This window comes from Camarhynchus parvulus, chromosome 6 (genome assembly GCF_901933205.1).
Source record: "Camarhynchus parvulus chromosome 6, STF_HiC, whole genome shotgun sequence".
Taxonomy (NCBI): Eukaryota; Metazoa; Chordata; class Aves; order Passeriformes; family Thraupidae; genus Camarhynchus; species Camarhynchus parvulus.
Genome location: NC_044576.1, coordinates 31,564,557 through 31,684,756, shown reverse-complemented (window position 1 = coordinate 31,684,756; position 120,200 = coordinate 31,564,557). Strand labels below are relative to the sequence as shown.

Genomic DNA, 120,200 nt, shown 5'->3' with positions numbered 1-120,200 from the left:
TTCCTGGCCATGAAGAGCTTTAATGGATATTCCTGCTAAATTCTGCAGGATTACACTTCTCCATGGTGAAGGAATACACATTTTAAAAGCCATATGAAATTTTGCTATTAAAATCATAAATGAGCAGGATTCTCAGTACCTTGCAGAAAGGATGTGTTACCTGAGGAATTAGGTTATGTGTTTCCCCCTTCAGCAAAAATGTCCATATTCAGTTAAAGAAGTTGACATATGCAGACTTGAGGGAAAAAACCCAACATTTTGAAAGTTACGGAGAAACTTGGGACTACCTGAAAGTTTTCATTTGACAAAAAAGATCAGATTTTTCTATGGATGTGCAGCAATTCAATCTTTAATTTCAAACACAGCTGGTGAGGTCACTGTCAGCTACAATCTGCAGCCTTCTGCGGGTGGAAGTCCCACCTAAGTAAGGGATTTTTTAAGAGACAAATATAAATGCTACCTGTTGATCATTTCCTCTCATGGGCTAACCTATTTCCTCCTGAATGGGGGTCAAAGGAAGCTCCTGTCCAGCTGGCAGCTTTAAAACCCCCAGACAATCCTTTCTGGTTGGCTTCACCTGTCCTTTCAACCACAATGCAGTTTTATTGACGGTTTCACAAGTACATTTACAAATATTACAGGTAACTTCTCCCCATCCCCCTCCATGGGGACATATTATTCATTTCATGTGTTTCTAAACTGAGAATTAATGCTGAAAACTTGATGGATCCTGCACATTTCACACGGGGATATGATTGCTGACATGTGAGATGTTTTGCAACAGAAGACTGTTCCTAGGTTCTTTGCCAACTGGTAATGTGCTGTTTAAAAAAGGATTCAATCTGGGGTTTGAAAAGCCTAAAATAAGTAATTTAATGAAGTATTCTAGACAACCAGAACAGATTAGTTCTAGTTCAAAAATGCTCAGAGACCAAAAATGGTTGGAGAGCTGAGAATGGCCTCCTTTAGTAAGTACTAATAAAAAGTATAATGAGACTGTGCAACAGAAAATCAGAAGAATTTGCCGCCATTTGTAGATGTAAAAAATTTAATCAACAACTTATTTACACCAAAAAGTTCACTCAGCTGTGCTTTGGTTTGGAACCAACACTGTGTGGTCAGGATAACTCCATACAGATGTTTCCTAACCTGGCCTGCCACAGTCAAATATTTCCATTGAGTTGTCAACTACAGCCATGATCTAATGATATTATTTTACCAGCCCTAGAAGCTAATTAATACATCTGTCCTTTTCATTAACTTGAGCTCACACACTGATTTGGTCCTTCTGAAAGTCTTCACTGATGCTGCTTTTGTGTCTCCATCTCCTCCATGAGTTCCAAAATAGGATCTCCTGGTTTTAACATGTTGTAGTGTGTTGGGTTGTGGCATGACTAAGAATCAAACAGCAGCAAATATTGGTCAAGAAGTCATTTTGGAGGCAAGGGTATCACTCTCTAGCTCAGGCTGTAAAAATAAAATTGATCTGGAGACTCAGAATGCAACAAACCAGCGTTTCCTCAAGTGATGTGGCAGTGCTGGGTGTCAGAGCCCCTCTTCTTCAGCCACAGCCAGCCCGTGGCTTCACAGCAAATCTCTACACAGGACAAGGCTCCCCCAAGTTCTCCCAGTTCCCTTTGCCTTTCTGCTGACAATTCCAGCTGTGAAAAAAAAAATCAATTTTATTGTTATTAGTCACTGTAGCACTGAGGTGACCCACAACCCCAAAAGAGCATTTTGCCAACAAGTTGGAATTAACATCAAGACAACATGTTTTCACTTTTGGAGTCTTGTGCCAGAGCACAGCAGTGGCTCCTTGCAAAGACCTCAGAAACTCCGTGTCTCACGCTGTGCTTTTGCTCTTATCTCTGCTGAACAAAACTAATCAGACAAAGATGCAGCTTTCCTGAGTGCAGAGGCACTGAGGAAAGGGTTGTTTCCAAATGTTCCCACTGCTACTGCAGAGGAATGTGGAATGTGTTTTCTGTGAGACCTTGAGCGTTTGGGCCAAGCACCTTGGCTGTCTGGAAGAGGGACAATAAAAACAAAGGAAAACAGGCACTGCTTGACGTGGAAAAGGATGTGTTGTTATCTGTTGAGTCCAAGCCACGGACCTTGAGCTTCAGCTTGGAAAACTGAGGTTAAATGGTGAAGTTGTTGCAGTTCTGAATGTATCTCTATGTCAAGAAATTAATCTGTTTTCCAACTCGGCCAAATGTTCTTTTGTTAAAGACAAGGCACGAAAGTGTCACAAAAGTCATTTCTGCTTTATCCCCCTCACACAGGTGAGGGGACATTCAATAGGACCAGGGGACACGGCCTAAATCTGCATCAGGGGAGGTTTAGGTTGGATTTCAGGAGAAATTTCTTCACAGAAAGGGCTGTCAAGCATGGAACAGGCTGTGCAGGGCAGGGAAGTCACCACCTCTGGGGGGATTTAAAGGACCTGTGGATGTGGGGACATGGGTTAGTGGTGGCCTTGGCAGTGCTGGGGGATGGTATGAGATCTCAGAGGTCTTTTCCAATCTTAATTCCACGAGCAGTGTGTTTCCAACAGGAATTCTTGTCTTGCAGTACCATCTCGTGGCCAACCCCAGCACTGCTTTGTGCCATGAACACGGGTTTTTCCTGCTCTGGAAAAAGAACAGGCAAGTGCAAAATGAAAAAATAATTTCTGCTTATTTTCAGATGCTCACAGGAACACAATTTCCAGTGCAGCTCAGGAGCTGGTGAGGGTGTGAAGTGCTGGCTTGGCACAGCCTCAGCACTGTGGAATCACAGAATCATTTAGGATGGGAAATACCTCTGAGATCATTGAGACAGATACCCCAGCACTGCCAAGGCCACCACTTCCCCATGTCCCCAAGTGCCACATCCACACAGATTATAAATCCCTCCAGGAATGGGGACTCCACCAGGGCTGGACAGCCCTTTCCATGTAGAGTTTTCCCCTAAAATCCAATTTAACTTCCCCTGCTGCAAGCTGAGGCCTTTCCTTGTCCTGTCCCCTGTTACCTGGGAGAAGAGACTGACCCCAACCTCATCCAGGGGAAGATGTGACCAGGAGCTGCTCCCCTGTGCTGGATTCGTCCCTGTCCTGCTGGGGACAGATGCTCCGGAGCCACAGCTCCTGTGAAAAAACTCTGCACTGCCTCAATCAGTAGAGAGACCCTCAAAAGGATTGCCAGCATGGCAGGGGCCTAATGGGCCACCAGGCTGGAAGCTGCCATTAAAATTAGAGGCCTGCTGTGTCTGTATTAAGGCACAATTAGCAGAAAATAAGGTCTGAAAGACACATAAATGGTAATCACTGCATCACAGCTCAGAGGAAAGTCCCTTTCCCTTGCCCTCATCATCTCTGAACTTGCCTTTGCTGGGTGAAAAGCTTCTGGCAGGAGTTGATGTGATGGTGCCTCAGCTGGGCTTGCAGAGTGGAAGATCTACTGAAAAAATGCTAAAAATACAACTCAAGTGGTTGAAAATTGCAGTTTAGTCTCCAAAGGAGCAGTTGCTGTGTGACACTGAACAGCAGGGCAGCTGCACAGGACACCTTCCTTGAGAAAATGGGGCAGAACTTTCCCAGTTCTTTCCTCAGTCTGGGAATGTCTCACACACTTAGAAAATTAGTTCTTCCTCTATTAATGAACAGGAATGAGGAAAGGGAAAGGCTCTGCTGCTACTCAGAACACTGCAGTGGATGGACAGCCTCAGAGCAGCTCCCAAAACTTCATTTAATTTAAGCTACAGAGGCCTAAGCCATAGATGACTTGCAAATAACTTGGAGTTTAGCTTTTAAAGAAGCTAAAACCATCACATTCTGATTATTGAACACGTTGGGTGTCTCAGAGACCAAAGACTTGGGGCTGCTGCTGCACTGCCTGGGTGGTTAATTGGGTCAACACACATTATTTCCTCCTCTAGATTGTTGAAATCAGAAATAGAAAGCAAAGAAAACTTCTGTCCATCAATACAAGCTGGGCACTCCTACAGGGCAAGGAGGCAAAGGCTGTGGTAAAACAGCTACAGAAAAGAATGGAGAAATGGGACAAAATAAGAAAGAAATCCTGCAGCTGTGTCTAGTGAGATCCAGGAATGCTGAGAACAAATTGATGACACAAAATTGCATGGAAAAAAGTAAAGCCAAGCAAGGCAGCCAAAAAAATACCCAGAAGAAATAAGACGGAGAAATAAGCAGAAAGGGATGTGTGGCTGTAAGATGAAAAGCTGGATTTATTTTTTTTACCATCTGAAAAGGTTTAGGAAAAGAAAATAATGATATCACCTGGGGAAGTGTGTTGGCTTGACTGGAAAGGCATCAGCTGAGCCCACTGCAGACTTTGCTGTTGTTGTTTGTTGCACGGAGAGGTTTAAATTCAGCATCAGGGATGGGATCCATAGAAATGTGGGTTCCTCACTTCCTCTGCCTGGCTTCTACAAAATTCAAATGCTCCATTTAAGCTTGGGAAGGAGCAAACACTGAAAGGGAGCAGAACAATTATTGAGGGGAACGTCTGAAAAAAGAGCAAGAGGTGCTTGGCTGGATTAAGAGTCTGAAGGAGAGGCTGAAAGCTGCATTTCTGGCTAAAAAAGAGGAAAGGATTGGAATTAGAGATGTCTCAGGTATCATCTGTCCCTGAGTGCAGGCTTTAGATGAGAGGAGCTATAAAAGAGCAGGATGTATAACAGGTGGCAGAAATACAACGTGCCTTTTATTTTGGGCTTTGTCTGGGGGAAAACTCACTGATTTCAGGTGCTGGGGTGTGCTGCTGCTGACAGAGGCAGGTGGGGTGCAGCACTTTGCCACCCCAGCCCTCGCCTGCAGCTCTGAGGGGCCACCAGGCAATTTTTAATTTTCCACTGGTGTAAAAGCAGCAAGAAATAAGCATGATTGGGCCAGCAGCACGCCACAAGAGGGCAGGGCATAGCTGGAAATTCAGCTGCAGCTGGAAATCCAGTGCCACAGCTAGAGGCAGCTCCTTGTCCTGCATCACAGGACACCTGGAAGGTGGGAAAAAGGGGGAAAAGGAGGGACATGGCTGATAGTGAGTGGTGGGCAAAAACCTCAGAGATTCCACCAGAACTGCAGCAAGTGGGGGAGAGAAATTCGTCTTCATGCTATGGAACATGAGCACACACATAACACAATATAACTCATAATTTAAGCAAAACATAGCTGGGAGAGTTAGAAGGGCTGAAACACACTCAGCAGTGTAATTTACCCACAGTATAGAATCATGGAATTGTTTGTGTTGGAAAAAACCTTTAATGTCATCAAATCCCCCCTCATGGCATTGATACTCTGTGGTGCTGTTCACAGGAGTCCCAGGATGAGAATGTTGACTCCGTGTTTCAGAAGGCTGATTTATTATTTTATGATACATATTATATTAAAACGATACTAAAATATAGAAGAAAGGATTTCATCTGAAGGCTAGCAAGGAATAGAAAAGGAATGGAAATGATAACAAAGGCTTGTGACTGACTGAGACAGTCTGGACAGCTGGACTGTGATTGGCCATTAATTAGAAACAACCACATGAGCCCAATCACAGATGCACCGGTTGCATTCCACAGCAGCAGATAATCAATGTTTACATTTCATTTCTGAGGCCTCTCAGCTTCTCAGGAGAAAAAATCTTAAGGAAAGGATTTTTCATAAAACATGTCTGTGACAATGCTCCTCACACAGAGCCAGTGGCATCATAATCCCACTTCTCTCTCCTGCATGAGCCAACCAGAACTGGGGGAACTTAAACTCACTCTGATCCACACTGCCTAAACCTAACCCCTCCTCAAACCTCAATGCCATTTTGGTGCCAAATAAAAATCCCAATTCCTTGCTGTGAGTGGCAAACATTAGCCCATCTCCTCTGAGTTTATAATTTCAGTGGGATATTCAGTTATCCTGTACCAGGATATGTCAGGAAAAGGACCCGTGAACAATTGGTCCCCACTGAAAATTCCTCCTGGGACAGTGGCACACTCAGCAGCCAGCTCAGTGTTCATGGAATCATTAACAGCATTTCCTAAGGTGCCTCACAGTGATATTACCAAACCAAGCATTGCTGGAGCATTTCTTGCGTCAGTAGTACTATTAATCCATGAAAAAAAGTCTCTTGGACAGAAAAAAAAAATTTAAATAACACCTACCAAACTGGCAAATGTGAGTCAGTCCTTGGCAGTGCTGTGTCATACAGCCCCGGGTGAATCCTGGAACATTTGCTCCCAGTCCAAAGCCAGATGAGCAGGAAGCCTGGCCTATCCCAATGGTTCATATGTGCCTTCCTAAAACAGGATTTAAAAAGATTTCACTTCAGCAGGTGGTGCTGCAGAGCAGTCCTGTCATTCTGACCGTGCCTGAGCTTTTGTGCGGCTGCATTTGAGAAGAGCTGAATTTATACATTTTCATTGGGCTGCCCGCCATCGTTTCCCTTTCTTCTGCACAGAAGTGAATATTACCTAATGAACACCCCAGTAGGTACCTCTTGCTCTGGAATTACAGGCTGGGGGGCAAAGGCAGCACGGCAGGAGCTTTGAAACAGAACAATTCAGCAAGAAATCAAAGCCCTGAGCGTCTGAAGCCAGGAGGTTCAAAGCACTTGGAGGAGCAGCAGTGAATGGTTGTGAGCACCATAAAACCTCAGGAGGCAGGAGCTGTAGGTGGCCAGCACTGCAGGAGGCTGGGTTTGCACAAGTTAACAGCTGCCACAACCAGAAAATTGGGAATTTTAACACTTATAGTGAGGAGCTGATGTGCTGGAGAGCTGAAGAACTCAGGGCAGAGATGGGAGAAAGGCTCCAGGTGCAGCCCTGGTGAGGCTGAGCTGATTCATTTTAGGGAAACTGAGGCACGTGCCAGATTTGATCCTTCAGCTGCAGAGAGAACCAGCTAACAAGAGATGTCTGCTCACTGTTCACTGCTGGCTTGGCAGGTATCTCAGGCATTTTAAACAGCAAATCTTTAAAATCTGAAGGGCCTTGTGGGTGTTCAAAAATCTGTTACTGCTCCAAGGACTACTTTTTTTAAGTTCCACATTTTCTTCATTTTTCATGTCTCCTGTATTTTCTTTACTTCCAGGATTGCTCCATCAAGGATTTTCCCACAGACAACAGACCCAGCTCATGGTTGTAATCACCAAACCTGAAGGAAATTATGATCTTGCAGTTATCCCCTGCTTCCTTGGGATTCAGAAAGCCTTAAGGACCTTATCCTCATATCCTCCTCAAACCTCAAGGAAACCTCTAACAACAGCCCTGGGCTCACCTTGCCTTCCTCTCAAGGCTGGCAAACCTCAGGAGGCAAACCAGCCATGCTGGCTTGGCTTTACACCTAAACTGGGACTAAAATAGCACCAAAAGTTCTTTGTCTCGTGAGATAAACTGGAAAAAAAATAAAGAAGGTAACCAAGGTAATCCAAGGTACTCACACACGGCTCCAGGTGAGACTGAAGGACAGGGGAGAGAGTTTGGTCAGGTTTGCATCCAGTCATGGGGAGAAATTCCTCTGCTGCAAGGAACCAGCCCAGTGTTTGCTTTCTGGTTACTTTAAAAGGACAAGGCAAGAGGGGATATGTGGAATGTAACTGATTAGAATGAGCAGCTTGAACAATATCCTGAGATTGTTTTGGTACATGGAGCTGTTCACAAAGCTTTGTGAGGATAGCCAAAAACTGGTTGTCATTAAGTCCAAGAACCAAGAAAATACTGATTTTTTTTTCTTATAAAAATATTTTATATACTTTGAAACATGCACATTGTTAAAAATGCACATTGTTATTTAGCCCCATCCAGGCCTGGCTTTCCAAACATATTTATCCTGATTTTCCCTGGAGCAACCCATCTCCACACACATGCTGCAGATTTTCTGCTTTGCCATTGAACCCATTTCCCAGAATAAGCTGGGCTGGTTCCTGGTTGTCCTTGAAGCATTTCCACACCAGCCCAGGTTTAATGAGCAGATGCAACACGAAGGGCTCAGGTTTGCAGGTCAGGGAGATGCAAACACTTGCAGAATGCCAAAGTTCTATCACTGAATCACAAAAAGTGGAAGGGACCTCAAAAACCACCAAGTTCCAATCCCCCACCATGAGCAGGGGCACTGCCCATGTAACACATGCATTTTAAAACCCATCAGGAAGAATATTGAAGTATAAATATTTTTTTCCCTGAACTACAATCCCTCAAAGTTACTCCACATTAAGGATAAGGAAAATGCACACATTGACATGCAAAGCCCTGAGAATATTATTCAAGTAAAGCATCTCTAGGTGAGTCACAATAGGAAATACAGATGCCCAAAACGCGCATGCAGTGCTGTTCATTGCAGTTTAGAAATCATTTTACATGTTTAAAGTCAATTTGAATATGACTGTAAGGGGCAGCAGCAGCAGTTCCCAGCATCTACAATTTTGTTTTTGTATTTTATGGAATATATTTGGGAAAAGAATTGCCTTCCCTTGCTCCAGCATGGAAATGAAACGGAATGAAATGAAATGAAATGAGACTCACCCTTGCACAGCAGAGCAGAAGCCTGCGTGTCACAAGCCTCATGTTGGACAGGAGCTGGTGCCCCACATTCTCATCAGCAGGGACATCCATCCCTCCTGCAGACACAGCCAGGTGTGCACTGCAGGGAATGTGGGACAGCTGGGGATGGTGGGACAGTGCCAAAGTCACCCGTGGAGAGCACAACACAAGTTCTCCAAAGCCCTGGGCCTCCTCTGGGTGCTTCTTTTGGTGAAAAGACACCTCCTTTCTCCTCCACCAATCCTGCTTTGCAGGAGCAGCCAGCCCCAGCTGTTTTCTCCAGTGTTTGTTCCACCCAGGGCAGGTCACAGCTCAGCAGGTCCTGGGCAAACAGGAGTGCATCCAACACACCTGCTGGGACCCAGCTGGAGGCTGGGACGGAGCTTGGCCACTGCTGGAGGAGCATTCCTCACTCCAGGAGTTTGTTCTGACCAGCACATCCAAGCTCCAGGCGTGGGCTGCTGTCTTGGCTGTGTGAGTCAGGAGGCTGGAGTGGCCTGGTTCTAGTAAAAGAGGCACTTTGGGGTGAAATGTTCAGTCTTCTCATCCCTGGAAGAAAATGTCTCATCAAAATTTTATACAGCCTTGGGATCTTGGTGTTTCATCAACAAGGCCTTTCCAGATGCATAAATAAGTAAAGACTGGAATATCATAAATTGCTGGTCCAGAGGAAAACTGAAAAGTAGATTAAAAAAGAAATATCAAACATTTACTCAAAATTTCTGAACATTTATATACACATTTGGGAGTTTTATCCAACAGCAATACTGCTGCTCTTGCAGGAAATAAAAGTAACTGGGAATTTCCTACATCACTCCTCCTTTCTCCCTGGGGTATCTCACACTGTGACCTTTGAGTTGAGCTCCTGAATGTGTTTCTGGGATAAGTGATGCAGAATGTGAGGGATAGGTCACCTCAGATGGGGTTTTAGGGACCCTCCTAAACTGAGCATCCATTTATATGGCAACCTTGCCTTTCATGGGATGGGAGTTGATGACCCAAATAGTCTTTTCTAACTTCTTATTTAATAAAACCAGTGAAAGAAATGTTTGCTGTTCTGGGGCTCTTTTTAATTGCCAGGATGAAGCTCTCATATAATAAAGAGAAGATTTTAATTGGCCATAATAATGTAAAAGAAGGCTTGATCTCTTTGTACTCATCAACCACCTCCCTAGTGAAAATAACATTTTTTTTTCTTTACAAGAGCAATAGACAAAAATTACTGTTTGCAGTGAGGTTTTTTCAGTCTATCCATACAGAAAGTCCAGTTATACAATTTCCCATCCCTGGAATTGTCCCAGGCCAGGTTGGATGGGGTCCTGAGCACCTGATCTAGTGGGTGGTTTGCCTGCCCGTGGCAGGGGGTTGGAATAACATGAGCCTTGCTGTCCCTCACAACCCAAACCATTCTGTGATTGCATTAAAAAATGTAATTTTCCAAAATTACAAACTTTTAAGAAAATAGATATTTGGGCTGCTAAAGAACTTTAGAGTGCCTCAAACACTGCATTTGTTCCTATGCATTATTTTCCATCCTTCCCAAATATCCTTGAAATTATCCAGGATCCTCCATTTCTCATGGCCCTGCAGTGCTGCTTGCTGGGCTAACACAGACTGGTAGAGAGGAATTATCAACTGCAGGGTGGTTACCCCACCCCAGAAGACAAGAATAACCCAGGCTGCTGTTAATGGAGCCCTTGGGGTGGATTAGAGTGAAATGACACTGAACAATCAGTATTTGTAATATACACATGGAGAGTTTTCAATAGAAAAATTGGGTTGCACAAGAAAACAGGCATGGAGCTGTTTGGGTTGTTGTTATCCATAAGAACATGGCAATATAAAAGCATAAAAACATCACTTGAGGAAGTGTAGAAGAAGAGAGGGATGGGAACAGAAGGATCTCACCACCTGTAAGCCTCGTGATGAGACTTGTGGCAATTTTGATGAGAGTTGGTCAAAGCCACATTTGCAGTCTGCATCCATGGGGTGGTGGGAGAAATCCCAAAAAAGCAGGAGGCAGAAAGCCCCAGGAGCATCTATTGGGTTTATATCACTCAGTTTTAATGGGAATGCTCAGGTATCTGCCCTGGGGCAGGGAGATTCAACTGGATGATGGAAAGCCATGGATCAGACACTTTAGGAGCCTTTGACACCTTCCAAGGGGATACAGCTGGGTCAGCTGTGGCCCTTCAGAGAGGGGAACACCTTCAGGCCATGTGTGAATTTACCACAGCTGAGGACAAAGAATCAGTTCCTGCCTGCCAGGGTTCTCCTCTTTCCTTTTCTCATTCATCACCAGTTCTAGTCTGACATGGGCTGAACTCTGCATCATTCTACAGAGGATGGGATTCAGCCAGAGCATCCACAGGACATTAATTCTGTAAATTACTGAAAAATGTCAGTTTTACTGAGCACTCCTGCACAAGGTTCTTGGTTCTTGGTGTGTCCACAAGGCAAAAGATCTCTAAAAACCATTTGGTCACATAAGAAGTTCTATATTTTCAGATCATTACAGATTAATTAAATGAAAAAAATATCGTATAAAACACGTGAACTGCTGCTAATGCCATGTATTGAAAAATGAAAGTCCAAACCCACGAAATATGAGATTAATTAAAATAAAACATTAGTGCTTTTTCTGAAACTTGCATTTCCCTGCTTCCTACTTCATTTTCATGCTTGCCTTCCCAGCCACATAGGCTAGAAATGAACCTCTTTTTAAAAGAAAGTTGAAACTCTTACACATTGAATAAGCTCAGCTGAAGGAGCCCTAAAGAAAATATTCACTCTGAGGTGAGCTGTAATCAAACCTGCCATGGCTGGCACAGGCTGTTCTCCGGGCTGGCTCCTGGGGGTGCTGGCTGATCTCCAGCCCTCTGCCAGGTCAAGGCAAACACTGGAAGTCAAGGCAGTGAACAAACCCCATGGTTTTGTTTATTCATTATTTTTTTATTTGTTTATTCATTACTGTCTCGTTATTTATTTGTTTATTCATTACTGCCTCATTATTTACCCCATTATTGCTGCAGGTGATTCGGTTCCTCAGGTAGAGTTCCTCAAAGCCAAGCATTTGCATTCATCTGTTTTCACAAGATTCTGCTCAGGCTTTGACCCTAAACCAACACATCTCTGTGCTTTTACCATGACAAACACCATTTAAATAAAAAATGCCCTTTCTGTTCTAGCACCTGAGACTCTCAGGAAATACCAAATCTGTGCTGAGCTAAAGGAGGAGGAGGAAGTGCCAGCGCAGGAAAATAGAGCAGGTCTTGAATCAATTAACACCACATGGTTTTATTTAATGCATTTATTATGGTTTCTACTCAAAAGCCAGCCCTTGCCCAGTTACATAAAGCTATCATTTTCTGCATGGCAGGACCGCAACTGTCTCTATAAAATCTGATATTATTTTGGTTCATTATTCCAAGAAATGTTACTCTTTACTTTTGCTAAGCTCAAGGAAGCAGAAAGAGGTTGACACAGTTTGGAAGAAAACAGGCATGAATTTTGTAAAGCAGTGATTATATGGGTGAAGGGAAATGTACAGAGAGACACTCACAATTCCAGGTGCCATCGTGTTGGGTTGGACACCATTCATGGAGAATAATGGGACAAATACACAAATCAAGTTAATTTATTAATCCATTAATTACACAATCCATTAAACCCCAAACTTTAATTTTTATCACTGCTCCTTCCCAGTCCCTCAAGGCAACCTCCTGGAGGGTGGTGGAGCTAGTGAGGGATGTGCTGAGAGTCTGGGAGGGAAATCCTGAGTTATCAACCTATCTACCAATTACAGTCTTAAACTCAGAGGAAAATTTTGTTACATAGTAATTTTCTACAGATTTTTTTTAAAAAGTGATATATAAAGCCAGTGAACATCAGCCTTTGACAAATTTATCCAAATTTTGTAATTTTTTAAATATGCTTTTGATCCTCTCTGAAAGTGGAATCATGTAAATCCTGAGTTATCTACCTTGGCATTGAGGAGCTGATTCCAATGTGCAGCCACAGATTTGTGTCAGCTGGAGATCCAGCCTTGGGGATGTTCCCATATCCTAGGAATATTCTAGAGCTCACTGTGTTCCTGCCCTTCTCTTCTTATTTCCTCCAACTCTTCCTTTTTCCCAAATATTTTTCCCAAATATTGGGAAAAATTTCTTGCCACTTCTCCTCCCCCTTTAATATGAATTCCCAGTTATATAATACTTAATTTGGGATTTGGACTGTAGATATAATCTCAGAATATACATTTCCATATATTTTCTATACAAAATGCCATATACTTCTCTAAACTTTGGCTTACATGAAGAGTAAAAGGAATAAAGTCAGATCATTAGAAATTTTGAAGTTAGGTTTAAAAATTAAAGGAAGAGTACACATATTTAAAAAAAAAGGAAGAAATCAACATTTGAACACATCCTCCTGAAATCTCCTGTCTGCTTGCTCTGCTTCATGGCTGAACTGTCAAAACCCTCTACAAAATGATCTGTGGATCTACTCTTTTTGCAGAGCTGACATTTTACAGCTGGAAACAAGCACAGAAACAGGGGTTTGTGTTGCTTTTGTTGAATATAGGACCAGTTTCACTGATTTCTAAGGTGTTACCTGAGCAATATGTGACTTTTTGATATAATTTTTTGAGAAAAAAAAGAAAATTCAAATTAAAATCTGAACTGAAATCTCTCTTCTAATGAAAAACACTTTCAAGGCCTGACCCCACTCTGCCTCATGCCTGACAGTGCTACAGACTGAGACCTCATAACTGAGAAATTGTTTATTTAAATCACCACAAAATCACAAATAACTGCAAATAAAGTACTTGAAGTTTTCAATTGTCCAGGACAACAACCACAACCACAACCACAGCCTGAGTTTTGAGTCCATGGTTTCACTCCAAGTTAGTTAAACAGAACATGAGTTAGTTAAACAGAACAGTGGGGTTTTGAGGATATTTTCTTCTGGAATTCCTGCAGTAGTTACTGTGGAATAGCACGTAACATAATCACAGCCTTCCAAGAGCTAATTGCTCTAAAAAGCAGGATAAAGATTATACTCCTGACATGCAGCCAACTTGGAAATTATCCTTTTATTAAAGCTCTAACCTGAGAAGAAAAAACCTGTGACTCAGGACTCATGAGAACATTAAAAAATACAGTAGGAGCTTTTCTACTTTTTGTTCCCTCTTTCCTTCAGGGATAACAATAACAGCAATAACAACAACACAGGTTCTACCATTTTAAAAACTGAATCTGTTTCCTTGGTTGCACCATAATGACTTTGCTTGGATTGCCTGGGCTCAACATGGCACCTTATAATGAGCTTTTTTATTAGTGTTTAAGGTTTATTATCTTAATTTTTTTCCAATCAGAAAATTGGACTAATTTTACGTTTTTTGGGTGAAAATGCAGATGAAATCAATGGCACCTATGTCACTGACTGCAGCACTGTGACAGCACAGGATGCTGTGTCACACCATGGGTTGTTCTCCACAGAGAGCAGCATCTCCTGCTGGGCGCCTCAGAGACTGCAGGGGTCAAACTGGGGAAAGCTTTGGTTCCTTTTTTTAGGGGAACCAACCAGGACCAGGATTCAAACCTGTACAGATTGAGGAATGCCACTGAAACCTCTCTGCTGGGCTGAACTTCTTCGTTTTTCTTTACTTCACTTAAAGAACATATCTGGATGTGCTTTTTGTTCCTGGGATAACCTCTGGAAAGCCTAGACTGACTGCAAGCAACAAACCATATTTTATTAATGTACCGTGGGTTATTACCAAGAAATGGTAGCAAATTCAGAAAAATCTGTTCTTATTTAAATAAAATAAACGAGCCGGGTTTGAGATTTGCAAAAGCTTTTTAATAATATTTCTGTCTCAGAATGTGCATTTTTTCATGCTGATAGATATGAGGAATAACCTTATGGAAGTTGCTGGAGAAAAATGAACGTAGGGGGAGAACTAAGGAAAGTAATCTGAAGCAGAAACCACAGCCTCATGGTAAGGGAAAAAAGGAAGTGTCTGTTGTTTCTTGTAAGTGAAATTTATCTGTTATACTGACATTTTGAGGCTGTAGTTGGAGGTCCTTTGAGAGTAAATATTATTACACAAAGAAAAAGAAATGGTAGGGTCCTGACAACACAAGTTGTCAGCAATTTGATTCATTGCCTCAAGTAATTCTTGCATGTAAACAGAAGCCCCCCAAACCCACTCCCACACACTGCTGAAAATGTTCTGTGTTTTGTTTTGTCAGCTGGATGAAAAGCCATGCCACAGTTTGTTTAAAGAAAAAGCTTTTTATTTCACAAAACATACTCCTCAGGAAGCCACCAGAGACCAGCCTGTCAAGCAGAAAGTACAACAAACAGATCCAGGGTAATCCTTACCCTGAGAATACCAGGGTAAGCAAAATACATTTTCCAGCATAAAAAATCTCTGCCTTCCTTGGACATATTGTGTGATGAAGCCACCATGGATTTACCATCTAAAATATGAACAGGGATCTTCAAGAAAAGAAAGTTTAATTACTGTTTATCCCCTTGAGTGAGTTCTGGGGGTGTTGTTGATTCTGTGTTTTTGTATCCACACCAAGAGTGGTTGAATTCAGGGATATTCCCACACAAGGAGAAGCATCATGGTGCTCCTTGAAGACCTATGAGAAGGGACTTGTTCATCACAGTCAGCAGCTGACTGAAGGCAAAACATGGGAGTTATGGAATAGTTTGGGTTGGAAGGGACCTTAAATTCCACCCAGTGCCACCCTGCCATGGGCAGGGACACCTCCCACTGTCCCAGGCTGCTCCAACCCCAATGTCCAACCTGGCCTTGGGCACTGCCAGGGATCCAGGGGCAGCCACAGCTCCTCTGAGCCCCCTATTCCATTGAAAAACCTCTGCCATTAATGTACTGGTGACATTTTCCTGGTCAATTGTGATATCTTTGCCTTTAAATGCTCCCCACTCCACATATTTGTGTTCCCATCCTGGTTGGGATCTGCCAGACTCATTTCAGACTCATCCTTTGCTGCTCAGTGGGGAGGGTGAGGAAAAGTCAAAGCAGCCAGAAAGTTCCAGCTCCTCCAAGAGAACAGTAAATAGGACACCCCAACTTGAATTACCCTGTTGGATCCTGGGGACATTTTGAATACTTCTGGCTTGGTGTGGTCCCAAAAAGTCAAAATTGTTCAGACGCATTAATTAAAAAAAAATAGAGAACAATCCATTTCATTTCTAACTGAAGCAGATCAAAAAAACACTCTCACATCTATTTTTCTTGTCCAAATCCCAGACAACATCCCTCAGCTTTGTGTTCTTGGTTTTGTGAGGCTGAAATCAGACAAAGAGTGAAAAGCAGCCAAATATGGAATAAACATTTTTCAGGGAAGGCGACTTTGAGAGTCAGTCCAGGGTAACTTCCTGAATTAGTCTTCTTAAACTCAGAGGAAAATTTTGTTCCAGAGTAATTTTCTACAGATTTTTTTTAAAAGTGATATATAAAGTCAGTGAACATCAGCCTTTGACAATTTTATCCAAATTCTGTAATTTTTAAATATGCTTTTGATCCACTCTGAATGTGGAATTTAACTGAATAATCTCTTATTCAATTAATTTATTTTTTTTTTAATTAAAAATGGGTGTTGCCATTAAATTTTTTAGTTTTTTCTCTCTTTATTGCAATTGGCTCAAAGCCTGTAAAGGTAACTCTGCTTGTGGGCTGCATGGGCTTTGTCCCAAGACAGAATTCTGTCAGCTTATCATTCCAGTAAAGAATTTATATTAGAATATAAGGTACAGACAGGCAAAAAGAACTTGATTTTGATGTTTCTGAAGGAAAAAAATAATTCAGATGACAAGTCATTCAGGCTAAAGAACAATGACCAGACTGAAAGGAAAAGTTTCTCCCCTGGGTAAAAGCCTAAGTTGGTGAGGATTTGCATTCAGCAGTTTCAAAGCACTTTCATTTTGGTTGGGGTTTTTTTGCATAAAAGTCTGAATGTTCTGCAGAGAGATTGAAGTCAGCATCTCACTGAGCCTTTTTCAGCAGAGATCTTTGCCACCATCTACTGAGGGGGATTTTCACTGCCAGGGAAAGCAGGAGATTGCAGCTCAAACACAGCTCTCTGCAAAGGCAGCTGCCATTCCTCCCCTCATTTCTGAACCTGAGATTGATCCATTTTCCCCTCATTTGTGGGAAAATCTCCTGACTTCTGTAATTAAAGCATTTTAACAAGAGGATGGGAGAGAGAAGAAAACAGAGGCAGACAGGGTAAAATAATTTGCCTAAGCTTTATTCCTAAATTCAGATGGAGATCCTGAGGAGACCTCAGAGCCCCTTCCAGCACCAAAAGGGGCTGCAAAAGAGCTGGAGAGGGATTTTGGGCAGGGTCAGGAGTGACAGGACACAGGGAATGGATTCCCACTGCCAGAGGGCAGGGCTGGATGGGATATTGGGAAGGAATTGTTCCCTGTGAGGGTGGGCAGGCCCTGGCACAGGGTGCCCAGAGCAGCTTTGGCAGCCCCTGGATCCCTGAAGTGTCCAAGGCCAGGGTGCATGGGGCTTGGAGCACCTGGGACAGTGGAAAGTGTCCCTGTCCATGGCAGAAGTTGAAACTAAATGAGCTTTAAGGTCCCTTCCAACCCAAACCCTTCTGTGATTATGTAATTCTATATAATAATATAGATTATATAATTCTGTATAATTCCCACCTTCCCACCACAAGTTTCAGCAAGATCCCAGCATTTCTCCCAAACCACATCAAAGCATCTTCCAACCCAACAATGTCAGCACAGAACAGAGCCCTCTCCTCCATCAGCGCCACCTCCACAAAGCTCCTGTGCTGGGACAAGTTGTGGGACACCCTGCTTGCTTTTATTCTGCACTTTTGTGACGCTCAGGGGGATAAAAATGAGCGAGCCAAAAGTCTGGGAATTCCTCTGAGTGCACGTGGGGAAATCATCAGATCAGCACCTCAATCCCTTGGCATGAGAGAGGCATTCCACGGCATTCCACGGCATTCCATGGCATTCCATGGCATTCCATGGCATTTCCTGGCATTCCATGGCACAGCTGGCTGATAGTGATGACCAGAGCAGCACAAGGTTGACAAAGGATATAAAGAACTGTTCCCTGCACATTTCAAAACCCATGCCACTTAGACAAAAATTGTTATTTTCTTTCACACTGACTGATTCCAGAGAGACCCTGGAGCCTGCTGGGTCCCCAAGCTGGTGAGCTCATGATACTTTTAATAATCAGCATTTATTTCCATGTGGCTTGGCTGACAGACAGACTGACAGGATTTACCTTCAGGGCAGAAAGCGCTCTGAAACTGTAACAGCAGGATGAGGGATTGGTGTGCAGGGGTGCTGGTTCTGTCTGCAGGGGCAGCCTTGCTCTGTGCTAGGGTAGAATGAGAGGTGGGCTGAGAAACTGAGCTAGAAACAAACCCAGTGTTTCTACTCTTTTTGTTTTTTAGTTTATTCCCCAGGAAGCAAGGTCTCTCAGCTGAGGGGTTTTGCTGGAAGGTGTTCAGAACAATGAATGGGATAATTTTATTTATTTCTTTTGGCTTTTGTATTTTGGATGCTTTAAATCAACTGGACCAGATTTCTGCCCATCACAGCCATGGCAGTGCAGCTGCTATGAGGTGGCTCAGCAGTGACAGCCACTTTGGGGGTCATGCCAGCATCCTTTGAGGGTCTTCAAGCCACCACAGACATCTGGGGGGTCAGGGGAACCCTTAGCCTGGCCACTGGGCCCCCATTTCAGACCTCACAAGAAGGGGGCTCATGAACACCCATTGCAAAGTCTGAGGGACTGTTGGAACCCTGCGTGCTGAGAATTTCAGACTTTCTGTGCTGCCAGGCACTGACCCCCAAGAGAACACTGCATTGACCTGAGGCCATGGGGAAGCTTCCAAAATGGAATGACAGAACTGGGATTGTGGGTGTGGAGTTTGAATAGAAGTGTGTGATATCACAGGGTGGGAAACTCAGAGTTTAAGAGTTTGGAATATAGTAATATTTATAAGGCAAGATGGAGGTTTTAGGGTGGAGGCTGGTCCTTCTTCTTCAACTTATTCCTCACCTTCTTCTTCAACTTCTTCTTCACCTTCTTCTTCACCTTTTCTTCACCTTCTTCCTCACCTTCTTCTTCATCTTCTTCTTCTTCTTCACCTTCTTCCTCACCTTCTTCTCCATGGGCTTGGGTGGTTTTGTGTGGATAAAAAATTCCACATTGTGGGAATGGGTGATTGGTTATTGGGTTAAAAGTAAAAATAATTCAGGTGTCATTTCTTAATTAGACAGTTTATCCTTAAAAGGCCGTGCAGAGAGAGAGAGATGGGGCTCCATTTTTAGTTTGTTGAACTGCTGCAGAACTCAGGGTTTGTGAGACTGTAACATGGATAAGAACTAATAAACATCTGAGTCCCAACAAGAAATACCATCTCATGCATTTAATCCTGACCCTGGCAAAAAAGAAGTTAAGACTCCACAAGGGACACTGCTGTTTTCTCCATCCTCTCTGCCTTTGTGCCCAGCCCTGCCTGCTTGAAGCAGAAAATTTCCTCTCCCCAGTTTGCTCCTTCTAATTGTCACCATTTTCAGCACGAGGGTTTTAGTGTTAATTTGATTTTCGCTTCAGTCTCGCTGTTTTCTTCTTATCCCCTGAACTCCCTAAGCTTTTCATCCTAGCAGGGCTGTTGGATGCTTTGTTTCTGCTGGTAAATCTAAATTATATTCCCTAACCCCATTTGTATGGAAGATTAGTAGCAAAGCATGCTGAGGAGAAGGGGTAAGTCAATCAATGAATTAACCTCCTGGTTGAATGCCACAACATGTGACAGGACAAATGCATCATGGTTTAGAAATGCAAATTTCAACAAGGGGGATTAGTGCAGTTTATAATGACCCAGAATGTTTGCCTTTAAAAAATGATGCCCCAGATGGATTCAGCCTCTGGAGCTCCAGCAATGTGCCTGCCACATGAAAAATGTGCTCCCACTGAGGAGTGCACACTCCGGGCTCAGTATTGATTGAAATTTATCAGCATGTTTCACAGGCTTTATTTAGTGCAGACAACTGGCTGAAAACAATATTTAGTTGCTTCCCAGGGCTGAGCAGAGAGGTGTGTGGGCAAAATTGTTCATGGGGAAAAAACCAAATCCTTCCTTCCAAGTCATAGAGAAGGGAGATCACTCCTGAGCCTGAAGGAGCAGCTCTGGCACAGGAGGTGTGATTTGTGGCATTGGGAATGTGGAGTTGGGAAATCAGCCATGGGACAGCTGGAGTCTGGGAAACTCTGCAGTTCTGCACCTGGGGGAGAGGAGCTGCTGATCCCTGGGGCACCTGGAGGAGCTTCTGGCCCATTACTGAGGGAAGAGCATCCTGTTCCTGTCCTGGCACTCCTGAAGAAGGGACACCTTAAGAGAATGATGAGTGAGGATCCAAGATTTGCTGTAAATGTCCCCATTTCCCTGGATTGGCCAGCTGGGGCCAAGAACTCTTTCGGAGGACACACAGTTCTGTATTTCCATCATAGATTGTCTCCTGGCATCTCCTTTGGCAGGCTCACACTTTTCCTTTAGCTGTGTTTAAACTGTCCCACAAGTCAACGAAACAAGAAATTACGTTGAGGGAAAACCTCCAGCTTGCAGGAAAACTCCTTTGGATTTTACTATTCATTGACTGGCACAGACTTATTTCTATTTTAAAATGGAAATTTTGTCAGTTAAATATTTCTGCAACTCAGAAAACATTGACTAAACTTATTCTTCTTCTTATAAATGGAAATCTTGTCAGTTAAATATTTCTGCCACTCAGAAAACACTGACTAAACTAAATGGAAATAAAGCACTTTATTAGAAAAGCTGCATTCAGGTTCTGCCTTAGAGTGTATGTACCTGTCCTATGTATGAGAAAAACTTCAACCATCTATGGATATATCAGAGGCAAAATGTGGCAGAAAATACAAGATAAAACTTATGGTTTAGATTTAGACTGAGATGCAGCATCTGGTGATTTAATCTAAATTAAGCTTTTGGAAAAACAGAGCAGAAGGGACAATGACTTTTCTATATTTTCAAAATAATTTCATTAATCAATTAATAATACAATAGAGATTATCTCAATAATTTAGCAGCTATTTATTTCCACTACTTACAATATGGAAAATAAAAATTTGGCATCTCTCTACAGTCATATTTTCCTGTAGCAAATGCATCTGTAGTTCATACAGACTAAAGGAGGAGACAAAATTGAGATTAAAAACACAGAATAAAAAGTTAACCTTGTTATTTAACAACTTCATAATAAAGGTTCTTGCTGCTCATATGACACTCACTATTAACTATAAAATGTGTTTTAAACTGGGACCTTTCTCCTCACCTGGGCAGTGCTGCAGCGTGAGGATACTGAACTGAACTCTGCAGACACCCATGTTATGTACTCCACTCTATTTTGCAGATAGACCCTGAAGAAAGAATTTCTCACTTAAAGGGAGACTAATTATACGACCTTTGCATTTTGAGGATCCATCTGGAGAATTTTAATCACTCAGACAGCATGAATGGTTCAAGTCAGCTCTACTTACAATCAATTACAGCACATAAGCAGTTTTATCATTTGCACAAGCCAAAAAAGAGGCACCTTGATGGAAAAAATGCTGTTTACATTCATACTGTAATTCACTTCAGATTCATCTTTTCCCTGATTGCAATCAGATCATCAGGATTCCAGCTGTGATCAATATATAGTAGCAGGGACAATGTTTGGACAAGCTGGGATTGAGAAGCTGTGCAAAACATCTTTTAGATCAAGAAGAAAGACTTCTATTGACTTTTGATTTAAAAAAACCAAAAAACAAACCAACATTTGGTGGGATATGAAGCACTGTGCTCTTTTACACAGCAGTCCAGAGCCATGGAACTCCCAGAGATGCTCAGTAAAATCATCCTGGTGCATCCTCAGAATTACTGTGCCTTTGGACAGAGCAGGTGGGAAAGGCAGGGAAGGAGATGGGATGCATAAAAGAGAGGCACTGAGTGGAGAAAGTGAGTTGGGATGGCCATAGAAAAGCAATGAAAGACATCAGTGCAAGTGTTCTGAAATGCTTGTGCTTCCTCAGCTCTGGGGAGGTTTTATATCTGCATTTCTCACAGTCATTAACTGCCATCAGGCTCTGGAGAAGAGCTCTGCATGTTTTTCCATTAACTTGACAGCTGAAGAGCCCAGTAAGATCACTTCTCCCCTTTCAAAATGCAAATTAGATCAGAGATAACTTGATTATCTCTGCAACTTGCAAAGATGTTTTCAGTGCAACCAAGAGGCTCTCAATCTTCACTTTGTTAGGCAGAACAAATGTGAAGTTTCTCATTAGAAGGCATCTCTTCTAGGCTTTAAATTATGTATTGCTTCTTAAAGGTTCTGCTTCATTTCCTTTTCTTTGCAAAACTTACATTTTGCTATGGAACATCACATTTTACTGCCAATTCCCATTAAAGTTAGGGCATCAAGCTACCACTGAGGATCCTGGCTGAAGAGTTTACAGGTTTCACCAGTGCTTGTCACAGTTCTTGTCAATCATCTTTATCTTCTGACACCTCACATTTGATAATATCCAGCTGCCTCAGCCATGTGGGCTGAGATTCACTGAATTTTAATGTTAAACTTATTAAAAGATATCACTGCTATGGCTGCTGCTCAACAAAGTGTTAGTGTGGGGTTTTTGTGCCACTGCTCTGTCAGTAAAGTTGTTCCTTATTAAAACACTGCAAGTGAGGATGTGTAGAAGGCAAAGAGCCTTTTACAGCACCAGAAATGCAAAGAAGGTGCATTATTTAGTTCTGGAGCAGTTCAGCAATTTTCCCTAAAACACTAACTCAGCCTCCTTGTATTGGTAAAAATGAATACATTTCACTGCTCATTGTCAGAGAAGCAAATACTGACTCAGTACTGACTCACAGATAAGAAAACATTGCAAAAGGATAAATCAAATTGTTGGCATTGTTGGGAGTTTCGGACATAGAAACTCTTGCCTTGCTATTGCACTAATGATAAATATCAGTTTTAGGAAGCACAAGGCAGGTCTGTATTTCCAGACTGAATGATCTGAATATTGCAATTTGAAATTAAGCTCAGCTCAGAAATGAGAGTTATCTCACCTTTGGGGCATGGCAGATCCTTAACCTGGGCTCATGTGGTGTCTTTGCATCCCAGAGGAATCCAAGAGCAAGGAGAATGTATTCCATGATTCCTCTTGGACTTGAATCAAATCAATAGCTCATCCCTGAGCTTTTAGTAGAAGATTTTTTATATATGCATATTACCAGCTGGTTTTTGCCAGAGGTCCTTTGTTATTTTCTTTAATATCATCAGTTCAGCCACAGGAAAAAAATATTAGGAAAACATTTGGGAGATTTGATTTCAAGATTTGGTTTTCACCCCAGTATCTGAAGCTGAACAATACTATTTCCCTTAATTGCAAATCCACTTTAAGACATTTCATCACACTTTGGACAAACTGACCAGAGCCTGACAAAGAATCTCTAACACTCCATGATTTCTCTGTTTTCTGCTTTTCTGCTGAGAACGTGAGGAGGCAGGACACAGATACCTACAGATGATCCCTGAAAATTCATATGGAGGTGATATAAAAGATTATTTCTTCACCTGGGCACTGTCCCCTTTGCTGTAAGAACTTTCCATGACACATTACAAAGCTTTTCCCAGCTCTGCTATGACATTGGTGACCTGTAGTGGCCGTGGAGCCTGAACATCTTGGCCCCTGTGGAGTCTGTGGGGTGGAAGTCTCTGGGAATACCTGGTGCCAGGTATCTGCATAAATATGGAGACACCAGCAGCAAAAATTGTGGATACTGACAGCCTGGTCAGAGAGAGCAAAAGTCAGATAAACTTTCCCAGGAATTGTTCTGGGGAGTTTTGAGAAGGCTGAGAGAAAGAATTAAAACAATCTTGCAGCTGGTGTTTTGAACAGTTGTTTTCTCATAAGATGTTTCACCAAAGGGTGTTTCCTTAATTAGCCAATCGTGTGAGGTGTGTTGATTAAAGGAAGAATCAGGTCCACTTCTGTCAGAACAGTGTATAAAAAGGAATGGGTTCCTAATAAAATTATTATTAGCCTCCTGAAGAGACCTGGAGTGTGTCACTCATTCATCTGTTCCTGACTCAACAGTGACAAAAAATTGTGTGGGATATTCCCTGGTACAGAGCACCAAACCTGTTCAGATTTCAGGAGATGAGCACTTCCCCTTCCTGAACCAGCAACTTTGATTTGACCAGCTTCTGCATCCAAACCCAAAACCAGAAATTCCTGTGATAGGCTTAGGGAAATCTATAGTAGGAATAAAAAATAGCAGCACACTGCTGATGTGAAATGCATTATGGTTTTATTTCCAGAGATAGACTCTGCTATGAGTTGACAACAGCCATGAGTGAAGCCAGGAGGTGGTTAAAAGCAGCATTTATGGGATAAACATCACCCAGGCCTTCTGCCCCTACTGCTGATCATGTGGGAAACACGCTGGTAGGGCTGGGGGCCTTACAGAATTTTTAATTCTATATTCCTGCATGGGGGAAAATTAAATATTTTTCTGTTGTGACAGCTGTAGAAAGTGCTTAGATGTACCCTTTAATTTCCTCCATCGATCAGCTCAGATTGTTTTTAAATGGGGATCTTAGGGGAGCCATATGCTCAGAGACATTCTCAGTACATTGCTCAGTCAAACCCAACTGCACTTGCTCCTTAGCAGGCTAATTTTTCACTGTGATGCTGATTTCTGATGGAGCTTCCCAGCAGTTGTTCATTGTGCAAGGGCCACTTCAGTGAACTCCAAGCTCATACGGCAGAAGAGCTCTTCCCACTTCCTTCTAATTGCTGCAGACCTCCCCAAATGCCAGGGATGCACACAGGCTGTGAGCAGTGACAATGCACACAGGTTCTCTGCTGCTGAGCAGATCAAAGCAGAAGATTGTTGTGACGTGCTGTATTCATTATCTGAAGGAGTCTTTGTCACCAGACTCATAAACGTGGCTGGATCTGCCTTTAGCTCCCAGAGGGACAATGGGTCCTTCTCACCCCTCTGAACACTCAAAGTCTGTGAGCTCTCCCTGATAATGGGAAAAATGCTAAAGATAGATTCTGAAAATGTTAGGCTTTGTGTTTTCTCACATCACTGCACCTGCATAAGCAGTATGATAAATGATATAATTGTTAGATGTGATGATTGTTTAGTAATTAAATATAATTATTATATAATCATAGGAAGAATCATGAGAAACTATGTTGGAAACTTAGGGGGCTATGCTTAGCTGAAATCTATGTATGCAATAGAACAATATAAGTTTAATAATTAATATGAAAGTTATATAACGATAGAATATAAAAACCCGTTCCTCTCGAATGTATGGTGAAATCAGATTTGAGGTGAAAACACCCCTGATTTCCAGAGCTCTTAATAAAAGCACCAACATATGATCATTTCGTGGTTATATGTTTCCAAACGCTAACACCCCCCACCTTCCCCTTTAATCTGTAAGGTTTTCTCAGTGGGATTCAAGCTTTGCAGAATTCAGAATTTGAAGATCCTGCCTCAGATCCCTTTGTGTGTGAAGAGCTGCACCTTTTTTTTTTTTTATTTCCAAAAGGAGCAGTTAGCTCTGAGAAGTTGCTGGCACTGAAATGCCCACAGTTGTTATGAGAGATAAATACTCACAAATGCCCATTTTTCTTTTTTTTTTTTCCCTGCCCAGCCTTTTATTTCTCATGAAGGAGGCCCTGGAAACAAAAGGAGCGTTAATTGAGATAAAATGATTAAAATTAGATAAGGATGAAGATTTTTACAGTGAAGGTGGTGAGGCTCTGGAGCAGCTTCCCTCATCCCTGGAAACATTTGGGTTGGATGGGGCTCTGAACAGCCTGGGCTGGTGGAAGGAGGGTGAAAACAAGAACATCATTCAGGTTCCTTCCAGTGCAAACCACTCTGTGATTCCATAACCTGTTCATTTTCAGGGATGTGCAGTTGGACCCTATTCCCTGGGCTTTTTTTCATGAAAAGGAACAGGTTTCTGCATGAGGCTCAGCCCAGTGCCTGGGGGCTAAAAGGTGGCATCACCTCCAAGGAAGAGGAGAAAGAATCGTTTTCAAGGCTGATGGAAATGCCAGCACTGGGCATTGCATAAATATCACGTGCTGCTTTCTGGGTGTGTAAATCAAGACAGGATCCATTCTGAGTAAGAGATAAAATGTTATAAAGCGCTGTACCTGGAGGGAAAAAAGGCAAGAATTCTGTTTCTTTTGCTGTCTGCAGCCTGTAGTAACAGCCCCCAGCATGGGAGATATTTTATAGAACAACATCTGGTTACAGAGTGCAAACAAACCAACAATTTACACAGGGGCATATGAAAAGGTTTGACATACGGTATTTATTTATGAAATTCAAAGAGCTGCCTGTATTCAGTTTACATTCAAATATTCCCCATGTCCCACAAAGAGACCCCACGTGTGGGCTGAAATAATTTCTCTGTATTCACTCATGATGCTGAGCTAAGTAACCTCTAATTGGCAGACTCAGATTATACAGACATGAATCTCAATTTTCCCCATAGAATAGATGGATACAGCAATGTTTTCTACAATAAATATCAGCAACAAATTCAGAACTGAGAAAAAAATCACTTGATAAAATGCGAAAATTCTGTGGACAGCATTTGCATCAAAACAAATTTCTAAAATACCAACATAAAAATGCAAGAATTCAAATCATATTGACCACCCAATCCTCAACTTTTAACATTTCTTACAGGGGAATAAGAAGCTTTAAATTTGGAATGGATTGCTAAGATAATCCATTTTGATCTACTACATAATACCGGCTAGAAGGAGTGTTTTATTAGGTTATTTCTACAGCAAAATTCACTTTTAAAGACACTCTCACTTCTCTATCACATCTGTCAGCAGTTGAGTTGTTCCAATAAAGTTTAGCCTTGCTGTTTAAATTCACAGCTCATTTCTGTTCTGCTTTTAATTTGTTTTATCAACTGGTCTCAGCTACTAGGGCTGACAATTCCATCATTTGCTGAGCCAAAAGAGCCCTCTGCTGTTGGAGACCTACTTCCACCCAGGGGACTTCTAACCCACAGCCAAGAGTCCAGTTGCATGGTGCAGAAAAACAAGTTTTTAAGCTTTTGGAAGGCAGAATTTCTTATGCTGGCAGCCTTCTTGTAGCTGTGTTCTGAAACATTTCTAAAAGCTGCCAAGAGGTGTGTGGGTTGGCATTGCAAACACTGGCATTTCAGCTGTGGTGGGATTCAAAAATACCTTCTCCCCTATTTCTCTTCTTCAAACTTTTGAAGTCTCAGATTTCACCTGGAACTCGTTGTTCTTCAAACCAGTATTGAGAAAAATGGCTCAAGTTGAGATGTTGTGTTTGGTGAGAACCAGGCAGCCACAAGGTGTGGATTTGACACTCAGAGAGAAGGTCAATTCTGTGGTGTGTTGGTTCTGTGTTGGACTGTGTGTCACAGCATCACCATTCAGAGCAGGAGAAGAACATGAATTTTAAAAATGTAAAATTACAGTGCCTGCAAATGCCACCAAAACTAGAAACAGTCCAAAGGCTGAAGCTTTCTGATTGATTTTCATAGCTCTTATTAAAAGTGTGTGAACAGACCTTTAACCAAAGCTCTGCTACTGCAAAGTGGAAGCAATGTGCTGGTTGAAACTCCTGGTTTCTGTGATGCCTTGTTCAGGCTGCCCTAGAACAGAGGCTGGACAGAGCTACAGAATAAAGCAGGGATTTATTCAAAGGATCTCCTCCATGGATCCACCTTGGGCAGCACAAGAGCCCAGCCAGGGCTGCACCCAAGATGAACCAAAATGGCCCCAAAATGCACGAGCGGGCACGGGGTCTGTCACTGGGATCAGTTCTGCTCCATTTGCATCTTGCAGTTCATTGTCCCATTCCAGCTTTAGCCCCTGCAGTCCCACCCTGCTTGTTTTTCTCTCTCCAGCCCACGGTGTTTGTGCTCTTGGGCTGAGATTTGGGTCATTTGTCCTTGGTGCCCAGCTGGAGCAGGAATTGTTTTGTCTCCCTGCTCTGTGCACAGAGCTCACCATCCCCTGATGTGAAGCTCAGACCTCCACACTAAAGCAGCACAGAATGTGAAACATAGAAAAGGTAAACCTGAGGCATCATCTGTTCTGTGAACATTGGCTGTGAGGGTTTTTTCTATTCTGGCTGCTGCTTCCCTCACCGTGATGGACCTGGATTCCCATGGGCTTTTCCTGGTGCAGCTCAATCCTGCAGAGAAATCCATGGTGAAGCAACAAGGATCCTTCCAGGTGGACACAGGGAGTGTCCCTTGACTAGCACAGACATTTAGGGGCACCTCAAGAAAGAAAAGGAAGGAGTGGACAGGGCAAGCTGGCTGTAGACACATCATTAAAGACAGTCCTTGGAGAGTAAATTCACTTTGTGGAAGCCAGGACTGGGTCATCTCTTCCAGCCAGAATGAAATGCTGGTTTTGTCTGCACCAGATTTACAATTTACAGCTGCACGTGCTCCAGCCTGGCAGGATCAGCTCAAACCAGCAGGCCCAGAGCACTCAGCTGTGGCAGCAGTGATGGGGCTCAGCATGAGCCACCTTGGGGGCTGGAGAAATGAGCAGGGATGGTCCTGGCAGCTGCTTTTTTTATTTATTATAATGAACATTTCTCTGCAACCTCTTGTAAATGGAACCTTGGAAATGGAGACATCTTCAAGACATCTTGAAGAAGCTAAAAGTAAATAGGCTCCCCTGAGACAGAGGCTGACCTTGGCTCTGCCACTGTCACCAGCGGCATTGCAGAAATCTCTTTAGAGATCTCTAAAAATCTCTAAATTTTTAAAGAGATTTCTAAACCTCTAAAAAATTTCTAAAAGTGGACTCTACTTTAGAGGGCCTCCTGCACTGATTGATGCCCAGCTGATCTGAACCTAATCACCAGACCCCTCTCACCTTTTGGTGATGCTCAAAGGAGATTCCAGAATCATAATCTCTTGGCCCATATCAGCACAGCATGTTGATTGCAGCCATGTAATTAGTTTTATTAGTGCTCTGGATGTGGTTACCAAATCCCAGTTTGATTCTTTAATTACCCTGTTTTGTTAATTAATTAGGTTTTTATATCCATACTGTGAGGGTGTTTTCTCTAATAAACTTTTGTTTCAAATGGCCTGGCTCATTGGATTTTGATGGAGAATATGGAGAATTTAAATTACTGTTACAGATTCCCTCTCCCATACTCTGAATTTTATGAAATACAGATTATTGATGCTCTGGGTGAGGGACAGTCCATAGCTTGAACTGATTTGTTAACAGCCAATACAGAATTTATGTGGGCAGACGCATCATAAGCAGCTCAGTCACCATAAAACATTATTAATTTTAAATTTTATTGCAATGGGTTATTATGTAGTGTATATTGTAGTTTTGTTCTGATTTTGAGACAGATTTTGGCTCCATATTTGAACACAGCTACTTAGTGTCTGCGCAATGATGACCATGGATTTTAGGGAAAATCAGGATCAGTGAGGCAAATGCCCCTGGAAATCTCCCAGTCACCCCTGCCCACATGGTGAACCCCCAATAACATACAAAGAGAAGAAAGATGAGTAAAAAAAAGGAAAAAAAATAGATCACAAAATGAAGGAAATGATGGAAACCCAGAGGCCCTCAAAGCAAACAGGGAATCCCCCCTCCTGCAGCTCCTCTCCCAAGGAGATGCTCCCTGGGCTCACTCACTGCCCGTCTGGGGGATACAGGAACATTTGTCTGGGCACCTGAAAATTCCATTTACAGCTTAAACTAACCCATCCTCTCTGGGCTTGTCACAGGATACGTGCTGGGGGGATCTGGAGACTCAAACAGGTCTGGGCAGGAGGCATGGCTTTTAGAATTAATATCAGTACAAGCCAGAAGCAAGAAACTCCCTGAGAGAGCATCTGTCTGTCCAGAGAGGGACACTCACACCCTCCTCCTAATTTAGGGTCATAATTTGTACTGAGCTCATTTGCATGTTATACTTAAAGGTCAGCTTGGCTGCTGCTGCTGTTTATTTGGTAATATGACCTGCATTTATTTAGAGATGAAACAGGAGCAATTTGAGCTAATCTGTTCTGACCACTATCATGCAAATAGAAGTGGTAATCATTAACTACCCAGAGCCACACAGAGAGAAGAGTTAATTAATTGTAGGCACACACATGTATTAACCTTTTATTTAAAAAAAGCTGCATGATGACATCAGCCCTCGAGAATGTCAACAGACATTTTAAAAAGTTTCTGCTGCTTTTGTCCAAGAGCATTCAGCTCCCCAGAGCTTCTGGAAAGGGAGTTAAATATCCAATTATAACAATTTTTACCATCCAGATCATGAGCCTATTCTTCAGAATTAGCCTGAATTAATGGAAAGTGTGGAGAAAGGAGAAGTTACACATCATTACCAGCTGCATGTTTTTTCTGGACAAACCCAAATCCCACACCTCAGTTTTAAACCCTCATTAGCAGCATTTGCAGAGGAGTTGAGGCTGCTCCACAGCCAGCAGCACAGCTCCTGCTGCATCTCTTCCTGGTGCTTTCTGGGCAATCCCTCTGACATCCCAAAGGACACAGGGGGTCATAGCCAGTACCACCAAAAAATCAGCACTGACACAGCCAGCTATGAGAAATCCACAAATCCGCTTGGGGTACCAGCCCTAAATTCAGGAACTGTGGAGCCTTTTTGAAAAGTAACTAATCTTCTACCTTGCTTTAAAAACATAGCCACCTATCACATTTGCTATATGCAGAAATTGGTATTTAGAGTATAACTCAAATTTTTGCACTCCAGATTTCTCCATGAGGGAAATGTCATAATTTCAGTGAAAGGTATAAACATTTTTTTTGGCCTCATTTTCTTTGGACAGTACCTTTTTATTTGAATCAACTATAAATATAACTGGCATTTTAGGTGTTCTTTTAATTTTTTCCCTTTTGTTGCAAAGGAAAACCATGATTATGGTCTATCAGCAGTTTAACCAGGAAATTTGCAGAGATGAGACCTCAAAAGCTGCCTTAGCAGGAGGGAGGCTCTTACATTCCCTTTTGTAAATGTGCTTGTAAAACTTATTGAGAGTTTCCAGGTTGTAGGTTTTTCAAGAAATTACAAAACAGAGTGAGTGCAGGTGACACTATTGGAAAGATGCCAAGAATTTTCCTATCTTCTTCTCTAAGGATGGTGGAGCACCATTTATAACCAACTTATTATTGATTACTCTAAATACAAATTTTAAAAAACCCCAACAAAACCACAGTTATCTGTGTTCAATATACAAATGCACACGAAAGAGCAAGTGAATAATGCTGATAGGTCTCCTCAGCTGCATAAAAATGGAGAATAAATGGAGGAAGTGAGTTTCAGAAAGTTTAAGCAACATGGGCAGAGTTCAGAGCAACAGGCAGAGCTCTGCTATTCCTCAGCTTTCTGTGCTCATGGTTGGACCTTGTGTTGTTGTAGTGCAAAGAAAGGAAAATATGCAAGGAGCTGTCCTGTGCCTGGGGGAAAGGGAGTAACTTATGGAAAATGAAAGTTTTTCTCTCTTTTGAGCCCTAAATCTGATGTTTAAGAGTGCAGTATTGCTGCTTATCTGTTGAAAGATGAACTCCGCATTTTGGTTCTCCAGAATGAACAGTTTCTTATATTTTATAGAAGCGCAACACTGTCCACTCTGAAGAGCCCATGATCACAACTGTGCCATTTTAAACCCTTCTTTGTAGCACAGATATTTATTTTCTGAAAAGGAACTGAAAGAGACTGACAGAGCAAGCAGAAACGTCTGTCTGTAAAGGCAGTGTTGCCTCAATAGGTGGATGTTTGGGCTGATAATGAAACCTCTGGGGTTTGTAGAAAACCTCCTATTTTTGTAGAAAAGCAGCTATTGGAAAAGCTGGCACCAAGAACACCAATGGAACCAGGGGCCACACGAAACCAAGGCACAGGCATGGAGGCCCAAGCTGCAAAACAACTGGGTTGTCTGGAAGGGAATGGAGACAGAAATCAATTCCCTTCCAGAAATCCAATCCAATCCAGAATTCCAAAGGGAATTACAAATTGTGGTGGCCTGAGGAGAGCTTTTTGGGGCTGCTGGAGGCCGGAGCTGGCCGCAGGCCCCAGCACCGCGGGGCAGGGCCGCTGCTGCTGCTGCCACCGTGAGGAGCAGCGCTCTGTAAACAGCGTCTCATTAGAGCTCCCTGAACGGAAAATGCCTGGGAATCAGAGCTGGGAGTGATGTTTTAGAGCTGGAGTGATGTTTTAGAGCTGGGAGAGGTGTTTGCAGCCAGCAGATTTCACGTTCCCCACAGGGTATGGGAGGGATGAGGTTGGGGTTGGGTTTGGCCTGGCTTGTGGTGCTGCCTCTTGATACCTCGAGTTTTCACTTTTTATTTTTTTCAATTCTGTGCTGCTTTGGTGTGTGGGTCTGGGTTTCATATCAGGGGATGGTGAGCTCTGTGCACAGAGCAGGGAGACAAAACAATTCCTGCTCCAGCTGGGCACCAAGGACAAATGATCCAAATCTCAGCCCAGGAGCACAAACACCGTGGGCTGGAGAGAGAAAAACAAGCAGGGTGGGACTGCAGGGGCTAAAGCTGGAATGGGACAATGAACTGCAAGGTGCAAATGGAGCAGAACTTATAAAAATGTGGGATCTCGTGACCAAGCCCTCTTTGGCTTCCATCCTGGAGCCATCTGGGCAGAGCCATGACTGTGGCCTATGAAGGCTCTTCAATAAATATTCCCTTTATTCCCCTTAACTCCATCTAGCCTCTGCTCCAGCTGCTTAAGGCATCACTCTACTGTGGCTGAGGCAGGTGAGTGAATGCTGGGCTGTTCCTGCAGCAGGAAGGGCAGAAATGCTAAAAAGAATTGAAATACAGGAAGTTGGAATCTTAGAAATTGCAAGGATTTCTTTTTTCCCCCAGTTTAATTTTATCTGTGGAATTTGGCTGTCTGTCTGGAATTTACTGTGTCTTGCTTTGCCTTTTGCTATCCTACTGGCTTGTTTTAGGCTTCTGGTGTTTTCCACAGTATTTTAAACATTGCCTTTTAAGTTTTGTTTTTTTTCTTTTTGTGGCCGTCTTAGACAAGTAGGCAGGAGGAATTTGCACATGATTGGGCGAAATAGCAAGAAATAAATATTTTCCATTGCAATTACAAGGTTAGTCTCCTCCTGTGTATTATTTATGGAAAAATACACTTAATGCCATTACCCAGATTTTCCAAGATAAAGGAAGATGAAGCTAAGGTTGCTGCACTGTAATCCATTAGTCTGCTATGTGTGATGGATCACAGTCAGAAGCAAACCATGTAGAAAAAAGCTGTAAGTGATCCTTCAGCTGGACTTTTGGAGCTTATTTTCCACTACCAAGGTGTGGATACTTCTGGTAGAGCAAAAGAAAACTTTCTAGGCACATAGCATCCTTTCCTCCCTGCTGTGTTACCGGGACGGAAGTTTCCTTCTCCCTTTACACTTGGGTGAATATATGTGATTTAAATCAAATGCGCCTCTAAAGCTCCATTCCAAGTGGTGATGTGCTGCCTACATGTCTGGAAAAAAAGGAAGAGATTTTGGCATTCACTCAGGAAGAGCTTTTGGCATTCTGCCCTCCTGCCCAGCCTGTCAGCCTTGGGAGGGCTGTGCAAATCACACACCAGAGATGTTGGTGCAGTACTTAAAGGAGGCTTATAAAAAAGACAAAAAGTGTCTTTTTACAAGGAAAGGACAAGGGGAACAGTTTCAAACTGACAGAGGGAAGATTTAGATGAGGTGTTAGGAAGGAATTGTTCCCTGTGAGGGTGGCAGGCCCTGGCACAGGGTGCCCAGAGCAGCTGTGGCTGCCCCTGGATCCCTGGCAGTGCCCAAGGCCAGGCTGGACACTGGGGCTGGGAGCAGCCTGGGGTAGTAGAAAGTGTCCCTGCCCATAGCAGGGGATGGAATGTAATGATTTTTGAGGTCCCTTCCAACCCAAACCATTCCATAGATTCTATGATTCTTCTCTAGGGACTCAATGCCTAGGGCTGCTCATCACTCTGAGTTCAGTTTTTCTTCACATCTCCAGTTCCCCTGTCCTGATTGAGTACCTTTGGCTCCCTTCCACATCCTCAAATTGTCATTTTTGCAAGAGAATTCCTGTGCTCGGCTTGGTCTGCAGCTGTCTGTATGTTGAGAAATCAGCTAGCTAAAGAAAAGAGAAAATTGTTAAATTCACCAACGCAGTTTTCCATCCCTGGGGTTATTAACTTGGCTGTGTTTTTACTATTCAGCCAATTTTCTTACCATGTGAAGGGAATTTATTTGCCATCTTGATTTTTTCCATTCAGTTCAAATGAAATCCATCAGGAATTGCAGCATCACTAGAGATGAGGGCACTGCAGATGGACAGACTTCTGGGAAAATGAGCAGACAGACAGCTTGGTGACAGGACAGCACAATGGGACAAACATTTCCAAAGAAACTACTAAATCAATTATCTTCCATGGAGCTTGAGGGAGGAAAAAATGAAAAAAATGATGCTTCTGTAACAGTTTGGATTTGCTGGAGGTGATCCAGATATATAGGAAGGGCGTGGCATTTTTGTTAAGACCAGTTTTCAAGGGACTGTTCACAAGTGACTTCTAAAATTTATAACATTTTGACCTCATGTGACTGTAATCTCATCTAAAATACATGAAAAGTACCCTTAAAACCTAAAACTGTCACTGAGCATTAAATAACCAAAATTTGTGAGCCCATGATGGAGTTCTCTGGAGAAAGAGGAGCCACATTTTCATTTTTCCTCATTTGCTGGCAGAGGCCTTTGTTAACACTCCCTGAAAATGCCTCTTGTGAGGCTCCAGATCTTGGGAGTTTCTGCTGGGATTTTGTCTGAAGTGAATAAAACACAGATGATGAATGCATTTGAAAATGCCTGGTTATATTTAGAAAACACATCCTATTTGTTACAGCTCCAAGCCACCCGTGAAACGAGATGGGGAAGATAATTTTGGAATGGTGTTGGCCTGCACAAACACCAGGCCAACCTCAGGCTCAGCTCTGCAGATGTCTGTTTGGGATACTGAAGGACAGGGTCAACTGAAGAGGTGTTTAAAAGGTGTTTATTGCAAAATCAGTCTCATGGAAGGGTGAGACTGTAAGGTTGTCAGATCCAAAGCCATCACATTTGAAGCCTTGCATCACAAGCCATTATAATTCTAGTCACAATGTCTTTTATAAATTTCTTACCCAATCAGCTACTTCCACAAAGCTCGTTGGCATCTTCATAACCAATTGCTCATTGCTATATTTTACACATTTACCACAGTGTGCCTTTTTCTATCCAATCATCTAACTCTACAGAAACTTATTGCTGTATCCTCTACTTTTTATCAACTCTAAGTTCTATTGTTAAACCCTAAAATCTTCCATCTTGCTTAACACACTTGTTCACTTATATGAGGCCTATATCTAATTGCATAAAGCATATTTCTGCTTAAACTACAAATCTTTATTCTTATTTTGTGTCTGTTTCACTATTCTATTCTAAAGATCCAAGCCTTCTCCAAGGCCTTAGGTCAAACATCTCCATCTCTGAGCTTGTAGCTCGAGGCCTTGGGAGCTCTCAGTGTTTGCATTTATGTCCACAGATGTCCCACTCCCCAGGCTGCCAGCCTTGCAGGAGTTCTGCTGATCTCATTCCCAAACCACTGCAGGTCTGAAATCTCCCATCATGTGGAGCTCTGAGCCTGTGGTCACTCAGAAACAGAGAGGAGCCATAAAGCAGGACACAACCCCAAGCATGGGGGAGGTCTCCTTAGCAAGATTTGTGTGGAAATCTGGGAAAGTGGCACTGGGAGCCTCCTTGACTCCATCACCCCTCACCATGTGGAGGAGAACCTTGGCCCTTGCTCAGCCCCTGGGCTCAGCCTCTCCCCTGACACACTATGCTGAATATCATGAAATACCAATAAGAGGAGGCCCTTCCCAGGGCAAATGTGTAGGGACCATGGGAAGGAGAGAAAGAGAAGATCATAAGAAGCAAAAGCACATAACAGCATCCCTAAAATGCCAAGAAAACGCTGAACTTGCTTCCTGCCAGTTTTGTTATCAATCCAGTTATGGCAATAAATAGGGAATAAGGACCTCCCTTGTCTAGGTGCTGATCAAAGCAACCAGCAGATCTTCTTCCTTTTAGTCACAAGTGGTTTCCTTTCAAAAATATTATCATTATTTCTGAGATAAAACCATTTAAGTCCTGATGGATGGTTCTGGAAATTACTCCCCACTCTGCTGACAAGCTTATCTGGCCTCAAGTGAGGCCGAGGTGTTTTGCTTGGACTGAGTTTGCCATAACCAGTAGGAAGCAAACAAAACCATATCTGAACTGCACTGTGGGATGCATTTGGCTAAATTTCAGTACTTCCAAAACCAAATTCAGTAACCTAAATGATAATGACACTCTTTAGGGTAAAACTGTTGGACTCAATGGTATCCCTAGCACTGCTGATCCCATTAATGAATGGGATATATAACCCCTCTGTGAGAAATAAACTCTGTCCTAGAAATCTTATAGTTTAAACATATAAAGAAGGTTTAGAAAGGGACATGCTGATATCACAAAAATCTCTTTCAACCTAAGCTGTTCTATGATTTTTGGAAACAAAATTACTTTGGATAAATGTTAAAATGCAAGGTAATTTTTATATCCTGCTTTTTTTGGCAAAATTAGTGTGAAGCCCTGTGTGGAAAAATATATCAGTACTTTTCAAACAGTGAAACTTTACAATTTATGTTATGCCACCTATTAGCAAGAATCTGCATAGCATCAAAACTTTACTATGCCTTTAAATCCTATCATTTCACCTCTCAAATAGCCTTGTCCAGCATGCTGGCACAAGCCCTTTTTTAATGGCTACAAGTTGAGTTCAAACAAGTTTATTACACAGCTGTGAAATTATATTGGCATATCTGGTAATGTAAGTCTGACATGAATCTCTGTGTGACAAGTGAAAACTCATTTCATTGCTTTCCTTTCACATTAATTCTTGCATTTTCACTGTTTTCATAAGTGAATGAACTGTGGAAGGTACCTACAGTATATTGTCAAAAATATGTGATTATGAAGATAAAATTAGATCTTCAAATATTGGCTTTAAACATCACTAAATTAATCAGTCTGGGGTTGGAATTAAGCTATGCAGGGACATTGTTATCATATGAAAATGTTGCATTACATTAAATATTTCTTCACCCAAAGTAATCCCAGCCATGAATACTGCTTGTACCTGAAAGAATAATTCCTGGCTCTTCTATCTTTAAATACAGAATTTTAAGGATTACTTTCCAGTGATGTGTTTGCCAGCTCCATCACATTGAACATAACAAATATTTCTGCATTTATGTGCCATCTTCAATTCCCTCTGGACTTTCATCCACGACTTCTCAGGATACACTTAGGCTGTGGCTATTGAAGGAATCCCAGGAAAAAATGACCTTTCAGACAAACTGCACACTGCATTTCCCTGCTGCTGCCTGGGATGTGTTAAACATGCTGCTCACACTCCACATGGCACATGTGCAGCAATTTCAGTCCAGGAAATACCAGACTGAAATGTGAGAGTCGTTACTTTTTGGGATTCAGCTGTTGGCAGGTAGATGATGTCCATGGGGACTTGCTGGAAGTGGCTGTTTTCATCCAAGTGAACCAAAAAGGGACGTTCCAGACAGGCTGGGAGCACAGCAGGGGAATTTCATCCCATTTTCTCCAACTGTTCCACATAACCACTGTCATCCACTCATCTCTGTTGTCTCAGTGCTGTCTCGGTTTTACAGTTAAAATAAAATTTACACATCCAACTTGCCCATTTTTGGACAATGTAGACAACTCTAAACCATTGACCAGGGCAGAACTACAGCCTTTCCAATGCTGATGAATCAACAAAATACTAATAGTATTAGAAAAAAATAAAATATTAGTTCTCCTTTTTGTAGTGCTAATATTTTTTATCCCAAGGCTGCCTCTCCAGTCCCTTTCCTAGTGATAATCCTGCTGGCTTTGGTCCAGCAGTGGCTGCCAAATGCCAATGGGCAATGGGTTGTTAACACGAAATCTACAGACATTCTGGGGCATGAAGAAATGTAGTTACCATGATCATAATAATAAAAAAACCCCAAAAAACTATTACGTTATTTGCAAAAAATGCTAGAAATTCCTTTTCTGGCTTTGTTTATGTCACTGGTTAACTTTGCCTTTCTTAAAATTCTGGTTTTTCTCATGTGTTCAGCACAGAAGGAAAAAAGTAAAGAAAACTCTGGGAAAGTGTAGGTAGAGAATTTTCATTTCTCCAGCAGAATGGGGCTGATGCAGATGGATCTGATGTAAATATCCCCAAATAATGATGATGGTGGGTGCAGCCTCTGCTTGGCATTCACAGCATTTGTACCATGAACTGATCCATCACTTTGAGATGCTCAAAACAGGAAAATCCCACAATTCCATTTCTGGCTTGGAAAAGTGTTCATATAGTGAAAATGATATCACAGCACGGGGAAGTATGAGAGAACAAGGAACTTTTGTTTCCATGGCAATCTGAGATCCTTCTCCAGACACCAGCACAAAGGCAATATGCTGAATGATTATCTGAAGGTCATGTTGTTCTTAGGAGAAAAAGTTAGGGAGAATGCACTGGGATAAATTCCCCAGCCAGGATGCACACTGCATTTCTAACCAGTTCAAATAAACAACTGCTGAAGGAAATAATTGCCTTCATTAACGGCATCAGTTTATTTTAAAATCTGTTTGCCCAAAGGGGACAGCAGCCTGCTCAGGAGGATATTTTGTACCATTATTTGACATGTTCAGAGACAAATGTTGAGATTCTGGGTATATTTGGCATCCCTCACCTAGTAAAATAATTATATTCCCTTTAAAGTTAAATGTGTCTTAAAACTGAGCAAAATGTCTCCATGTAAGAGCTTGTTCGTGTTTCCAGTCATTTTTATCTGTGGTAAGAACAACTTTTTTAAGGATCTGCCTTATCAACAAGTGCAAGCAGGGCTTTAAATGCCAGGATACTCAGGGTGAGCAGGTGAGCAGAACCTCAGTAGCTGTCTCTGATACATGTGTAAGAAACAGGCATCAAAAAGCCACATAAATGTTCAATGCAGTTTCCTTTGTATTTCCCAGTGTCTTTTTTAGGTTTCCATTTCCTCTGAGATGGTTTGACCTTGTTGACAGCAGGGGTAAATGCTTTATGCAGCAAAGAAAATGACTTTAGAAAGTGTAATTCTCTTTTCTTGCTCCATTCTGTGCTTCATGATTTACTACAGAGCTGAAGTACAAAGGAACAGAAACTTCACTGGTGTTCAGGGGGAAAGTTATTTTTAGAGTCATTTTGTTGCCAAAGCATATAGAAACCTTATGTGCTACCTCAGAATGTTACCCTGGAATGGCAAGGAAAACAGAGATGCCTGTTTTTTGTCTTTTTTTTTTTTTCCCAACCACGAAGCTTTGCTCCAACTGAAAACTGATTTTCCAAATGAGAAGTTGCAGGAGTCACTGAGCTGTTTGAGTTAAACCTAAATGTGTGGTCAGCGATTGTGGGGTATAAATACAAATCAAGATCCTCAGCAAGGACTGTGCTTACAGGTACAACTTCACTTTCTCCACAGTGAAAAGCATTCCTGAATCTGCACTTTCCAGAGTCATTTAGATTGGAAAAAGATATCTAAGATCATTAAGTCTATCCATTAACCTGCTAACCCCACACAGGTCCCCACATGCCACATCCACAAAGCTTTTAAATCATTCCAGGGATGGGGACTCCACCACTGCTGTGGGCAGCTCCAAAGCTTGATCACCTTTTCCATGATGAAACCTCCCCTAATATCCACTCTAAACCTCCCCTGGCAGGGCCAAGGAAGAGCTGGGAGTGCCTCTTTTTTTCCAGAGGTGTTGTTGAAATTAGCCCAGCTTAGGGAGCAAATCATCATCTTCCAAATCAATCCTTCTTGGGAGCAGGGGGGAAACCCTGCATGTTGTGTCTCCCTGCAGCAGGACAAACATTTGAAGCAAAGTGTGGAATGACTTCTACACTCTCACTGGCATCATTTCAGGGAGGGAGGGTGATGCTAGTTACAGTTGTTTTCTACACAAATCTCAGTTTGCTTTATCTCCTTCCACATCAACGCAGGTTTTTATAAGCTATTGTGATGTTTCCCAAGGAAAAGAAAAGAAAAAAGCCCTTAGGCCCAAAACATCTGAGCCCTCAGTGATCTTAATACTTCTGGGCCACTCTTAGAAGAAAAACCTCCTTTCCTGTAAGTTGTTTCTAGGATGCTGACAGATAAAAAAACATTTTATGGTGAAGTAGATCAAAATTGTGCCTAGAGACAGACTTTTGTGTGGTCTCAGCTGGCTGAATTCATGCACATCCCAAAAAGAGAGGTGGGTGTGGAAGGGGAAGCAGTGAATCCATACCCACACCCACAGAAAGTATTAAAACCCTAAAAAAGAAATACAGGGGAGCTGGTTATTTGCACAGGTTGATACCCAGGATATTTGCACAGCTCAATACCCAATAGGTATTGATGAATTAATCTTTCTGAAGGGTAATTAGAGAGAAAAGTGGAAATTATTCGTGGTAATTGCAGGAGGAGCAGAAGTGGGTTTAGTGCTGCCTAATGTCCTGCAAAGTTCTTCCCAGTGGAATGCAAAATTTCCCCAAATCACATTCCTCAGTCTTTAATTAAAGTACACTCAACTTTGTATTTTATGAAAATGCTTCTTGTTATCCTTGCAAATGTAAATACTTGTCTCTCTGTCCGTCTTTAAACACTGCAGCAAGTTAAATAATGATCTGCAGCTAAAGCTCCTTTAGTTACCAAACAGCCAACTCCTTACTGACGTCATGGAAAAGTTTATTTTTCTACCACTTCTTTAGGTATGTGAATATTCATAATGTTTTCAGAAGACTGGCTGTGCTGCAAATGGCAGCAAAATTAAACACATTTTCTGGAGCTTGTGCTCCGCCCTCAGAAATTTTGACCAAGGAGGGAGAGGGCTCTGGAAAGGGAAAATGAAGTCAGAATATTTGTGAAATCACTAGGAGGGGATTTCCAGGATATGCAGCCTGCTCCCACACTGCTCCCAGAGGCAGAGGGGACAAAGCTATCTATTACAGATAAAAGGGCCTGAAAGTTTGATGGGAAGCAGCTTTTCAGCAAATGAAGTTTATTTATGTATATATATAAAATTCAGCAAAGCAGTGAAAAAGAAAAGTACATTTTATTCCTGTCTTAAAAAACAAAAATTCCTATATTTAAAACAGAAAGGTGCATAGTTTTCAGATCTAAAGGAAAAAAAAAAGTTCAGTATACAAGTTCAGTATAAAAGTACAGCTGCATTTTTATAAAAGGCAGGACAACAGACACAACAAAATCACTACATTCCTTTTGGGATAGCAACTGAGAAAGCAAGGATGATCATTGAATATATGGGACAGGATCACCCACAGCCTGGAAACCAAATATATCAAAAGATACAGGTACCAAGATATGAAATGATGTTTATTATGGTATTGAAATGATGAGAAACACACCAAAAATACGAGCACAAAGCCAGCATGAAGACTGGGGTAACAGATGTAATGCTTTCTCCCAGCTGACTGGACCGTGGCAAGAAATACAATCTACATGATGAAAATATAAGCTGGTATTTTCAACACAGGAGTAAGAATTCATATTCCATGTGAGCCAACTGTTGCACATTTCCTTCAGCACTGAAGGTTATTTTAGAGGTATGAAAAAGATGAAAGATAAGATTTTGCTCTCAGACAAATTGATTTCATTAACGAGACTGGCTTGCGTGTGTGTAGCACAAAACATCCTGGTCTGCTGGGAAGATGTTTCAGGGGGACCAAATATCAGGATTATCCCAAAAAAAGTGAGAAAAAGGGCCACAGATGAACCATGCTCTTCCTGGTTTTCAGCTGGGCAGAATCCAGGGAGCTGCCAAGTACTCCAGGAGAAGCCGCTTATAACTTGGCACGTGATACGTGTTGAGTTGTATTAGTTATAGATATAGTTATTTAATATAGATATTAGTTACAGATATAGTTGTATTAGTTATAGATAACTTGCTGCAAGTTGCTATAAAATAATAAGCTTACTAAGATTAAATAATAAGCTTATTATTTTCTTTGAAAAAGTGGACAGAAAACAGCACAGAACTTTTCCTGTGAGTCTTTCCATATTTCTGCTCATTAATCCTGAATCAGATTTTTTTCCTTTCCAATTAGGAAGTGGAAAAATGCAGTGTATAAGTGTATCTAAAGCTATATGACTTCAAGTATGTTATTTAAACAATAAACCAGAAGTTACTATAAAGAAATATAGCCATATATACATAAACTATGCTAACCATATATATAACATATATAACCATATATATGTTAAATTACATATATATAATTATATATAAAAATTTATATATTTATAAATTTATTTATATAAATAATTATATATATAAATTTAGATAGATAGATAAACTAAAATATAGTTTTAGATCTCTAAACTAAGTTATATAGAAATTTTGTTGTTATATAGATGTAAACTAATCAAAAGAAGGGGGGCTGAGATTGATGCTAACTGGAGATGGATACTACTTTGTAAAAGTTAAAAGTGGGGGGGAAAGCACCACATAAAATGGAATAACTTCTGCGGAATGAGGATTATTTGCCCCAGTCCCGCATGCCCCGTGTCCCCGGCGTGCCCAGGGTGGCAGTGCCAGCAGATGACCCCTGCCAGGCTGGGGCTCTGCGTGCCCACCCCCATCTCCCGGGGGAGGGAAGCGCTTTGGCCGCGGGCTGGGAGGAGAAGGCTGCCTGCCAAGCCGCCTTTCCTTGGAATCAGCGCTCTCTTGGATGAGCGGCGCGCAGGAGGAGCGAGGAGTCCGGGCACGGAGCGGGAACTGCCGCGGAACTGGGGCTGGGACACAGCGGCACCGAGAGCGGCGGGGCTGGGCAGCATCCCACCTGCGGGGCGAGTGTCCGTGTGTCCGTGTGTCCGTGTGCCCGGGTGTCCGAGTGTGTGTCCGTTGGAGTGTGCGTGTGTCCGTGTGTCTGTGTGTCCGACAGTCCGAGTTTGCCCAACTGTCCGTGTGTCCGTGTGCCCGACTCTCGGTGTCTCCGTGTGTCCGAGTGCCCGGCGGTGCCCCCTCCCCGCAGCCCCGTCCCGGCTCCATCCCCCGCCGCTCCCGGAGCGCTGTTCCAGCTGCCCAAACTCTCTCTGCCCGCTCTCCCAATAAAGTTCCAGGACTCCTGCGCAAGGCAGCGATGATCGCCCGTGGCCGCTCCGGACTCTGCCTCGCTCTCTGCGCCTTTGGGCTGGCACTGCTGGGGGATGTGTCCCGGGCTGTCCCCATGGACGATCAGGATTATTACCTGCAGGAAATCACCAACAGGGATCATTATTACTCCTTTCCGTATCCCGGGGAAGAGTTCTTTCCTTTCACGGAGCAACCCGGAGAGGAAGCACCTATCCGTGCTGCTGAGAGAGAGGAGCGCCCCGGGTTCAAACCGAGCAGGAAGGAGTTAAAGCAGAAGAAAAACAACAAAAAAGGAAAACCCATTCTTGAACCGCCACCAGGTAACTTTTCACCTTCTCCTCCAGAGTTTGGAGCCTGCTGAATCTCATGCTGGCTGTGACTTTTAGCACTAACGAATATCCAGTTAATGACAGTTTTGGTAATAATAACAATAAATGTGGTTGTGGTGATGATGATGACAACACATTAAATTTTAATATCCCACAGAACAGAACTTTTACATACTTTGAAACAATCTCTGCTTGAAAGGGAAAGAGTTAAAGAGTAGGAATGTAGTAATTCTGCTGTACTCTGGCTAGTCTGTGGACTTTTCCTTCTTAATTATTCTTAATTACACTTGGCAACTGGCTTGCTGTGAAAGCTGCTGTTCTATAAGCAAAAGAACAGAGACAGATCTCATAGTAAAAGGTGATTATGTATAGTGACATCTCACCTTATCCCTTGTCACTTTAATCTAAGAGAGGCTTCTGAATTAATTTCACTTCTAAACCTGTGAATTTCTCTGAGATTTCACTTTTAAGCCCTCCAGAGGAAGATATGTAAACAGAGATCTTCCTGGAAAAGACTAAGCCCTAATAAACTCCATTTAATTATCGACCAGTTAAGTAAAGAAATTAAACAGCAACAAAAACGCCTCATAATAAAACGGTCACCCTTAATTCCATTTTTGAAAGTTTGCAGAAACTTGATCAGCTTTTACCACCCACTTGTTCCCATTAACACCTGATTGCACCACCCCAAAAGAGTAATCCCTTTCTGTGTTCCCTGACTGTCTGGTAGGTATTTTACTGGTTTGGGATACTTACGAGTGAATTTTAGAGTTGTAAAATTTGGGGCCAACTCTCCCTCCCCTACAGCTGAACTTCCCTTTACTTCAGGAGGAAACTTCATGTTAATGACTGGGGCATATGGCACAAAATCTGTGATTTAGAACCATCAGGACAGCAAAACAGGGGATCAGGGGTTGTAGGGTGGGTTTAACTTTGTCCAGTGACATCCAGCAGGTAACAAACAAAATATTTGAAATTTAATGTTAGCTGTAATAGAAATTAATTAGCATTTGTGCAGCAAAACCATGGGCTCTTATACTAATAAATAGTGATAAGAAAGTGTAATTTCTAACACCTAACATTTCTAAAACCACTTGTGGGATAGGCAGCATGGCTTGTCAGGGTAACTCCAGGTAGAAGTTGAGGGTGGTGGCAGATGCACCTTGTCTGGGGAGCAGAGACACAAAACATCTGTGTCTCTGTCCCCTGAGGGGCCAGCAGCTTCCCAAGGGGATGACACTGCCTGGACCATCTCAAGTTCATTATCTCAGTATGGTCACTGCAACTTACAGGAAATCTTCTGAGAATGTTCTTGTTCCAATGTGTCCTTTGTTTGGTTTTTTAATTAAGGAAAAAGGCTCTGCTTTCCACCTCCACAGACTGAACAGCTGGATTGACAGGACAAGGGGGAACCACTTCCCACTGCCAGAGGGCAGGGCTGGATGGGATATTGGGGATTAGGAATTGTTCCCTGGGAGGGGAGGCCCTGGCACTGGTGCCCAGAGCAGCTGTGGCTGCCCCTGGATCCCTGGCAGTGCCCAAGGCCAGGTTTGACATTGGGGCTGGGAGCACCTGGGACAGTGGAATGGACTGGATGATGTTTTAAGATCCTTTCCAGGACATACCATTCCATAAATACGACCATGGATATTAAACTCTGTAATTAGTTTTTTGATTCCTCATTGTGGTGGAGACAATCGAGATTTCCATCCTGTGGTGGGATGTTCTGTGGTCCATCTCTACTTTCACCTTCCCTGTTGGCTTTTTCCCAATTTTCCCAGCACTTGAGGATTCACACTTGCTCCAAACATGACAGTGATGAGAAGACAATCCAATCCATGAGGGCAAAGTTAATTTTTCTTTACAGACTGGCATCTTCCTCATTCCCCACCTGCTGCACTGAGCACAGGGGGAGAGGCTCGTGCTGCACGAGCAGCTGGGGATGGCTCAATCCCTCCTTCTGCAGCAAGTTTGGGCTCTTTGGACACAGCTGAGCTTCCAAGCTTTCACCAGCCATGTACACTAAGAGGTTTAAAAGCCTCTGAGCTTTTAAAAAAACAGCCAGAGGTACAACAAGCACCTGATCTCCTCCGCCGAACTCCTCCTCCTTGATCCAGGACATGGGTGATTGACATCAAGTCAGCAAACTGGACTTGTTTATTTGAGAAAAATCAGTGGATTTCCCTGGGAGCAGCTGAACAATTTTAACTGCAAGAGGCATCATAATCCCTGAGGTGAACACCAGTGAGGAGAAGGGTCACCACTCGTTACAGATGGGAGTGAGAACAGGAGGGTTCCAGCAGGAGGTGTCAGGCAGTTTCAGCTGCAGTGTTAAAACTCCTGGCTGTAATATTTTAAATTTCTCTTTTCTCCTCACCCAGAGGCAGGCCAGGGCAGTAACTGTGACGCTTAGTGCCATGTCCCCATGTCACGAGGGATCAGTTTGGAATGAAGATCTGACAATCTGGCTCCCACAGAGATGTTGAAATACTAATACATACCTATATTTACTCACATCTGGATGTTAATAGGCCAGCTAGAAATAATTATAACAGCTGTCAAACAGGTATCAATAATAATAACCATAAATCTGGCTGGGTATGAATGTGTCTTCTGCTTATATGTACACAACTGTGTTTATGCATTTCTCCAGAGGTGGAATTAATTTATTGGACATGCAGTAAATACCAAAATTTGGGGTTTGTGAGGCTCACTAGCAGCCAGGACATGTGGGATTAATTAGTTGTAACAAACAATAGCCTGGCTGGGAGCTGGGATGGGGAAGGAGGAGCAATGGGAATGTGTGATGTGCCCTTTGGCTGAGCAGCTGGTCCTGATCAACCCCAGCTTTGAATCAAAATGGAAATCAAATGGAGCAGTCTCAAGGACATGGCACTAAACAGATGACACACACTCCATTTATTTCAGCTAATTACTGAAGGTGGCCAGAATATAGATGTTTTCAGTCTGTGAAATATTGATGTAGAAAGAAATCCAATTGATGCCAGTGGGTTTACAATTTTTGGTTTAAAATATTAGAATCAATATTTGCAAATTCAGGTAAAAGTTGAAAGTATCAATCTGCCTCTTTGCCCTTTAAATGTCTCATAAATTAAATGGTACTAGGTCATCTTTGGAAGGCAACCAGTTGGATTGACAGGTTTTGTGTATATAAACAGATTTCCATTTTCTAATTCCGTCCTTGTTTGTATAGGCCTCTGTCCAAAGCCCAATCAAATCAGTGGAAAGAGTCTTGTTAACATCCACGTTTTTCTTTTATGAGGCTTTTAATAGAGTTTGATGTATGGTACCTCAGCTTCCATCTGTGGGGCAGATCCCTTCAGAGTCTGGGGGTCTGACTACAGGCAAAAATTCTTCATCAAGAGATTTATAGGGCTGAGGTGCCCAATAACATCCTCAGTGTAGCCCAAATCTGCCACAGTGAAGTTTGTAATGATTTTGATTTGATCTGCAAAACTTAAACTTGTAGTTCTTGTAGAGCCTTGCCTCAATTCTGAATGTATTTAGAAACTAAAGGAGTGATGTTTATTTGTATGGCAGTGCTCAGAGTGGGGCTTAGAGCCCATTTGTTCTGTATTTCACAGATCTCCCAGTGTTTGATCTCTGCACAACCCAACATTTGTCTGTGTTTAGCTGAAATCAGGATTTCCTTTGTCTCATCTCATTTGGTGCTTTTCCCAGGCTCGATGAAACTCCTCAGATGCATAAGTGTTTACTTGCCCCATATTTGTTTATTCTTCTGCAATCTTGCCACCTGTTCAATAATGCAATTCTTAAGGGGTTTGGTTTGTTATTTCTTTTTAATTCCTGTAGTGCACAGGATGGGCCAGGTCTTTCCTGGGACATATGTGTGAGGAGGAGTCAGGCAAGGAGAGGATAAAATGGACAGTGCAGGCAAACATGGAAATAATCCAGCAGAGAGAATTTATAAAGATAGACCAATAGTACTTTAATTGAGATGTTTATCAAGATAATGAAAGCTTGGAGAGATATCAGTGAATGAATGAGGAGGGAAAGCTGAATCCCAGGGATGTTATTCAGGAAAAGCTGGAGATATTTCAGTGCGAAATGGGGGCGAAGATCTGAGGAGTGTGTGAAGTTAAAAACATGACAGGTTTGGGTGTTACTGGCATTTGTGTGGTGGTTTTGTTCACTAGAAAGAAGAAGTGACAAAGTGACACAGAAGGCGTTGAACTGACAGCTGAAAGCACTTGAGACCTGGTCACCAAGACACAGCAGCACAGAATTCCTCATGTGCTGGGGAACCACCAGTGCTGCTCTTTTCCAGTCCTTTGGTCCAGTCCCTTCTCTGAGCAGTCCAAAGTGGAGCTCTCCTGTGACCTAGAACACAGATTTTAATTTTAAAGCTTCTGTTTACACTTCTCATAATGGGAACTCCTAAGAATGGACTTCCTGGCCCTAGGTGGATATGCCACGAATTTTAATATGACCTGTATTGCATCCTAATTGCCATATGTGACTAGCAATGTGGCTTTTAATGAGCTTTCTTTCATCTACCAGCCTCTATTTTCTCCTCAGCACTTCTAAAATATGCAGAATAATGTAATGTTCACTATTCCATTTAAGAGCCCATCCTTTAAAGAATGTCACAACAAAAGAGGACAAGGGATGACTAAGAATGAATAATGAGCCCTCAAAATTGGCCAAATCTTTTTGATTAGCATCTTTCCTTACCCATGGCTTCAATGAATAATGTAACATAAGAAAGAAAAAAAATGGGAATAAACACATTTGATTATGCCAGAGAAAACCACTTTCAAAGATAATTCTTCCAGCAGCCTTCTCTGAATTCAACCTCATGGTTAAGGTGAGAAAAATGTCTCTTTAAAAACACATCTTTAAAAGGGGGATGGTTTCGCTGAATAGATTTTAATATCTCAGCCTGAGCCTAGAGCTGTTCCTGAAATGCCAGCAATTATGAGACACTCATTAGCTGAATTCAGTCTTGGGGTTTAATGTTATTATCTGTTCAGTGAGCTGGCTAGACAGGTCAATCCCATGGTTCACAACCAAATTTCACTTTTTTCTTTTGGTTTTGGAATGAAGGTTTCTGTCAGCTATGTGAACTTCCAATCTGTCAGAAAGATGAAGTGGTGGAAGTAGAAGCCATGGTGCAGAAGAAGTAATTTCCTGAATTTTCTGTATCTGGGTTTTTTTAAGTCTTGCCCAGTTCACTGTGTAAAAGCAAACTACCAAAAGACTGGCGGTCAGAGTCGGGATTTAAGTGTTGGGTTTAAGGTTGCTTATGATTTTATTGTTATTTTGCAAAGGATGCTCTAGATTTGGTCTTGTCAGGCCTCTGGTGAGGCGATGTCTTGCGGGATTATTTGGTCTATGGAAATAAAAATCACTGCTTTTAACACTGGGAGCTCCAGGAAACAAGTAAAGCTCTGATGTAGTCAAAATTACTTGCATTTTAAAATGCACTTTTAACTTCAGCAGTGTCTGGGGAATGAAATGAGGATGTTCAGAGGAAACTGGCCAGCCCAAAGATGGGTCTCCACCACTGCTGCTGTCTGATTATTTTCTTGATGAGAATTCCTGAGCCACAAATTCCTGCATCTTTCAGGGTCAAGCCTTGCTCCTCTAGAGCCTTCTTCTGGCTATTTCAGCTTCAAAAGGTGTGTTTGGTGGGGTGTTTGCATATCTAATCAAGCAATGAGAAACACCAACATCAAACCGTTAGTAAAGCACACTGCAGTGTTAATTCATTCCTTCTGATGCAGCCACATTTATAATTTCCTTGTGGCACAGCAAAAGGAGCATTTATGATTCCATTCCCCTGTGATTTTAACATCCCAGTGTGAGCAAGAACAGGCTATTCTGGGTGTCTGCTGCGTGCTGGAAGGGATGGAGCACTATCAGATTGGAGCAAGGCTTTTCATTCCTTGTGCACGTGCCAGGCAGTGTTAAATCAACTTGACAGGTGTAAAGGGAAAACTGTTCCTCTTTTCTACCCACAGCTAAAAATGGCAACGAAGAAAAGGTGAGAAAAACAAGAATAATGAAGAGATGCCAGATGGTGACTCAGGGAGTCAGAGTGCCTGTGAAGGCATCAGAGGGAGTGTGTGTGGGTCACTTAAGGCATCTTCAGAGCACTTGGGCTTAGCTGTTAATCCCTCCAGCCCTGCTCTAATTAAATTACAAAGGATGTTCTGGTGAGTCTGCTGATAGATATCTAAAGTCCTCTTTTGGACAAAAAATGCTTCCCTTCTGGTGGGGAACATCCTGGTGTTATGGAACATCCATCTTATTACGGCTTAAATGGAGACAAGGAAAGACAAGGGCTTCATTCCTTGTTTGCTCAGTGATTTACATCATTTTTGCAAACAAAAAAAGGCCTTAAAGTGATTTTCTGATTCTGTAGGGGTGTTTAAAGTAGCTGTCTTATAAATGGGAATCAGCCCCAATACACTGTGAAGTATAATAGCAATCCATTTCAAAGAATTACATGAAATGTAATGAGATAATACCGCTTTGTCAGGAGTGGAGAAACTCATTTTACCCTTGGTTTAGGAAGAGCCAATCACTTCCTGTTCTGACACACGAATCCCCCAAACCTGCCCTGCCCGGGCTCTGTGGGGCTGCCTTGCTGGGATTTGACATTGCAGAAAAGTGAAAAAAAGCTGAGAAGCTCCAGAGGACCACAGTGACTTCCAGTAGCTGTGACTCACGGCTGGAGCTGAGCTGATTTAGGAGTGAAAGTACCCAGATATGGGATTAATCTTCTGTTTCTTTGTGATTATTTACCTGCAACTGTACAGGTCTGTAAATCAGAGTAAATCATGGAGTTTTGCTCCTGCTTTCACACAAGCATTAGCAGGATGCTGTAATTGCAAAAGCGCTGCTGCGTCCAGCATGCCCAGCAAGGAACACAGTAAAAGTTGTGTACATAAGTTAAACAGATCACAGTGACATGTCTTTTTACTCTCTGCTACACAGTGTATCTGCTCTGTAGCTTCTAGCTGCTGACATAGAAAATACGACTTTCAAAGTGGATAGTGGAAGTGATTAATTGAGGTTTTTTTATAGGGGGGGTTAATTACTTACAGATTTATTTTGTGGTTTACTTTTTTTTATAATGAATTGCCAGACAGACTTCTGGTGTGACTGTACATCAGCCTGGGGCTGCTGGTGAATTATTTAAGGTATGTACCTGGCAAAACTCTTCTCCTACAATCAACGTGATTCCCAAAGACCAAATCCAACTGAGATCTTCCATGAAGTTGATAGCAAAGAATTATGTGTATATCTATAGTTAAAAACTTTAAAAATATGGGAATTTTGGAAGTTCTAAAGTGGGACTCGGCCGGATAAAGCACCAGAGTCCTCTGTTCATGTTGATTCTTTCTTTTGAACCTCAGCAGCTCATCCAGACAGTGGATGACCTGGTAGACCTGGATGACCTGGTAGACCTTCCTAAATCTGATTTTCTTGCTTAGCTTATGGGGCTTGAGTGCTTCCTGTAGATGATTTCTTCCTTACTCTCCCATGTATGACAAATTTAGTGGTTTTTCTTGTTGCTTCCCCTCATTTTGGATCTACGGGATCAATCCTTCTGGCTGGGATCTAGAAGAGATCCTGAGGGTGAAGCCCAAATGTCCCTGCTTGTCTCCCAGGAGGTCTGCAGTCCCCAGATTTGCTTTGTAGCTGTTTTCTCTTTTGAACTTTAGAAAGCAAAGCAGCCTCCCATTTCAAGGGGGTTGTGTTTGAGAGGGGGAGCACAGAGAGAGGCCGAGAGCACAGAGAGAGGCCGAGCATCCCCTTCCTTCTCCACATCCAGGACCCACCAACCATCCTGGCGTGCTGGAACAAGGTGTTGCTTGCAGTGGGAGCCAACTGAAACCCATCTTTGTCCCTCTTTCCCAGAAAACAGAGTATTTTTATGCTCTCCCCTTCAGAGATACAGCGGTTTATGGTGACAGGTTTATGGCTCCTCACGACGTTCAGGGTGCTCCTAAAACATCTGTCAAAGGAAGGGAGCAGTACAGAGTATTTTGGAAGAGCTGATCTCAGACCTGGCTGTCAGCACCCCCTACACCACTGGTACAACCACCCCTTAGGCCAGATTTGGCTCAAACACACTCTTTTTTCCCACCCCAAGATTATTTTCAATAGTGTAATAGGAAATTTCCTCATGTACAAGACAGAGGATGTCTGAAAAGAAGGGACCAGATCTCAACCTTCCCAAAAATGCTTCACTGACTGATAACAGAAACTGCAATTTCAGCCAAACAGCCTTTCCTATGGGATTGCCTAAAAATAATCACCTTGGACAATGTGATTTTTCTCCTTTTTCCCCTTAATTGGTCACGTAATGAAAAACACTGTTAAAGGTTGGACTGGGTGGTCTTGGAGGTCTTTTCCAACCTGAATGATTCTGAGTTACAGAAGGCATTGGTTTCAGAACCAGTTAGAATTGTGTTTGTCATCACAGGCTGGATGGGCAGTACCCTATCTCAGAGAACAGATCCAGCTTTATCCCAGAGTGTGTGCACTGCACTATCCTTAAATTCCAATCAAAAATTCCAATGAGAGCTCTGCCAAAAGTAGATCTGGGCTATATATGGTCTGTATAGATGGCTGCTGGGGAGGCTGGAATTTCCCATGGTAAAAGTGGAGTGGATTTGGATTTGTTACAGGATGGGGCTGACCCAAGAGGATGGGGATGTGTCCCAGCCTTCAGTGCATGTCCTTGGAGCAGGAGGCTTCCCCAGGTGAGGCCAGAGCTCCTATGCTGCTGGGGAACAGAGTGATGAGGAGAGGAGTAGCAGGCCCAGCACCCAAGCTAAAACAAGGAAAAAAAGTGTCTGACAGCTGTCCTGGGGGATATTTTGTTCCTCTGGATAATTCTGGATCCCAGCAGAGGACTGCAGTCCAGAACTCCTGCAGGCTCCCCAGACGAGTGGCTCAGACCTAGACCAGTTCCTTGGCCTTTCATCAGACACATGGAAGTGACAAAAAGGGACCCCAAAAACCTTGGTTCCATCTGGTAGTGGAACAAAGGATTGGGGAATCATACACCGAGTCAGAAATGTGAGTGATCTCTGAGTGTTCTTCCAAAGAGCTTTGGAAATGCTGGCAAAGTGAGTCCAGGTATTGCAGAAGCCAAGAGATGGATGAAAGGCATGAGCCTCGGAGAAGAAAATGGATAAATTCCAAGCTTGCAGGAATGAGGGGTCTGAGGCTGGTAGCATGTGGGATCCAAAATCCTGCTGACACATCTGGTTTGTTCCATACTCCGAATTTGGCTTTTTTGGTGCTTGAATGCAAGTCAGATGGCAATCAGACATGGAGACCCCCGGCTGTCTTACAAGAGGAATAAAATGGGAAACTTTTAAAATTTTTTTTAAAAAGTGCTAGTATGGAGTTAGAGCAGATAAAATGCCACAGAACTCTCTGAAAAAGTGGACAAAAAATAGCACAGAACTTTTCCTCTGCAACTCTTTCCATATTTCTGCTCATTAAACCTGAATCAGATTTTTTTCCTTTCCGATTATGAAGTGGGAAAATGAGGAGCTTTATGCTCAGGGAAGCTTGCCTTGAATCTTTCCTTATTCCATGGCTTTTCAAGTGCAGAATACCTGTACTAACAAAAATACTTTTGGCTCCTGTGGATGGGAAGGAGGCTGGACTCTCCAAGGCAGCACTGCAGTTAATAAGTCCCAAATCATGACCTGAACTTTTCACATTAACACCTTGATGTTTTGCAGTGCAGATGAATCTCTTGGTGACAATGTGGGCATTTTTCTCCAGGGAAAGGATGTCAAACCTCACTGGGCAACTGATAAAAATGAGATTTTATCCGAAGCACTTCTGAGCATTCCTCCTTGTGTCCACAGGCTGGGAAATGCATTGCCCTCAATTTTTAGGATTTGGATTTTTAGGCTTTTTTTATTTTATTTTTTGATTTTTGGGCTTTCAGCCTGGAGCAGGCAGAGGTGAATGCAGTCAGTTTTATACTCACTAATAACTCATATTCCAATTCATTTGGAGCTCCTGACACACTTTGCTTTGAACCAGTGAGGCCTCCAATGTGCTAAATGTGGAGCCTGTGATTCTGAGCCTTTGCTGGACCACAGCTGAATTGTTAAACAAAGCAGAAAAGATGTTTGGACAGAATGAAACTTGGGAGCCGTAGGAAGCTGGAATAGGGAGAAAGGAGCTCTGAACATTTGGGCTGGAGAGGTGCCCACCCTTGGAGATATTTGTCTGAACTTTGCTTGAACTGCTTCATCTCCTTTGCTCCATAGCTTGGAGGTGGAGCTTCACACCAACTTCCAGCTTAAGCTCCAAACCTTCCCTGCGACCCTCCCAGAGATCCCCAAAAGCAATGTCTTACTCAATTTTAGCATTTCTCTTCCTGCAGACAGGAAACTCAGAGCCTTGAGAAAATGCTGAGTGTTCAGAATTTAAAAGGTGATAACTGAGCTTTTAAATCCACAGATTCCTGCTGCTTGCTTGGGCTTGAGGCATTTTAAAACCTATTTATTTATTTCTGTGAGCTGACTTTTTCATTATTAGCTTGAAGGCAGGTAGAGAGGGGGAAGCTGAACAGAGAGACTCTGGTATGTCCAAATGTCATCTTCACAATGGACACATGAAAGCTAAAAAGTCACCTGAGAGCTGAAATCCTTGGGAAGATGAACAAAAACTCAGGGAATGACCTGCTGAAATGTGGGAAAGGGAGAGCCTGGCTGCACGGGGGGCTTTCTGAGCTCCTTAAGAATCATTCCTTGCTCTAAAATTACTTTGGGGAGGAACTGATTCTCTTGGCAAGCTGGGCTCTGTCCTTAGGTTTTCCATGTTCCCCAGTGGGATTCCTGTGCTGCCCTGGGGTTTGTGTCCCCTGAGTGAGCCCAAATGCCAACTACAGATCTCCTCTTCCCAAGGAAAGCCTCTCTCAGGCACCCCTACAATTCCACTCCTCTTTTCTTTTCTGTTTATTTCTGGGGTTTGGTTTGGGGTGTGGTGGTTTTGGTTGTTGGTTTGGGTTTTTGGTTGTTTTTTTTTTAATAAAAGAAGGTACTCACTCTTCAATCCAGGCCTGGATTTGATTTTCTCAGATCTCAGGGATTCAGTTATTTTTTGAAATGTTGCTTCTTGATGCTTTGAACTCTGAAATCCTCTTCTCTCGGGGTGCTTCTCAAGGGTGCAACAGCTTGGACATGGTGGGTTTTAAAGGAAACAAGAAAGCTCTGTTACATGAGTTCCTAAATCTTTTGCTTTTCTGCACTTCTGGACATATCCAAAGAACCTCTGGTTATTTTCTATGTGCGCCTGGCCAAGTTTTTATCCCTCCATTGAAGCCGTTTTCCACTGTTTGGGATTTAAATGTAGAAGTAGCTTCTGACATTTTAGTGCTGTCTTAGAGCTGTGTAGCAAAGAATACTCAAGAATTCAAAGAATTCTGTGTATTCAAAGAACATGCAGTCTATCAAATGAATAACCAGTTAAATAAAAAAGAGTAATTAAGTGAGGAGCAGACAACTCAACCAAACTTATTTTTGCTTTTTACTCTGCCCTAGAACTTACAAATGGATTCCTTTTTAAGGGTTGGGAAGGAGTACAAAGCTTGAACTCAGGTTTATTGTAACCACACAACTTTCCTCTGGAATCACTGCCTGAGCAACAGCTCCAGGTACTATGAAAACTTCTATGCCTTATGAGAAGCGTTTGGGTTTATTAATTTCTCTTATTATTTCCTATGAAATAATAACAACAGATGTGATGCTAGAAGGAAAAAAAATGTATAAATGTCTAAACTTGCTAGAGCAGCCACACCAGGTCTTCATAAAACTCAGACCTTACACTTTATAAAAGGTTTTAAAAGCAAGCTGGATTGGTTTGAGGTATTTCCTGTCACAGGCTCCTTATATAGGTCGAGTCTTTATCCCAGATGTGCAGCCTGGCAGAGGCTGGGCAGGGAGGGAGGGCAGGGTGACAGCTCTGAGGGAGCCTGGGGCTGGGGCAGAGCCTCCCTGTGATGCTCCCAGTGCTGCTGGAGCAGAAGGGGTGGCAGGGCCAAGGGTGAGCCTTGGCTTGGCAATCCCAGCCCATCCTTGGGGGTGTTGCTTGTGCATGGAGCTGTGTGTTCAAACTTTCATGTCAGCACTGAGCAGCAGCACTTTGTTGGGGAGATTTCAAATCCAAAGCATGGAAGGATTCCATCCATCCAAAGGATGAGTTTTTCCCAAGGCAGCATGTCAGCAATGGAGAGAGATGGGGAGACTGACTCAGTGATCAGAATCCCATTTTATTGTGAGATACAAGCACTTATGTACTATTTCAGGGAGACTAGTAATGTGTACTACAGTGATTAGGTTGAAATCACATACACAAATTATGCACCAACAACATCTCTTGCTTGCAGAGTTTAATGGGATTTTCTTTTTCCGCGAAACTCGTTTGATTTAATCTTCTTGCAATCCAGGTCTAATTTTCAAAGTTCTGTTTGCTTTTGCCAAGGCATCCTGTTATCAAATCTCTTATGTTAGCCGGGTCCAAAGTGCATCACCTGTCTTGTGTCCCCCCAACATCCCAGCAGCAGCAGAGGAGGACTGATGATCAGGTCGGAGGGGTGATCCTCACCCAGGTCTCACTGCAGATACAGACTGCTGCTAGTCTGCTCTCTGTTGGCAATTTGAGTATTTTTAACTTTAATAATAAAAATATGGAAGGTGACATCTCAACTCTCAGCTGACTAATGAGTCTCAGCTGCCTAAAGCACAGCTCATGCTGCTTCATCAACGTGGCTCTGGAGGTTCCTGGCTTGTATCAGGAGCTAAGTCAGACAGCCAAAGGGGTAAAAAACACCCTGGGAAACCCAAAACTGAGGAGCCAAGTGATTCTGTCCACATCTATGATTTACTCCTGTTTGAGTTACATCATCCAGGGAACTTCACATGTCTGTTTCAGTGTCATTTTCAGCTCATTTCCTGCCTTGTTGAGAAGTAAAAGAATATAGTTTTGTCTGTGCTGGAGTTGAACTGGATTAAAATTTGAATAACATTAAGTGGAACTGACTGGGAAGCTGCTGATTTCAGTCCTTCTCAAGTGCAAATTTAGCACTTGGGAGTGGAGGTGACTGTAGCAGTGGGGATGAAATTTAATGGCTCCTCACTGCTAATGAGAACTTTACAGTTTCTCAGGTTTTTCCTGCTCCACGTGTGTGGGGAGAGTGAGAAGGTGAAAGCTGGGTGATATCAGAGTAGTGCCATTTATTCCAGTGGAATTAGGCATTTCCAAAGGATTTCTGAAGGTGTTCTTGTGTGTTTCAGCCCCAGGTGAGCAATTCTGATTCTCAGGGTGGAGCATTTACAGCCCCTTTCCTGTGTCCTCCCACTTGAATAATTCCTTTGGGCCACCTCAAATCCATTCTTATTTCCCCCCCAAATGAATGGCTGTGTTGCAAAATCCTCAAAAAACAGCCAGAATGTTCAGTAAATGTATATTTCTAGGACCAGGAGTTATGGATACTTTCCAGTTTATTTATGTTTAAGGAATTTCATGACTGTGCTGTCACTCTGCCCAGTGAATTTTCTATACCAACTATGGATATATTGGATATATTTACTGCTGTATAAAATTCCTACTACAGCTCTCATGGAGGGAGAGGGGAAAAATTGCACCACAGGCCTGTTTTATACTCATACTTCTTATATATTTATCCTGTTTTTGGTAAATGCACTCAGATTGGATTGCTAACATGGTTAAACTTGAGCACTTCTAAGATGTCTCATTTATTGAGCCAGGCTTGTATCTTAAGATCAGAGTTATTTCTGTCTTGGTTTTAGACTTGTTAATAGTATTCCAAGTTTTAAAGTTTATTTTTGATGGCTACAATTAATGCTCTGAGTGTAGAATCTCTGCTCTTGCAGTACACCTCAGTGACCTGATATTTTGAGCTATTTCTGGCATGAAGATGTGTTTTTAATGGTCATTTTTGTCCTGTACCCAGCCATTGTGCAAGTGGTCTGTCTCGGTTTTGTTCTCCATTTTTTGGCTAAGTCTGTTTGTTTGGCTCTGGAAAAAAAAGAATGGTTCTCATTTTTGATGGCTGTACTCAGTTTTGTGGCTTTAGCTGGAATTACAGAAACTCTTCACCCTGTGCTTCAGAAAAAAAAAACCATCAGAGGAGGCATTTTAAAATTAATAGCACAGAATTCAGCCTTTGTCAAAGCTCATAATAAAAGTTAAGAGCTGATATGATATTTTTCAGGCGGGGGGATTCTTTTGGCCACTAAAGAAAATATGTTTTCTTGAGAGTGATTAAATGAAATACTTTGGAGAGAGAGGGGAGATCTTTGCAGTTATGGGTACAAATTGGAGGGCGCCTTGTGCCACATCACAAATCCCATCCTGTGCCAGGCTGGTGGCAGCAGAAGGCAGCTCAGGGAGTGAATGTGATGTCTGGAGTTTAGATGAACCTCTTGAGTCTGAAGGCTTGGCCACAAAACTCCCAGGCACTCTGGAAACTGCTGCCTCCAGCTGTGCCAGCAATAATAGAAGCTCTTCCTGCTGAACGTTTCATTGCATCTGCAGCCAGCCACAACCTGGGCTTGTGAGAGAGCAAAAATGTGAAAAGTTAATGAGAGAAAATGAAAAAGTGCATTTTCACAATCTCATTTGGTTTCATGTCAGACCTGACCTAAAGAACCCAGAGAGTTCTTCATTTATTCTTTATTTCTTTTTAAATCTTCAGGAGCAATCACAAGTGTAGGTTGCACTGCTGTGGTAAATATTTCCTCCTGAGAGGAGTCCCTGATGTTGAGGACCTCAATGCAGCATTTGGTGCTTGTCCTGGAAAAATATACAGCTTTAGTGCAACATCAGCCAATAATTTATGTGGTCTTAGGATAGGAAATGTTGGCATCTCCTTAATTCTTTATTTGATCTTTGGCCTGGGACTGTAATTCAGTGTTTTACCTTCTGTGCAGGGCATGTGCTGTAAGTGCACTTTGCTTGCTTTGCTCTCACAGTGCTCTGGGAATGGGTTTTTCAGAAAAAGTAAATAAAAGCAAAAGGTGTTTGAGGAACTTTAATCTGCTTCAAGATGCTGCTTGAAATGATCTGGGGTGTAGGGTGGCTGCTGGCCTGAATTCAGGTCGGAAAAGAAACTTGTTATTGTTGTTAGCAACACTTCAGATATGAGCAGAGTCAGAAAAGCACTCAGACTGAAACCCATGGACATTTTTCCAGGGAAAAGCAACTGTGCAGTGTGAGTCATGAACATCTGTGGGAATTTCACACTTCCATGATCACATCATCTAAACAGCAACATTTAGAGACCAAACTTGCACCCCTCCATGCCCTCATAAATAAATAGAAATTATTTATGTAATATATATATATATAACAAATTATTTCGAAAATGGCAAACTTTATTCTGTTGAACTCAGCCCCTACAAAGGCTGCCCATCACAGAAGTGTAATCAAAAGATATTTTCAGCAAGGTCAGAAATGTGCTTTTACTGTTATTTCACCTTGCAGGCGCATAGCAGTATTAAAGTACTTTACCTACCTGTGACCTAGGCAGAACTTTAGCCACAGAAATTCCACTGCCAAAGTTCCCATTAAAAGTTTCTGCTGTTGGAAGATGAATTATCAACCACACTTTGCATAGGAAAAATTCTAAATTTAGCTGCTAGGGCAAAATTTATGATATTGGCCTCATTAAGAAATTTTAGTGCAAGACCATCAAGACCTAAGAATAATATGAATGGTATAATGAACATTAAAGTCTTAATTCCCACAAAATACACACTTATTTGTGTGCTTAATTTACCTGTATCTGTAGGTAAATTCACAATTTTGCCTCTTAATTGCCTGTTGAAGTGCTTTGTTTAAACAAGATTTAAATCCTGTATCTCCCCTGGGATAGGAGATTGTCAGACTGCACAGAGCTGATATTTCTCCATTTCCTAATCCCTGTATCTCTGCTTGCTCATGAGGAGTTAGACCAGCACAGACTTGCAGGAATTGAAGAGGGTTACAGGTATGGCTTTTATGATATGGGCTGAAGAGGAAATATGATGCTTCTCTCTGCCCTTCCATTTGAAAATCTGGAATATATATATATATTTGAAAAGCTGGAATATGTTCCATTTTGGAACATATTCCAAAATTGATGGGAAATCCTCTTCAGGTAAAAGAATTGTTTGTCTGCTTTGCCTCTGAAGGAGGAGGACAGAATGATTTCCTAAATGCATCTTTATTAGATACAAGAGCCACAAAGGCAGTCTGGACTTATCTGGCATTCTTTATTTAGACCAGAAGGAAATAAAATAAATGAGTAATTTAGGCATTGGAGATGAGCACGAGTGTTTTCCTTGCCTGCCCCTACCTCTGTGAGATGCAGAACAGCTGAAATTGCAGCACAGCTGCTGTAATTACCCTGCAGGAGTGAAGGAAACCAGGCTGCCTCTGCAAAAGGTGGGGTTTGACCAGAGCTACAATGGAAGATGCTGCAGCAACAGGACAAAGCCATCAGAGCATAAAACTGCTTTCAAAAATCCCCCCACAGTGAGATGGCAAAGTGAGCCCCTGCTGGCTTGAGCAGGCAGCTCAGCTGCACATCTGAGGTGTTGTTCTTGCTGTAGGCAAACCTGGAATAAGAGGTAAATTCAGATTTCAAGAGATGAGGTTGAGACTGAGCTGATTCCTGTGTTTCTCCTGTTGATTTTAAAGGACAGGGATTTTCCCCAGGTACCACAACTGCCTTGGTGCCCTGCTGGGACTCCTGGGGGAAGGAAAATTGACAATAAAGGACGCTGAGATGTGGCCATTTAGTATTGCTGCAGGAAACCTCACAAGAACACACTTCCACAGACAAATGTTATTAACTCTGAATCCAAGCCCTGTCTCTTTTGACTGGAATTAATTCATTTGATCCCGACATCTTATTAATGCTCATTTCTAAAGGGAACACCTATCCATGGCTGCAAATCACACACAAAATCATGCTTGAATATGGGCCAGGAGGGAAGAAATGTCCACAACAGACCCTTCCCTGCATCTTCAACCTGAATGTTTGCTTTTTGTCCCTCTAAGCCAGAAATGCTGTAGGTGCATTTATTTATTAAGTTCCTATGTACACAGCACGTGTATTTCAGTGTCTCAAAGCCACAGTTGAGTTCCCTGTGTTTTCTAATGGTTAAATGTCCAGCTGGTTAAAGAAACAACAAAATAATTGGGTCATTTCCAGCTGAATCCATTATGCAATAGATTCACACAATCTCTGGTCATTCCTGCTGTCCAATTTCTGTGGCTTCCCCAAGGTTTTTTCAAACTGGCACAGAGAGTACAAAATCATTAAGACAGCCTTACTGATTGGGTGGCAATTTTCATTGTTTCGTGAAATATTTCTTCAAGTTAAATAAAATGTATTGAAGCAATACTTTAAAAAGTAAAGTTTTTATGAATGCCATAAATCAGTTTCTTTTCCTGTATATTTTTTCAAAACTAGGCTGTCTTGATTATCTCCAGTAGCTTTAAGAAGCAGGGGACACACACCCCAACAAAATAATTTATCCAAAATTAAATTCTCAGTATGACTCAGAATTGTTTGTTTTTCCAGTAGTGATATGGCACCTTCAGGTGGATTTTGTTGTATTGTAATGGGTAAATTTGAGGTAATCAGAAGAGGCTATATTGAAAAATTTGTCCCCACCATCTCTGTACATTATATATTTTTGTTTTAGTCTACATGCTCCTCTTTTCATGCCTTTATTGATGTCGGAATTTGTATGCATGTGGAAAACATTTCTATTCCTAAAGTGTTAATATTCAAATATTCTGGCTATTAAGAGAAAACATAATTTTATTTTAAATAAAAATCAAAAGTCTTCTCTTGTGGAAAACTGCATGAATCCCAACATTGAAAATAAATAAATATCTAAAGGTCTACGAATACAAATCCTGCTGCTGTGCTCCCAGTTTGGGATGTCCACTGGACAAAGAGGAGCCAACAGTGGAAGAAAGTATTTTCATTTATTTTCATTCAAGTATTGAATGCACCATGCACCATGAGATTGATTTCCAAACCTGTCTTGAGGACCAAACTTGTTCACAAAGGCAGGCAGTTCCCAACAATGTAATTTACTCCCAGTAGAGATCTGTCAGAGCCTGAGACTTCTTCCACTTGGAGTATGATGAAAGAAGCAATACTCTACAAGGAAATGAAATTAAAACAATCAGACAATCAACCCAAAATCCTCCCAGCTATTCCTTCCTCTGCCTTTCATTACACATCCTGTTTCTTCTCTGTTTTGGATAATTGAATTGAAAGCTCTTTGAAAGGAGGAGCTGTCTACATTTCAGCTCTTATGTAACACTAAGATCACTGTTGGTACTTCAGAAAATATATTCATTTTTACTTTATGTCTTTACTACTTCTGAAGGAGACATTTGGCCCTGGATTTGTGTGAGAACTTCCTAAGGATGACCAAAGAAACAGCAGCATGAATTGACAGCCACATTTTGTGTCAATTGATTGTCACATTTTTCCTGAGGGATTTGTTTGTTTTGAACTAAGGAGGAATCTGGGAAATCTCACACATTGCCAGTTTGTGCCTAAAAATGCAAAAAACTGCATCTGAAAGTTAAATACAACCTGAAAGTTGAATACAACCAGGTACATTCCCACTGTCCAGGGCAGAGTCCCCATCCCTACAGGGATTTAGCAGAGGGGTGGATGTGGCATTTGGGGACAATAGTGGTGAACATTTCGGTGCTGAGGGAATGGTTGAACTTGATGATTTTTGAGGGCTTTCCCAACATAAATGAGTCTTTCATACTTTGATAACCTCATGACATTTTGAGTGATTAAAAAGCCAAATATTTGTCTGATGATCACAGAACAGATTTTTCCCAACCTCTTATCTTCCAAAGCCAGAGCTCCAAGCACTGCTTTGCTGAAGTAATGGCATTTGCTTTTCTGTCCTCAAGGATGTGCAGAATTTGGGGCTTAGAGAGATGGTCCTTGGGTCAGAATTGATCTGTTTGTGTTTAATCACCATCTCTGCAGAGCTCAGCTCTCTCTGGGCTCCCAGACCTCTGGAACAGATGCTGTTGTGCAATGGGAGTGAAGTTTCCAGAAGAGATTTTAATTAGAAACATAATTTCATACAGTAGCTTGGAATGAGTACAGGGAGGGGGAAAAAATATCCAAGCAAGAGATGAAAAAGAAAACACCAAAAAAGAAAAATAAAAAGGGCGTTTTACTGGTGAAAAGCACTGGACAGGAAATACTGTGCATATCTGTGAAAAACTGAAGCACAGAGCAAGCAGCAACAACTATCTGAGCCCCTGCAAAGGGTGTAAATCTGCATTGCCTCATTGGTTTTCTGAGAACTGCCATTCCTCATTGCCCTCAGCACTGCTCTGCTCCTCCATCCCAGCGAGGGCCCAGCCAGCTTGGCACTGCCGAAATCCAGGAACTTTGAATACTTGTTTGTTTTGTGTTGTTTTGGTTTTTTTTTTTTCCTGTTCAATTAAAATTTAATCAATCTTTTGTTTTGTAGATTGCCCTCCACTTGGTCTGGAGACATTAAAAATTACTGACTTCCAGCTCCATGCCTCCACAGCCAAGCGCTACGGCCTCGGGGCCCACCGAGGGAGGCTCAACATCCAGGTAACAGCAATTCCTCCTCCTGAGTGCCAGAATGGCTCCAGGTTGTGCTGCTGAATAAAGAGAACCAGTGGATACTTATTGGTTCTGACTGCTTTGTCAGCTCATGTAATTCAAATGAAGGGGAAGCACTGGGGCTGTGGAAGGGAGGGGGTTTGGTGGATAACCTCTGGATTCGTGGGCTGGTTGGGGAAATCTCCAGGCTTGGTGTGCAGATCCTGACTCTGAGCAAGCAAAGGTGGAGGCAGCTCCCTTCCCAGCTGTGGGGACCCAGGACATCCCCCTGGCTGTCCAGGATGGCCAAGACCTCTTCCAAGGGGCTCAGAGACCCTGGCACGGAGCCCAAAACACCTGTGGGTTTGATTATGAGCCATGGAGCAAATTACCAACCTTATATGAAGATCAGCAAGCCACAACAGTTTAAGGAGAATAATAGTGAAGTTACCACAAGGTGAAAAAGTAGATTTTGGGGGTTTTGGTATGGGAGTTCAGGGGGCAAGATGGAGGAATCTGGGCGTGTCCAGCCTTTCTCCTTCTTCTTCTTCTTGGCCTCCATCTTCTGCTGTGATGTTGGCACTTTTAGGTTGGTTTAGAGTAGAAGCTCACTGTCTAACATAGGTGACAGGTATTGGAATGTAATTGTGAATATTGCACACGTAGTTTTTAGTATAAAAAGATAACACTGCCCTGGGAGCAGGCAGAGTGCCTCTGTCTGTCCTGCTGGATGGACCTCGGCAGGGCAGGAAAAATTTTTTATAGATAAGATACAATAAACAACCTTGAGACCAAGAAATGAAGAGCCCTGACTCCTTCTTCAAGCGCCGGGCTGGGAAAAGAGAATTTCTAACTTTTCTTGGGGTGACTCTGAGCAGCCAGAGACCCCAACACCCTGCTCCCTTCACAACCAGCCTGCAAGGAAGCTCTCACAGCAAGTTGCTTTTTCTCCTTGTTGTTTGCCTGTAGTTAATGACAATGGTTAATTGAAAGTGTGGTTTCAAGTGAAACCCTTTCCCTAAGGCAGTTTTCTTCAGAAGCAGTGTTTTTACCATCCAAAAAATGCTTCACTTCAGAACTCTCTAACATAGAACCCTGTTTGGCTTCTTTTGTTTCAGATTAAAAATGTGTTCAGGTGCTTTGCAGGACCAAATGCCATTGTCCCATTTCTCGTGTTTATTATTAGGGCTGTTCTCTGAATTACAGTCTGTCCAGACTAAAAATGTTACTTAGCATGATAGAGCAAAACACTTAAAGTCATAAACAGGATATCAGCACCGAGCCAACAGTGAAAGATCTCTGGAGTTTATTTAATTTATCTTTCATTTTAGACCCCTGCATTTATGTTTCTCCCCAGCTGAAGGGTTTGATGCTTAGGCTGGGACTAGGAAGGATGAGCTCTAATCAGCAGTGCCACATTCCATGTGGTTCACTCTGGAAGAGGGATTGATTTTAACCAATCAATCTTTGATTTTTCAACCAATTTTTAAACCACTGTGCCTCTGCACAAACATCTCTCTGAGGAAAATACCTGCATAGCCCTCCTAATTTTTTTTTCAGTGTTTGTTTTAATGTATTAAAGTTGGTCAGAAAGCTGAGGAAACCACTTTGGAAAAGGCAGCTGGAAAAGGGGGAGTGGCAGGCAGCCAGCCCAGAGTGGGAATGGGCCCAATCCAGATCTATCCAGGCCCTTCCTTTCCAACCCAGGTCCATGGAGTTGTGTGCAAGGTGAGTTCTCACCTGCAGCCTTCATATTTATTGACTTTGGAGAGCCCACTGAGAGATTTTTCTTCTTTACTTGATATTTTCTGCTGGGAAAACAACCCCTCATGATCACAAAAATGGAATTCCGATGACATTCAGGGGGGTTCTAGAGGAGTGCTTAGTTATTTTATTGCAGTCTTGTTTATTTAATGGCACAAAACCAAGGACTGTGATGCAAACTTCTGAGTTCTCTGTTGGTTCTGACTACTTGTTTTTCATGCTGCTGTTGAAGTTCAATTTATTTAAACACAAGACCACACTGGTTTAGACCAGGAGTCCGTCCAGTCTTGTCATCACCAGTAGTGTGTTAAAATAAATAGAGAGGTGATAAATAAATATATAATGTATATATACATAATAAATAGAGTGTTACCAATGGCTGATGTTTCCTCTAAATACAATCTCCAGAGAAGCCAAGGGCACAGTCTTTTACTGAGAAGCAAAGCAGAAGAAAAATGCCACTCAGCTCTTCCTGCAATTTCCCAAAGCTTGGATTAGACCAATTTTTTTTTTTTTACCCCTACTGAAACTATAGATACAGTAATTTCCTAAACCCCCTCACCACATAGAGTTACTGTTAAAAAAATTTGGCGAGCCTTTATTTTTCTTTAAAACCAGTTTTCTTTGGGCTTAGTTAAAAATTAATAGCACTAAAGCTTTCTAAACCTGGAATCTGCAGGTCCCTGTCACTGGGGTTTCAGTGCATGAAGATTTGGGAATTTCACTCATATTTACAGGGAATTTTCTTTAGCCAGGGACAGGTGCTGCAGGTGGCTGATGTGCCAGGTGGCTGATGTGCCAGGTGGCTGATGAGCTCCCTGGTGGTTTCTCTTTGCTGCTCAGCACAGGAGGGTGCAGTGAGCTGGGAAAGGCAAAAAGCTGCTGTGTTTTCCTGCTGTTCAGAGCTGTACTTGGAGGAAAACCCTTGGCCAGCTCAGAGACACTGCTGTGCCGCTGGAATTCTGTGAACATGTTATGCTGTGGGGATGGTGACAAGCAGTTTTATGGGCTGCTGCCCCTGTCCAGTGATCTGCATTTCACCACGGAGCTGTCACAATGTTCTGGGACTGTGGTGCTCCCCCCCAGATTAATACAAAATCCTCTCTCTGCCCAACCTCATCATCTGATGCAAAGTCAGCTGAGAAGCTCAGGGCTCTCCCCAGGTAACTGGCACTGCCTCAGTTCTCTGAGAATTTGCAGAATAAGTGAGTTTTCCAAAGCTTGTCAGGGTTTGTTTTGGTTATTTCATTTTTCCTGTTTAGATTATCTGAAGCACATGAAATGAATCAGTTGGTGTGTGCTTTATTCCAGAGAAGGACAGGCTTAAAACTGGGTAAGACTTTGCAGGATCTGCTTCTCTTGTGCCCTTGAATTTTGTGGGCCCTGATTTTCCTCACAGTCCTACCTGAATGTGGGGATTAAGGTGGGATTTCTCAAGGGCACGAGCTATGTTAGTAGAACCCCATATTCTGAAGATCTAACTGCACTAGAAGTACAACCAGGAGTAATTTAACATTATCAAGAGAAATCATGGCATAAAATAATATTAATTGAGGCTCTCTGCCTTCGGGGATAAAATTCATTAGTATTCGTCACTTATATGATAATTAAGAGTGGATAATTTGTCAAATTATGTTTCTTTCCTTTCCTAATTTTCCTGGTTGGAGAAATCCAAACACTGAAGATAACCCAAGTAAAGCAATTCCATGTCTGCAAGCACAGGCATTCGTGCCTAAAGGAAATCTCCCTGTGCCCAGAGGGGCTCCAGGAGAGCTGGAGAGGGACTGGGGACAAGGCATGGAGGGACAGGACACAGGGAATGGCTTTAAACTGACAGTGGGTAGATTTAGATGGATATTGGGAATGAGGAACTGTTCCCTGTGAAGGTGGGGAGGAGTGGAATGGATTTCCCAGAGAGGATGTGGCTGCCCCTGGATCCCTGGCAGTGCCCAAGGCCAGGTTGGACATTGGAGCTTGGAGCAGCCTGGGACAGTGGGAGGTGTCCCTGCCGTGGCTGGGGTTGAAACTCAATAGGATTTAACCTCCCTCCCAACCCAACCCATTCCATGGTTCCATGATTGTCATTCCAGGTCGTTGCTCCCTTTGAAAAGCTGCATTATCAAATCACAAGGAAAAGACAAAATTATTGAAGATTTACTTGCAGCCTGTGTGTTTCAGTTCTTCCCTGCTGGCAGTGGTTGCTATAAATACCTGTGATGAGTAATGCTCTTTTTTTTTTTCCCTCCCAAACTTCCAATGGTAAAATAATTTTTTGATCATCCTGCTGGGAATGGAAAAGAATTTAAGCAGAGGTGGTTTGATATTTGGTGTATTTTTACTGCTGCTCCAGCTGATTTGTGGCAGAAGACTGGAATTTCTTTCTTTATTTGAGTACATTTTGGTAGTATCATCTTTCTCCTCATTATAGAATAAAGCTTTTAGAACACTGATATTGTGAGCAAGTTTTTATTCTGCCTTGCACACATCTAATTTGGAAGAGAAGCATGAATTAAAATGCAAAGTCATATTATTTGTAAAGGAATTTATAACGTTCATATTATTTTCTGGATACCTAATAAGCAGCTCATTTGGTTTAGTTGATTTACATTGTTCATCCTTCACACTTGGGAATAACTGATTTGTGAGTGACAGAAAAAATTCTCTTTTCCTCTGTCCAAAAGGGTTTTGTGTGTTGTTTTTTTTTTTTTCATAAGACACTGTATATTGAGAAATATTTTTGCATTTGGCTGCAAGTGAAGCACAAACTGGGTTAGACTTGGAGTTGTTCTTGAACATTCTGTGAAAGGAAAAAGACTTAGCCCTGGCCTCCAATTTTCATCAGCTGCTTCAGTTCCCTGCTTATGAAAATAATTTAAGTAGCCATGGCATAACTTGAATCTGCTTTTTCCAGTAATTCAATATGGGTTTTTCAAATTCAACACCTTACTGAGGAAAAATCTTGATCTGTATTATTTGCTAGAATACTTGGTGATAACTGTACCCATCTCTCAAGAATGATCATTTTCCCAAAGAAATTTAATAGAAATTCTAATTACTAAATACTTGATTGAGTCTATAAGTTTTTATTTAATGAAAACAGTTTTTTGAAGTGGCCATAGGGAAATAAAGCACCTTCAAAAAAAAAAAAAATATAGACTTGAAGTTTGAGAGGAGAAATTGTAGCATAAATTTCTTGAGTTTTTTCCCTTCAGAAACATTTCTAAAAATAACTTCTAATTGATTAAACTCCTGTTTTTCACATAGCATTTTGTACTGATTAGACAAAGACACCTGCTTCTTTTTACCCAGTAAAAACCTTTTTTTTTTTTTTTTTAGCTTCAGAGAAGCTGATATCAGAAAATAAGAGAGCAGGAAGAAGTAGTAGCATGGAGTTTCATCTTCTTCCTCTTCTTTTTCCTCTTCTTCTTTTTATTTTGTTTTTTATGGTGTCTTTGCCCCTATTTAAGGCCAGAGTATTTTAAGCTGTGGATAACTAAAACTCCCCATATTTTATAAGCAACTTAAGCTGAAATTTAAACCCAGTTGAAACCATGGATACTCAAGAATGTAATTTAGGTGGGAGGGTTTTTTATTTTAATAAGCACTTTTCCCATATTTTTTCCTCTACTTTCCACTTCTCATTGCAATCTGGAGGAGAGGTCTATTCCCTGATGAGCATCACAGCAAGGGAAATATCCTCAGTTTAAAAAGGGACAGGGATTGGGAGATGGAGCACTTGTTCTGCAGGAGCTGGTGGAATTTCCAGTGTGGAGGGATTAACAGGATGCTGGTTCAAGGTGCTCTGCAGATCTTAACACTCCCTGGCAAGGTTTTAAAGCCTCAGGCTACTTCAAATTCCATCTTACTTTAAAATGCATTGAAACCTTTTCTTGCCAAGGGTTATAACTCAGGTCAGTGACCATGTTTGTATTCTCATGTTTTCCCGTTGTTCTGCTCTCCCTGAAGAATTTGTCTCCCATTGTTAACAGGCTTTTTCTCTGTGTTTTCTTATTTGATTTTTTATACAAACTTCTCCTTCAAATATCAGAGCTAATGCATAGAATAGGGGGCTTAATTTAAATTTGGTAGATGTAGGAAAACAAGTCATTTTTAAGCTGTCTTATCTCAGACCTGAAAATGAGAAAATGAGAAATTTTAGGAATTGAATCAATCTTGTGGTTTGGAGCACTTCCTTCAGATGCCACACTGGGAAAAGGGATTAACCACTGCATCCTCTCTGAGTTAGAGCCACCTATTTGGGTAGAAAAAGTCTGTAAACCTCTTCATTTTCATTCGGGAAATATTTAATGATATCAATTCTTGGAATTGCATGAATAGCAATCATAAATCCACATAAACCACAGATGAAATACCACAAAAATACAAGTAGCCTCAGAGGACCACATGGCAAAGCTTCTGTGCTCTTTATGCCAGTATCCAGCTGGTGGCAAACATTTCCTGGGCTTTAGAAGGAAAATAAATCTCTGAAAGCTTCAGATGCTATGTTTCATTAAATTCTAGTTCAGATTTCTTTGGAAAACAGCTTACCCAAAATACCTTCAGCTATTTCTTTGAAAATGCTGGGAAGGCTGTTTGTGGTGGGTTTCCAGCAGAAATTGGGATACAGATTGGTGCTCCAGTTGGGGAGCAGCCAGGCATTCCTGAATTTTTAACCTTTGCCACCCTGGCTATGAAAATGAATAATTCTGGTTCTGGTGGGAAGTAGTGCTGCTGTTTCCTTATGCCCTGCACTCTGCTTTGCTGCTTCCAGGGAAAACAAGATTTTCTAATCACTGACCATTACTTACATGGGCTGGGGCTGGCTTTTTAGGGCTTTCCAAACTCTGTAGACCATGTGGATAATTTCTTCTGGATGAAGGCTGTGGCTCTGGATCTGTGGCTCTATCAGGCCACAAGAACAGACTGAAGCTCTGTTTATCTTTTCTGACTGAAATTTATATGTAAACATTCTGAGTTTTCAAAGGGACTTTCCAGAATTTCCTGCCCTGAGTAAAGAAATATTTTGGTAAGGACCTCAAGGGTCTGAAAGTGAGGGGGATGAATGATGTGTTCCTTTCTTTTTCCCATGAAAAACCTGCAGTTTCTTAGCTCTGATTTATGGTCAGCTTTGCCTTCTTTTCAGGCAGGTGTTAACGAAAATGATTTTTATGATGGTGCTTGGTGTGCAGGAAGAAATGACCCCTACCAGTGGATTGAAGTAGATGCTCGAAGGCTGACAAAATTCACTGGAGTCATCACCCAGGGAAGAAACTCCCTCTGGTCGTAAGTACCCCCTGACTTTTCTCCATGGCATTCTAAACTTTCAGAACAAGGAATTCATGTCCTGATGTGCTTTGGTTCTTCAAGGAAAAAAAACCAAAAAAACAGATTGGAAATGCTGTGGGACATAGAGTCATTGAATGGGGCAACAGTTATTTTATATAAGGCAAAGTCATTATATACACATATTTTTTAAAATTTAAAAAATATATTATAATAATATAATATAATGTAATGTAATATAATATAATGTAATGTAATGTAATATAATATAATATAATATAATATAATATAATATAATATAATATAATATAATATAATATAATGTAATGTAATGTAATGCAATGCAATGTAATGTAATGTAATGTAATGTAATGTAATATAATATAATATAATATAATATATAAATTTTATATATTTATATATATAAATAGTAACATCATTATATATAAAAGTACATATATATAAAATAAAATAATAATAATATATATATTTACATCTATATATAAGGCAAAGTCATTATACATGGCATAAAATAGAAGTTTAAGGGTAGCAAACTTCTCTAGTCATGATCTACGTCTGGGTCTTTTCACTCACCTTATATTTGCTTGTGTTAAACTTCCTCCTTCTTTCTCAATATTTAACTTGATTGGCTCAGGTTGTAGTTTTGGAGACCTTTTTAATTTAGTTTTAAATAACCATGCCTCTTTGAGATGTCTTAATCCCTAGGTAATCACCAAGTGATTGCTGTAATTCCAAAACAATATGATTTTTATGTGAGCAGATAAACTTTATAGTACTATATATATTTACATATATATTGTATATGTGAATATATTTTTTATAAATTTATATCTATTTAGAATTAATTTTATTTAAAATATTAATTACATATCTGCATATCATTATGCAAATATATATATTGTATATGTATACAAATATATTATTTTTGAGCTTTCTGGCCATTGCTTGTGCTAGAGAATGTCTCATGGCACTGAGAAATAAGTGTTTTGCCCAGATTTGTCTGCATTTACTCCTCTGTGACTGTTGTGGAGTATGTATGAGGGGTGCAGGAACAGGAGGGGAGGATTTGGGTTCTTTTCCTGCTCTTTGTGTGTTTGTTTGGCCTTTTAATTTGTCACTGAGTCTCACAGCTTTGTGTGAGCAGATAATGGCACTTGTGCTGCTGGACCTTTTGCACAAGTGTGCAGGAGATGCACAACCACCCTGAGAGATCCATTCTGTCAGAACCCTCCCTTAGAAACTGAATGTGATATGAAGGTAAACCAGAAAAAATGACACTGTATCTCAGAAAAAGAATATTTTCCTTTCAACAGCTGAATTTTCTGTGGTTTTTTTTTTGTTTAATTTCTTTTAACATTGCTTGTGGGAGTAGGTGCTTATTTGGCAATAAGGTTTCTATATTTATTCTGTGGTAGGTAGGTAATTACTGTAGCAAAGCCTTACTCTTGTCTTTATTCATCCTCTTGACATTGCTGTTCCTCTCAACGCCAGAGCTGCACCGCTTCATCCTGTCATGCTTCTATTTTTAGTTCAGCTCTGTTAGGAGTTTACAGCAGATCTTGACGCTCTGTTTATGGCTGGTATTCACAGTCATCTTGGGGTTTTGGGGGTTTTTTGAACCACAGAAACACCAAATCACAGAAAGGTTTGGGTTGGAATGGACCTTAAAGATCGTTGAGTTCCAACTCCCCTGCCATGGGCTGGGAATTTTGATTTTGCCTCTTTCCCCATAAAAAAATTGGTAGGCAGAGCCCTGAGGGTCTGCAGGAAGAGCAGGATTGGTGCTGGCAGAGCAGAACCGGGCTCCTCCTGGATTACTGCTGAGATTTGAGGAGATCCAGGCACATTTCTGCCTGCCAGGAGCAAAGATGGGCAGGTTAAAGTCTCCTGAAAACTCCTCCTGGAGGCCTGAGCTGTGCCCCATGGAAGGAGCAGAGCAGTGGGGAGAAACAGTCCCAGAAAGAGACAGAAAGAGAGGAGTGGGACTTGTTTTGTGGTGGGCAGGTTCCTTTGTGCCTGTTTGGCTCAGAAATCAAAGGAGACTCATCAGCTTCCTTCCCTGACCCTCAGCCACTGACGGGGGTGGTATCAAAAGGAATTGTTTGTGATGGGGAAGTTTGTACCAAAAGATGTCCTTCTGTTACCTGAGGCACCTTCCCAGCTTTATGAGGCTGTATGACAAGAAGAGAGTGCTTTCATGACTGATGGAAACATATGCTGGGGAATAATCTTATTGTAGGTATGAGAGCCAAAAAAACACCTCTCTGATCTGTGTTGTCTTAGAAGTGAAAACCTGCCAAGCAGGGGAGCCAAGCTAAGATTTTTATTTAGTCCAAAGCCTTGGAGACTTTCCCAGCTTTATATTTTAAAAATAAAAAATCAAAGCACTGAAGGAGGGCAGGCTTATATTAGATATTAGGAAGAAATTATTTCCTGGGAGGGTGGGCAGCCCTGGCACAGGTGCCCAGAGCAGCTGGGGCTGCCCCTGGATCCCTGGAGATCCAAGGCCAGGCTGGACACTGGGGCTGGGAGCACCTGGGACAGTGGAAGATGTCCCTGCAATGACAGGGATGGAACAGGATTGTCTTTAAGGCCCCTTCCAACCTAAATCATTCTGTGATTGCATGACACTGGGATAAAGAACAACTAAACCAACTCTTTTTATTGAACAAGAATCATTAACAAAATGAAAAAACTGTTCTTCACTGGAAGATGTGCCTAGATCAGATGTGTACCTGTCCTGCTCCCTGCAGTTTCCTGCCTGACCTAATGAGGACATTTAAAATGCCAGGGGAGGGCAGGCAAGGACACCCTGCTGGATCCTCTCTCACACATCTTTGCCCTTCACGGCAAAGCTGCAACACTTGAGCTCCCAGCAGTCTGGCCTGTGCTCTCCTGTGGGTGATGCTGCAGCCAGAGCTCTTTTTCTGCTGCTGGATTCATCCTTCTCCTGCTTTGGGGCAGCTCTGGCACCTGGAGCCTGGTGACCACTCCGATCAGACACGATTATTTATATATATTTATATATATATAAATTTCTGTCCCTTTGAAAGAAATTATAATATATATTCTATCTATCTATCTATCTATCTATCTATCTATCTATCTATAAAATATATAAAAATGATATATATTTTATATATAATATATTATAATTTCTTTCTATATTTCTATATATATAGATATATTTAGAATTATATTCTAAATATATATAAATATATATATTTAAATATATATAAATATATTCTAAAATATATTCTATATAGTTCTATGTTATAATTTCTTTCTAATTATATATATACTATATAATTGAATCTATAATATTATATATATAATATAAAATATATAAAAGGCAAAGTCACTATATATATAAATAAATATATAAGAAATCAATAATATAATATATATTTTTTATATATATTAAAGGCAAAGTCATTATATGTGGCATAAAATAGAAGTTTTAGGGTAGCTTAAGGCTGCTCACATGCAGCTTTGCTCACTGGGGACTTTTTGAGCTTTCTGGGCAGTGATGAACTGAAGGTTACACTGCACACAATGCAAAAAAGCACCAAAATGCTTGGGGTTTCCATTGCCTGTGCACTGGCAGGAGCTGCTTCTGCTCAGCCCTTCCTCTCCTGCTGCCCCCCGTGTGTCTCTGGTGGATTGTGGCTCCCCTTGTCCATGCCAGGCAGGAGAGCCTTGAGGAGGAAGAGGAGTTGCAGAAGCAGCTCTTGGAAACTCAGGTGACCTGATGGGAGAGAAGGAACCTGAGCCTGGTTTTAGTGAATACTTGGATTGTTTCATCATTTCCCTTTTTGAGGAAAAGCACTTCTGCCTTGAATTTTTTGCTCGGCTGTGAATTCTGTGAATCAAATTTTTCTCCTCTCTTTTTTTAAGCCTAAAACAAGCAAAAACAGGCTTTGAACAAAAAATTCTGGATTTGAGGAGTCCTTCCTTTTACCAGTCAAAGGAAGCACGTGAGCTCGAGGGCTGCTGCTGTTCAGGCACCTCAGTCATTCCTGGGAAACCTGGAATGATGGAAAAGTGTTCTTTTACCACCATAAATGGGCAAATCTGCTTAGATCATCCAGAAGATCTGCAGAGGATGAATTCCACAGAAAAAGTGGAGCCCAGCTGCAAGAACCAGGACTTCTTTTTGATTTTTACACTGAAGAGATCCAAAAATCAGGAGTGCTGCTAGTGCTGGCTAATAGGGATAAAGTCCAATGCCTTGAAAGTGAGCAGGATATCTGTTGCTTTGGGGCAGAAATAATATAATATAATATAATATAATATAATATAATATAATATAATATAATATAATATAATATAATATAATATAATATAATATAATATAATATAATATAATATAATATAATATAATATAATATAATATAATATAATATAATATAATATAATATAATATAATATAATATAATATAATATAATAATAAATATATACTTCTTAATAATAAGTAATTCTTAAGTAATAATATATGTATAATACTAAATGTAATAATAATATATGTAATTCTTCATATTGCTGCCAATACATCTTCCAGCTTTAGGAACCAAATATCTTTAAACAACTGTAGAGTGGGACACTGGAAGCATCACTGTGGAATTGTGCCAGGGATTTAAAGCAATGATGTGGTGGTTTAAAATATGCACTCTCTTGACAGAGGGAAAGAAACTATTAATCACTCTTAGCAGTTTGGCAGGAATTTGAAAAACAGAGTAAACTTGTTTCCCACAAACCAAACTCTCTTCTGATAATTCAGCATCATCTTTTGTATCAAGAGCAAACCCACATGTCAAAATAGAGTCAGTGTGTGCTGACAGTAATGCAAAGCTTCAGGCTGTGTGAATGCACAGGATGTTTTGGTTTTCAGGAGAGGATGTAATGTTGCAGTGAGTGAGATGTGTTTTCTAAAAATTAACCTTTCAGTCATGGTAAATTGTGAACTATCACCCCATGCCATGGAATGACAAAATGACAACAATAAGGAAAAGCATGGATGAAATGATCTGTGCAGGAAGTTGGAGTTCTGCAGTAAAATTATGAAATTTTTAGAGAAAAATCAAAATAGACTTACTTTCAAGCATGTTCTCTTTAAGACCTTTCAGCTTCGTAAAAATATTGAAGAATTTTTACTTTTATGCAAGATATTTGTCTTTAAGAAAAAAAATGTAGGGGGAGCATCTTAATTTTTCAAGCCTGATTTGGGTAAAGGTTATTCTCTGTGTCTTCAAAATTGCAATAGCTCTTTAAAGGTTTGAGGAGACACCAAATCAGTGGTGCTGCTGGCTGGAAGGAATGGCTTTCAGGTATTGCCTGATTCTAAACTGACACCCTTTAAGCTGGTCCCTAATTTTCATTAGTGCTGAAGAAACATTTTAGCCAGAAGCTGGTGTAGACACCATGGTAAACTCCCTACTGTGGCACTCCTCTGCTTTCCCTGTGCTGCTCTGTAGGAATAGCAAATAATAAATGCCCAGCAGATTGGATTTTGTGTCTGATCATGCTTTTGCCACAGACAAGATCCCTGTGATTGAACAGAGGAATGATTTTGCAATTTTTTTTTTGGTAGTGCACCCTCGACCTCAGGCTTCCCCATGTGCAGTGTAGCTCTTCATGATGCCCCAGCATCCCTTTTGACAAACTGTCCTGAGGGAACTGTAGGTCTGTAACAAGCTGGGTGCCTTCCAGAGATGCAGCTGAGGATAAATTTAGGTCAGTGCAATTTGCCTGCTTGCTTCTAATTTCGGTGCTACAGCATTCTGCTCTTCAGTCACAAAATGAATGTGCTGCCCCACATTCCAACTCATTGCTGCACTCACTGGCTGTTTCTCAGAAGCTCAGATTTGTTTATTAGGCAGTGTCTATGGCAAGGGGGTAATTTCCTTGCTTGCAAGGCAGTAAAAATCAGAGTCACAGAATCATCAAGGTTGGAAAATGCCTCTAAGATCATCAAGTCCAACACTGCCAGGGTGTTTTGAGCTATTCCTGGTGCTGAGGTCATGGTCTCAGTAGTAACACTGGCTTCCTGAAGAGGTAATCACATGAGTATCTTCAGCCTTCCAACGATAACAGAAGAGCAGTGATAATCCTTCAGGTGGCACTGGGGTAGCATTCAGGAAAGTGGAGTGGGTATTCACAGGTATTTTGAGCTGCTACTACAATCTAAGAGAACAGAATTTTGCACTGTACACATGGAGGGCCAGAATTCAGCAGTGCAGGGCTGCTTGAGAGAGCAGAGAAGAACAAACCCCAAAGCCTGCCCAGCTCACAAGTACAACAGACAAAGCTGGCTCTGGCTTTCAGAGCAGCCCCTCCTGTCCCCTCGCAGAGGCTGTGAAAACACACCCTGGTGAAACTTCAACAAGTCCAGGGGAAATGTCTCGATGTTTTATCCAGATCATGTAACAAAACAAGCAGCTGCTGTGTGCAGACTTGGGTAATTCTGGCGCATTAAATCAGTGCAAACTGTTATTTGCCCTGACTGGCTGACGGGACTGCAGAGATGATTACAGCTTTCCCAAAATCAGCCTCATGGGGTAAATTGTTCCAAATCCATAGAAATCATATCAAGTGTATTGATGGGAGTTATAAAACAACCTGAACTCATTGCAGGAAAAGCTCCCTTGAGATAATAATGTCAGCAGTTCCATGTTACACTAATGTTTATGATGGGTTTACCTAATAAATTAGATTTCCTCTGGGTGTGGCTTGGTGAATCCTTCTCATGGGTTTTCACGAGCCAGCCTTTGGCAGCTACACCTCCAGGGCTCTCCATCTATTTGTTTAATTTCACTCCCTGTGCCCTGTTGATTTTCCAGCTCAGTTCTTTCCCCCTGCCCAGGGTTTTGTCTGATGAGCTCTCCCCACCTCTGGGGAGCTGCCTCGGTGACCAGCTGGGGTGATCCTGTGTGGGTGGGCTGCTGACAGCACACCCAGGGACAGATTGATGCTCTGCCAAGTTTGTTTGACAGAAATGTCAGAGCTGATGCTCTTCTGTTGTGGCTCTGATTCGTCACAGGGATCCTGTGCCCAACCTCTGTCACTCACGGGCAGGGAGCAGGTCAGTCCCACCCCGGGGCAGTGGTCACTCTGCACTCCCAGAGGGTCCTGCCTGGTCACTCTGCACTCCCAGAGGGTGCTGAGGAGGGCACAGAACCTGCCCTGCACAGTGGGGATGCTCAGAAGAGGAAGGAAAGCTTTGTAACCTCCGTGGAAGGGACTTGAAATCAAATGAGCCGAATCCTTTTGGGAAAGGAGACTTCCAGTGAATTTGGGCATCTGCTGCAGCTGATTGCTCACCCTTACTCATCACAGCCTGGGTTTGTGTCTTTGGCAGTGCATGATGACTTGGTGCAATGAGAATGGTTGGGTGGGGGTCATGTTGGGGTCATCAGGCTCCTTGTCCCTCCGCTTGTGCCCTTCCCAAACCAGTGTCCCTTCCACATGCACTGGGTGGCACTTGGCCACCTCTCTGTGGGCTTGAGAGCCTCCAGCATTGCTGTAAATATTCTCCCAGCTGTGGGCACAAATGGCAGTGTTTGTTTGCTGGTGACTCTCATTTACTTTCATTTTCCTGTATTTTAATATTCATGAATTGAGGAATTGCCTGGAAAGTCTGGATTTCTCTCCTCAAATACACGACTGATTTACAAAGGTGGGGTAGGTGCAAAAAAGAATGGAAAATTAAGAGTGCCACAAAAAGAGGTTCAGCAGAAAAGGCATCACAGCTTGGTTGTGTTCAGCAGATACAGAGAATCTGGTGCAGAAAGAATTTCAAACTCATGCAGGTCTCATTGCAGAGTGGCCAAAAATGAGGGGTTTTAAGACCAAAATGTTTGGGGCAGAGGATGTCTCTGACCCTGGCACCTTCAGGCATTACTGGCTGAATGTACAACAGCAAAAAAAGAAACATCCACAGCTGGCACCAGATTTTCTGGAATGTCATAATATTAATGTAAAAACCTGGCTGTAAGTTGCAGGTGTTGGGTTGGAAAGGTATTTGCAACCCCAACTCCTGTTTATCGAGTGAAGCTTTGAAAAATCTGTGCTGAATTCAGTTCAAGCAAGTGGAATTCTGGCTCTGAGCTTTTCTTCATTGGGCCTCCAAAGAGATGGATTTCACAGCAGTACATTCATTTCAGTCAGCCAGAAGCAATTTTAAAAATTAAATATTCAAAGATTTCAATTATTAAAAAAATACCCTTGCTGGCTCATCAATCTTCATCTCCTAAATCATATTTAGTTTAATTAGTTTGCAAAACTTGCTGGGCTACCTGTGGTTTGCCTGGGCATTTTTTGACTTGGCTGATTTGGAAGCTGTTTGGCAGTGGGTGATTTAAAATTTTATCAGCATAAATATTATTATAGAATATTAATATTAATGGTTTTACATTTAATTGCATGAGAGTACAAATTAATTTTTCAAGTAGAAAGCCATTTAGTTGCCAGCATGCTGATTCTGTTGCATGAGTATCATTTAGTATAAGGCTTGTCCAGCATTTTTTTGGTACGGAGATTTTGCTGTATCAAGTATTTTGGTGTGACAGTTTATTTACTGTTGCTGGGTACACATTTATTTGCCTGAATGGGTCCATTTTATATTCATTTTAGGGGTTCTATTGCAGATAAATCAGGTTGGCCTGACAGCAGAAGAATAAAACGCTCAGTTGGAGCCAGGTCTGTTGTTCATGGGAGCTCTGCTGGTGGTTGCTGGTCTCATCCCAGGAATGTCAGAGAGTCATGGAATAGTTTGGGTTAGAATGGATGTCAAAAGTCATCCTGCTCCAATCCCCCTGCCACAGGACACCTTCCACGATCCCAGGGTGCTCCAAGCTCCATCCAGCCTGGCCTTGGACACTGCCAGGGATCCAGGAGCAGCCACAGCTGCTCTGGGAAATCCATTCTCACAGGGAACAATCCCCAGTTCCCAATCTCCCATCCAGCCCTGCCCTCTGGCAGTGGGAGCCATTCCCTGTGTCCTGTCCCTCCATCCCTTGTCCCCAGTCCCTCTCCAGCTCTCCTGGAGCCCCTTCAGGCCCTGGAAGTTGCTCTAAGGTCCAGTCCAGAGCCTCCTCCAGCCTGAACACCCCCAATTCTCTCCTTTCCAGACAGGAAGGTGCTCTATCCCTTCAGTCTTCTTTGTGGCCCATCTCTGCCACTCTGGGTGTGAGCTTCTGCTCACCAGCACCTCAAATCACCTGTTGACGTCAAATCCTCTGGACTTTCCTTGATGTGGAAAAGCACTCTCAGAGATGAGGATCGGAGTGTTAGGTTTATTTCACTTGTCAGCTTTCCATGATTGAGAAGCTTGGCATTAAAATATGACATACAGCAGGAGCTGCTCAAAGGGAAAAAAACCCAAACAATCCCAATTCCCTGCTGATCCACTGCCTGCTGGAGCCTGGGCAGGAAAAACCTGGCATCCCTCCTCTGCTTCCCATTCTCCTGAGCTGGGATTCAGCCTTTGTCCAACACACAGAGAGAAAAGTCAGGAAATTGTATCAGGGCAGGCTCAGCTGGAAGATGTTTTGTTGTGCAGGTGCTGCCCATGATCTTTTTCTCAGTAGCTGATGCTGTAGTTAGATAAGGAAAAGCTGATTATTGGGACAGCAACCTGCCAAAGCTGTAGGAGATCTGCTTTTAATTCTCTGCTTTGATTCAGGTTTACTCTCTGTCCCTGGGCAAGTTATTTAATCCCTCAGCTTTTCTTTTTTGGATAAAAATGGAAAAGCAGGACATTTTCATGCATCACAAAAGACTGAATTTGAAACTGAAGGTGTTGAAATAAGCTTTGTCTAAGGCCAGTGCATTACAGATAAAAATCAAATAATTAGTAATAATTCAAAAATCCACCCTATTAAGTGCATTTGGATCATATTTTGATTTTTGCATTTACTGTCTCTGAAAGGAATTGATTAATATTGTCAGTGGATACTGAGATTTTTCAGATAGGCTGTGTATGAAGAGATAAGGCTGCTATAAATTTTAAAAGGCTTTTTTTAAAAGGGATGCACCTGATTCCCTGTCAAATCTGTACCTTGTGATGTTTTTCCAGCATGGAGGAAATTTGTGAGGCAGAAGTGGCACTTTGTGGCAGAGGGTGATGCGCTGGGGGTAACCTCAAACACTCCTGGATTGTCACACAGTGGCTTTGGGTTGCCTTGCCCTGTGCCAAGAAAGGCTCCATAATTAATGCTCTCTATTGTGAATGCTGGCCTAGGACTTCCCTGGAATTCTGTCTCCTCAGCTCTATAAACCCAGCAAATATCTGTAGTTTTCTTTTAGGAGTGCAGTGGTATGTCCTGGGAGATTTTATAGAGTGGAACCAGAAAAGCTTCTCTGAAACAACAGCAGGGACATCCTGAGTCTTGGAAAACATTACAGCTTTATTTCAGCCTTCCTTAGACAGCTTTATTGCTCAGTGCTGATGGGCTCCAAAGAGATTGGATGTGACAGAAATCCCTGTCTGCAAATCCCAAACCTGAGGAGATGGATCTTGGTGTCACCAGGTGATCACACAGACAAAATTCCCCAATACTTCTCCTAGCACAAGGCTTGGCTTTAGCTGCCCTGTTCCTCTGATGGATTGCCACAAAAAAGCTTCAGATTCCTGTGCCTGCTTGAATAAACCAGGTGTGTCTGGAACTCCTGCATCCCAGGAAATGCTGTTCTTGGAGCATCCAGCTGCTCCCTGGGGTCAGCAGCCCTCCTGTGCCGCACAGGGGAGGGAAAACTGCAGCTCTTGGGAGGATTTAGGGAGTTCTTGTCTGGCCTGGAGCTGTGGAAGTGTCTGGAGTTTGAAGACACTCAGTCAATTAGGGCTTTGCTGTTTTTTTCCCAGATCCTCTGACCACAGGAGCGCACACAGGCCTCCCCTTCCCCAGCATGGAGGATGTGGCTTTTAGGGAGAAGGTGCCATTTCCCAGAGGAGTCTCAGTTTACAGGAGCCTCCTTAATATTATCAGAAGCTGCTTTTATTATGGCACTGGGGGAAAAGGGGGAAGGATTTAAGCCCCTGGAGGCAGCTTTGCATGCAGTGCCAGTGAGAGAAGGATTTGACCCCTGTGATGTTTTTATTCTGCTTTTTGCTCACAGGCAGACACAATGGATACACGCCATGGTGTGTACCTTCATACATTGCACTGATTTACCTTCCTTCATGACCCTCTGAGGCCCTTCTATCCTGCCAGTGTCCAAGACTGGATGCAGTCCATTAGGATTCTAATTGCATTCTGCCCCTCCATAGCACGTTGCTTGTTGCCACTCAAGATGGAAAATGTGCACGACTCCTTGTATATGTTTTCCTTTGGGAGAGGTTTGAACTTTTCTAATGGTAGGGAGTGAGAAAATCAAAATATGTTAAATGAAAGTCCCAGCTTAGAAATGTTACTGTGACAGCAACATTTTCTCATGCCAGTAAAGCAAGCTTGTTCTTTTAAACATCCTATAAGTGCCATGATTTTCTTACAAAAGTCTGTCCACAGTTGTTGTGGTCTTATGTGACTTTAGTGCTCTGAGTTTCTTGTGCAGATGTTGAGTAATGAATATGGATGTGCTGTGTTTGCCCTCCTAATTTTATCTGTGCGGCTGAAGTGAAAAAAGTTCTGTAATACTTCAGAAGGAATGCTGTTATTTGGTTTGTGGTGTTGCCTCTTTTGGTCACTTAGCCTGATTTTGAGAGATGATGAAGAACAGTAAAAAACCCAGTTATGCAAAGCTCATGCAAACTCCCAAAAAATGAGCAAGGAAATAAAAAAAAAAAAAAAACCAGCAAAAAGCTCAATATAATTTTATCTGCATTGAATATGTACAGTGCCGCCAGCACCCCCTTCAAACCCAGGAGTTTTGCTCTCAAGCTTATATTTTCCTGGTAATTCAGAAAAAGCTATTTTCCTCTTTTTAGAGTTTTACTGTTGGCCATTTTATAGAATGGGCTGGAAGGGAATTTAAAGATCATCCCATTCCCCCCCTGCCATGGCAGGGACACCTCCCACTGTCCCAGGTGCTCCCAGCCCCAATGTCCAACCTGGCCTTGGGCACTGCCAGGGATCCAGGGGCAGCCACAGCTGCTCTGGGCATCCTGTGCCGGGGCCTCACCACCTTCACAACCAAGAATTTCTTGCCAATATCTGATCCAAACCTACTTTCTTTCATCACCTCTCTCCTGGCACTCCCATGTCCTCGTCACAACTCCCTCTCCTTCCCTCTTGTCAACTCCTTTATTTGATGGAAGTAAATCAGCCTTTCTTCAACTTGAGAACACAGAGAAGCTGAGGGAAGAAAGTTCTTTGCAAGAGTCAGGAGAAACTTATCCAGCATGCTGAAGTCACTGTTTATTTTGTTGTGTGTCATTTATCATTTTACAGCCAAATTTTAGAGACGCCAGCGCGGCACTTCTCAGCTCTGCAGTAAATCTCCTGCCCCAGGAGCCCTTCCACTGAAAGGCAGACAATTAGGATTTTCAGAGTGCTGCTAACTTGTTACAGTTGTTTACCAAATACTAAAGTTGTGTGCATTACAAGTGATAGATGTACCCTTCTTTTCATTGCCATAACAAAAAGTTGTCTGCTTGGCAATAGTCAAGATTTTTCCATTTAATCTAACATGAATGGCAAAGTCTATTCACTGAAGGAGGCTGGTGAAAGAGTTGCAAAGGACTGGTTTAGTGTCTAAAACAGAGCTGGGTTTGTTCAGTTGTTATTTTGTTGTTTTTTTTTTTCAAAATCTCATTTTTTTTACTTTTGGGGGCATTAGTATAGAATGTCCAGAAGTGATTTTCCAAATCCTACTAATAATTTGCCTCATCTTTGTTTTCAGATGTGTAAAAAAACTCAGTTGTCTGTTTTATACAAGGCTTGGTGAGCTGGGGCTGATGGTTTTACCCTTGTTCCATCCTTGTCCCTTTTTGGTCTTCATTAGAAGCCTGACTCTTTAGTGAGCACATAAAGGCTGGTTTGTCCCTAAACACAGGCACAGTGGGTTCAATGTGCGAGTGTGTGCTCATAAGTAGTTTGCTATTGTTAGTTGATTTTAAAAGAAAAAAACAAAACAAATCAAAGCTGTATTTGTACAGGAGCAGTACAAGGGGAAGTCCTTAGGTGTGTCTGTCCTTCCAGGCACTCCTGATCTCCAATTTTTTATGCTCTGCTGCTTCTCCACCACCTGCCCCAAAGTCCCCTTTTCTTCTCTCCAGTGCCAAGAGCTTTCCTAGCCCTGGTTTCCCTCCCAGCCATGGGACTGTAGCTTAGCTGAGAACCTGTGCTGAAGAAGAGCAGCTCCAGGGCCCTGCTGGTTGCACATAAATATGGAATTTAATCATCCTGGACTGACTTCATGGTACAAATGTTCCTCCAAGCCACAACTCTCCTCCAAGTCCCTGCCTACTGAAACCAGGTGTTGGGGGAAAAAACAAATCACTGTTGCTCTTTCTGAGTAACAAATGGGGAGGAGAGTTGGGCATTGCCTTCTCCAGCCTTCTCCAGCCTTCTCCAGCCCTGTACACACATTGTTACCTGTCCACAGGTAATGCCTAAGCAGCGTGAAACTCCACAGCTTTAATCCAGAATAAAGGAAGCAACATTTTAAATCCTTATACTCTTCTTTAGCAGGATCCAGATGAGGCATAACTGAAGTATTTGACTTTTATAGATGAAAGGGGATTTTGCTGTAAATCAGATGACATTAGAAAAATCAGCCTGTTGGGGATTGATCAGGATATTGTAGGAGTGCAGTAGTCCTGTGATCAATTGTCTCTCTGTCCCTGTCTCTTGCTAATAAATACAAGAATAACTGCAGGCACCAGTTATTCTTCTATTGAAAGAAATGGAAATTTTGCTGGTTGAAATTCACAGATGTTTCATCCTTGAGGATTTATTACTTTTTTCCCATCCTCTCTGATAATAACAGCAGAACTAATAAATGTTCTGCAGCTGAAAAGATGATCTTTGAACACTGCATAAATCTGTTCTAGATAAGCCATTTATCCCAAACTCTGCATATAAAAGGAGAGGAGAGCAGCAAGTCTCTCACCCCCTGGAATCCCAGAATATTATCTCACCAGGATTTTGCTTCTCTGTGCCAGGCTTTTTGAGCAGTGTGTTGAATCCAGATTGGCATGACTCTGCCAAATGGGATTTCCACTGCTAGCAGCCTTATAAGCTTGATTATATTAAATAATGTGCAGCCATTCTAAGTTCTGGAAAGCAACTTATTTATTCTCTTTTTCAAGGAGTAACTGGGTGACCTCTTACCGAGTGTTGGTGAGCAATGACAGCCACGCATGGACTGCTGTCCGGAACGAATCTGGAGATGTGGTGAGTAAAACAAAACACGTTTTATGAGGAAGAGCAGAGGTGGGAAAGCAGGGGATGGCCACAGATTAGTCAATGGCAGCATCTCTCATTGATTTAAAGAGCAAATCCCAAGGTACAGAATCAGATTTGCCCGGGGAAATGGGGGAATTGCCATCCTCAAAGAGCAGATCTGGCCCGAGCCACCATCAGCCTGGACCTGAAAGGTGATTTTACATTTTACATTTACATTCTCTTACCAAAACCACTCTGAAGCAGTTAGAAGCACTGATGTTGTCCTTTCTTTCCCCCTGTCTGTCCTGGCCAGATTTTTGAAGGGAACAGTGAGAAGGAGATCCCAGTGCTGAACATGCTGCCGGTGCCGCTGGTGGCGCGTTACATCCGCATCAACCCCCGCTCCTGGTTCCAGGAGGGCAGCATCTGCATGAGGCTGGAGATCCTGGGCTGCCCCTTGCCAGGTGAGGGCCTTTGGTAATTCATCTTGGCATGGCATGGTGGCAGGACTCAAAAAGTGCATTTCCTTTGGACGGCTTTGCTTTTGGTATAATATTTATCTTTAGCGAGTAGGATTATACAAAAAGAAATAGAAATATCTGCCCAAGCCCACAGACAGTATCAGGATAAGTTTTGATATGCAAGCCATAGTATCTGTAAGTGCCTTTATTAAAAAAACAAGATTGCATGGGTGATCTGACTGTTTTCCAGGGCAATTTGTATGTAAATTCTTATGATTCCTTTCTCTCCCCTAAAGTTGCATCTAAACAGGAAAAAAAGCAAAAATGTCAGTATTTGGAAAGGTGATTTTTATTGAGTGCAGCAGTTTTTTACTCTGGATTTTTACTGGCTTTACACCCATCCAGGGCCAGATTCTGCTTGGCAGTGCTGGCATTTGTTACCCTTCAGCTTCATGGCTCTGTGTCAGTGGGTGAAGCTGGGAACACATCCCCACTTTCAGCACTGTCCTGCTGAGTGCTCTTCCAGCTTTTCACAGATCTTGGATTCACATGGAAACAGCATCAGAGCATCCCCCTGGTAGTCATTTATTGAGTTAATTGCCTGCAGTGGCTGATTCAGTATATTCCTGAAAGAAAATACCAGAATCATTCATTGAGAAACACAATAGGAATGGGGTGTGTTCATTCAAAATGTAATTGGACTGAAGAACTAATAGGTTTTGATAAGTGCTGACCCATCTTTTTAGCTCAGAAAGAGCTGGTATTTCTTTCTCCTTGCTCATTTTGCGCGTCGCACGCGAGGTGCCCAGGACAAAGCTGTTCCCCAGGTTCCAGAGGCCTTTCCAAGCACGTTTTCTTCCTCTAGGATGGGACACGTTTTTGCAGCTCCCTCTAAGTGGATTCCTCACCCTTTATTGGTGCCATTTTGCTCATTGCAAGTTAAATATCTGGATGGTTTGGCCGTGGGAGCAGAGACTTTGACAGTGCTGCTCTAACACTCTGTATTGACTGTGGGACTGGAAATCAAGGGCTCTTCTTTTCTGACAGTTTTTTTTTTCCATAAAAATGACCAATTTTCCTAAATTCACCAAAATCAGGAGGTGGAGCTCTGTTAATTCTCACACTTCTAGCCTTTCCAAAGCCTAGGGCATAGGGAAATACCCCAACAACTAAAGGAGGGTGGAAGGAAAGAAACCCATTTTTCATAACTCTGAATTTCTTTTCGTGTCTTCTAGACTTGTGATTTTAGGGTTTATGCCTTCATTAATCCCTGAATATATTAAACCATTTGCGTTCAGTCTGTGCTCTGTACCAGCTTTCCATCAAGCAGGCTCACAAGGGAGAGTAATAAAGGAATAAAGAGAAAGGATAAAAGGAAAAGAAAAAACCTGAATAAGATTGATATTCTAGGTTAGCACTGTCTGAATGAGATGGAAATGGTTAAAGACAGCTAGAACCCATTCCTGTGGGTAGGAGTCTGTCCATAAAACCTGCTGCATATGCTAGATGCACTAAAAATTGGATAAATCATGATAAAACATTGTTTGGACAACTGGAACAGAGAAGTTACAGCTTATCTAATCAGTATTATATAAGATAATTGCAATTTTTATCAGTGAAATGCTTATATCTTATCCATAGCATACATTTTTGTTGTATCTTAGGCAAGTGTGCACAAACAACCTTTTCTAGATTGTTACAGTAGCTCTAAAAAAAAGAAAGAAAAATACAAAGCTGTGTTGTCCAAGTATGTCAGTGCTGTCTTTGGGCAACAGAAAGGATTTGCTGTTTCACCAAGAGAAAGACATTTCTCTGTGGAGGAAAGATGCCAGAAAATCTTACCTGTAACAACAATCAGTGCTGCCACGTCTCAAAAAAGAGGGCAAAAAGAGGACAAAACCCAAAAACATTTAATTCCCTCTCCACTTTCCAAAAATGCTGGTATTTACATAGAGGGAGGCTGACACACACAATCTTTTGCAATTGCCTCAGACGGATGGATGTGCTTTCCTTGCCTTCTCTTCCTCAAACCTAAGGAAGGTCAAAACAAAATTATATGTGATCAAAAGCACCCAGAGATTGGAGAGAGAAAATTAGTTGAGTTCTTCATGCATTTATTTATATTGTAGAGTATTCAAGGCAAGAGACAATTATTTTAACGGAATAAATTTGTGATGGAGTTTAATTTTTAATAGTTCTTATATAGAAAACTATCACTGGTACCATGATCATGCCATTACTTTGAACCCAAGATAAAAAAAGAATTTTAACAGCTCTGTAATGGAGTACTTTTGTGTGTTCTGCAGTGGCTTCAGTCTTATTTTTACTGCTTCTCTCTTAGTGCCAGGCTACCTGGTCAAGTCTAAAGTTCTGTTCATTTTTTGATAAAAAACGTGACTTTTTACAGGTATCTTTCATTATAAATGTCCATGTCAACAGCAGCTCTAAATCCAGCACCTACTTCTGAGAATAAAAGGAGAAAAGAATCAGTTTATAGTTGAAAAATATTATTTCATTGCTGATTTCATGTGTGATGTTAATGCTCATGAGCAATGCTCATGAGGCTGCCATGAAATAGATCATGTGGAAAAAAACTTAGAATCACCTGATGTGGCTGCCAGTGGATTTATTTCAAGATTACACATGTGCTGTCTGTGAGATGTTCAATTTAGTGAAGACAAGTCAAATTCGCTTAAATTACATGGAAATTAAAAAAAATGCAGCCATTTGTTAAACAGCACATTGGGGTTTTAAAGGCAGTCTAAGGGATTTAAACCAGAACATTCTTTTTATTAAAAACTTCTCTGAAACCTTTGGATTGCCTTCATTTGGAACAGCACTTCTGAGAAGCTGAAACTCACTGGAAGCATCAGGGCCTCACTGGCTGGGGCACTGTAGAGCTGTAATAATTGAAAATATCCTTTATTTTTTTCATCAACTGCCAAGCAATTCGTCTTTTCTGGTACTTTTGGTACTTTTTCTGGGCAATTTTCAGAGCCCTCATGCTGCAATGGCGTGAACCCACTTGGAGTTTTGGGGTCCCCAGCACAGGTAATGATGCCTTGTGCAGGCTGCCCTAGAACAGAGGCTGGGCAGAGCTAGAGAATAAAGCAGGGATTGATTCCAAGGATCTCCTCCATGGATCCACCTTGGGCAGCACAAGAGCCCAGCCAGGGCTGCACCCAAGATGAACCAAAATGGCCCCAAAATGCACGGCCGGGCACGGGGTCTGTCCCTGGGATCAGTTCTGCTCCATTTGCACCTTGCAGTTCATTGTCCCATTCCAGCTTTAGCCCCTGCAGTCCCACCCTGCTTGTTTTTCTCTCTCCAGCCCACGGTGTTTGTGCTCTTGGGCTGAGATTTGGGTCATTTGTCCTTGGTGCCCAGCTGGAGCAGGAATTGTTTTGTCTCCCTGCTCTGTGCACAGAGCTCACCATCCCCTGATGTGAAGCTCAGACCCACACACTAAAGCAGCACAGAATCTGAAAAATAGAAAAGCCAAAACCTGAGGCATCAGAAGGATGTGGAGCTGTTGGAGACCTCAGAGATGACCAGAGGGATGGAGCAGCTCTGCTATGAGGAAAAGCTGAGACAATTGGGATTGTTCACTCTGGAGAGGAGAAGCCTTGGGGTGATTTAACTGTGGCCTTCCAGTGCCTGAGGGAAGCTACAAAAAAAGATGGAGAGAGAGACTTTGGACAAGGGCCTGGTGTGACAGGACAATGGGAATGGCTTCCAACTGCCAGAGGGCAGGGTTAGGTGGGATTTTGGGAAGAAATTCCTCCCTGTGAGGGTGGGAGGCCCTGGCACAGGGTGCCCAGAGCAGCTGTGGCTGCCCCTGGATCCCTGGCAGTGCCCAAGGCCAGGCTGGACAGGGCTTGGAGCACCCTGGGATGGTGGAAGGTGTCCCTGCCATGGCAGGGGTGGCACTGGATGGGATTTAAGGTTCCTTCCAACCCAAACCGTTCTGTGCTCCTATGAATCTGTGATTTAACAGCTTTAGTCACTTGTCCATCTTTACAAGAATAGAAGGATGGAGGGCACAAGGTGCCTCTCCCAGCAAACTTCATTACCTCTACTGGTGATGTACAGACAGATTAGTGGTACAAAAAAGCTAATATATCCCTCTGTATAAATGTGAGTGCCACAGTTTTGCGGGATCTTTTCTCCATGGAAGAAAGAGAGATTTTCTCCAGAATTTCTGTGAATAAATCAGTATATTTCTCCTATAAATCTTCTGTAGTTTAAGTTTTTCAGTCTTTTATTCTAAGTTTTATTAAAAAAATAGTTTTTGCTAAAGTGGACCCATCCAGCTGTGTGCAAGCCTTGCTTGCCTTTCTACACTTTAGATTTTAATGTTCTAATCTGTATTCCTGCTGCAGCAGAAATCCAGCTATCCAAGCAGGCTGCAGCAGAGCCTGGCAAAGTATGAATGTTAATTCCCCAGGGAACTGTCAAATTGAGCTCTGTTGTTGAGGAAGGGCCAGAGATACCATCATTTTCACTGCAGTTTTTTTAAGTTTCCACCAACTCTACAGCATTCACAGTCATTCCCATGATATTAGTGTTTGATGTATGGAAAAAGAGCCAGGCTTTGAAAGGCATGGGATTAAAGTATCAGGGAAAAAAATCGGTTGCTGTATATTTTGGCTCATGGGGATACAGAAACTTTCGACATCCTGTCAGTTTTATGACATTTATTTTTATATTTTTATAAAAAAATAAAAGGAGGTATTTTTTCAATGATGAAGATATTCTGTGGGGCATTGAACACATTGTCTCTTTTGAGAAGAAGTGGGAGTTTTCTTTATGATTTCCATTTCTCATCAGTATATCAATGAGCAATTTCTACAAATAAACATGGGTTTTGATGAGACCAGATTTTTCTGGGGACATTTTTCTGTCATATTTGTAGAGCAGCCTTCAACTGACCTTCCAGCATCTCTGCTGTAAATTAGGAAATGGAAGTGCAGACAAGGATGGGTCATGTTACTGTGAAGCTTAATGGGACCTGCATGTTTCATTTCATTTCATTTCATAAATACCTTAAATAGTGCAAAAAATCCCCAAACTTTAGAATTTTATGGGAATATTTAGTGGTTTTGATGACAGAAATATGAAACTTGAAAATGTTATAAAGTATTTTGCACTGTTGTGAATTTTCCATAATTTCAGTAAGGATTTGTTGCTGTGGGATGGTAACTACATATTTTTCCTACTCAGAATTGTTCTTTTTTTCCCCCCACAAAAAAAGTCACAGCTGACAGGTGATATTATGGGAATATAAAGGTTTAAAACAATTTTTTTTCTCTAGAGACAGTGTCTTTTTGTGTTGCAATAAGGATGACATTTAGACTTTTTCATATTTCTCTTTTCCCCCAATAATTTTAAACCAATGAAGATGATTTTGTGTGAAGGGAAACAATTTTTCATAGAAGCCTGACAGCCACTGGCTTGACAAATGATTACTCAGAATTCCAGACATCCCAGATGTGGCAAGTTAAGGAATCTGTCTGATGTTTTCCAAATAGACTTGTTTGTCTCTGAAAATAAATCATAATAGATTAGGCTAGGAGCACATTGATCAGGAACTTCAAAGCTGAGCCATAACAGCCTTGGCCTGTTTGGTTTTTGGGTCTTATTTCCAGGTGAAGGGCCTGGAATGTCAAGGAGACAAAAGATTCTTTTCTAACCACATATCCTCCTTTGATACTTCAAAATGAACAAACTATAAAGAATATCCATAAATAAGTGAATATGTAAATTTTTAGTAACAAACACCTCTGACTTCCACAGGAACTCCTTTGGAAGATAATTAGTAATGCTTAATATGCCAAATGATTCCTTTCCATGTTTTGCAATCAGTGCATGGACTTGGAAAATACTCATCAGGAAAAGTAAAATTCTTGCAATAGTAAATTAATCGAGTGGACACAAAGCATTTACTGTGGCTTTTTCCTCTAATTTGATTTTTCTTCCACTCTTTTATCTTGCATCTGACTCATCATTTCCCAATGACTTTTTCCCTCCTCTGCAGCCTAAGGCTGCCCTTCTGCTTTTCTGTTGAAGTTTGGTTTTTTTGTGCAGAGGAGCTGTCTGAAAAGCTGGTGCCTCCTTGCTTTTGTTTGCATCTGTATGAATTGATTCGTGCAGTGATTAGAAATATTTCAAATTAGTTGTTTCTCTGAGTTTTGCTTTTTAAAACCTGTTTTAGATACACACAGGACAGTGGAATTCAGATTTCCATGTCCCTTACATGCATTGTGCCAAAGCACCTCTATATTTGAAATCCCTAAGCATGAGAAAACTCCTTTTTTTCTTTTCTCAGACCCAAACAATTATTACCACAGAAGAAATGAAATGACAACCACTGATAATCTGGACTTTAAGCATCACAACTACAAGGAGATGAGGCAGGTAGGCAAAGAAGGATGGTGTGTGATGGAGGGTTGATGTGTGCAGGTTTTTCTGCCCTGTGGAATCTGAATTCCACAAAAATTACAATATTACTTGCATTTGAAAATATTATTAAACTCTGTCTGAAATATGTTTTTAAAATATTTTTACTGTTTTAATCTATTAAAATAAGCAGTCCAATAAAGTCCCAAAGTCTCAATTTGTACATAAATGAACCTGAAAAAGGTGACACTATGTGACAGAGGAAGTATTTTCATATAATGTGCTACTCTTTTTCTTCCATATGTATTTGAGTGGTGAATGAAAGAGTTATTTCTCCTTTTAGATTTGACTCTGATTTAGCCATCAGTTTTCTCATCTATTTCTGTGGGTTTGAATAATCAGAATAAACTCTAGAGTCCAATTCCATATTCACAGTTGTGAAAATCAGCAGAAATTCACCAGAAACACCAGAAAAAAAACCTCTGTTAGTATAATTTTAAACCTACCAGCGTTCTTAATCTTGTTCCTTTAACTTCAAACAAGTTCTTGGCTTTGTTATTGTTTTTAATCTTGCTTCATATCACCACAGACACAAGTGTGGGTTGTCCTGAAGAAATATTTCTGCCCACTTTCTCTTCAAATATAAAGATAATATGTTTGGACTTGATGTGTGTGAATCACTTGCTGTGTGCTGGGTTTTCAGTGTATTTATGCTGCATGAATCACCACTGGGTTTTATTGAGCAATTGTGTACTGAGTCACACGTTTATTTTGGTAGAGATTTCACGGCCTGTATTTCTTAGCACAAAGATTAGACGAGTAGGAACTCAATTGGCATAATTACTGTCACAAACAATAAAATAAAATGTATTTATGTTGTCATTGCAGAAAGACAGGTTGGTCAGGTTAGAAACATCTTGGGGAAAAAAACTACAGCTTTAAACCAGAATGTTTTTGCACTCTTCATACAAAAGGAAAATCTGTGATTGAGCTGGAGAATTGTGAACTGTGTGTTCTCCCAATTTCTGTTTTCTTCTGTGTCAAAATAGTTAATTTTTTTAGAGCTCATTGGATTTTAATTGCTGATGGGCAGAATATTATGGGTTGCATTGCAGCAAATCTTACATACCCAAAACTATTCTCAAAACTACAGTGCAATATGGAATAATAACTGCCAGAGTCAACTTCTTATTAAAAACAAACAAACAACAACAATCAAAAACATCCCCAACCCCCAAAGTATGCATTATTGTCACTTTTCATGGCTACTTCACCACAAACCATCCTAGAAAAATGCTGGGTTTTGATTTATTATCAACACTGAGGGAGGGGGAGATGGTGTTCCCTGGGCCATGTTTTGGAAGCATCACATTACATTGGAATAAGTCAAGTATTTGTGAGAGGGAGGGATTTTTCTCTGTGTCAGGTTATTTTAATAGAACTCTCTGGTTAGGAAGATGAAATTTGCAGCTCCAGTTTTCTCCTTGTAAGAGAGCATTCAGTATTCTTCTTCCAGTCAATGGGAACCCCTCGCTGTGTTTTGTGTGCAGGATTGTTTCACAGCCCAAAATATTTCTTATTTGTTCATTTCTGTGCATGTATTTGTACATATTAATGTGGTGCAGGAAGCTGTTACATGTTTGAGGTGGGTATTTGAGTACAACCTTGTCTTTGAGACAACAAACCCAGATCATAGGTGAAATATTGTGCCATCTGTAGGAAATGAGAATATCAAATATGAGATATGTTGATTTTCAGCATTTTATTTCCATTAACTCCACTGCATTACATGTTACCAAAAGAGTCATAGTAAATGTTACTACAAAGGTCTAATGCAGGAAAAGTTCTTTGACTCAGAAAATAATCACATGTTTGCAATTAAAGAGATGATGGGGAGTTTGCTGAGGCCAACACAAATATTTCCACTGAATGTAACAGACTTTGAACTTGGTTCTGGGCATTTTTCTCACTATTAATGAGCATTTCCATACTTTCAACCACTTTTCTAAATTGATGTTCCTGGTATCCATTGAGCACTGGAGTGCCAGGCACGTCAGGAAAGCTCCTGCACGTGGAAGTTTCAGAGTCAGGAGTTCCAGAGGAGCTCTGAGACAGCAGGCTCACATTCCCCATTTCTCAGCTTGTGGAGCTGCATGGATGCAGGGAACCATCGCAGCCAGCTCAGTTTGCTTCAGTTTGAAGAAGGTGCGAGGAGAGAAATTAGTAAACACAGGTCTGAGTCAGTAACATTATTTATACAGCAGGGTTCGAGCCTTTAGCTAAAATAGAACTGCTTTTAATGCAATATCTCTGCTTGCTGGCAGAGTGGAAAAATTCATATTTCTGTTGAAATGTGGCAACCTGCAAAATAAATGCATTTCTGTGCACTGACACCCTGGGTCACCTCAAGTCCCTTATCTACAGTACCTCACAGAGTGTGTTTTTTTTTTAATCACTCTCCATTATTTTAATCACTCTCCATGGCACAATGTTTTAAAAATGAGATAGCAGAGCTATAAATTCCTGAACTAAACATTAAGTTTTTACTACTAAGAGGTAATCAGAGAAGCAAATGAAGAGTTTGTGCCACATCCAATTTAGAATGAACCAATTAATCGTGGATCTATTTTGATGCTGCATTGTCTAAATATGTTCTTTTTTTTCTCTTTTTTTTGTTGGCAGCTGATGAAAACTGTGAATAAAATGTGCCCAAATATCACAAGAATTTACAATATTGGAAAAAGCCACCAAGGACTGAAGCTGTATGCAGTGGAGATTTCTGACAACCCAGGAGAACACGAAGTTGGTTAGGATTTTAATCTTTACTAAATCTGTTGAAGGGGTGTTGGGATTTGGCTTTTTTCCCCCTCCTCTTCCATATCTGCACTAATTATCTCTGATGGAATTATATTTATGGCAGCAAAGATTTCTAATGTATGTGGGAGGAACCTCAGTGCTGTAGTTCTAAATTGGGAAGGGGAGGGTGAGCACAAATAGAGGACATTTTGAATGTGGGATCAAATTTTTTAATGATTATTCTTCACAGTAATAAAATAAAAGTGAATTTTAATACTGGGGGATGGATTTTAGTTATGGCATTGATGTGGCTATGGATAGAAATTTATCTTAATGCATTGCAAGCACAGACAGGTCAAATCTTCAAATAATTTTTCACTCATGAGGTCTGGGGTTCAAATTCCTACCATGACATAATTCTTCAGCATAGAAGAAACTCATTCAGTCTTTGGTCCTTCTCACTGTGATAGTGCCTGGGACAGCTGTTGGAATAAAGGAATTTTGTGCTTTGCTGTATCCATGAACACCCTGATAACGTGTTTAGATTGGTTGTTAGGAAATTCTCTTCTAGAAAAGTATTTTTATGTGACTTTTAGACCATCAAAACTGTTAAAATCTACCTCTAACATGCTGAAGTTGTGAGTATAATTAAAGATCTGTTTAATCGAATATGGGTTTTAGAGGTTTTACCCAGTGGCTTTAGATTTCACTAATTCATAAGTCAGTTCTAAAATAGCAATAGAAAGCAATTTATTTCTCCAAAGTGACATTTTCACCTCTCATCTGTGCAGCTGAGACATTTCTCCAACACTCCTGAAGTGAAATGTTGCTGATTGACATTGAAGCTGTTTGATAGAGATTTGATTTGCTGCTCTGACTACAACTCTGCTCTGTGCTTTTTTTCCACAGGGGAGCCAGAATTCCACTACATTGCAGGAGCTCATGGGAATGAAGTGCTTGGACGAGAGCTGATCCTTCTGCTCATGCAGTTCATGTGCCAGGAATACCTGGCTGGGAACCCACGCATTGTGCACCTCATCCAGGACACCAGGATCCACCTGCTGCCCTCAGTGAACCCTGACGGATATGACAAGGCCTATAAAGCGGTAATTAGGGTGATGAGCACATCAAGGAATTATTTTCTTTCCAGCAGATGGATCAGAAATGCTCCTCTTGTCTTTATTTTCTTCAAAGATCATGTTTTGCGAGCGATCAAAATTTAAAAGTGAAAAGATGGGCACATCAAAGTAAACACAAGCCATTTTGGGAAAAAGATGAAAGAAACAGTGTTTGATGGGATGTTGGCTAACAGGAAAATGAACATGAAAGTAGGGTCACAAAGACTGCCAGAGCAAACCATCCTGAGGTGTACAGAGCCATGGGAACACCATTATGGAAAATGGAAAATCCATGCAATCTGTTTCTCACGAGAAACCCAGCTCAGCACGTGAACATTTGCATTCCTCCACAGCTGAAATTTTATAGTGTGCCTTTAAGGAGAGCATGATGTGTTGGGCATCGTAATAATTCAGTCTGGATGAAGACAGACAGCAGGAAAAATTGCAGGGGCTGGTCAAATGCATTGGAAAATCTTCCAGAGCAGTCTGCAGAAGACTGGAATAGGAAAGTCAAAATCATAGTCATGGGAGGGAATGTCTGTTGTCTCCATTGAGAGATATATTTTGGCTACCCTCAAGTAAATTTTTGTGGATTTTCCTTCACCTCATTCAAGATTTCATACAATTTTTTTTAAAAAGCGCCAGTGATTTAATTCAGTTAATTAAATAATTAATCTTCCATTTCTCTGTATAGAATTATCTCTGGGACATTCCCAAACATTCTGCAGGGGCTCACAGGTTTCTGGATTCTAAATGAACATTAATTTTTAATTTTCTTTCTTTTTCTTTCTTTTTTTTTTTTTTTTAATCTAAGGGTTCAGAACTGGGGGGCTGGTCTCTAGGACGATGGACTCAGGATGGCATTGACATCAACAATAACTTCCCTGACCTAAACTCTCTGCTCTGGGAGTCAGAAGATCAGAAGAAGAGTAAAAGAAAAGTTCCAAACCATCACATCCCGATCCCTGACTGGTACCTGTCCGAAAATGCCACAGTGAGTACGGCCAGGAGAGGGGACACAAAGGCTGGGATGTGCTGAGAGAGTGAGATTTACATTTCTCAATAAATGGATAACCTGGGAGTGAAGTTCCACACCTGATCTAAGTCAATAATTCCCTTTATGTCAGTGGAAATAAAAATGCGCCAAAAAAGCACCATTTCCCCCAGGATTTAGAGGCAGGTCTTGAGGAAGAAAGTGTTTCCTAGAGGATTTTCTTTTCCATCAGCTATTGCAATAACCTGAAGGACTCCAAACCCAACTTTTAGGCAGCAAGGTAGGCAAGAAGAAGCACAACATGAGCTCAGCCATGTGGATCAGGCTTCACCCAGGTTTTGTGGCATAGATGAGCTCTTTGAAATCCTAATTGTCCTGGGATTTTCTTACTTGCTCTTACTTGAAATATATTCTTATCTCAAAAAACACAGCTACAGATCAGGTATATGCAAACCTAGTGCTGCGGCTTATGTTAATGTCGTTTATTGGATTGTAAGGTCAGAAATTTAACTTATTTTGGCCTGACTTTTTAAATATAATGGCAGCTATTAATAACAGCTTCACTGTGGCAGATTTTAGTACTTTAGAACCACACAATCATAGAACAGTTACAGTTTAAAGGGGCCTCTGGAGATCAGTCCAAGGCAGGGTGACATAGGAACACATCCAGGTGGGTTTGGGATGTTTCCAAAGAGGGAGACTCCATGACCTCCCTGAGCAGCTGTTCCAGTGTGCTGCCACCCTCATGGAAAAGTCTGAGTTGAGACTTCCTGTGTTTTAATTTATGGGCTTTACTTCTATGTTTAAAATCCCTTGCTTTGGAAACAAGGAGGGGGAGCAGTGTCACCATCTGACACCTCTGTCAGTTCCTGCTCTGGGCCTCACTCGACATAGATGTTCCTGTTCCATAAATGACTGATGGTGAAGATTTTGTTAGCTCTTAAGGGATGTTTGTGACTTCCCAGGGAGGGCTGACAAGCATAATAATTTAAAGAAGGCCTTCTCCTTGCCCACATCCCTTCTGCTGGCCCCTCACACTCAGGAACTCCTGATCCTGCTCTCCTTTGAAGCAGCACAATCAGATTTCCACGCTGAACCAGATCTGCTGTCGCTTTTCCCCCCAGGTGGCGGTGGAGACGCGGGCGATCATCGCCTGGATGGAAAAAATCCCTTTTGTGCTGGGTGGCAACTTGCAGGGGGGAGAGCTGGTGGTGGCCTATCCCTACGACATGGTGAGGTCCATGTGGAAAACCCAGGACTACACACCCACCCCCGACGACCACGTGTTCCGCTGGCTGGCCTACTCCTACGCCTCCACGCACCGCCTGATGACGGATGCCAGGAGGAGAGCCTGCCACACCGAGGACTTCCAGAAGGAGGACGGCACTGTCAACGGAGCCTCGTGGCACACCGTGGCTGGAAGTAAGTGGCAGAAACTCCAATTGGTGTTCGCTTGCTAATTAGGGTAAAGCCAGAGCTGCCTGGTGTGCGTTGCAGCGGCAGCGGCGGTAAAAATGTGTGTTCCAGGAGGAATATTTCCAGATGCCGCTGCTGTCATTAATACCTGGTGACTGCTTCTTTTGCAGCCAAGTTTCCCAAAAATGCACGTGCAGAACAGTAGCTTTAAGAAGTCTGTGCACTCAAGATTGTTTGTCAGGAAGAAACCAACCCAGTCCAAGACCCCACACAAGGTGACAAGAAGAAAACTGCTGCCAAGCACCACAGCCAGTGTCAGAGCTGAAGCAGGGGCTTCAGGGAGAGATTCCAGTGGCTCACAGATTAGGAAATCCTGATTGCAGCCTCCTGCTGACTGAACTCGGCCTCAGATCAGCCCTCACTCACATTCACTGGCTGCTGCAATGAAATGCCATAAAAAGCTACTGTTTGCCTGCTACTCTTTTATTTCTAAAACACCTGGATGTCCTTACACTTAAATTTTGTATGGGCTCCACAGGCATTCCTGCTGCCAGGATAAATCACAGCCTGGATCAATCTCCACACACCCAAGCCTGTCACCCTGTTAAGGAGCACAGAGGGGAAGCCATGGCCTGTAGTGTGGCCAAAACCTCCATTTCAAGGAAAGCCCAATTAGAAACCCATTTTTAACAGCATTAAGCATGTTTGCCTTTGCTCAAAATCCTCGTGTTTTTCTAAGTGCATCAATCAAGCAACATATTCCCTGAAATTAGGAAATGAGACAGGCATCTGCCACCAGTGGGCTGACAACAGGAGCAGCACTAATGGCAAACAGATGCAGGCCAGTGTCTCTGAAATCCAGATTTAGTTGAACCTGGCTCGTGTTTGGAACCTGCAGGTACTTCCACTGTGTAAACATTTTGGGATTTTGGACGTGGCTTTATGGCTTTTATGTTGGCCCATGTGGAGTTAGTGCTGGCCATCCTTTAAAGGCTATAGTTGAGAATTAGCTTTTCAAATATTTTCTCAGGAGCTTAAAAAGTGTTGGGTGAGTTTGGGGGAAGCCTTGAACTCTGAGGTCTGACAGTACAATCCCGTACATTTCTGCAGATTCTAAAGCATTCTCTGAGACCTGACATGACCACTTAATTATCTAATTTATGAATTTAATTTTCCTAAGTGCTATAAGAAACATCATTGTGAATCAATCCAGAAAAGATGACATTGGCCCTGTCACTTACAGCTGTCCTACTGAGTTCCATTAAGTAAAGATGGACAATATGTAGATGCTGAATATTACCCTGATTTCTTAGGACCAATTACATTTTGGATTGGTTTCATCTGATTTGCTTTATTTCTTGATGATGTTTTAATTATGATTTATGTCCTGCTCTGTTACATTATGGTAAGACCTCTAAAAAAGTGCTTGCAGAAGCTCTCTCTCCCACCCATCCTTTTGTGTGAGTGGCATCTCCTCATTGTACAACACTTTGAAACTGCCCCTCTCCTCATCCACCTGCTTCCTTGCAGTGGTCCTGCACAGAAACTTCTCACTGCTCATGCCATGGGAAAATTTAGATGGCATTAGATTAATTTAATTTAGAAAATATTTAATATTTATTTAAATATCAAATAAATCTCTAATATTTATTTAATTTAGGAATATTAGATTTCATTTCCGTCTCTAGAGAAGCGTGTGCACTACAGATACCCAGCATTTCCTCATGCCTTTAAAACCCAGCCGTGATATTTCCCACACATTATTTTGTGCAGTGAATGCAAGTTCTCCAGCAATTTTACATATAAAGTTTCTGCACTGGATGAACTGCACAGAGGCAAAAAAAGGGATTGATTTAATTTTATTTCCTGTGTTTTTGAGGCTGGATTTGCATGTTCAGGCACTAGGAAAGAGTCACTCTTGGCAACACAAAGCCATTTTCTTAAATGCATGTATTAAAACTGAGCAATTAGTGTGTATGGCAAAACATTTCACAGCAGATTAATCAGGATGTTATACAGTATGTGAGGGGAAAATAATTGTGGCTGTTTCTCAAGTGGAGGGGAAGCACATTTATGTAGAGTAGCATATGCCACTGGCTGATGTTAAGGTTTTCCCCATCAACAAAAGTGAAAAGTTTAACATCTGTATTATATAATCCTCCTGCTCTGCTTCCAGAAGGCACTGAGGGCTCATTAAATACTTGACTACTGCTCTGTGCTAATTGGACAGGAGCAGGGATTTTGGTTTAACTCTTCTTGGTCAGAAGCACTCGGTGAATGCAACTCCTGCTAATCTTTGCTATTTAAAAAATAACAATTAATGATCATTAACAAACATTTTAAAATATTTTCTTATTAGAAGTGCAGGTGGAACAAGAAATGAAGCTCACAGAATTTCTTCCTCTAGTGTTCATGTTCTGTATCTCGTTATCTGTGTGAGAGTGGAGAACTAATAAGGAGGAAAAATAATGGTGAGAAACAGGAGAGAAACCTGCAGAATGGAAATGTTCGAGCTGTGTATGTAAAGACAGCCCTCCTTAGAGCTCCAGGCCTTTGCAAAGGTTACAGTGGTGTCTGAAATGCAGAATTAAACTGCAGCTTCTCAGAGACTGGAGGCACTGGGGTTCCTGGGGCTTGATTAGGAGATATTTCTGATGGAAATTCCTATTGCAGAGCAACAGTGCAGATCCCAGTCTTCTGCAGCACAGTGATAGGGAGAAAAGATCCCCTTTCATTTCTTACAAACTACAGACACCATATGTGACCTAAAATAATTATTACTGCCTTGATTTTTCTGGCTTTTCTCTCAGTTAGGTTACTCAGGGAGGAAAACAGACTGAGGAACTCTTTCACCAACTGCTCTGATAAATCACTTTTACATAACAGCCCCTGTGAGCACATAGCTGTGTGTCCTGGCATTCAGGGTTCTATCAAATGGGAATTCTGTGAATTGGGTGAATAGCTGCACCTCCCTGCCACCCAACACAGACAATTCCATTTCTACCCAGGGCACTCATAAGGGAGAGCTGCTCCGTGGGTAATGTCCAGGATTAGGAATGCTTAGTGCTTTCTTTAAAAAGCATAAATTTTTCTTGTAGAGAGAGACCTTTCCCTGGGCTGTCCCCATCTTCTCCATCTATAGAATCCCAGAAGGGTTTGGTTTGGAATGGTCCTTAAAACCCATGGAGTTCCACCCCAGGCTTGGAGCAGCTTTTCACTATCCCAGATTCCTCCAAGCCCTGCTGTCTTGGTTTGAAAAGCCAGGTGTCTGCTAAGGAAGGCAGGAGTGTCCCCTGAAATGGAAAATGTAAACCCCCTCCCTCCAAATTATTGTAAGTTTGAAATTAAGGGGCTCTCAGGCAAAGATATGGGAGCAAGAATTACAGTTCTTTATTAGGGAAGAAAATAAAAATAAAATAAACAATGCAGTAATACAAAACAACTCTGCTAGAGTCAGAGCAGGCCCTGCCCCCTGTGTGTCAGGGGGTGGCACAGCCCCATCCCATGGGGGCTCAGCCCTCCTGCAGTGCCAGCTGTGCTGCTGCTGGAGCAGGGATCCTGCACAAGGGGGAGTTTTCCTCTGCAGCTCCAGGGCTGCTGCAGATGGGCCTGGGCTCCCTCTGGCAATGCAGGGCAGCAGAAAGCTGCTCCTCTGGCAATGCAGTGGGCAAAGGCTGCTGTGCTGCTCCAGGCTCAGATTGGATCCAGGTAGGAATGCTTGGCTCCTCCCCTGGGCGGAGCATCTCCCCATGGGATGCTGGAATTTGATCAGCCCTGCAGGGACACTCACTGGCCGTGGACAGAAGATAATTAATAATCAATGGCCCATGAACGGAAGAGATCTCCTGGAGGGAGTATTGGCTGTCGGACAGATAAAGAAAACTGCCCAATGAAGTGCAGAGAACTGCCCCAGCTCTGAGAGATGGTGATAGAATACACAGCCCCAGCCACACCTTGCAGCCCAGGACACTTGTCCAACCTGGCCTTGAGCACTCTGGTGCTTTGTTACAGAACATCTGGCATTTCTAAAACCTTTTTTCCCTTCCAAATCTGCAGGCTAAGCCAGCTGGATGAATACCCAACTTGTGTTTAGAGAAGTTACATTACTTTGTGTAAAAACTCGGATCTGACCAATAGATGAAAAAGGTCATGAAGTTGTTCCCTTTTTCCCCAATATTGGCAGGCATCAATGACTTCAGCTACCTGCACACAAACTGCTTTGAGCTCTCCATCTACGTTGGCTGTGACAAATATCCCCACGAGAGCGAGCTGCCAGAGGAGTGGGAAAACAACCGCGAGTCCCTGATTGTTTTTATGGAACAGGTATTCACCTGGCACTTTTTGTTTGGATTTAGATGTTTATTAGTTTTATTTATATTAATTTTTCTATGTATATATTTAGTAATATAATTTACATTAATAATATATAATATTTATAATAGATATTATTATAACATGCAATATATAATATATAATATATAATAAAATATAATGCTATAATAATATATAAAATTATATTATAATATATAATGTTATATTATAATATTTATATATTTTTATATTTATTTATATTAGTTTTATAAGTTGTGAGTTTTGTAGTATTTTACTAATCAACTAAAAAATTGAGTAGTATTTTTAATAAGGTTTTTTAAGGATAAATTGTCTAATTAAGAAATGATACTTAAATTATTTTTATTTTTAACTTAATTTATTAATTGTGTTTTTTAATGTGCACTTTTTTATTTAATTATATAATACTACTTACATTTATTAAGAAGAAAGTGAAGAAAAAGGATTACTTTCTGTTTTAAAACTTTTATTTTATATATATTATTATATTCTAAAACATTAAACTTTAAGTTTTCTATTATGTGATACTTTACACTTTTATTTAAACTACACACTTATAATTTTAGCATTATTATTTAATTTTGGAAGTTTTTTTATGATTTTAGGTTAAATGTAGTGGTTTTTTGGAGTTCAGTGCCTGATAGTACAGAAAGTCTAAAATTCTTAGCAGCTAGGGTTCCAACACCTACTATTTTTCTTGCATGACTAATTATGTGGTTATTGGTGTTTTTGATAGACATAGCACTTCAGCCGGGCTGCTTTGACTTCAGGGAATAAAATAATGAAGCTTCTGAAAATGTGATGTGGGTGATGAGCTTGCCAGAAAGGCCTGCTGGAAAAGACCCCAATATTGTGTCTGTTGCTTCATCTGTTCTTTTTATCTATATCTTGAATTTGATGCCTCAGATATCCTAACAAAATTCACAAACTGATTCACAAGTAAATGCCTGAAGGGCTGCTACAGGGTTAATAATGATGTTCCACAATGTGGTGAGCCATAAAGTAGGAATAAAGAAATATAATTCACTTATGGAATTAAAGATTCATTGTAAGTTCCTAGGAATATTACTGTTCTTTGCTGTGGAATATTTACTTGGTTTTTTTACTCTCTTCCCAGGTCCATCGTGGCATCAAAGGCATTGTGAAAGATGTGCATGGGAAGGGAATCCCAAATGCTGTTATTTCAGTGGAAGGCGTCAACCATGACATTCGCACAGGTAAAAAAAAAAACCCAAAAATACAAAATATCATTGCAAAAGGACAGATTTGTGGTTTAAAAACAAACCCACTGAACCATGTTCCTAAGTACCACATCCACATGTGTTTTGAATGCTAATTTTATGGGGTTTTATCTCTTTACTGGTGTTCTGTGCTTTTCATTTGCTGCCCCTTCCATGTGCTTTGCCACTGAGGCACAGAGTGAGGCAGATTTGGACGCACAAACTGATTTCAGGCCCTGGAATATCATAGAGCTTTGTGACTTCCAAATCTTTCATGTTTGCCACAAGAGGTGATCCGAGCCAATAATGAATCCTGGAACATCTAACTTAGTTTATGATTAATTTCAGTGCTACTGTGTCTCCATTGTGAAAGAAAGCATTGAATGACAGATACTTAATTAGGCAATAATGATTCTGCCTTAAATATTTCAAAATGGGACCACTGGGAAATGACAGTGGGAATTAAAGTAATCAGCTGTTTTTTCCTGTCTTGGAAGCCTTGGCAGTGCTGAAAGTCTGCCATAAAGTGTGGGTTGGGTTACTCTGTTAACAAAATTAATGTACTGCTCTGAGTTAATGCAATATGTGATTAATCTCCAGCTCTCTGTACTCTGGATTGTCATGAAAAAAAGAAAAAATAAAGTGCAATAAATGTGCAAGATCCCAAAATCCACCTTGTAACAGTCAGGGAATCTTGCAGCTATTTACATCTTGACTTATTGCTGGGCGTCTATGGCTCAAGGCCATCTGCACTTGTTAGTAAAAATAAAAGTACCTATTTCATTCCCTTTAATTTTTCTTTTTAATGAGACGTTTAAGCTCACACTCTGGAATCACTGTGGAATTGGGAACATAAAAGTTCTATCTTGTTTCATATTATCCAGATAACAATACACGTCTCATTAGTCCCTGAAACTAGAGGATTTATGCTGGAGCCAAAAAGCTAAAATGACATGTATAACTCCAGAGAAAGAAGGCAAATTGTCAGCAGTCTCCTTTCATTTATACCTTTTAAAATGAAAAATGTGCCCATTTAAACCTCTGAGTTGCCTTGATGTAAAAATAGGCCAAGCAGGAGAAGAATTATGGCCAGAACCTCTATTCACAAAAGTTTTGTTTCAAGTGAGCAGAGCTCTGCTGTTTCACTGCTGCATTAACGTGGTCAGCTGCCCCGTAGAGCCAGACAGAAGTTGCCTATGAAAGCCCTGTAATAACATTTAAAGGTTTGAGAAAATTCCTTTACTTCTTCCTGTGGACTGAAATAAAAGCAGATTGGTTTGGCTTTCTCCTGGATACAATATCCCTGATGGAAGGAGAGGGATGCTGACATTCAGCTAACACCATTAATGGGCTAATTGAAGGCATTGATTCCAGGAGCAAGAGCTTTGTGGGGAATTATTCCATTTTCCCTCAATGCAGATGTAACTATTGATTAAGTCCGAGTGATTCCATGTCGTTACAGTCAGATTTGGGCTGGACTCCATGAAAAAAACCTCTTCAAAAAGAGTTCAGTTGTGTGGACAAATGCACCTTTCCCCCTCCATGGTGCAAAGGCAGTTTTGGGGATTGCTCCCTGTAATTTGGGAAATTATAAAGTAAATATTGATAGAGAAATGTGCAGTTCCTTCCTGGTAAAACACTTCTGTGTCACAGCCAGACTTCAAAGACAGGTGCTTCTGTGTGGTTTCTGAACCAAAGTGTAATTAATTTAATTTCACACAGTGTCCAGAGAAATTTTTAATAATATTTTGGTAAGTTTGCAGTGATTTCAGCATACTTTATGCACCAAACCCCAAGAATTTTGAAGTAGCATTTAGTAATATTTAATATATTAGATATATTTATCTAATAAATGTTTATTTAATTAGTCCAAGCTAAGCATAATTCTGGTATTACAACTCTCCAGCCTCACTCCTGGCTGCCTGGTCCATACAGAAAATTGAGTTTAAGTTGTTACTTAATGCTTTGAGTATGCAGCACTATGGCCAGGTTTCCTGGAGAGTCTTTTGTTGGTAAAAAAGCATTAGAAAGATTTTTATAATGTATTTAAATCAGTGCAGTTTGGCACATTTAAATGTAAAAATTGCTTTTGCACTTTTACAATTACTTCATTGTAACTAAGGCCTGTCCTATCAGGCTCAAAGGACATTTCTCTTAATTGTAGAATTTTTGGAGTAGTCTGACATATTAAATTCATAGCAATGCTATCTTTGTCCTGTAATGCATTGTTATTTTATCAAAGCAGACATGGCAATCCCTTTCCAGCCCCAGTAGGTGGGTATGGATGCAGTCTGCCTCCAGCCTGCTCCCACTGGAACCTATTATTTCAGCAAACCTATTATTTACTAAATTTGTCTGTGTTTTTAATTGTGTTTCTTTTTGCCATCTGTTCTGATTTTTTTTTTTTTTTTACTGGATTTAATCTGATTTGCAGAAAACCCCAACCTTTTAGCCTGGTATTGAATTCTGGGCACTGACAGCTGACAGAAATACTCCTGTCTGCTTGCTCCTAAGTGGAAACAGGGAATGTGCATCCTGCTGAAGGTTGAATACCCAGCTTTGCAATGAATTCCCAGTGGGGTGTGAATGTGTAGGTTTATTCCTGGTCCTGTGTGGGGTTGTGATGAACTGGCTGCTAAATGTGTCAGGAAAATGTGGGTCAGCTTTGCAGTCCTGGGGCTAAAGCCAGCCTGGGAGCAGGGATGTGATCACAGCCACCCACGGGGGATCCAGAGCCCTCTGCCTGCCCCCTGGTATTGCCAGAGCATTTACAGCTGAAAATGAGCCCTTGGGGATAAATAGGAGGAATTTGGGCAGATTTGTGGTTTGGCCTTTTGCTCAGCTTCCCAAAGTCCCAGTGGTGAGGGAGAGCTGAATAAAAGAGCCTCTCTCAGAGCCTTTCCTAAAAATGCCTGAGTCATGAGGAACAGAAAATGTGGACCTTATTATCACCCCAAATGTGGTCAAATTGACTTAAAGACCCCCTGATCATATTGGGATGTAAGAATGGACCTGGTCAGGGACAATTCTGGCACACCCAGAGGCTGCACTATCAGGGTATAGTCAATATTGCCATTTGTTAACACTTGCTGTTTGCAAACACATTTTTTATTTTACCAAATCCTAAATTAAAACGCTGTTTCTTTAAACAGAGGCTGCCCAGCCTGATCCTTCCCCATATATAATATTTTTATGCAAATCATCTTCAGTTTTTGCTACACTGTGCACTGCCAGTGAGCCCAGGCTGGTGTTAGTAAGGCTGTCAGGTCTCATCAGTGCTAAAAAAGCCCAACCCCTCCTCATGCAGGAGATGTTCCATTTCTATTTTTACATGGAATTGCTTATTTGAGTATGTACTTTCCTTCACAGGGAGTTCCTCCAGGACAGAGTGCAAAACTAATTTTAGGTAATAGTTTTTCCCCTTTTTCAATTCACAGCTAAGAATATTCGGTGGTTAAAATCATATCTAAAAGAAGCCTAAAACAATCCTGATGCACATATGGGTACATAAAATGGGTGTATCTGAGATCATTCGTGGGGAAAAAGAAGAAACCAAAAACTCCTGATTCAATGAGGTGTTAAAATACATTTTTATGAGTAGGTTAGTTGATTGCAGGAGCTTGGTTTGTGCATTTACATTTAACCAGGTGGTTAAATGTCCTGGTGAATTTACTTTGTAGGAAAATCAGTGTAATAAACCCCAATGTAAGGCTTAATAGAAGGGAATATTTACTTACACCAGAAAGTGAGTTGATATTATGTATTCACACACTCTTCCTAACAAACAGCACCAAAATCTGTGTCCTGGCAGACTGATCAGGGTTATGTGATCTGGATATTTCACTGGGGCTCCTCTGGATCCCTCAGTTAGGATTGGTTTGGGAGAAGTCTTTTCTGCCCCATGGGAATCACCAGATTTTGCCTCAGGCCTTTCCAACTGCCAAAAACCTACAGCTGGTTTGGAGCCTTTTTGCATCATTTGGAAAATATGGTTGAGGTGTGCTTTTCTCTAGGGTTGGCAGGATGAGGAGGGGTATTTGTGGTGGGGGCAGCCCCTTGGGCACCCTCCTGGTGTGAGGATGGAGGGTTCTACCTGTGGTGTCATCTTACCCATGGCCAAGGACTTCTCCTGGGGATGGTGAGGGCTGGGAGTTGGACTCGATGGTCCTTGTGGGTCCCTTCCAAATCAGCTTATCCCACGTGATTCTGTGTCCTCATCTGAGGGACTCAAGTTGCCCCTGTGTGGTGCTGTTCTCAGGGGTCCCAGGATGAGGGAAGAGATGAGAATCTTGACTCCATGTTTCAGAAGGCTGATTTCTTATTTTATGATATATGTTATATTAAAAGAAAATTATATATTAAAACTACACTAAAAGAATAGAAGAAAGGATTTAATCAGAAGACTAGCAAGGAATAGAAAGGAATGATCATAAAATCTTGTGACTGACAGAGAGTCCGAGACAGCTGGACTGTGATTGGCCATTAATTAAAAACAACCACATGAGACCAATCAAAGATGCACCTGTTGCATTCCACAGCAGCAGATAATTATTGTTTTTCTTTTCCTCTGAGGCTTCTCAGCTTCTCAGGAGAAAAATCCTGGCAAAGGGATTTTTCATAAAATATGTCCATGACGCCCCAGGAAAGATTAGGATGCAAATTTCTTCATGGGAAGGGTTTAAAAGAACTGGGGCAGGCTGCCCAGGGATGTGGTGGAGTCTCCATCTTTGGAAGTGTTCTAAAAATCTGTGATCATGGCACTTCTGGACATGGTTGAGTGGTCAACGTGATGGTGGTTGTTGATGGTTGGACTTGAGCGTCTTAGAGATGTCTCCCAACCTCAGCAATTCTGTGACTTTATAAACACCACTGACCTCAAGGAGAAAGGACCAAAGCCCTGAAAACCATTTTTCCCCCCCCACCAGGAGCTGACGGGGATTACTGGCGTCTCCTCAACCCGGGCGAGTACGTGGTGGGCGTCAAGGCCGAGGGCTACACCGCCGCCACCAAGACCTGCGAGGTGGGCTACGACATGGGGGCCACCCAGTGCGACTTCACCATCTCCAAGACCAACCTGGCGAGGATCAAGGAGATCATGAGGAAGTTTGGGAAGCAGCCCCTGAGCCTGGCGGCGCGCCGCCTGCGGCAGCGGGCACGGCGGTGGCAGCGGCGGTAGAGCGCAGCGCCAGCTCTGCTTCTCCCAGCCTGGCTGTAGTCGTAGTGAGAGTTACATAGCCCATCTCTTCATGCCTTTTTCTCTGCACCATGAGGCCTTTCTGTTTGTGGAGCGGGATGGATGCTCGGGGGGGTTCTCATTTTTGGTGGGAAAAAAATCAGAATGAAGTCGAACCAAAAGGAGCCCCCAGTTGAGGGGAGGGACAGGGAGAATGGAGGAAGGTGTTTTGAGTTGAACTGGAATGAAATGTTTTGCTTGTTGAGTTGTTTAATCCTTTGTCAATCTGTTTCCTTTAAAAGTTGAAGAGAAAGGATAAAAAACAACAGCAGCAAAAAAGAGATACTTACAAACAAGAAGTGTTCTGAATGAAAAATTGAAAAAAGTATCTAAAGTATGAAATTGGTATATTTTTGCCACTCATAAAAGTTTTGACACTCTTTATGTTTTATTCTCATATGGGAGGAAAAGCTGAGAGGCCACAACTTCTGTTTAATGTGATTAAAACTTGTGTCAGAATTTCTCTCTTTCTCTGAAAGCTCCCCCTTTGATAAGCACTATATTTCAGGAAAAAAGCCTGCAGCGAGTAACCCACCTTTGCTTTCCTGCTTGGGTTGTTTAGATTTAAGGATGCTTTGTGCTGCCAGAGTTACATTCCAGAGTGTTTTCTCCTCTGGCTTTTCAAGGCTGCAATTTTACTCCATGAACTAAACCTGACAAAAAGGTTTTGGGATCAGGACCACTGTGGTGTGGCAGTTCTTCCCTGATGTGGGAGAAGGACCTAAAAAAGCTTTTCCTGAAGATACAAACACTTGTGTCTTGTATGAGAGGAGAGGCTTAGTCACTGAGAGGTGCTTAATTCACAAATCCTCTGATACCATCTTTTTTCTTAATTTTTGGCCTGACTTGAGGTGCCTTTTGTGCTCCTGCACATCTCATGCCTCTGTCTTCTGTGACATACAAGGGTTCTGGGCTCCTCTTGCTGCTGCTTTTCTGGCCTCATGCTTCTTTGGGAGCAGGAGTTTTGCTTTATTGTTGGCTTTTGAGTAGTAAAATTGTACAGCAGGACAGGATCGAGATTCAGGAAAGATGCAGAGCACATCTAGGAAAGAATCAACACTGGGCAAAGTACCAGCTGACGAAAATACGACTTTGCTCCATTAGCTTCAATGTTATGACCTAAATTATACCTAAAAAAACAAAGTCAGCTGCATGATTTTAGCCAGTCTGTGGCTAAATAACCATCTCTTAACATGCTTGGTAGCAGACTGCCGCATACTCTTCCAAATACAATTCTGGTTTAAACATTTTGATTGCTATTTACAGGTTTTGCCAGTTTGATAGGATTCTTGGAAAAGATGTTCAGCAAAATATCATTGAAACTGAGGAAAAAATAAAGCAGAGTAGAAAAGTTACTGTAAAAATACCATGTGCCATCTGTATTAATTATTTTTTATTGTCAAGGAATGAAGGAAACACATAAAAGGCAAAAGACTGCAGAATGAAAAACATAATCTAGAGCCCTTGCATAGTAAATAATCATACTCCTAAATTTCTTAGGCAATTTCAGCTCTTCCTGGTTCTGCAGATACCATTAACTAACAGCAAAGGCTCCAATAAAACAGAAGAGTGCACTTGTAATTCTCTGTGACTGAAATTATGGAACGCCTCCAAGTCAGTGTCATTTCAATTAAGTAACAGAAGTAAACAACTCATCCAATCATTCCATCTTGTGGAATTATATTTTACTAATTTCACCCTCTTTGCACCCTTACAGCATCCTGGATGCCATGTATTTCTGTGTAGCAAATATAACTGCAGTTTGTCAAGAAGGGATATTTTTTTTCTTGAGAGCTGGGAAGGGATTAATAATGTCTTTGTGCAGGTAACAAAGTGAAATAATTTTGGAATATGGAGTAATGACAGCAGACAATTTGTTTGCAGTTAAATTTGTTGTGTTCACTGGCATATGTAGATTTTATGACCATCATGACAGATGAAGAGCACACAAGATTTTTTGGGTTATGAATGGAGTTTTTTGGATGGGTTCTCTCGGGAGTCCCACAAAGGCAACTTTGTGGGTGGTTGGAATGCACTGGCAAAAGTGGAACAAAATAGCCAAATTTAAATGGGATTGAAGGTGGAAAGCACTGCTTTAGTCCTGGCAGGTGAGGCCTTCCTACAGTGAGATAATGGTGTGAGAGTTTAACTTCACAAACCTTGAGGATCCTGTGCTTTGTTCTCAGAACTGAGGTTCTTCCTGTGAGAAATTATTTTTCATTTGATAAGAAGGAATGGATTTGATGGGGAATTCTTGGACATCTGTTGGCTAAGACTGGATGGACTCTGCTGAAGGCCTCAGGTGCTGGGGACAGTGGCTTTGGTGCTCTTTCCTGGCTGTCACTAGTGCTTACACGAGTTTGGGCACAGCAGAACTGGGACTAATGCAGGTGACCTTACTCCATTTTAGTCCAGGCATTCCTAAATAAATGGCCTAATAGCTGTCAAGTGGACTTGTCTGTGCAATTATTTTCTGATTGTCCAGCACTGGAAAACACTGAGGCTCCAAGAAGTTTTACCAGGAATAACAGATGTGTGAATATCTTGTGCTGTTTATGCCTGCCCTGGATGTAATGATGGCAAACTGATGTGTGCCCTATTTACTGCTGTAGTTATGCACTTGGGAGTTAAAATGTTCCTTTCCTTTGAAATACACAGCACCATTATTTTACCTTCAGACACATCCAAACCACAAGCCGGTAAATCTGGATATCAATGTTTTCTATTTTGCCTCCTTTTCTACCTCTTTAGAACAGGTAATTTTTTTCTAAAGTCTGTGCTTTAAATCTCTTTTCCTTTTAGTCTTGGAGGAAAACAGACAGCCCTGCAGAGATGCCAAGAAATAAAACTTGAGGGTGGACTCAACACTTTTGTAATTACAGATCCATTTGAACAGCTTATAGCAGTTCTCTTATGTGAGAACTTTGCTAGATCTTGATCATCTCTGATATAAAAGAGAAAAATACAATCCCTTCCAAGTACTAAGAAATTCAGCTGCACAACCTCACCCACACAGGAAAGATTAAACAAATGAAAGGTTAAAACAGGCAATACTCCATTCTGCTTGATAATGCCAACCATCAGTCATCTGCTCCCATGCAGAGCCCTGACAATCATAAAACACAGTGGGAGCTGCCTGGCTTCTCTTAACTATCCCTGTCAGGTTATCCAGCTGCTCATTTTTATTGGTTTCATTATCATCTGGGTTTTTCTCATCCAGCCTGATAACCACAAGTGCAGTAACCTCTCAAAGACAGCTCTCAGTACCTGCAAATCCCAGACTGGTTGGGTTGGGAGGATTTTAGAATCCATCTCATTCCACCCCTGCCATGGGCAGGGACACCTTTCCACAATCCCAGGTTGATCCAAGCCCTGTCCATCCTGGCCTTGGACACTTCCAGGGATGGGTGAGTCAGGTTGGGAATCTACAGAAACAATATCTGCTTACACATGTTGGTAGAAATGTGGTGTCATTTGGTTATCTCTAATCCAAGTTTAATTTACTGGCAGCAGAAGAGTTTTAGGAATATCTGAGTGTGGCTTTTACCAGGAGATTGAACTTTGTGTGGGTAAAACACTGATGAAAATGAATGTGAATGAAACCATTGTCTGTGCTAGTTAGGAAATACATTTTTTCATTGGATATTTTAAGCTGTCACATATTTTCAGCTTCTGTCACCATCCACTTTCCCTTCTTTTATCCGTGTATAGTTGTGGGTTTTTTCCTCTAACTTCAGCTCATTATTTTCACTGAATTTGGGACATGTCCCCAAAGTGCGCATTTCAGCAGTGAGTGACGGAGACCCAGCCAGATTTCCTTGTCTCTTTTGTCACACTGTGCCAGGTGCTTGACCTTTCTGAGAAACACCAAAACAGAGACAAACTTGAAACAGAACACAAGTGGATTCACACCAATGCATTCCACTGATTAACCTTTAAAAACTGCCATGACATACCTTTGCTGTGGGTCTGAAAAAGCCCAAGTTTAGAACTTTTTTTACCTTTTATTTTGTCACCAGGCTCTGAGTGAATTTGGGCAGAAGCCCTGAGCCTGAGGGGGAGGTGTAAAAGCAGAGGGAATTTGTATGAATTGTGGTGGCATCACCTCCTGCTGCAGGACAGCCAGCTCTGTGCACACCTTGCAGCCAGGGCCCAGGGAAGCTCTGCTGCTTCACCCTCCCCAAGGACACAACTTTTCAAAGCCCTTTTCCTCTCCTACTGCAGCAGCTGCACATCTGGAGAAGGAATCAGTGATTTTTACCCTTGATTTCATGGGTACTTTTGTGACCACTTTTGGCAGTGCTGCTTTGTGTTATCATAGAGACAAACAGATTTTTTGGCTCTTTCCAGTAATTAATAAACAGTTTTGAATCCTCTTGGCTTCAGGTGATTAACTTCTAGAAGTTTTAGTGTTTCCTTCTGATATCTCCTCAATATTCCAAGTTTAAATCGTATCTATACACTTAATCTGAAGTGTTTACTGATCTCTATTTACTGATATATACTGATCTCTAATTGCTTTTTGAAGGTCATTAAACTTCAGGTGACATTTTTGTATTTCATTGTAACATTGTAAGATTTTTTAGCAGAAAAATTTGCATTCAATGAAGCCATAACAGTGAAGGCAATCTTGTCACTAAATAACAATTCTCTGCCATCTTCCATTGGTAAAACCAACATTTTGCAGCATCTATGGTCACTTTATAGCTAGGTGAGGTTTACAAATCCACCAAGTCCACACTGGGATTTGCAGAACAATTTGTTGATCACTTTTGTGGTTTCTCCATCCTCTTAACCTGACAAAAGACTCAAGTTGATTTTGATGGAGATTACAGTTCCCATTAAAATTTTAAACATTGCTCACATGCTTGAGTTTAATTATCATCTCATGAGTTTAATGAGAAAAACTCATAAAGAGCTTCTCTCATTAGGCACATAAAGGATATTTTTATACATTTCATGAATTTCAGACTCAACAATTTTCGGTGGAACCTTTCAACTTAATAGGTAGATGAGTGCTTTCATCACTAAAAAATGACAATAATTGGATTTTTGACAGCTTGTAAAAAAACTCCAGGCAGTGAACACAAAGGTGCTTCACAGGTGCATGTTTTTATTACTCAATCTGCCTTTTCAGGAGTTTGAGTGCCTCTGTTCACCTGCTGGGCGTCACACTCAGAGGTGTTAAATGCACCTTCCCCTCGCTGGTGTTTGGTGATTTCCACAGGCTGGATTAAACAATATCCCACAGTTTTCTGCTCTTTACTAAACTGAGCTTCAGACCGGACCCTTTCAAGCACTTGCCTCTCCCAGGGGAAGGTCCCTGGAGCATGACTGGAGTGGCAGCAGAGAACACTTGGATTTTCACGTCACAGCAGCACTTTTGAAAGTGATTTTTTCCACCAAAACACAGCAAAAGAACATTGCACTGTGTATTCTGAAATACTGCTGGTGTCTAGAGAAAACAGTAACAATTCCCACCTATTATTACACTAAGTACTCTCAACCACCTGATATTTTAATTATTCTAGTCATCAACTCTCTCCCTTAATTTGCAGCAGCTGCTTTCTAAAATTCAATACATCATTTGTGTCAACAGCCCAATCATTCTTATTAACTCTCCTGTCCCAAAAGCAACAAAAAAGGGCATTCAGAGTAAACTGTCATTTAAAGATTAAATATTCATCCAGCCTTACTTTCAGCAAGTAAAAAGATGAGAAATGGAATTACTTATTGTGGTTTAGGTGTGACAGAAATTCAACACCTGGGTAATAAGGAGCAATGGCAGCATGATCTCACTTAACCAAACCAGGAGAGGTTTAAATCTGAGATCTGTTTCTTACCACAAAGATCTGGAGCTGGTTCCATGGCCTCAGTGTAAAAAGTGGTAAAATCACATTGCAATTTATTACAGTTTTGTGAGCCCTGGAACTCTCAGGTGAATGGAACCATTAATTTGGGTTTGGCTCACCTCAGGGATCATCTCCTGACTCCAAGGCTGTCCTCATGAGCAGAACAGGTGAATTTACAGAATACTTGGGAGAGGAATGGGAACTGGAGAAAAAAACTGATTCTGTTGCTATGATCCACCCTGTATCTGCCTTATTTTCTATATTTGGCTAATGAAGGGCAGCTGGAGCCACTGTAATGAACATAATGATTTCTGGGAACATCCAAACCCCAATGATTGCACTGAAGGACCAAGACAATCAACCAACAGCTCCACCAGAGAGACATAAGCTGTTAAATCTCCTTATTCAGTTTAATTCTAAAGGGCTTTGCTACTGTTGGCTGCTATATGGTCATTTTTAAATACTAAAACAAATTCCTTGAGTGTTAGAACTTTGAGAGTAGTTCCTCAGAGGCATTTATCTGCTTTTACTTACACACTTTCTGTGACTTTTGCCCTAAAAAGGTCATCAAGGACCAGTTTGATGTCTCTGAGTCAGTGCAAATTTGGGTACTGAAGGTCCTGTCCACCCTCAGCACTGGGTGCAGAACATACCTGGTTTGGAGAAAATCCAGCATTTTAAAATCAGTTTCTCACTAATGAAAATGTCCATAGAAATTAATTGCTGATTTCCATCTCAGCTTCAGGAGTAATGTATCATTCTTAAAGCAGTAGGAGTCTCCAGAGGGTACTTTTCAGATTATCACAGTCTCTAGATGTATTATTAAGACCTTGACTGTTGCATGATTGATTTAATATAAATATAAATCAATAGAGCTTCCCTAGAACTCTTGCCTGCCTTCTGCAGGGATCTTGGAAGATTTTTGGGAAATGAGACCTGAAAAAGTGTGGGATTGGGGTGGGTGAAACAGAACCTCTATTACAGAGGAAACACTGAAAGATGGAAAAGATTCCAGTTGAAATATTCTAGTCCCATATTTTTCCTGAATTAATTTTATTTTTCCTGAATTTTCAAATAGTCCACGTTCCTGAAGCAGCCACTGAGGTGGACAAAAAAGGATAAGTGGTGGCATTTCAAGATTGCCAGCCCAAGCCAGAGAGTTCAGAAGCAGATGGTGGCAAATTATATTTCAGCAAATGCTGATAACGAGTTTATCATCAAACAGAAAATTACTCTGAAATTTGGGATCTGGCAGAAAGCTGAGTGGGTTTTTTTTCACACCAAAGCTGATAAAAGCCCAGGGTAGGAAATGGAATGGTCAGAGCAGCATTCCTTCAATGAGTTTGTGATTTGACAATCAGCCGTCGATTGAAATGTTGAGGATGTTGAAATCACCCATTTCCAATTTAATACAACATAAATGCCTGTTATTAGGTAGAAAAATTTAAACTGTGGAGGGGGAGGAAGGAGCAAATCAGGGTGTTAAAAATGAAGTAGGAATGAATCTTTGTGACCTCCAGCAGCAGTGGGGTGTGTGTTTGTGTGGGCACACAAGAAATGGGAGGGCAGGCAGCCCTCAGGGGGCATCAGCACTGCAGAGCTGCCAATTGTTCCACTTTAGAAACCCCAAATTGTACAAGTGCAGCCTTAATATAGCAACAGAGCAGAGTGTAGGAGTCCCCAGTGTTTATCTGCTTCCCTGATTGCATCTCCTCAAATTTCACTGAGCCTGAGAACTCAGGATGCAAGATAGTGGTTATAACATCCTTCCCACCATCCAAAAAAAGAAAAGAAGGAAAAAGAAAACAAAACAGGAGCCCCATCCTGCTGATGAAACCCCAGAGTCTCCTGTGACTTGTGTATCTGAAAATGTTACCTTGAAATATTTGAGAATTTAGCCTCAATTCATGCCAGGTTGTAAAGAGACTTTAGAGAGGAAACAACAGATTCTCATCTGCTGAAACCCTACAAAGGCTGCTGATATCAAGATAAAACTGCCCAGCCCCTTTGGCACTGCGTTTGATAGACTTCCTTATCAGCATCCCAAAGCTTGCCAAGAGTCTCTTTATCTGATTCCCACTGGGAAAGTAAGGGAATTTCTACATCAAAGTTCATGACCCATCCACTCCTGGATGTTCATAAAAGGGCCAGCACATTGTGGGTGCTGCTGGAAACAAACCACTAATACAAATGTAATTTGAGGTGTTGTCTTAAATTTATAGAGCTTTTCATGTAAAAGAATTGTTCAGGCTGGAAAAGCCCTCTGAGGTCTGAGTCCAACCATGCCAAGGCTGTGTCCCCATGTCCCCAAGCACCACATCCACAGAGCTTTAAATCCCTCCAGGGATGGGGGCTCCACCACTGCCCTGGGCAGCTGTGCCAGGCCTGCACAAACCTTTCCATGAAGAAATTTGCCCCAATATCCACCCTGAGCTGCCCTGGCCCAGCCTGAGGCCGTTCCCTCTGCTCCTGTCCCTGTTCCCTGGAGCAGAGCCCGACGCCCCCGGCTGTGCCCTCCTGGCAGGAGCTGTGCAGAGCCACAAGGGCCCCTGAGCCTCCTTTGCTCCAGGTGAGCCCCTGCCCAGCTCCCTCAGCCTCTCCTGATTCTCCAGACCCTTCCCAGCTCCCTCAGAGCCTCCAGACCCTTCCCAGCTCCATTCCCTTTCCTGGACATGCTCCAGCCCCTTGATAACCTCCTGAAGATCAGGCATTGCCGCCAGCCAAGGTGCTCCCCACAAAGTGCCCCTTGGCATTTCAGCCAACCACCAGCAACAGCGGTGCCCCTCTAGCCCAAAACACCTGCAATATCTTGGATAACTTCAGCAACTCAGCATCTCTCTAACCCTTCAAGCAGGCAGGGGGTAATTTGTGAGCAAACAGACCTAAATCTGATCAGCTGTTCACAACAAATAATTTGAACGTCGCTGTGTGTGCAGTCGAAGCAGAGCGTCTTGATGTGAAAATGATGGCAAGTATGGAATCACTTTAATAGGATGATGAAGAGCTGTGGGCTCCTGGGGAAAGCAGTGCAGCAGTGTGTGCACCTGCATCCATTAAATGGAGCAAAATATAGGGAATAAGGAGCTGTGACTTGCCAGCCCATCTGACTGAAGAGCTGGTGGGAACAGGAGTGGACAGGGAAAAGAGAAAATGCAGTGTAAGTCAGCCTGGGATGGTGTAATGGGGCTCACATGGGGCCACACTGGATATTTGTCACCCTTCTAAAACTGATGGAGATTTTGGAGCACACAGGGAATTTGGGTTATGGAGGAAGAAAAAGTAAAATTAGAAAGGCACAGGTAGTGATGCCTTGTGCAGGCTGCCCTAGAGCAGAGACTGAGCAGAGCTACAGAAAAGAGCAGGGATTTATTCAAAGGATCTCCTCCATGGATCCACCTTGGGCAGCACAAGAGCCCAGCCAGATGAACCCAAGATGAACCAAAATGGCCCCAAAATGCACGAGCGGGCACGGGGTCTGTCACTGGGATCAGTTCTGCTCCATTTGCACCTTGCAGTTCATTGTCCCATTCCAGCTTTAGCCCCTGCAGTCCCACCCTGCTTGTTTTTCTCTCTCCAGCCCACGGTGTTTGTGCTCTTGGGCTGAGATTTGGATCATTTGTCCTTGGTGCCCAGCTGGAGCAGGAATTGTTTTGTCTCCCTGCTCTGTGCACAGAGCTCACCATCCCCTGATGTGAGCCCAGCCCCACACACTAAAGCAGCACAGAATCTGAAAAATAGAAAAGCCAAACCTGAGGCATCACTAGTGTCTGTGTCACCTAACCAACTCCATCTACTCTGCCCATTTTCAACATTACAAGAACTTGCCTCAGTCCCTGGAAGGAGTCTGTGAACACTGGCCAAAAAATAGAGGAGGAAACAATCCAAAGTAACTCCAAGTTCTTCTGAGATGATCTCACTGCCCATGTATATTCATTGTTAGCTGCTAGGCAGAAACAGTCTTTCAGTCTTCTTGACATGGAAGAAGTGAAGATTATAATTACAAAATACTAATATCTTCTATAAAATTAATTGACCAATTTTTAACAGATAATAGATTTTATTGCCTTTGTAGTATTCCTTGGGAGGAATGTTTGTAAAGGCCATACATATTTATAGGTGCTACAAATATAGAAGCATATAAATATGAAAAAATGCATAGATATATATTCCTTTCCTCTTCTTTCTTTTGCATTGCAAAGAAGGGACAAATTATGAGGAAAAAAAAAATATCTGTAACAAACCCACCCAGGCTGCAATTGCTGTGTTAAAGCTACCCAGGTCACAGGAGAAAATGATGTTTTATGTGATTACCAGTGACAAATATCAACACTAATGTGAGTTTATTGACAAGCACAATGGCCAGGGAAGTGAGGTACAGGCCCTGCAGTGCACAGGAACTGAGAAAGTGATTTCTCATCTAATAAAGGATGCTGGTATGTCCCTCCTGGGTTGGATCTATGTCCTTGAATTATCAGGCAGCACTTCTTTACATGGAACATCTACCTGCTGCTAAACACACCATTATTTAGGGAATGGTGTGAGTTCATCATCATTTACATTTTTCTTTAGATTCAGATACCATCTGCTGCTCTGTTTTCTTTTGCCTAATGTCACAGTCATAAGCATGTAATTACCATACTCCTACTCATTTTTTTTCATGTTCTTATTCATTTCAAGCTTAATTTCAGTCAGTTTTTGTCCTTAGCTTTCTTAAACCCTGCAATTATTAGAAGACAGTTAATGGGATCAACAGCAACGTTTCATGCTGCAAGGATAAATTTTGAAATGGATTAAATGAGGACAGATGACAAAGCACTGGAAGCAATCTTTAGATCAGAAAAAATGGAAGGAAAAACTAGCCTTGTACAAACTAACAAATGATGATTTTTTAAAAAAACTCTGAATCTTGGGGGTTTTTCTCATAGTGATAAAACAAGAATTTGCATCCCTGAGGAAGCGTAGGTCTTTGTAAATATTAATGGAGGAAAGTGCAGCCCTGGCTCTGCTCTTCTGCCCAAGTTCAGGAAAAGCTCACCATGGATCAGCTCTGGCCCTCAGAGTCCTGCCAGGTTTGCTGCTTGTCTCTGGGTTATTCTGCAGCTTAAGGGGGTTATAGAAGGGAGGGAGGGGGACATTGCACACAGGCAGCTGGGGACAGGACCAGGGCAGTGTCACCTTCCCAGGGAACAATTCCCAATTCCCAATCTCCCATCCAGCCCTGCCAGGGAACAATTCCCAATTCCCAATCTCCCATCCAGCCCTGCCCTCTGGCACTGGGAGCCATTCCCTGTGTCCTGTCCCTCCATCCCTTGTCCCCAGTCCCTCTGCAGCTCTCCTGGAGCCCCTTCAGGCCCTGGCAGGGGCTCTGAGCTCTGCCTGGAGCTGCTCCTCTCCAGGTGAGCACCCCCAGCTCTCCCATATCAAAGGTGCTCCGTCCCTCTGCTCAAAATGGATGTTCCTGTGATGTTTGCACAGCATATTCCAGCTCACCCATTGGAAACCAGTCTGTGCAACCCCACAAAGAGATGTAATGCCAGTTTAGGTCAGCTGCTTGTCACCAAATGTCCCAGAGGCCACTGAATGCTCCCAACCTTTTCCCTTCAGAGGTCTCTTGGGTCCCTGGTGCTGTGCTGAGATTTGCTGCAGTGTCAGTTCCCAGAGTGGCTCAGGGTCACACCTGAGCTCTTTATTTTGTGTTGGGACTGCTGATGGGCTCCTCTTCTGCACTGCAGGTGCTACCAAGTACAAAAGATTCAAGTAAATATTGGCATTTTTGGAGGTGCAGGAACCTGCCCACTGTCTTGCTGGCATTGCAGCTGCTTTCCTCCCAGAGCCAGGCCAGCACAAGTTGGCATGAGGCTTTTAACTTGGTTCTAGCATGATGCTGGGAAAAGAAAAAAAGTTATATAATGATGTGGATGGTAAGTCCTTTGAAACTGCACTTCCTTGCATTTTCCAGGGTAATTATTCTGTCTCTGCTAAATCTCCAGGCGAAGCTTTCCAGGAATTAATATTCCTTTGTACTGTGAAAGACAATATTTAGGT

General features: G+C 41.8%; 1 protein-coding gene across 1 annotated transcript; it reads left to right on the top strand.

The window, feature by feature from the left end:
- The first annotated feature begins 42,464 nt into the window (after positions 1–42,464).
- Positions 42,465–110,741, top strand: CPXM2 (carboxypeptidase X, M14 family member 2). The gene is made up of 13 exons (XM_030951652.1): positions 42,465–43,248; positions 62,823–62,932; positions 69,831–69,970; positions 84,241–84,325; positions 84,630–84,780; positions 91,106–91,194; positions 93,859–93,982; positions 94,882–95,078; positions 95,905–96,084; positions 97,209–97,506; positions 101,684–101,823; positions 102,968–103,067; positions 107,996–110,741. The coding sequence occupies exons 1-13, from the start codon at positions 42,525–42,527 to the stop codon at positions 108,244–108,246; spliced, it is 2,589 nt and encodes an 862-aa protein (XP_030807512.1). The 5' UTR covers positions 42,465–42,524; the 3' UTR covers positions 108,247–110,741.
- The last annotated feature ends 9,459 nt before the right edge of the window (positions 110,742–120,200 follow it).

Bases quoted from the DNA above. Each gene is read 5' to 3' on its own strand.
- CPXM2 (XM_030951652.1), top strand. From the start codon at position 42,525: ATGAGCGGCGCGCAGGAGGAGCGAGGAGTCCGGGCACGGAGCGGGAAC. The intron at 84,781-91,105 runs GTGAGGGCCTTT...TTCTTTTCTCAG, and splicing joins CCTGGGCTGCCCCTTGCCAG to ACCCAAACAATTATTACCAC. The intron at 95,079-95,904 runs GTAATTAGGGTG...TTTTAATCTAAG, and splicing joins ATGACAAGGCCTATAAAGCG to GGTTCAGAACTGGGGGGCTG.